The following is a 144,179-nucleotide window of genomic DNA, read 5'->3' as shown; positions in this document are numbered from 1 at the left end:
TTTGTAAGTGCAACTTTAAAAAATTTCTTGTGATTTTACTGTACTTCAACATATGTGGCTCTCTTTCTGCATTTATCAGAGGAATTTATGAAGATCCATGTAGCTGATATCTACTGGCCCCAATAATTGTTTTAACCCCTGGTGGGGGTGAGAAGCCTATATTTCACTTATGTTTGTGAGTGCAATACTTACCAGCACTATTTTCACTTTATTATAATTATATCACACTATGTAGTGTTTATTCCTATTATAGGTTCACATTGATTTTATCATCCTGGTTCCCATTACCAGGTTGTATTGTATATTATTACTTATTCTATATGTGTACTGGGTTCTTCCCAATTTTCTCTTTACCTTGGTTAATTGGGTGTCTGTGAGGTACACCTGGGAACACCTAGATTTCACGTACCTATTTTACTTTAGTGTGTATTGTTACAGAGATCTCCTCTGTTGGACATATACAGATACTTTGTTTTAATCCCTTTCGTTACTTTGTTTTCCCCACAAACTTCACTTGCCAGCCATTCGTATATACGAACGATCGACCACCCGGCCCTTGGCGTGTGTCGCCAATTAACCTTTGACCTCAGATCTACCGAATAAATACACGTAATACACGTAATACACAAATACCTCCATGCAGACGTGTGCCAATAATTAACTGCCGTGAGGATGCAGTCTGAGGTTAACCTCCACTTAGCGCGACATGGAGACAAATTCTCTGGAACTCTAATCGGCGACTGAACAGCACGAATCCCGCTTAAGGGACGGGCGTTCCCCCCAAAAAGCCAGAGACTGCTGAACAGACTTTTAAAGCAGAATTCTGGCACACCGTTCGTGAGATCTGAGCGTAATTCGTGTAACTTGTGTGCTCAGATCTGAGCTATCTGGCGAATGGTCGCATGAACATTTTTTGTATTAAAATACCAAAGTATAAAAATGGGGTATTTTCATGCGCTTGGAGATAATTAGGTTATTGTAACCAATTATCGCCAAGTTAGGCGGGAACATCAGGTCCAGAGCGGGCTGTCCGTTGGCCTGAAAATTGCATAAATTGCCGTGCATGAGTGCCAGTAAAGCAGTTCGTGTTACTCTCAAATCGCAGCCTCGACTCGTTTTGTAGGGGAAAGGGTATCCTGGCTGTGCTATAACTAGTGGGATGATTCTACACTTGCAGGATTTTGCAGGATTTTGCCGATTGAAGCAGCGTTCGTCTCTCAAAGCGGTCCAACCCCCAACAAGCCCAGGGCAACCGTAACATGTATATATTGTATATTTTCAAAATAGGGCTTGTCCGATTCAGGTTGCCAGATTGGTTTGCTGGGCCTATGTTGCCTTTTAAAACCATATGGTAGCCCAGGAATGTGAAATAACCCCATCAGGGCATACCATTTTCAAATGTAGTCAACCCAGGGTATTCAAAGGGGGTACGTACAGTCTATTGTAGTAGCCACTTAGTCACGAACGGTTGCGAAAGTTAGTGTATTTGAAAGAGAGAGAGAAAGAGAGAGAGAAAGATAGAGAGAGAGAGAGAGAAAGAAAGAGTGAATGAAAGAGAGAGAGAGAGAGAGAGAGAGAGAGAAAGAGAGAGAGAGAAAGAGAGAGAGAGAAAGAGAGAGAGAAAGAAAGAGAGAAAGAGAGAGACAGAGACAGAGAGACAGAGAGAGAGAGAGAGAGAGAGAGAGAGAGAGAGATCCATCCAAGAGGGATGAACTCACCTGAAAATGCATACATTATAGGGTGCTGCTGGGGCCAAAATATACCAAATACAGAATCCAGCGCACTCGCTTATTTCCTAAACAATGATTTCAAATCTTAGAGATTATAATTGTTTGATTTAAAAACACCTCACCTAGGCAAAAAATAATAGGGGTTTAGTTACATTATATGATCATATGTTGCATGAGCCTGCCACAATGTCTTTCTTGGCAGGTCCTACGCTAGCAGCCTAATGCTTGCTCTTATGAGATTAACCCACTTACTTGGGAAATACTTCCTTACTGGGACTTTCTGCAAGTCAAGGCTAAATAGGGTCCTGGAATGAGGCACCTGTGACAGGGAGGGGTGCAAAACCAAAACCTGGCTCCTCCGATAGCGCTTGAAGTGGTATAAACCCCACTCAAGGATACAGGTGTAAATATACATTTTTCCGTCCGTGTATATGTGGAGATAAACAAACAGAACCACAATAGTGTTCACCGTAAAAAGGAGTGTAAGCAAAAATAAATAAGTTAAACCTACTAACATGCTAAAGAGCAAGTTCCAGTTTGCTCAATCCAAAGTGCTTGGAAGGTATGATCCCCACAAGGGATATAGCTCCAAACAATCAGAGATCTTAGAAAATTAGAAAATTTTAATGAACAAGCAGATATTTTAAAGAAAAAATTGATTGAAAAAAATTATTCAGAGACAGACCTATTAGAAAATATCAATGAGATCAAACACAAAAATAAGGATGAACTTCTAATATACAAAACAAAAACTAACAATGAATCTATATATCTCCCTATTACTTTTAACTATAATAATAAGAGTAGTGAAATTAAAAAGATTATTAAAAAACATTGGCACATTTTAAAACATGACGACAAACTTAGTAAAATTATTCCCAAAAAGCCAAATATAGTTTTTAGAGGAGCTCCCAATTTTAAATCAATTTTAACCACAAATTTTACTAAAACAATTCCACTGAAAAATCCAGCATCCTTTTTTCCCACAAACTAAGGGTTCTACAAATGTAAAACATGTATTGTATGCAAGACTACTGGTTCCACATTACCATCTAAGCTGACGCAATTTACTTCAAAATAGGACTAGAATTATGTACAATATTAAGGAGCTCATAAGTTGAAATACTAAAAATTTAATTTATCTGCTCGAATGCCCATGTGGCTTCCAGTACGTTGGAATGACCACAAGGTGCTTAAAAATTAGATTGAGCGAACATTGCAGAAACATCAAAAATGGATACTTAAATCACTCAGTATCCAAACATTTTATTAACCACAATAAAGACCCTAAAATGTTAAAATGTATTGGAATAAAAAAAAAAAAGTCCTAGGAAGAACTGAAATGGAATGGGTCTACAAGTTACAGACCCTCACACCTCATTGTTTAAATGCAGATTTTGATATGTATAACATTTTATGAGTATGCATACTATTAATACTATATGTCACATTTTCTTGTTATGAAACTCATTTTGTTTTAATATTTCAATTATTATTTGAGCATTTTATAACATCTATTTAAAAATAGCACCCAATGATATATTCATATCATTATGTTTTTATTAATTGAGAATACTTTTCCCCTCTGTCTATAACAATTATGTATATCATAATTTACCTATTGGGGCAATAATTAGAGCCTTTAATTTTACAGTCATTCATCTATATCAACGGCATTAATTTTTATTTTTCCGTCAGGTATTTTGGCCTTTTATGCCTCCCTTACTCAGTTTCCTCCCCTATGGGATTGGCTCACTACTATCACCAAGAGTGATCCACTCGCCGCCCCCTCCTGCGTGCGCACGCCGACCGGCATGACTACATTTCCCATGGAGCTTAGCTCCAAAATATGCCGGTCACGTGCTGCCTCGCAGGGAGTGGTTAAACATTATTGGGCAGAGCAAGCCGCTAATCGCGTGCCGCCCTCCCTAAACTAGCTACATTTCCCATGGAGCCGAGGTCCAGACATGTGATTTTAAGATTTTATAAATATAAAAAATAAGCCTTGTTTTTCATATATAGCTATATTATATAGTTCATATTAGTCTACTCTTTAAAAATGTATATTTATTATTTTATTTTAATAAGTTTTAAAAATGTTTCTTAAATATGTGTTTGCAATTGGTTAATTCGTTTTTTGGCGCCAATTTTAATTATCACATACTCTTATAAATACTGTTTCTTGACAGGTACAATGTTATACTACCATTTTGATAAAGCCTTATAGGTGAAACGCGTTAATGGTTTTAAATTGTGGTTACCTTTTTTATAGGACCAATCCTTATTTTATTGTATTTTATATGCACTCTTTTATTTACTGTTCCTGGCATTTTTTATTTGTATCCTGAATCAAGAAATCCTACGTGGGGATCATTCCACCAGCGCTGTATCAATAGAGCAGTATGTTTTGCTCTATACTTGTAAGTATATTTTATTTTAACTTATTTTAAATATATTTTTTCCAATTGAGAGCACTATTGCTGTTTTTTTATATATTTTGTAGTACGACAAAACCAAGGTCTGATTGACGGACGCAACTTTCCAGTATATCCCGTAGCGGGGATTATACCGCTAAACGCCCTTCATCCTAGAGCTGGTCCAAGCTCCTCCAAATGTTAGTGTATTATCCTCTTTTCCTTTTATTTATTTTATCCTTGGATCCGCAATACTTCACCATTGGCAGTTTGTCGTGTTTCCAATTTTGTCTTCACATATACGGATTATTTTACAACCCGGACGGATCAACTCCTGAGGACTGTACACATATCCCATCCAGCTATATCAGTGAGACGTTTCATTTATTTATTTTTATGCAATAGTTTTGCCACTTAGAAAAACTCTTATTTTATAGAGACTTTTTTATAGACCTATTTTGTGGTTACCTATTCATTGTGACCATTTGGTCTGGTTTTTACTCTTATTAATTACTGTATTTTAGTTCCTAGCGCAGCCCTTACCCCCTTTTATCCCTTTCAATCAGATATCTGCCTTGGGGGATTCTGACTCACTATAAAACTATAAAGCAAATGACATGGCAGACAAACTTGAGCCCCTCAGATATATTCTACTATCTCAAGATTCCAAGATTTCTTTCACAAGACATTCCACCTCAACATAACTAACCACAGAAAACAAGTTCTTTAGGAGGATACCTATTTAAATCCCTACTCACCTGGACACAGGACTCAGAGAGCTCAATAGAGAGTGAATCTAGATAGGTAGAAAAGGAAACATTTTTCTCACCTGCTGCAGCTTTTAAGATTCACTGTCTACAACCCTGGGCTTCCCAGTATTTCATCTGGATGGAATGGATTGTTTCCTCCCGGGTTTCGGCACCATTAAATTGTCATGGATAAATAATCCAAAGATATGTTCAGGGGAAACCAAATTGTTAGTTCAAGCGCGCTAGGTGAAGCAATCAGACACACCAGACACTTATGAATTGAAAATTATTTCTCTTTTTAATCAGAGTTTACAGTTTATATAGCTTTATGACTTGCGTGACAAAAAAACAGGATGCTAAAAAACAGGATGCTAAAAGGCACTTCGTACCCTAAAAGGAATTTACAGAACTAAGCATATTTCAACGGAGAAAACGGAGAAAATATCATATATATATATATATATATATATATATATATATAAATGTAGTTAGTTAGGACAAAAGAAGTGGGGCTGAGGGTAAAGCTGCAATTGTCTCCTCACAGAATGTCAGGAGACTGTCACAAGTAAAGAAATTATGCTACTTGTCAGACACTGAAACTAGGGAAAAAGTTCAAAGCATATCATGATCTAAGTTAGCGAATTTAGTAAAAACAGACTGGTCATCTGTAGCTTGAGTCTTGGGTCAAGATGCATTCCATCACATGTGTATATATCTCAAAGTACACTTATAATAAAATCATATAAATGCATTATATATGTATAAAATATAAAGTGCTTGAATTATTGCATAATATATTCTACATATATAATACAGACACTCCTCACTTACCGACCGGGTTCCGTTCCTATGACCCGGTCGTAGAACAAAATCGCTCGGTAAGTGAGGAGTTAAGGGATTCCCTGCTCTAGTACGTTCAGGGGAGTTTCTCCGAACATAGACATATGCACCAGAGCAGGGAATCCCCATGACGGCTCGCACTTACTCATTGTCGTATGTGCGAGCAGTCGTAAAACAGGTAGGTCGCTAAATGAGGACCACCTGTATTTGTAGAATATATCTATTTTATTATTTTTTTTTGGAGGGCCGGGGTGGCCGGAGCTGCTGCAGGGGGACTGCTGGGGTTCCTGGCAGTTTCCTCCAACTGTGATCGCTGCGGATCACCTGTCCAGCTAAGTCCAGGGCTCCCATTTGCCACGGATGTACTTCATATCCAAACTTCTTTGTCTTTTTCCACATTTCCGACACGACGGCCATAGATTATCCATAGATGTTCAGGCCACAGCAGACCTTCACATGTGGAAGGAATTCTTAACCACCTGGAATGGTAAAAGCTTGTTCTATATGGTCAGACACGGCATCTACCATGGGTTTCGCAGCAATCTTTGGGAACGAATGGCTTTGGGGTAGTTAGCCTGAGGAAGTCCAAGTCTTGGAAGTTTTTTTTACGACCTCAGCTCTTTTTGAGATCTACCCAATTGTAGTGGCTGCTGTGGCATGGGGGCATTTTTGGTGAAGGTCATCAGTTCGTTGCTACTCAGACAACCAGGCCACATGTCACATCATCAACAATGTCCGCTCATCATCTCTAACAATCATGAGACTTCTCAGGAAACTTACTTGGTTGGCAGCATGTCACAATTTCTTCTTGGTTTGCTTTCATGTACCAGGCATTTGTAACCTAGCCGCTGCTAGTTTGTCTAGATTCAATTTTCAGGCTTTTCATCAAGCACTTCCGTCAACTGCTCAAGCAGCCACAGCCACTCCTCCGTTTCAGAGGCTAATCATGGATTAGCATTAATTATGCAACACAGCAGGGATCTGTCCACATTAGCACTATAATCCAACACTCACAAAACATACAACAGATCCTTCACACTGTTTAAAAGATTTATATTGGAATATGACTCATCCCAACCTTTTGTCATGACATCTATCCTAACCGTCGCTTCTTTTTGCCACCTTAAACTACCCTTATCTTACAACACAATTAAATTATATCTTACAGGCATTTAACATCACATGCTAACACTCTGGCCTAACACACATAGCTTCATGTCATCATATCAGATAAAGACCATACTAAGAGGTATTCAGAAATCCGTTCCTCCACACCCCCCTTAGAGATTACCTATAGACAACACACTTTTCCAATCACTATCTAACCTATTAGACTCCAAACCTTTCCATTCTACCACCAATTCAGTCTTCAAAGCAGCTATGTACATAGCCTTCTATGGTTTCCTCAGACTAAGAGAATTCACGACTATCACCACCACTCAGACAGACAGATGTCTTTTACGGGGACACCTACGCAAACATATGGACCACTACATACTGACACTACCCCAGTCCAAAACAAGCCAACACGCACCTCCAGTGGAAGTCACTTATTATCCTACCCACAACAGATGGTGTCCAGTGGCGGCTCTAGATTCCTACCTTCTACATACTACATCACGACCATCACAAAATTTATTCGCACTACAAGGCTCTGTACTCACTACCAGTACTTTCATGAAATACATCAGATCCATGTTAACCATGCTAGGCTTTAACCCTTCTTCCTACTCAGGTCACTCCTTTTGCATAGTGGCGACCTCCACAGCTACAAGCCCTAACATAACAGTGCATATCATAAAATCACTGTATTATTTTTTAAATGTACACTACTGTTACACCAGATATGAGTTGCACTGGTGTGACACTGTGCCCTGGCAGGCCCTGAAACGCACACGTGTAAAGGAAATTGACTGCTATTATTTCTATATTATTACAGTCAAATTTCTAGTTTTTTTTTTAATGTACACTACTGTTACACCAGTGATTGGCCCACGTCATGCCTACGCCCCCAACGCGTTCATGTGTGGGGGTGCTGGAATGACGTGGGCCAATGGGAGCCTGAATCAACTTCTACCCCTTTAAGAGCGAGCTCGTGACTCGAGCCGTGCTCCTAGTGCCAGGCGGGCCACGTGACCGATCACTGCGGTCAGTGCACGTGGCTAAGTCAGAAGAGGAGATCAAGCCGCATGCGGCTCGTGTGGAGGCAGGAGTGATCCAGCCACGCGCGGCTCAAGCTTAGGTCCCAGGATAAGGTAAATACAGCCACAACCACTTATCCCAATCACACACCTTTCCTAATGTCCTACCGCATATTTAATAAAACAGATAGACCCCCTACTTCATCCAGGTTACCGATCGATAGTTCGATATTCTGAGCCCTCTCTGATTTACTGTACACGACTATTCGATATTCCCACAAATTTTATATAGCATTTTATTTTTGTTTGAGACCACCTTAAAAATATTGGATATCGCTAAAAATCATGATCACTATATACTTTCTCTACAAACCTCTAAAACTAACCAAACTACTCATCCATCCGCTATACCACTTTATCCCACCTAGAACTAGTGCCCAGTTAAAATACTTGACTCTTACTTACCCACACTCAGTCATGCCACACACATTTCACCACTACTCTCACTGAATCCCTCTGACTACGGCTAAATTCATCTTCTACATCAGAACACTACTCCTAAGATTGGGTTGTTTCCATGTCTTGGGTCTTTCATTTAGAATAGGGGCAGCTTCGGTCTCCTTCAACACTGACACTCCAGTTCAAATTATTAAAAGATTGGGCAGATGGAAATCCTCAGTCTACAACCGATATATTCCTCATCCCGAGAAAGAAATAAGGAAAGCTTTTAAAAGTTTGGCTTTGTAAATTTGTTGCAATACGTGTGTTTTTCTTTAATACCTTTTCACCCTCTTTGCATGAACCCAATTTACATATATTACTAATATGTTTCTGAACATATATATTATATTATTCACTCACTCACTCTCAGCCTAAGACATCATGCTGCCTAGGTCCAACGATAAATGACTATGGGGGATAATGTATAATAAACACAGGTTACTGGCTATGGGGGGGGGGGGGATAATGTATAATAAACACAGGTTACTGGCTATGGGGGGGATAATGTATAATAAGCACAGGTTACTGGCTATGGGAGGATAATGTATAATAAACACAGGTTACTGGCTATGGGAGGATAATGTATAATAAACACAGGTTACTGGCTATGGATGGATAATGTATAATAAACACAGGTTACTGGCTATGGGGAGGATAATGTATAATAAACACAGGTTACTGGTTGTGGGGGGATAATGTATAATAAACACAGGTTACTGGCTATGGGGGGATAATGTATAATAAACACAGGTTACTGGCTATGGGAGGATAATGTATAATAAACACATGTTAATGGCTATGGAGGATAATGTATAATAAACACAAAAAAAAAGAAAAAAAAGAATGCAGCTTCAGAATTAATCTAAATTGTATGCTGTCTAGGAGGTGGGATGGTTTGGGAGGGAGGGTCTGCTGCTGATTGGCTGGAATGTGTCTGCTGACCGTGAGGTACAGGGTCAAAGTTTACTCAATGATGACGAATAGGGGGCGGACCGAACATCGCATATGTTCGCCATCCGTGGCGAACGCGAACAAGCTATGTTCGCCAGGAACTATTCCGGACATCACTAATATACACATATACACACACACACATATATATATATATATATATATATATATATATATATATACACACACACACACACACACAAACACATACATATACATATATACACACACACAAAAAATTCATTCTAAGTGTATTTTGAGCTATATATAAAATATATACATGTATTAGTATATATATATACACACACACACACACACACACACTATAAAATTTAACAATGAATGAAAAATAAACTGTAAAAATAATAAATATATATAATTTTATTCTATCTGTATTTTGAGATATATATATATATATATATATATATATCTCAAAATACAGATAGAATAAAATTAAAATATATATATATTTATATATATATAATTTTACTCTAAGTGTATTTTTTATATTAATACATGTATATATTTTAATAAAAAATACACATCATTATTATTATTATGATATTTATATAGCGCCATCAAATTCTGCAGCGCTTTACAATGGGTGGACGAACAGACATGTAGTTGTACTAGACAAGTTGGACACACAGGAACAGAGGGGTTGAGGGCCCTGCTCAATGAGCTTACATGCTAGAGGGAGTGGGGTAAAATGACACAAAAAGGTAAGGATAGTATTAGACTAGTGACAGTTGCAGTTATTTTATATATAAGAGAGAAATTTATATATATATATATATATATATATATATATATATATACACATATATACATACATACATACATACATACATACACACACACACATACATACATTCATTTTGGCCATGAGCGATCATATGGCCTCTGGGGGTCCTAAATTGCGGAGGGGGGACTGTCTGGGCTGAGCCCAGATGGTCCCCCCTATGAAGAAGAGAAGACCGGGGAATGGCAGCAATCAATAAGTAGCAGTTGGGGGGGATCAAATTTACCTTAAGGACCTTTTTTTGTCGGACATACCTCATACGTCCGTGATCCTTACCATGCCGGCGATCGCGGTCGGGGGGATTCTCAGGGAGCCTGTAATGACAGGTAGTCCCCCTGCTGGCTGAAATCAAATAAAAAAATGTTAAAAAAGGGTATAAAAAAATAATATACTTAGATCATATATATATATATATATATATATATATATATATATATATTATATATATATATATATGATCTAAGTATATATATACACATATACATACACACACATACACTGTCTAGGTGTATTTTAATATTAATATATATATAGTTATATATATATATATATATATATATATATATATATATATATTAATATCAAATTACACGTAGACTGATACTGATTAAATATATATATATATATATATAATTATTGTTATATATATATTTATATATAATATACAAAAATATGTAAATACGTAAAAAAATAAAATTAAAAAAATAATTAAAAATAAATTATTAAAAAATATATAGATGTGTTTTATTTTGTTCTAACTGTATTGTGATATTAATATATATTTATATCAAAATACACGTAGAACGAAATAATATATATATCTATATTCATAAATATATACGTATATATCACTATATATACCTATATATAAATACAAATATAAAAAAAAATATATATATATATATAATGCTGTCCTGATGAAAGCACACAAGAGGTGTATGCTGTCCTGATGAAAGCACACAAGAGGTGCTGAAACGTTGACTACGGAGTAAAGTAATATTTTTGCTTATTTGAAAATCCTGGGAGTGCTGGTCTTTTTTTGGCTTTATATATATATACGTATATATACACATATGTATATATATATATATATATATATATATATATATATATATATATATATATATATATATACATATATTAATTCTACACATATATTTATGTAATATTTTTACATAATTAGGTATCCTAATTAATTACAATTAGCGGGACCTGCCTGACAACCCAATGCCGAAAGTATAGGGAATTTAATTTGCTAGCACTATATTTAACCCTATAACTTTCCAAGACACCATAAAACCTGTACATGGGGGGTACTGTTGTACTCGGGAGACTTTGCTGAACACAAATATTAGTGTTTCAAAACAGTAAAATGTATTACAACGATGATATCACCAGTAAAAGTGACATTTTTTGCATTTGTCACGCACAAACAGCACTTACACGGATGATATTATTGCTGCAATACTTTTTACTGTTTTGAAATACAAATATTTGTGTTCAGCAAAGTCTCCCGAGTACAACAGTACCCCTCATGTACAGGTTTTATGGTGTTTTCAAAAATTACAGCGTCAAATATAAGGCTTGTGTTTCATTTTTTTGACATTATTTTTCGCCAGATTGCTTACGGTGCCTTTGTGACTCTATGGTAGCCCAAGAATGAAAATTACCCCTATGATGGCACACCATTTGCAATAGTAGACAACCCAAGGTATTGCAAATGGGGTATGTCCAGTCTTTTTTAGTAGCCACGTAGTCACAAACACTGGCCAAAATTGAAGTTTTTTGCATTTTTCACACACAAACAAATACTAACGCTAACTTTGGCCAGTGTTTGTGACCAAATGGCTACTAAAAAAGTCTGGACATACCCCATTTGCAATACCTTGGGTTGTCTACTATTGCAAATGGTATGCCATTATGGGTGTAAATTTATTTCCTGAGTACTGTTTTACACGTGAGACTTTGCTGAATATAAATATGTGTATTTTATTGCAGTAAAAGCAAACAGTATTATGACATTGACAGTTAAAATGTCATGTAGAACTAAGAAAATAACAAAATTTCTTATTTTCTCCCATTTTTTTCATATTCAATTATGTTTCATAGCTAAATATTTGATATTAAAGGAAAGCCCTGTTTCCCCTGAATAAAATGATATATAATAAGGGGGGTGCATTTAATATGAAAGAGGTGAATTACGGTTTGGAAGACATATGGCGCAAATGCCAGGTTTTGTTTACATTTTGTTTCGTTCACAACTTGTACATTTGGCTGCAGTCTTAAGGGGTTAAGGGGTTAAGAAACCATTGCAAAACAATGAAGTGTGAAAGTGTAAACATGATGGACATGAACCCTTTTGCCTATAATAGTAAATATATAGCTATATGTGCAGAAGTGCGGCATTTAATTATTTTGAGTGTGTTTGGAAGCAGTAGTAATCGCAGCATAATAACTTAGACTAAAAATAAGTGAAAGTTCAACCTTTCACACATCATTCCTACTGCTGTTAATCCAATGATCAATAACTTAACCCCTTAAGGACCAAACTTCTGGAATAAAAGGGAATCATGACATGTCACACATGTCATGTGTCCTTAAGGGGTTAAAGGGACACTATAGTCAACAAAACAACTTGTTGACTATAGTTTTATGAAGCAGTTTTTTGTATAAATCATGCCTCTGTAGTCTCACTGCTCAGTTATCTGCCATTTGGGAGTTAAATCCCTTTGTTTATGCATTCTAGGCACAGCTCCCTGCATGTGACTTCCTGGAAAGACTCATGTAATGTTTACACTCCTTTATTACAAATTCTATGTATTTAGAATTTATTAAATCCTGCTCTCTTGATAGCTTGTTAGACCTTGCAGGAGCCTCTTGTGTGTGATTAAAGTTCAATTTACAGAGCAAGAGATAAAAACTTCTGAACTAAGCTAGCATCTGACTGAAAATAAAAAACACTTTTTATACAGGATGTGTCAGTTACAGTCAGGGGAGTTGTGCTAGGGCTGCATAAACAGAAACAAAAGTGATTTAACTCCTAAATGGCAGAAAATTGAGTAGTGAGATTGCATGGGGCATTATCTACATACAAAAACTGCTTCATAAAGTGGTTTGTTTTTGTGACTGTAGTGTCCCTTTAAGTTATTTCTATATTTAACCCCTTAAGGACTGGACTTTTTTTGCGATGTTGTACATTTGCGACCAGGCATCTTTTTGACACTTTTGTGGTGTTTGTGTTTAGCTGTAATTTTCCGCTCTCTCATTTACTGTTCCCATACAAATTATATATTGTTTTTTCAGGACAAAAGGGTCTTTCTTTACATACCATTATTTATATAATCTCATGTAATTTAATTTTAAAAAAATGAAAAAATATGATGAAAAATTGAAAAAAATACAAGTTTTTTGAATTTTATGTGAAAAATCTTTTACTCATCTACAAAAGCGAATGAAAAAAACTGCTAAATAGATTCAAAATGTTGTCCTGAGTTCAAAAATACCCAGTGTTTACATGCTTTTTGTTATTTTTTTGCATGTTATAGGGCTATAAGTACAAGTAGGATATTGCGGTTTCAAAACATACATTTTTAAAATGTATCAATAGTGACATTGTAACACTATTATCTGTCATAAATTGCTAAATAACACCCCACATGTACATATTTTTTTAAAAGTAGACAACCCAGGGTATTCAATATGGGGTATGTCCAGACTTTTTTTAGTAGCCACTTAGTCGCAAGTAAAAAACTAAATTGAACGCTAATTTTGGCCAGTGTTTGTGACTAAGTGGTTACTAAAAAAGACTGGACATACCCCATTTGCAATACCTTGGGTTGTCTTCTTTTGCAAATGGTATGCCATCATGGGGGTAATTCTCATTCCTGGGCTACGCTCTCAAAGGCAACGTAACCAACCTGGCCATTTTCAATGTAAAAATATTTGACCCATATATTTGACCCTGTAACTTTCAAAAACGCTATAAAACCTGTACATGGGGGTCCTGTTCTACTCAGGAGACTTTGCTGAACACAAATATTAGTGTTTCAAAATGGAAAATGTATCACAACAATTATATCATCAGTAAAAGTGCTGTTTGTGTGTGAAAAATGCAAAAAAAGTCACTTTCACTGACAATATCATCGCTGTGATATGTTTTACTGTTTTGAATCACTAATATTTGTGTTCAGTGAAGTCTCCCGAGTAAAACAGTACCCCCCATGTACAGGTTTTAGGGTGTCGTAGAACGTTACAGGGTAAAATACAGTGATAGCAAATTAAATTCTCTGGACTTTCGGCCTGGGTTGGCAGGCAGGTCCCTTAAATTGCAATCAATAAAATAACTTAATTATGTAAAAATATTACATAAATACGCACGTAGAATTTAAATATATATGCATATTTATATATTTGTAGTCTACGTGTATATTTATATAATTATTTATGTAATTTTGTATATGGACATATGAATAGTTTGCATTCTTTTTATTTATTTATATATACATAGATATATATACAATTTCATTCTAAGTGTATTTTGATATAAATATATATATATTAATATCAAAATACAGTTAGAATAAAATTTTGTATAGATATATAATTTTTTTATTATTTTTAATTTTTTTAATTTAATTTAAATGATTTATTATTCGTATTTTATAATAATATATATATACAATATATATAGTTATTATATATATATATATATATATATATATATACGTGTGTAAATTAATTATAAGTGTATTTTTATATTAATATATGTACATATTAATATAAAAATACACTTAGCATGACATTTAGTGATGTACCGAACTGTCCGCCGGCGAACAGTTCCCGGCGAACTTAGCGTGTTCGCGTTTGCCGCGGCGGGCGGACACATGCGCAGTTCGATCCGCCCCCTATTCGTCATCATTGGGCAAACTTTGACCCTGTGCCTCTCGGTCAGCAGACACATTCCAGCCAATCAGCAGCACTCCTTCCCTTCCACACCCTCCAACCTCCCTCCCAGCATCCATTTTCGATTCATTCTGAAGCTGCATGCTTAGTGAGAGGAGGGAAAGTTTAGCTGCTGCTGATTAGATAGGGAAATTGATAGCTAGGCTAGGGTATTCAGTGTCCACTACAATCCTGAAGGACTCATCTGATCTCTGCTGTAAGGACAGCACCCCAAAAAGCCCTTTTTAGGGCTATAACATCAGGCTGCTTTTTTTTTTTTTTTTTCCTGTGTAATGTAATTGCAGGTGCCTGCCTGCCAGCTTCTGTGTGAGGTTCACATTGGATACTGTGCCTACTTGCCCAGTGCCACCACTCATATCTGTTTTAACAATAGGTTAAGCTTTACATTTAAAATAAATATTTTTTTTTCACTGTAATAGAAGAGCAGTTGCCTGCCTGCAAGTAGTGATGTACCGAACTGTCCGCTGGCGAACAGTTCCCGGCGAAATTAGCGTGTTCGCCGCGGCGGGCGGACACATGCGCAGTTCGATCCGCCCCCTATTCGTCATCATTGGGCAAACTTACACCCTGTGCCTCTCGGTCAGCAGACACATTCCAGCCAATCAGCAGCACTCCCTCCCTTCCACACCCTCCAACCTCCCTCCCAGCATCCATTTTCGATTCATTCGGAAGATGCATGCTTAGTGAGAGGAGGGAAAGTTTAGCTGCTGCTGATTAGATAGGGAAATTGATAGCTAGGCTAGGGTATTCAGTGTCCACTACAATCCTGAAGGACTCATCTGATCTCTGCTGTAAGGACAGCACCCCAAAAAGCCCTTTTTAGGGCTAGAACATCTGGCTGCTTTTTTTTTTTTTTTCCTGTGTAACGTAATTGCAGGTGCCTGCCTGCCAGCTTCTGTGTGAGGTTCACATTGGATACTGTGCCTATTTGCCCAGTGCCACCACTCATATCTGTTTTAACAATAGGTTAAGCTTTACATTTAAAATAAATATTTTTTTTTCACTGTAATAGAAGAGCAGTTGCCTGCCTGCCAGCTTCTGTGTCAGGTTGGATGCCTTGCCCATTTGCACAGTCAGTGCCACCACTCATATCTGTTTTAACAATTGGTTAAGCTTTAGATTTTAAATAAATATTTTTTTTCACTGTAATAGAAGAGCAGTTGCCTGCCTGCCAGCTTCTGTGCGAGGTTCACATTGGATACTGTGCCCACTAGCCCAGTGCCACCACTCATATCTGTTTTAACAATTGGTTAAGCTTTAGATTTAAAATAAATAAAACATTTTCACTGTAATAGAAGAGCAGTTGCCTGCCTGCCAGCTTCTGTGTCAGGTTGGATGCCTTGCCCATTTGCACAGTCAGTGCCACCACTCATATCTGTTTTAACAATAGCTTAAGCTTTAGATTTTAAAGAAATCATTTTTTTTCACTGTAATAGAAGATCAGTTAGTTGTCTGCAAGCGTCTGGGTGTCAGGCCTACTTCAGCGTGTGCTCTGCAGACCTGTGCCAGCGTGCTTTGACAGTTGCCAATCATATCTGGTGTCTCTTTAGCATGCTTTTACAAAGAAAAAAGGTTTCCAGTGTAAGCTAATAGCAGACAGTCAGTGTCCTTCAAGCGGCTCTGTCAGGCCTTCCTTCAGCGTGTGCCCTGCACAACCCTGCCAGCGTGCTTTGACAGTAGCCACTCATATCTTGTGTCTCTATAGCGTGCTTTTACAACCAAAATTTTGTTTCCACTGTAATAGAAGAGCAGTTGCCTGCCTGCCAGCTTCTGTGTGAGGTTCACATTGGATACTGTGCCCACTAGCCCAGTGCCACCACTCATATCTGTTTTAACAATTGGTTAAGCTTTAGATTTAAAATAAATATTTTTTTTTCACTGTAATAGAAGAGCAGTTGCCTGCCTTCCAGCTTCTGTGTGAGGTTCACATTGGATACTGTGCCCACTAGCCCAGTGCCACCACTCATATCTGTTTTAACAATTGGTTAAGCTTTAGATTTTAAAGAAATCATTTTTTTCACTGTAATAGAAGATCAGTTAGTTGTCTGCAAGCATCTGGGTGTCAGGCCTACTTCAGCGTGTGCTCTGCAGACCTGTGCCAGCGTGCTTTGACAGTTGCCAATCATATCTGGTGTCTCTATAGCGTGCTTTTACAACCAAAATTTTGTTTCCACTGTAATAGAAGAGCAGTTGCCTGCCTGCCAGCTTCTGTGTGAGGTTCACATTGGATACTGTGCCTACTTGCCCAGTGCCACCACTCATATCTGTTTTAACAATTGGTTAAGCTTTACATTTAAAATAAATATTTTTGTTTCACTGTAATAGAAGAGCAGTGAGTTGTCTGCAAGCGTCTGGGTGTCAGGACTACTTCAGCGTGTGCTCTGAAGACCTGTGCCAGCGTGCTTTGACAGTTGCCAATCATATCTGGTGTCTCTTTAGCGTGCTTTTACAAAGAAAAAAGGTTTCCAGTGTAAGCTAATAGCAGACAGTCAGTGTCCTTCAAGCGGCTCTGTCAGGCCTTCCTTCAGCGTGTGCCCTGCACAACCCTGCCAGCGTGCTTTGACAGTTGCCACTCATATCTTGTGTCTCTATAGCATGCTTTTACAACCAAAATTTTGTTTCCACTGTAATAGAAGAGCAGTTGCCTGCCTGCCAGCTTCTGTGTGAGGTTCACATTGGATACTGTGCCCACTAGCCCAGTGCCACCACTCATATCTGTTTTAACAATAGCTTAAGCTTTAGATTTTAAAGAAATCATTTTTTTTCACTGTAATAGAAGATCAGTTAGTTGTCTGCAAGCATCTGGGTGTCAGGCCTACTTCAGCGTGTGCTCTGCAGACCTGTGCCAGCGTGCTTTGACAGTTGCCAATCATATCTGGTGTCTCTATAGCGTGCTTTTACAACCAAAATGTTGTTTCCACTGTAATAGAAGAGCAGTTGCCTGTCTGCCAGCTTCTGTGTGAGGTTCACATTGGATACTGTGCCTACTTGCCCAGTGCCACCACTCATATCTGTTTTAACAATTGGTTAAGCTTTACATTTAAAATAAAAAAAAAAAATTCACTGTAATAGAAGAGCAGTTAGTTGTCTGCAAGCGTCTGGGTGTCAGGCCTACTTCAGCGTGTGCTCTGCAGACCTGTGCCAGCGTGCTTTGACAGTTGCCAATCATATCTGGTGTCTCTTTAGCGTGCTTTTACAAAGAAAAAAGGTTTCCAGTGTAAGCTAATAGCAGACAGTCAGTGTCCTTCAAGCGGCTCTGTCAGGCCTTCCTTCAGCGTGTGCCCTGCACAACCCTGCCAGCGTGCTTTGACAGTTGCCACTCATATCTTGTGTCTCTATAGCGTGCTTTTACAACCAAAATTTTGTTTCCACTGTAATAGAAGAGCAGTTGCCTGCCTGCCAGCTTCTGTGTGAGGTTCACATTGGATACTGTGCCCACTAGCCCAGTGCCACCACTCATATCTGTTTTAACAATTGGTTAAGCTTTAGATTCTAAAGAAATCATTTTTTTTTTCACTGTAATAGAAGAGCAGTTGCCTGCCTGCCAGCTTCTGTGTCAGGTTGGATGCCTTGCCCATTTGCACAGTCAGTGCCACCACTCATATCTGTTTTAACAATTGGTTAAGCTTTAGATTTTAAATAAATATTTTTTTTCACTGTAATAGAAGAGCAGTTGCCTGCCTGCCAGCTTCTGTGTGAGGTTCACATTGGATACTGTGCCCACTAGCCCAGTGCCACCACTCATATCTGTTTTAACAATTGGTTAAGCTTTAGATTTAAAATAAATAAAACATTTTCACTGTAATAGAAGAGCAGTTGCCTGCCTGCCAGCTTCTGTGTCAGGTTGGATGCCTTGCCCATTTGCACAGTCAGTGCCACCACTCATATCTGTTTTAACAATAGCTTAAGCTTTAGATTTTAAAGAAATCATTTTTTTTCACTGTAATAGAAGATCAGTTAGTTGTCTGCAAGCGTCTGGGTGTCAGGCCTACTTCAGCGTGTGCTCTGCAGACCTGTGCCAGCGTGCTTTGACAGTTGCCAATCATATCTGGTGTCTCTTTAGCATGCTTTTACAAAGAAAAAAGGTTTCCAGTGTAAGCTAATAGCAGACAGTCAGTGTCCTTCAAGCAGCTCTGTCAGGCCTTCCTTCAGCGTGTGCCCTGCACAACCCTGCCAGCGTGCTTTGACAGTAGCCACTCATATCTTGTGTCTCTATAGCGTGCTTTTACAACCAAAATTTTGTTTCCACTGTAATAGAAGAGCAGTTGCCTGCCTGCCAGCTTCTGTGTGAGGTTCACATTGGATACTGTGCCCACTAGCCCAGTGCCACCACTCATATCTGTTTTAACAATTGGTTAAGCTTTAGATTTAAAATAAATATTTTTTTTTCACTGTAATAGAAGAGCAGTTGCCTGCCTTCCAGCTTCTGTGTGAGGTTCACATTGGATACTGTGCCCACTAGCCCAGTGCCACCACTCATATCTGTTTTAACAATTGGTTAAGCTTTAGATTTTAAAGAAATCATTTTTTTCACTGTAATAGAAGATCAGTTAGTTGTCTGCAAGCATCTGGGTGTCAGGCCTACTTCAGCGTGTGCTCTGCAGACCTGTGCCAGCGTGCTTTGACAGTTGCCAATCATATCTGGTGTCTCTATAGCGTGCTTTTACAACCAAAATTTTGTTTCCACTGTAATAGAAGAGCAGTTGCCTGCCTGCCAGCTTCTGTGTGAGGTTCACATTGGATACTGTGCCTACTTGCCCAGTGCCACCACTCATATCTGTTTTAACAATTGGTTAAGCATTACATTTAAAATAAAAAAAAAATTTCACTGTAATAGAAGAGCAGTTAGTTGTCTGCAAGCGTCTGGGTGTCAGGCCTACTTCAGCGTGTGCTCTGCAGACCTGTGCCAGCGTGCTTTGACAGTTGCCAATCATATCTGGTGTCTCTTTAGCGTGCTTTTACAAAGAAAAAAGGTTTCCAGTGTAAGCTAATAGCAGACAGTCAGTGTCCTTCAAGCGGCTCTGTCAGGCCTTCCTTCAGCGTGTGCCCTGCACAACCCTGCCAGCGTGCTTTGACAGTTGCCACTCATATCTTGTGTCTCTATAGCGTGCTTTTACAACCAAAATTTTGTTTCCACTGTAATAGAAGAGCAGTTGCCTGCCTGCCAGCTTCTGTGTGAGGTTCACATTGGATACTGTGCCCACTAGCCCAGTGCCACCACTCATATCTGTTTTAACAATAGCTTAAGCTTTAGATTTTAAAGAAATCATTTTTTTTCACTGTAATAGAAGATCAGTTAGTTGTCTGCAAGCATCTGGGTGTCAGGCCTACTTCAGCGTGTGCTCTGCAGACCTGTGCCAGCGTGCTTTGACAGTTGCCAATCATATCTGGTGTCTCTATAGCGTGCTTTTACAACCAAAATTTTGTTTCCACTGTAATAGAAGAGCAGTTGCCTGTCTGCCAGCTTCTGTGTGAGGTTCACATTGGATACTGTGCCTACTTGCCCAGTGCCACCACTCATATCTGTTTTAACAATTGGTTAAGCTTTACATTTAAAATAAATAATTTGTTTTCACTGTAATAGAAGAGCAGTTGCCTGCCTGCCAGCTTCTGTGTCAGGTTGGATGCCTTGCCCATTTGCACAGTCAGTGCCACCACTCATATCTGTTTTAACAATAGCTTAAGCTTTAGATATTAAAGAAATATTTTTTTTTCACTGTAATAGAAGATCAGTTAGTTGTCTGCAAGCGTCTGGGTGTCAGGCCTACTTCAGCGTGTGCTCTGTAAACCTGTTCCAGCGTGCTTTGACAGTTGCCAATCATATTTGGTGTCTCTATAGCGTGCTTTTAAAACCAAAATTTGTTTTTCACTGTTATAGATTGAATAGCAGTTACTTGTCTTCAAGCGGGTGTCTCAGGCCTACAGTGTGTGCTCTGCAGAACTGTTCCAGTGCACATTGCCAATCATATCTGGTGTCTCTATAGCGTGCTTTTAAAACCAAAATTTGTTTTTCACTGTTATAGATTGAATAGCAGTTACTTGTCTTCAAACGGCTCTGTCAGTCCTTCCTTCAGCGTCTGCTCTGCAGAACTGTTCCAGTGCACATTACCAATCATATCTGGTCTCACAGTAGCTTGCACGCATAGTACCACTAATCCCCCAAAAAATGACAGGCAGAGGCAGGCCACCCCACAGGGGTCGTCGTGGTCGTGGTGCTGTGATTCCCTTTTGCCCTAGAATAATGCCCAGTTTTCAGAAGCCACGTACCCTGAACTTGAAAAGTTCTGAGGACTTAGTTGACTGGTTAACACAGGACACCCAATCTTGTACAGCCTCCGCTCGGAACCTTGACGCACCATCCTCCTCCAGCTTAGCTTCAGGCACCTCTCAAGATACCACTCACCCGCCTGCCGCCTCCACCAAAACTAGCACCACAGCCGCTTTACTTGGTATGTCAGAGGAGTTATTCACACACCCGTTTGAAGAAATGAGTGATGCGCAACCATTATTGCTAGAGGATGTAGATAACAGGGATATGTCTCAGGCAGGCAGCATTAAACACATGGAGGTACGGTGTGATGATGATGATGTTGTACCCGCTGCTGCTTCCTTTTCTGAGTTGTCAGATACAAGCGAAGCGGTTGATGATGACGATGCGTCCATGGATGTCACGTGGGTGCCCGCTCGGCAAGAAGAAGAACAGGGCGAAAGTTCAGATGGGGAGACAGAGAGGAGGAGGAGGAGACGAGTTGGAAGCAGGGGGGGGTCGTCGCAAGGAGCTAGTGGCACAGTCAGACAGCATGCATCGGCACCCGGGGTCAGCCCGACAGCACGCCAATCAACGCATGCTGTGTCCACCACCAGAATGCCGTCATTGCAGAGCTCAGCAGTGTGGCATTTTTTTTTGTGTGTCTGCCTCTGACAACAGCGATGCCATTTGCAACCTGTGCCAAAGGAAACTGAGTCGTGGGAGGTCCAACACCCACCTAGGTACAACTGCTTTGCGTAGGCACATGATCTCACATCACAAACGCCTATGGGATCAACACATGAGTACAAGCAGCACGCCTACTCTAAGCCGCCATCCTCCTCCTGGTCCAGCATCTTCAGCCACGTCAACCACTGCTGTCCTTCTTGCCCCCTCTCAACCATCCGCCACTCCGTCTCCCGCCTTGAGCAGTTCCCGCTCATCTGCCCACAGTCATGTGTGTCAAGGACATGTTTGAGCGTAAGAAGCCAATGTCACCAAGTCACCCCCTTGCCCAGCGTCTGACAGCTGGCTTGTCCGAACTATTAGCCCGCCAGCTTTTACCATACAATCTGGTTGAGTCTGAGGCGGTCAAAAAATTTGTAGCTATTGGGACACCGCAGTGGAAGGTACCCGGACGGAATTTCTTTTCACAAAAGGCAATCCCCAACTTGTACTCGATTGTGCAAAAGGAAGTCATGGCATGTCTGGCACACAGTGTTGGGGCAAGGGTCCATCTGACCACTGATACCTGGTCTGCAAAGCATGGTAAGGGCAGGTATATCACCTACACTGCGCATTGGGTAAACCTGCTGACGGCTGACAAGCAAGGAATGCGTGGCATTGCAGAGGAGTTGGTGACACCGCCACGAATTGCAGGCAGTCCTGCTGCCACCTCCTCTACTCCTCCTACTCCATCCTCTTCCATAACCTCCTCGGCTGAGTCCTCTTGTGCCGCTGCTTCTTGCTCCACATCAACGGCACCCCCCCAGCTCCCCAGGTACTATTCCACATCCCGGATACGGCAGTGTCACGCCGTCTTGGGTTTGACTTGCTTGAAAGCAGAGAGTCACACCGGACAAGCACTCCTGTCCGCCCTGAACGCACAGGTAGAAAAGTGGCTGACTCCGCAGCAACTGGATATCGGCAAAGTGGTGTGTGACAACGGAAAAAATTTGATAGCGGCATTGAAGTTGGGCAAGTTGACACATGTGCCGTGCATGGCACATGTGTGTAATCTGATCGTACAACGTTTTGTGCATAAGTACACAGGCTTACAGGACGTCCTGAAGCAGGCCAGGAAGGTGTGTGGCCATTTCAGGCGTTCCTACACGGCCATAGCTCACTTTGCCGATATCCAGCGGCGAAACAACATGCCAGTGAGGCGCTTGATTTGCGACAGCCCTACACGTTGGAATTCAACACTCCTAATGTTCGACCGCCTGCTCCAACAAGAAAAAGCTGTTAATGAATATTTGTATGACCGGGGTGCTAGGACAGCCTCTGGGGAGCTGGGAATTTTTTTGCCACGTTACTGGACGCTCATGCGCAATGCCTGTAGGCTCATGCGTCCTTTTGAGGAGGTGACAAACCTAGTCAGTCGCAACGAAGGCACCATCAGCGACATCATACCATTTGTTTTCTTCATGGAGCGTGCCCTGCGAAGAGTGCTGGATCAGGCTGTAGATGAGCGTGAAGAGTAAGAGGAAGAGTTGTGGTCACCATCACCACCAGAAACAGCCTTATCAGCATCGCTTGCTGGACCTGCGGCAACGCTGGAAGAGGATTGTGAGGAAGAGGAGTCAGAGGAGGATTGTAGCTTTGAGGAGGAGGAGGAGGAGGAGGAGCAAGACCAAACACAACAGGCATCCCAGGGTGCTCGTTGTCACCTATCTGGTACCCGTGGTGTTGTACGTGGCTGGGGGGAAGAACATACCTTCAATGACATCAGTGAGGAGGAGGAACGGGAAATGAGTAGCTCGGCATCCAACCTTGTGCAAATGGGGTCTTTCATGCTGTCTTGCCTGTTGAGGGACCCTCGTATCAAAAGGCTGAAGGAGAACGACCTGTACTGGGTGTCCACGCTACTAGACCCCCGGTATAAGCAGAAAGTGGCGGAAATGTTACCCAATTACAACAAGTCGGAAAGGATGCAGCATTTGCAAAATAAATTAAAAAGTATGCTTTACACAGCGTATAAGGGTGATGTCACAGCACAACGGGAATCTAACAGGGGGAGAGGTGGAAGTCATCCTCCTCCTCCTCCTCCCACGACCACGCCGGCAAGGACAGGACGCTTTAAAGACGTGTTGTTGATGGAGGACATGCGGACCTTTTTAAGTCCTATGCATCGCCACAGCCCTTCGGGATCCACCCTCAGAGAGCGACTCGACCGACAGGTAGCAGACTACCTCGCCTTAACTGCAGATATCGACACTCTGAGGAGCGATGAACCCCTTGACTACTGGGTGTGCAGGCTTGACCTGTGGCCTGAGCTATCCCAATTTGCGATAGAACTTCTGGCCTGCCCCGCTTCAAGTGACCCGATGTAGGGGGAACAGTCTCTATTCTGCTCTGTGTCAGTGTGTATCAGGGATCATTAGGATAGGTGTCAATCCATATCTGCCAAGTGACCCTATGTAGGGGGAACAGTCTCTATTCTGCTCTGTGTCAGTGTGTATCAGGGGTTTTGAGGACAGGTGTCAATCCATATCTGCCAAGTGACCCTATGTAGGGGGAACAGTCTCTATTCTGCTCTGTGTCAGTGTGTATCAGGGATCATTAGGATAGGTGTCAATCCATATCTGCCAAGTGACCCTATGTAGGGGGAACAGTCCCTATTCTGCTCTGTGTCAGTGTGTATCAGGGGTTTTGAGGACAGGTGTCAATCCATATCTGCCAAGTGACCCTATGTAGGGAGAACAGTCTCTATTCTGCTCTGTGTCAGTGTGTATCAGGGGTTTTGAGGACAGGTGTCAATCCATATCTGCCAAGTGACCCTATGTAGGGGGAACAGTCCCTATTCTGCTCTGTGTCAGTGTGTATCAGGGGTTTTGAGGACAGGTGTCAATCCATATCTGCCAAGTGACCCTATGTAGGGAGAACAGTCTCTATTCTGCTCTGTGTCAGTGTGTATCAGGGGTTTTGAGGACAGGTGTCAATCCATATCTGCCAAGTGACCCTATGTAGGGGGAACAGTCCCTATTCTGCTCTGTGTCAGTGTGTATCAGGGGTTTTGAGGACAGGTGTCAATCCATATCTGCCAAGTGACCCTATGTAGGGGGAACAGTTTCTATTCTGCTCTGTGTCAGTGTGTATCAGGGGTTTTGAGGACAGGTGTCAATCCATATCTGCCAAGTGACCCTACGTAGGGGGAACAGTCTCTATTCTGCTCTGTGTCAGTGTGTATCAGGGGTTTTGAGGACAGGTGTCAATCCATATCTGCCAAGTGACCCTATGTAGGGGGAACAGTCTCTATTCTGCTCTGTGTCAGTGTTTATCAGGGGTTTTGAGGACAGGTGTCAATCCCTATCTGCCAAGTGACCCTATGTAGGGGGAACAGTCCCTATTCTGCTCTGTTTCAGTGTGTATCAGGGGTTTTGAGGACAGGTGTCAATCCATATCTGCCAAGTGACCCTATGTAGGGGGAACAGTCCCTATTCTGCTCTGTGTCAGTGTGTATCATGGTCTCTGTGGACGGTGAACAGTCTCTATTCTGTTCTGTGTCAGTGTGTATCATGGTCTCTGTGGACAGGGAACAGTCTCTATTCTGCTCTGTGTCAGTGTGTATCAGGGGTTTTGAGGACAGGTGTCAATCCATATCTGCCAAGTGACCCTATGTAGGGGGAACAGTCCCTATTCTGCTCTGTGTCAGTGTGTATCAGGGGTTTTGAGGACAGGTGTCAATCCATATCTGCCAAGTGACCCTATGTAGGGGGAACAGTCCCTATTCTGCTCTGTGTCAGTGTGTATCAGGGGTTTTGAGGACAGGTGTCAATCCATATCTGCCAAGTGACCCTATGTAGGAGGAACAGTCTCTATTCTGCTCTGTGTCAGTGTGTATCAGGGGTTTTGAGGACAGGTGTCAATCCATATCTGCCAAGTGACCCTATGTAGGGGGAACAGTCCCTATTCTGCTCTGTGTCAGTGTGTATCAGGGGTTTTGAGGACAGGTGTCAATCCATATCTGCCAAGTGACCCTATGTAGGGGGGACAGTCCCTATTCTGCTCTGTGTCAGTGTGTATCAGGGGTTTTGAGGACAGGTGTCAATCCATATCTGCCAAGTGACCCTATGTAGGGGGAACAGTCTCTATTCTGCTCTGTGTCAGTGTGTATCAGGGATCATTAGGATAGGTGTCAATCCATATCTGCCAAGTGACCCTATGTAGGGGGAACAGTCCCTATTCTGCTCTGTGTCAGTGTGTATCAGGGATTTGACTATCTTTATTCAGATTCAAAAATTACAATTCCAGGAAAAATTTAACAAACATTTACAAGAACATGTTATGCACATCATAGAAACAACGTGAACCTCTTTAAAGCCACAAACTTAAGACAAAAAATACGTACACACAATGTGTAAGGGTTTGAAAGAATATTCTGAATCCTTACATGTTTACTTTATCGTTTGTTTGATTTTTGTGAACCATATATAAACTACAAGCAGCGTGAAAACTATAAAAACTCAAGTGGCCATGCTGATCAAATTAAATAGTATGCTTTACACAGCGTATAAGGGTGATGTCACAGCACAACAGGAATGTAACAGGGGAAGAGGTGAAAGTCATCCTCCCCCTCCCACGACCCCGCAATATCAGCCAAGTGACCCTGTGTAGGGGTAACAGTCTCTATTCTGCTCTGTGTCAGTGTGTATCATGGTCTCTGAGGACGGGGAACAGTCTCTATTCTGCTCTGTGTCAGTGTGTATCAGGGCAGGGCTTTGAGGACAGGTGTCAATGTTAGGTGATTTCTGCCCTTTATGGATTAAAAGCAGACTCTGCATCAACTGTGCAATTTTCCATGGGAGTTTTGCCATGGATCCCCCTCCGGCATGCCACAGTCCAGGTGTTAGTCCCCTTGAAACAACTTTTCCATCACTTTTGTGGCCAGAAAGAGTCCCTGTTGGTTTTAAAATTCGCCTGCCCATTGAAGAACATTTGCGTAAGTTCGCATTCGCCGTTCGCGAACCGAAAATTTCGGGTTTGCGACAACACTAATGACATTATATATATGATATATATGATATATAGACATATATTATATAGGTATAATATATGTCTATATATCATATATATACACATATATAATAATATATTTTTTTTTAATTAACTTTCACTTTAAATTTTTTTCTGATTTTACAGTTGCAGGGAGACTGCCTGTCAGCACAGACAGTCCCCCTGCAGGCAGAGACTAGGACACCTATTGTGACCATGTGGTCGCCCTGTTGGGCGATCACATGGCCACAGGGGTCCTAAACCGCCATGGGGAGACTGTCTGGGCTGCAGGCAGTCTCCCCACACCTGGAGCACCGCCGATCGCCGCCGGGGGAACGACGGCGATCGGGTAAGTACATTGGACGGTTAGGATGGTTCAGGACCGTCACCGGTCGGCAACGCAAAAATGCCGATGACGGTCCTGAACCGTCCTCCGTCCTTAAGGGGTTAAAAATGTTTTCCCCACAAAAGGATATTATTTGTTTACTTAAGGAACACTATAATGTTAGGAATACAAATATGCATTCTTAATGCTATAGTGTTCAACTGCCTTTAGTAGGTGTCACCTGCTGTGAGGATTTAAAAGGTGAGTTTATTTCAGAAATCTTGTATCCATGCCAGAGCACCACCTTCTTGGCTTAAATTGTTAATCTTGATGATCTCAGCCAATCCAATGCTTTCCCATATGCTTGACAAAATGCTGTGTGCTGTGCCAATCACATGGTCTCCATGAGAATATCTAATTGAAATAGCCAAGTTTTACTCAGCTGTTTTGGTGGAAGTACCTCCAGTGACTGTCTGAGTGCAGCCACTAGAGGCATTTAAACCCTGCAATGTAAAATGTTGTATCTGAAGAATGACAATGTTTTCAGCTGCAAAGTTAAAATGCCTCTAGTGTCTGCACAGCATGTCATTTTCAGCCTTGATCAATACATTATTAACAATATATTTCTTTACACGTTGTAAATGCACTTTAGGATAGATCATGTTTTTAAATGAATCTGCCAGACGCTTTGTTTAGCTAGAAAACTAATTTCTTCTTATAGGTGTGAACTGAGGTGACCATGAAATCCTAACTGCTGTGAAATTAAAAAGGCTGATTTTCTGTTGTCTATTGTAAAGGCGCACCTACCCTTCTTTTCACTGTGCTCAGGACAGTGTTGCCTACATTGTTAAGAACCACGGTTTATTCTATTTATTCTCCTTGCTTATTCCCTTTCATTCCTGATCAGGTCCCGCTAATGTGACATTGTTTTCAAACAGCATCTGTGAACATAGTACTGTAGCCCCATTTAGCCAAAGCACAGCTTAGCGGAAAAGGGCCTTCACAGGGGTTAGGAGGCAGGCTTAGGAGGAAGCAAGCAGGGATTGGTGTTTTGTGGGTATGGGGTTTGGCTATTTAAATAGGCAGCCATCTTGGAATGAGTCACTTTTAATTACCTACCTGGCTGAGTTTGTGTGCACTCCTGGTGTCCACAGATTTGGCCTGGTGTTTTTTTATTTTTTCTTTCTGCAGGGCAATGGACGAAGTGGAGAGACTCCTGGAGGGGATCCGGTCAGCAGCGCGGCAACAAGGTGCTGACTGGGATGGCGGTGGCGTACGTCCTGCTCGAGTCAAGAGGCCTCCTCGACAGCTGAGCCCGGGCGCGGGGTCCGGTGAAGACAGGCCCGGTGGCCACAAGGTGACTGGAGTAGGCCCTGGTCCTGGCAGCAGGCCCGGCGGCCGCTTGTTTGATGCCCCGACTCCCAGTATGCGGCTGGGAGGTAGACGAGGTCACTCTTGATGGGCGGCTGCCCTGGACGTAAGCAGCGTGACCCCCAGGTCAGATGGGGCTGCGCTAGGAGTGGGGGCCCCAGCAGTGGACCAGCTGGAATGGCTGGTCAGATGCGGTCGCGACCCAGGAGGGCGCCCCCCTAGCGTAGAGGTCGGGTGCGGCAAGCCGGCCCCAGGATGGCATGGAGCAAGCCCTTGTCAAAGCAGGCAAGTACAGAGGGCCCTGCCAGGGGCTCCTTTGGCGAGAGCTTTGGGGAGGGAGGCAGGGTTTGCAGAGTGTGCAGGTTTCACCTGGGGCCCCAGTGGGGATAAGGGGGGATACCCAGGAGTCTTGGGGGGTCAGGGTATGGGCACAGGGGTCAGGGGTCACGGGGTCCCATTAAGGGGGTTCTGCGGGGACTGGCTTGGGCGGGGATGTCAGGGCTATGGTTGTAGCGGCTGATGCAGGGAGCGAGCAGACGGAGTTGACAGGGGATCCCGGATGTGGCGCGGCAGAATGCGTACATGTCGTTCGTGGGTTCGCTAGGGGTTCACCTGAAGCAAGAGGTGAAGGAGAAGATAAGGAAAGGGGAGTTCTGTGATATATTTTCGTTTCTTACCTTGGGGGACTTTATTGACCCCAAAGAGGAGGATAAGAAGGACGAGAAAAATGAGGAGGAGGAAAAAGGGAAAAGGTATCGTAAGATACCGAAGTCCTTCAGTAACTGGTTGCGGGCGTTCTGCGTACTGGCCAGCGTACTGGGCGAGAATTTGCCAGGGTTATGCTTGTCGCTTTTTGGCTACCTGGATGGGGATTTGGGAAGCATACCGCACTTATGGCTGGCTGGCATGGTGCCAGTATGACGAGCAGTTCCGTCAACGGCTATCAGCCAATCCGGGTATGAGGTGGGATCAAATTGAACTGACTCTCTGGATGAAGCTAATGATGGCACAGAAGGTGCAGCCCTTTCAGCAAATGGCCGGTGCAAGGGGGAAGTCTGCTTCGTCGGCCGCCTTCCAAAAGGGCTTATGCTGACTTTTCAATGAAGGCCAGTGCAAGTGTGGAACTTCCTGTTGCTTCAAACACGAATGTTCGGGCTGTGGGGGCTCCCATGGGCTTAGCCGATGCTTCAAGAAGGGAAAGACGGTGGGAGCACCCTCTGCCCCGAGACCTAACCCCTGTGAAGCTAGATGCGATGGAGCCATGGCTAAGCCGCTACGGTAATAGGGCGGATGCCAAATTGCTCTGGGTGGGTTTCTTTCGTTCCTTCCGAGATATGGGCGGGACACGGGGGCTGTGCAATCTCAAGTCGGTGGCGGGGGTGGTGCGGGAAAAGCTGGATAAAGAAGTGCTGTTGGGCAGGATGGTGGGCCCATTCCTGGTGCCCCCTTTGACAGGCCTACAGGTCTCCCCTCTCGGGGTGGTCCCCAAAAAGGATTTGGGAAAGTTTAGGCTCAGTCACCACCTCTCCTACCCAAAAGGAGCGTCAGTGAATGATGACATTGACAAAGAATTGTGCTCGGTCTCTTACGCATCATTCGACCAGGCGGTTGAGTTGGTAAAAGGGGCCGGGCGTGGGGCTTTGATGGCTAAGGTTGATGTGGAGGCTGCGTTTCGTCTGCTTCCGGTTCACCTACTGGGGTGCTTCTTTGAAGAGGGGTACTTTGTTGACTCCCAATGGGCTGTTCCATTTCTTGCTCCTACTTCAAGAAGTTTAGTTCATTTCTGGAGTGGGTGGTGCGGGTTGAGGTGGGGAGCAAAGTGGTGATGCACTACCTGGACGATTTCCTCTGTGTAGGGCTAGCTTACTCCCCCACTTGCCTGAACCTGCTTCGGACCATTGAATGGATGGCGGGCCAATTTGGAGTACCGCTGGCGGTTGATAAGACGGGGGGCATGATGGAATGCCTTAGTTTCCTGGGCCTAGAGATAGATTCGGTGCTCCGGGAGTGTCGGTGGCCTCTAGCAAAGCTAGACCCTTCGGCAATTGCAATCGCTGATTGGGAAGCTCAATTTTGCCTGCAGGGTAATTCCAATCGGAAGGGTTTTCAGCCACAGCCTGTCTGCAGCTACAGCGGGTGTGCGATCCATGCACCATTTCATCCGGGTGTCGTTGTCCATGCATGCTGACTTGGGGGTATGGGATGCCTTCTGGCGGGATTTCAATGTGACAGTGTATTTCTGGCAGGCGGGCATGTCGGTTGCGGAGCTTGAGCTCTTTACCGATGCGTCGGGTAGCGTGGGTTTTGGGGCCTACTTTGGCAGGAGCTGGTGTGCGGAAAGGTGGCCGGATGCATTCGTAACCTGGCTTTCCTGGAATTGTTCCTATTGGTGGTGGCGCTGGCCCTTTGGGGCGATAGACTGCGGGACCAGAAGGTGGTCCTCTTCTCGGACAACATGTCCGTGGTACATGCAGTCAATAATCTGTCGGCTTCATCGAAGCCAATGGTGAGGCCATTGTGGCCCTTTGTTTTACTATGCATGTCCCTTAATGTAGTTTTTCCTGCAGGCCATGTGCCTGGGTACTTTAACATAGTGTCTAACGGTTTGTCTCATTTTCAGTGGTCCCGGTTTCGGTCGGTGGCATCAGGGGCTGGACCGAGTGCTGGTGGGATAATCGCTTCTCAATGCTTTTCTTTTTTTTATAAATTCTTTATTTTGGATTTTTCAATAAAAGTTGGGGTAGGGTACAGAAAGTACAATTGGGAGATGAGGTTAGGTTCACAGAATTCATGGTTTGTAACATCTTTTTCCTAAGCATTTATACAGAGGAAGTGATCAGACAATGAATAGCCTATCTTTGTTGTTACAGTCGTTTGCTGTCGCTCTATGATTCTGTTTCTGTTGGGGAGGTGGTTCTAAAGCGTTCCTTTAGAGGGGGGAAACTTTATTTAACAAAACATCGGTGTATGTTAACAGTAACAATAACAAGGTTGGTTGTCGTTCAAAAGTGGCTCGTTTTCGTGTTCTTTGGGTGATCGGTCGGTGTGTGTGTTTGTGGGGTTCTCTGCATGGGGGTACTAGGGTGTCTGAGGGGGTGGGTGTTGGAAGTGATGGGGTGGGATGGAGGGAGAGTATTGGTAGGAGTTCTGGTTCCGTTGTCTTGCGTGTGATCCTAATGTCTTGTAGATTCCCGTGGCATAATATGAGTATCATTAGCGATTGCTTCCTCGAGGTCGGGTGCATTTGATCCGAGCTCGTCTTTCGCCCTTCCTATACTCTGTGTGTGTGTGTACGTTTCGATGGAGGCCATCTCTTAGAATAGGGCGTATTGGTTTGGGCCTCTGTGGGTGTTATATGGTCGTTGGTGTGAGGTTGGTCGTCTGCCGTTTTCGTTAGTAGTCTGGGTTTGGTGGGTTCACTGCGGCCTCCAGGGGTCATTGGTTTTGGTGCCGCAAGGGGGCACGTGTTGTGAGGTCTGTAGGAGTTTGTGTAAGTGTGTTTGCCGGGTGTATCTGAAGTGAGCGGTTGGGGTGTTTTGTGTTAGGAATGTGGTGTGGGGGAAGGTTCGTAGTATGAAGCGTCCCGGTTGGTAGGGCGTGGGGCCATCTATGAGTTTCAGAGTCTATACTCCTTGAGTTTGTCCACCCGCCTGGTCCGTCCCGGGAGGGGGAGTGCCCTATATGGTGGGGAATTCGAAGATCCATGGCTCCCAAATTTTGTCGAAGTGTTTGGTGTTGTCGTGTACAAGGGCGGTGAGTTTGTCCATGGACATAGTTTCGTTGATTTTCCGCTTTATGAGTGACATGGTTGGGGGGTCTGGGCTCCCCCATTTCTCTGCGATTGCCCTCCTGGTTGCTAGGGCTAGCTTGGCTATTAATTTATTTTGTGCCCTTGGGGTGTCTCTGAGTGGTCTGGAAAGGAGCCATAACCATGGGTCCATTGGGATGGTGGTATGTAGTGCTTGTGCTGCTAATTGTGCTATTTGTTGCCATAGTGTGGCCACCTGGGGGCATTCCCACCACATGTGTAGGAAAGTGCCCCGATTCCCGCATCTCTTCCAGCAGAGGAGGCCATCTCTTAGAATAGGGCGTATTGGTTTGGGCCTCTGTGGGTGTTATATGGTTGTTGGTGTGAGGTTGGTCGTCTGCCGTTTTCGTTAGTAGTCTGGGTTTGGTGGGTTCACTGCGGCCTCCAGGGGTCATTGGTTTTGGTGCCGCAAGGGGGCACGTGTTGTGAGGTCTGTAGGAGTTTGTGTAAGTGTGTTTGCCGGGTGTATCTGAAGTGAGCGGTTGGGGTGTTTTGTGTTAGGAATGTGGTGTGGGGGAAGGTTCGTAGTATGAAGCGTCCCGGTTGGTAGGGCGTGGGGCCATCTATGAGTTTCAGAGTCTATACTCCTTGAGTTTGTCCACCCGCCTGGTCCGTCCCGGGAGGGGGAGTGCCCTATATGGTGGGGAATTCGAAGATCCATGGCTCCCAAATTTTGTCGAAGTGTTTGGTGTTGTCGTGTACAAGGGCGGTGAGTTTGTCCATGGACATAGTTTCGTTGATTTTCCGCTTTATGAGTGACATGGTTGGGGGGTCTGGGCTCCCCCATTTCTCTGCGATTGCCCTCCTGGTTGCTAGGGCTAGCTTGGCTATTAATTTATTTTGTGCCCTTGGGGTGTCTCTGAGTGGTCTGGAAAGGAGCTATAACCATGGGTCCATTGGGATGGTGGTATGTAGTGCTTGTGCTGCTAATTGTGCTATTTGTTGCCATAGTGTGGCCACCTGGGGGCATTCCCACCACATGTGTAGGAAAGTGCCCCGATTCCCGCATCTCTTCCAGCAGAGGTCGTCGTCAGTTTGTCTCATTTGTTTGAGGCGCAACGGGGTAAGGTACCATCTGAGAAGCGTTTTGTACGCTTGCTCTTTGTGGTTGACATAAATCGATACCGTTGCTGTAGCCTCCCAGATGTCTGCCCAGTTACTTTGATCCCCGATGGGGCTCAAGTCCCTCTCCCATGCTGCGATATAGGGCATGGAACCTTCCTGTGTTTTTTTACTGAGAAGGGAATATATTGCCGATATTTGCCCTCTGTTGAGTGGGTGGTTGTTACATGCTTTTTCGAGCGGGGTGATGGGTGTGGTTCCAGCTGTCTGTATGGCAGGTTGGCTAATAAAGCTGCGTATTTGTAAGTATCGGAAAAAGTCTCGGGTGGTGAAAGGGCTCTGTTGGGGGAGATCCATGAATGGAATGTTACTTTGATTGTTATAGAATTGATGTATGCGTGTCAGGTCATTGTCCTCGAAGTGAGTGAAGTCCCTCGGGGACATGCCTGGTGCGAATTTTGTATTCCTAAGGATGGGCATTAGCGGGGAGGGATGGGAAAGGAGTTCGTGCTTTTCTGTGATTTTATCCCATATTTTGATCGTGGTAAGAACTGCTGGGGAGGTCGAGGGGGCCGGTGGCCTGGCTTCGTTTGGGAGCCATATGTAGAGAGAGGGGAAGTCGAATCCGAACATATTGTGTTCCAGATCGACCCATCTTTTGAGGCCAGGGGCTGTGTGGAGCTGGATTGCCTGCGTTATGTGTGCTGCTTGGAAGTATTGGGTGAAAATGGGGAGTCCCAGCCCTCCCATTCTATTTGGTATGTACAGTGTGTGGCGGGCAATCCTTGCCCTCTTTCCGGCCCAGATGAATTTGTCTATATGTGTTTGCAGTTGTTTGAAGTCAGAGGCGATTATTGGGATTGGAAGGGTTTGGAAGAGGTATAAGAACCTCGGAAGGAGGTTCATTTTTATTGAGTTCATTCTGCCTATCCACGATATGGACATATCTTTCCATTTGTCTAGGTCTTTTGTGGCCGTGGTTATTAAGGGTGTATAGTTTAAGCGGTAGGTATGTGTGAGGTCTGCCGGGAGGGTGACGCACAGATATTTGATAGCCGTTGGTTGGTAGACGAACGAGTGTTTTGTCTGTAGTGTACCTAGGGTAGGTTGGTCTATCCGTATCGGTAGGGCTTCTGTTTTTTCCAAGTTAAGTTTATATCCGTAAATGTTTGCATAGTTCGTTATTTCTGTGAACAGCGGTGGGAGAGAGTTGAGTGGGTCCGTGATTGTGAGGAGGATATCATCCGCGTACGCCGCGATCTTGTAAACATCATCCCTTATACGGACTCCTTGTATGTTGTTGTGGCTTCGGAGGACCTGGAGTAGTGGTTCCAGCGATAGGGCGAACAGTATTGGTGAGAGTGGGCATCCCTGTCGTGTGCCATTCTTAATTTGGAAGGAAGGGGGCGTAGTTGAGTGCAGGAGGAGGGTGGCTGTGGGAGAGGAGTATAGAGTTCTTAAGGCGTTGGTGAAGGGTATTGGAAAGCCGAATTTCTGTAGTGTTGCAAATAGGAAGGGCCATAGTAGTCTGTTGAATGCTTTTTCCGCGTCAAGGGAGAGGATCAGGGTTGGGATGCGTCTGCAGTCTGCGTACCAGATGAGGTCAAAGGTTCGTCTAGTGTTATCACTGGCCTGTCTATTCGGGATGAATCCCACTTGGTCTGGGTGAATGAGTCGGGGCAGGAGGGGATTGAGTCTTTCCGCCATTATTTTGGTGAATAGTTTAATGTCGACATTTAGTAGGGAGATCGGTCTATAATGTTCGGGGTCCAAGTGGGATTTGCCCGGTTTTGGTAGGAGGCATATGTTTGCCCGCAGCATGTCTGGGGGGAGGGGGTCCCCCTGTAGTAGCGAGTTAAAAAGATTACTGAGGTATGGGAGTAGAGCTGTTGCGAAGGTTTTATAATATAAACCCGAAAAGCCATCTGGGCCCGGGCATTTATTCGGTTTCAGTGTTTTGAGCGCAGCAGCTATTTCTTCTGGGGTGATTTCTTCTGACAGTCGGCTAGCTCCGTCTGGCGTCAGTGAGGGCAAGCTGACAGAGTCAAGGTACACGTTGATTTTGATCGTCAGCGGTGTGGGATCGTGTCTGTGTTGGGGGCTATGGTCGTACAGCTCTGAAAAATATTCATGGAATACAGTTGCTATCTGATCTGGTGATTCCTGGGGTTTCCCGTCCTTCGAGTGGATTGTAGTGATCTTTTTGTGAGCGGCTCTGCGGTTGAGTTTACAAGCTAGTAATGTGTCAGCTTTGTTAGATTTTTCATAGAAAAGCTGGCGGGTCCATTGGAGGGCCTTGGTTGTGTCGGCTGACATGAAATCTTTTATAGCTGTCTGATGTTGTTGTATTTTGGCATTAAGGTCCGGCGTGGGTTGTTTTTTGAAGGCTACCTCTAACAGGCGGAGTTCTTTTAAATTGTGTTCTAGGTTTGCCAAGCGCTGTTTTTTGTGGTAGGCAGCTTGGCTTATCAGGGTGCCCCTAATTACCGTTTTATGTGCCGCCCAGAGCATACCCGGCGAGGTGACGGAGTTGTTGTTTAGGGAGAAATAGTCTGTGATGGCCTGGGAGGTGGATTCTCGGATGGCAGGGTTATGTATTAGTGTGGGGTTCAGACGCCAGGACCATTGGCGAGTTGTGTCTGGTGGGTCTAGGATGAGTGATATTTCAGCGTGGTCCGACCATGTGATCGATCCTATGGCTGTGGATTTAATCATGGGCAGCACGGCTGGGGAAATCAGGAATAAGTCTATGCACGAGTGAGACTGGTGTGGGTGAGAGTAGAATGTGTAGTCCCGGGAAGCCGGGTGTTGGGTTCTCCATAAGTCTACGAGGCGAGTTCGCAAAAGAAAGGATTGGAGAAGTTTATCGGCTTTCGCATTGTGTGGCCGCTGGATTTCCTTTGTGATCCCGCTTTGTGTCTGTCCATTGCTGGGGATGAAGTGGCATTGCAGTCCCCTCCCACCACTAGGTGGTGTGAGGAGAATAGTGCCAGGTGTGCTTGTAGTGTCTGCCAGAAGGCGGCTGAAGGTGCGTTAGGGGCATAGATCGAGGAGAAGGCGTATTTCTGAGCGCCTATCTTCCCTGCTACTGTTACGTATCTCCCTTGGGGATCTGCGTCTATTTTGTCCACTGTGAGGGGGCATGCCTTATGTAATAGGATCGCCACTCCGCTTTGTTTGCCTGCTGGTGAGGTGGCTAAGAAGTACCTGTTGAAGTTTCGGTTTTGTAACGGGAACGTCCTATTTTGTTGGAAGTGGGTTTCTTGTAATAAAATGATTTGGGCCTGGGTTCTACTTGCCCAGCGCATGGTTTGGTGGCGTTTGAGAGGGTTATTGAGGCCCTTACAGTTAATTGAGATACACTTCAAGGTGGGCGCCATGGATCTTCCCCCCCTGTATTGCTTTTCAGGTAGTAGCACCCCTAGGTGGCGTTTAGTGGGGCCAGGCGGGTGAGAGGGGGAAGTGGTGGGGACGAGGGTGGTGGGGAGACGGGCTTGTTGTGTGAGGGTGTGGTGTGGCGGCTGACGTGAGAGTTAGTATGGGCTGTGGGTGGCAAGCAGACTTGGTCTTACCAATAAATAGCCAAGGTTGTCGGGGGCGGAGGTTTGCCCCGCCTTTGCGCTGGGACAATGAACGGTCAAGGGTTAGGTGTGGAATATGAGGTTGAAAGTGGTGGGGTCAAGAAGGTCGGTGTGTCCCGTGCCTCCCCCCGAGCCTGTAATGCATCTAAAGGCGTGTGGATGGGTTGTTGTGATAGTTGTGTGAATGCATGAGTGGTGGGGTTATTGTCTCACAGTGTTCCTTGGGGGTTTGGATCTACCTGTAGGTTTGTTTGTGGGCCCGAGTCGGCCTTCTGGTCATGTATTTGGGTCAGTCACTGTCCGCTATGGTCCATTGTGGGTTGTATTGTCCGTTGTTTGGTCTGGAGGTAGTTCCTGGTAGTTTGGGTGGGCCAGGTTTGTATAATTGTGGCACTGGTGGCCTCCTATAGTGGGTGTGGCCTATATGGCGGCTCATTGGGGTCCTGTGGGGTGCCAGTCCTGTGTAGTCGGGATCCATGAGGAGGGGGGGCTTTTCCTCGTCGAGGACGATGCTCTTTATCTGTGTTTTTTGCTTGGGAGAGGGCCGATGGATGCTGGTCAGTGAGGGTGGGGCGTTGTGTCAACATGGGGGGCGGCTCGGGTACGGTCAACTCCCCTATGTTATCCGTCAATCACAGTTGTGTTGTGTGAAGCCCTAGTTGTCTTTTCCCGCCAGTTTGGGGTGCGAGAGCAAATTTCGCGCCCATGCGCCATCAGTTGCATATAGTATTAAGCAAAACATTGCAGCATAACATGTAGCATGGAACATAATATTTAGCATGGAACATAACATTTAGCATAGTCCGTCTCTAGAAGTCTTAGTAGGTAGTTAGTGTGGCTGAGAGCTGGCTCTGTTGTCCCTCCTCCCTCCCTCCCTTGGTGTCTAATCCTTATGTTGCCTGTGAAATTGTGTTGTGTCGTGCTCTAGTTGTTTTCCCTCCCCCCCCTGTCAGTTTGGGGGGTGGAAGTAGGTTTCGCGCCTATGCGCGGTCAGTAGCATAATATATGAAATAAGGTATAACAGCCTAATATTGAGCATGAGACATAACATTTGGTGTAGTCCTTCTCCGGGAACCTTAGTGGGTAGATGGTGTGGCTGGTAGCTGTTACTATTGTACATCCTCCCTCCCTCCCTTGGTGTCTACCCATTTTGTCGCCTAGGGAATCGTGTTACCACGCACTAGTTATTTCCCCCCCCCCTGTTTGTTTGGGGGGTGAGAATAAACTTTGCACCATCAGTAGCACGTAACATTAAACCTGGCGTAACAGTAAAACATTGAGCATGGTATATAACGTCTAACGTGGTCCCCCTCTGGGAGTCCCAGTGGGTAGGTGGTGTGGCTGATAGCGGACACTCCCGTACTTCACCCTCCCTCCCTCCCTTGGTGTCAATCGGTACCTTTGAAGTGTGCACCAGTGCGTCCATATTTTTATGTTTATGTTTTCCCTCCCTTTTATTTAATAAGTTATTTATCCGTCCATTCATCTATTTAGGGGGGACTCCGGGAGGTACAGTGATGCACAGTACAGTGATGCACGTGGGTGAGGCCCTCTTGGGTCTATCTACACCATATCTCCCTGGGCCGCCTTGCAACTGTTTTTGTTAAGCTTTGCGTTGAGTGGATTCTGGCCACCCCAGTGAGAGGTGTTAGGGGCATGGTAGGGCTGGGGAGCGGGTCTCCATTCCTCTCTGTATGCTATCTTGCCATGCCTTCCCCGTGACCGGGCCCGTTCGGCTTGTCAAAGTGTTGGTGTCTGAGCCCCTGAGGGACACCACTCAATGCTTTTCTATGGTTCACTTTCCGGTTTTTAGTGAAAGGCGCGTCCTCGGCGGTGGTAGACAGGACCATGGTGGCGATGACTTTCTAGGGGGTGTGGTAATGCAGCACGGGGAGTTGGAGGTCGGGTTGCCCGGATATTACCACTCGGATGGAGTTCACCTCTCCGCTGTGGGGTGGGACCTCCTGAACCTGAGTTGGCAAGAAGGGATGCAGAAAACTCTGTTTCTTTGTGTCATGGGTGGCGGTACGGAAACTGGGACCCCTGAGTGCCTTATGAGAAGTTGGAGTCTTCAGTGTGGAAGTGGACTATCAGGGCCTGGTGCAGGGCAACCACACGCCCTCTGGTGTTTAGCACCAGCGTTTGTGCAGCCACAAACCAGAACCCTGATGCAGCTTATGCAGATCCCAGGAACTAGGAGCTTGGAATTAAGCAGACCTCCCAGGAGCTGAATAGGGAGGTTCTGCAGCAGGAGTGTATCCAGTACAGAAACAAGGCAAGACTAGAACAGACACCAAACATGAAAACAAGACAGAACTAGCAGAACCCAGAACCAGAGAAGGATAGGAAACTAAACCCAGAACATGTACACAATACATAAGGGAACATTAACTAAACAGGGGCAGGACAGGACAGGACTGTACATGGACTGGGATTACAAAATAAAACAAGACAAGATATAATAGGCAAAACAAGAGGAGACATAACTAAGCACTATATATGAAAAGTATGGGGATTTAGTTACATTACATGATCATACATTGCATAAGCCTGCCAACAACGCCAATGTACCGTATATACTCGAGTATAAGCCGAGTTTTTCAGCACATTTTTTGTGCTGAAAAACCCCAACTCGGCTTATACTCGAGTCAATGTCTGTATTATGGCAATAATGGCCATAATACAGACTGGGGGCTGTGGGGGCTGTGGGGGCTGTGTGCGTTTACTTACCTCTCCTGCAGCTCCTGTCAGCTCCCTTCTCCTCCGCGCCCGTCCGTTCAGCACCTCTGTCAGCTCCCAGTGTAAATCTCACGAGAGCCGCGGGGTCATAGTGCAGCTCTCGCGAGACTTACAGTGTCAGCTGACAGAGGAGCTGCGCGGAGGAGAAGGGAGCTGACAGGAGCTGCAGGAGAGGTAAGTGCTTCCTGCCAGCCCCCCTCCCCCCCACTGAACTGCCAATGCCACTGGACCACCAGGGAGTGAGAGCCCCCCTCCCTGCCATGTATCAAGCAGAGAGGGGGATGAAAAAAAAATAACAATAATAAAATAAAATATTAAAAATAATAATATTACAAAATAAATAAAATAAAAATAATAATAAAAAAATGTCATATAACAAAAAATTACAATTATTATAATTAAAAAATAATAATAAAAATGCCCAACCCCCACCAAGGCTCTGCATCACACACACACACACTGCACTCATACACACACACACAAACTGCATTCACACACACACACTGCACTCATATAAACACAATGCACTCATACACACACACACTGCATTCACACACACACACACTGCACTCATATACACACTGCACTCATATACACACTGCACTCATCCACACACACACATTGAATTCATACACACACTGCATTCACACACCCACACTGCATTCACACACACTGCACTCATATACACACTGCACTCATACACACACACTGCATTCATACACACACACTGCACTCATACACACATTGCACTCATACACATACACACTGCACTCATACACATACACACTGCATTAACACACACACACTGCACTCATACATACGCACTGCACTCATACACACACTGCACTCATACACACACTGCACTCATACACACACACACACTGCACTCATACACACACACTGCACTTATACACACACTGCACTCATACACACACAGTGCACTCATACACACACACTGCATTCATATACACAAACACTGCATTCATACACACACACTGCATTCATTATATACACACACTGTAAATATAAATTCAATTAATATAATTTTTTTAGGATCTAATTTTATTTAGAAATTTACCAGTAGCTGCTGCATTACCCACCCTAGTCTTATACTTGAGTCAATAAGTTTGGGTCGGCTTATACTCGAGTATATACGGTACCCCATATCTGGCAGGTCCTACACTGCCTAATGTTCGCTAAAAGAACCATACTAAACCACAATAGCACTTACCTGCAAGAAAGGGCAGAGACTTGAAACACTGCTGCAGGTCCAGGCTGAAACAAAAGGAATGATGGAAAACCAACGGGTGTGGCAACATAAAACAAACATTTAAATTAAACCAAGAGACTGGGAATTTCAGGGACAGAATAATGGAATGAACCCAGAAAACGCATCATAAGGAAATCCAGACATGGAATAGAAAACCAGAAAAAACAAGAAAAACTAAGCAAGGATAGTAAAAAGAAGCCAAGGCCAGACATCTCCACAGAACAGAGCAGGATGTGACACTTTGGAGTGGTGGAGCTCGGACGGCTTAAGGGTTCAAGGTCTGAGCCTGTGGCAGGATAGGGAGCTGAAGGAGAGGAAATAGGCTCCCCTTTAGAAAGATTATGGAAATGGAAAATTGTGGTTATTGGAAAGTTGGTAGATTTCGAGTTTTGTCGGTGACTCAGAACCTGGTGGGGTAGGGGTATCGGGGTATACCCCTACCATGGATAATTTATGTTTGTCACTTTAAGTTATGTTCATGTTGGAATAATGTTGGAAGAATGTGTTATATATTTATATATATATATATATATATGTATACATATGTGTGGCGGAACCAACCTCGCCACTATGCACTGGAGAAGCCTGGTTGCTCGCCTGCTCCCTTTAGACTATGGCCCTGCAGTTAAAACCTGTTATTTTCCCTGCTGAAAGGTCTATTCGTGCCTTTCTGCCTGGGTGTTCGGTAGATTCAATCTGCCGAACAAAGTACCGAACGATGGACCACCTGGGAACTGAAGTGTGCCGTCAATTAACCACCCAGAAGCTGCGGTTTACCGCAGCTTAATTGATGAACGCTGGGTGGCCTTTGTTCGTTTGCCGAACACGTGGCAGCGGCCATTTTTAACTCCCGAACGGCCAGCGGTGTTCTGCGCCCAAACTATGGAACTGAAAACGGACACTTAATTGCGCGAACACCGCTGAGCCGCCAGCCTCCTTACCTCTGCATTCGGTAGTGGAACCGACGGACTGTTCATTCGGTAGTTTAACCGTATGAACAGCATCACACCAGATAGCCATGCCATGGAGCCTATTCGTGTAACGAAAAACTATGGGAAAGACTTTGGCTCCATGGCGATTGAACTGTATGTATGTGATCTGAGCGCCATTCGGTATTAATGTGCGCTCAGATCTAAGCTATCTGGGGATATGTAGAATGTGTGGGTTTTATGTGATAAAAGCAACCGTGTGTAATTTTATGTCTTTTTACCAACATGTGGGTAATGGAGTTTTGCCTCTGTCCTTGAAGATAATTTGATTACTTCCCAATTATCTCCAGGCCAGAGAGGAGGGATTGTGATGCATTGTGGGATTGCTGAAATGTGTAAGTCTGTGATTGGTTCTTTTACCATTTGTATCCCAGTCTTCCATCTGGTACCCTAGGGGAGTGTCCACCAGGTGGGAGACCTGCATAAAAGCAGGGCAGTTAGCCCCAGTAAACCAGATTCTGCTTGACCCTCAAAACGAAGTGTCGTCTCGTTATTGGGGGATTTGGATTGTATGCTGATTGCCAGGAGTGTAAACTGATTGTATGCTTTTCCTGTTCGGCTGTTTCCAGAGTTTGTGTGTTTCCTGTTCGGGAGTTGGGGGATTCATGTAGTTTGCAGTTCGGGAGATTGGTGCTTACAGTAGCTGCCTGTACATCTGGAAAAGGGGAATATCGCCTAAATGGTTTTTTAACCTCTTGTGCAAAACGGTCCGTTACAGTATGTATATGTGGTATTTACATTTGGGTCATTGTCTTTTATATTAACAGAAGGATATGGATGTGAGGGCGGAGTATGGGCCAATGACCCGTGTTTTCTATGTTAAGTTATTATTATTATATTATGATTATTTAATAAAAGCTGTGGACAATTTGACCCATATACCCTAGTATCAGTGTTTTAAAGGTATGTGGGGTGGTTGTCCAAGGTTCCGACTGCCCATATAGTGACTATACACCAGTCATGTATACTGCAGTCACTCTGCCTGCCTTCTAAGAAGATTTTATATGGGAGCAAGTACTTCTCTGTTGATTTCTATATTGGAAAGGGACACAAAGGATAATGTAGCCCCCTTGGAACAAGCACAGTTTAATAGAAAGGGGCCCTGACAGGGATAGGAGGCGGGCATAGGTGGAGCAGTACCAGGATTGATAGATTGGGATTAAGGGGTGGGGACATATTTATAGGGGCAGTCATCTTAGGATAGACAGTTTTAATGTACTCACTGTGGAAAAAGTGACCTCGCCACCTGTGCTTGGAGGGGCCTGCTTGCCAGCCTCTTGCCCTGTGACTATGGCCCCTGGGATGTATTGCCTTTCAAAAGCTCTGTTTGGGTATATTGGACCTTAAACTACTCTTTCTGCCACTTTAAGTTACATTGGAGCAGTTCTGCAACTTTGAAGTGGCACTTCGGATTAAGCCAAAGTGCCGAAGTAGTCGAAGTGGCCGCCATTCGACAAATGAACACGTGGCCATTTTAATTCAGTCTAACGCATTCAGCGGTGTTTGGTCGTCGAGTTCATGGAACTAAAATCGGACATGCGATGGCACGAACACCACTGAACTTGACCTTCTCCAGAGTTCGACAATTTGAATGACACTTTAACTTTGACGGTTTGCACGAACGGTTGCCGTTCATCAATTTGAAATATATTTAACGTGGGAAATAGACCGGCCGTACAGCCTAATTCTCTTGAACTGTTTTGGGCATGAAAATGTGCGTGCGGTCGGTCAAATGTGACTTCCAGGAATTTCCTGAACACCTGCTCTGATCTGGGTGATTTTTGGATATGTTGTTCACCCAGATCAGGGCTATCCAGGAATGTTTTTGGGGATATGTTGTGTTTTGGGGTGGTTTCTATACTTTGGGGAAAATGTGTGCTTTTCTGCCTGTGGATAATTAAGTTACTGTGTTAGCTGCTTTAATTATATCCTAGGCAGAAGGGATGGCTTGTGTTTTGTATGTGGGAGTGTCGGACATTGTTGCATTGTTCAGTTTGGTTTGTGTGCCTGTGTTCCATCCGGCCCAGGGGGTGTGCATCTGGCCTGAGGAATTGTATAAATTGTGAGTGCTTGCTTACATTAAACAGACCTGCTTGACCCCTTCTTGAAGCCTTGGCTCATGTTTGGGGGATGGGATAACTACACTCTTGGGGATTGCCCTAATCACAATACTCCCCTGAGTATAAGCTCATGTAAGAGCTTGTTCCTGCCACACTCTCTGAAGTAGGAGAGGTCTACACACTGGAAGCTGGATCCTGGTCTTGGGTCCAGGGTGGGTGGAGGATGGCGAGACTCTGGTGCAGCTACAATGCTGGAAGTGGGGTCTGCAGTGCATATGGTGTCTGGTGGAGTGCTTGGAGTCCTCGGCAAGCACTAGCAGCATCAATGTTAAAGATAAATCTGCACACCGGTCAAGCTATAAGACTTGCTTTTCTCACAGTGATGTTACTACCGCAAAGGATTCTGGGTGGGCATATGCAAATTAGTTTTACAAAGAATCACATTTTTGCCTCTATCAGTTTTAAACATCCTTTGAGTGTGTGTTTGCTGTACACAACAGATTTGAAACACAACTTAGGAAAAGATGCAAAGCCAGTGAACCACTCATGGACAGCTGTTTTGATGTTAATGCAAATCATCAGCATGGGATTCGTTACTGGTTTGCGGTAGTAACATCACATCAGGTTTGTGATTTCTGTGGGAAAAGCAAGTCTTATGGCTTGACTGATGTGCAGATTTTTATTTAACATTGTATTAACTATCCACAGACTTCAGGTGGAAGGGGTTTTCAATCACAATTTTTTCCCCACCATAACTGTGAAGGAATATCCCCATCACTTTCGGCTCCTTTCGTTTATTTTGTTCGTGTCTACATTCATTTTGTTTATTTTGTTCGGTTCCTGAACCGAGATCACCCCGGAAACCAATTAGAACATGGAACGTTATGTATCTGTACGAAAACCGCAAAGGAAATCATTAATAGAATGCTCCACTAGGTGGCCACCATTTTGTACATGCGAATGCACGTGGCTGAAACAATGGATGGCGGCCCTCTTGTCTCTCAAACGCTGGCAGCGGGGATTGGTCGTCACGTGCCTGGAACTTATTTCGGCCAGTCACTCTCACTCTCACCGGTCACCATGGACCTAAGGCTCATTCCAGTTCACCTATACGAATGGCGTTCAGGAGTTACAGACTAGCGAACATGGGGAGCACTCTACATGAACCAGTTTTCCTCTATATTATGTGGTTTTCGTACAAAACCCCACGAACGGAGACCGGCTCTTGCCACCATTTTCATGAAACTATTTTAGGCCTTATCTTAAGTCTAGGATAGCCTTGTGCCTATCCCACGCATGACACACAAACACATGCACGCATTCTGACAGACATACACTGACAGGCACGCACTTTCTGACTGAGACACACACCGACTGAGACACAGACACTCTGAGAAACATACACACACACACTGACAGACACTCACATTTTCTCACACACTCATAAATTGCTATTTTTCTTTTAATTTAAATCCACCCAGCGTCCCTACCTTTCGGAGAGTTGAATGGATCTTTCACTGGCATCCAGTGGGGCTTTTTTTTAATCTTCCTGCAGTTTCTCTCTGCTCCCCTGCGCACTCTCTCTAGGGATGCTGGGGGCCGGAGTGATGTCATGTCACTAAACTGCGTGAGGGAGCAGAGAGGAACTGCAGGAAGATTACTGCTCCCCACGGCAGCCAGCTTCAAAGCTCCCCAAGGTGGCCAGTTCCAATGTTTCCTGTGAGGTTTAGCAAAGGGCTGACAAATCCTAGGAGCCAAGGTGAAATTTCTAGTCGCCATGGCGCCTGGGATTTGTCAAGCCCTGTGTATATGTGTATGTATATATATATATATATATATATATATATATATATATATATATATGTACACACACACACACACCTATATACACGTTTTAGAACTGTCCCCCTACTTTTTTCTCTGGCCGCCTATGTGCTCCCCCTAAATATGAATCCTGGAGACGCCGCTGTGTGCAAACTCTGATAAAACCACCACTCTTTAGGCAGATAATTCCACATCCATATTGTTTTTACTGTAAAAAAACAAAACCTTTTATTTATTTATGTGTATTCAAATCTAAAATGCCACAAATTTTATGACTGTTTTCCTGCTTCCCTTTTTGCAGAGCTGTAAAATACATTGGTACTTTATAAATAAACACAATATAACATTTTTGGTGTGCACCTTGCCTTTCAGTCAGCTTTCTTCATTTTTTCCTATCTAGCTGGAATTGCAGTTAAATGCCCAGATTTTCCTCAAGCTTTGCAAAGGGACAAATAATTAATTTGATTAAAATACAGATTGATTTAATCTGGTTAATTGAACTCCATGGACATGAACCATCATGAATAGTGTTTACCATTCAAGTCGATGTAGCGTTAGCACACAGAATTACTGTTTGCTGACTATAAATGAGTAGTTTAAGAGGTGCAGTGCTGACAATGTTAAACTAATGGATTTTTGTATTGCCAGCTAGGATTTATTCAATTTCTATTACATTTCATTTACACCAGTTTAATAACAGTTAACACTAATGATGATAATAATAATAATAATAATAATAATAATAATAATAATAATAATAATAAAAAAATGTATATATATATATAATTTTTTTTTTCTTTTCAGTAAACTCAAATCCTGTGTATAATATTTTACATCCAGAAGTGGCATCACTAGAAATACTAGTGTTTTTAGGGTCAAATGTTGAAGGCACTTAAAGTCACCCACACATTAGTTAGTGCAATGTGTAGTTTACAAAAATAGATGCTGACTGATTTTTTTTCCCTGTTAATCATTAGGTTGCTTGATTTTTCCATGAAAAAAACAATATTAATAATAGTCAGTTTTGCTCCATATGTTCACCATGTCACACATGTCATGTGTCCTTAAGGGATAACCGGGCAGAGCAAAAGGGCTGGAGGCAACCAAAAGAGTAAGTATGCACTGATTCATAGACAGTTTGACATTTTAGAATGGAGTGACTCCTTTATGGCCCATAGAGTATCCTTTAAAGAAAAAGAAAAAATGCACTTCAGCCTTTAGTGTTCCTTAAACTGATAGACTACCTATAAATAGGATATCTATAGTAGGAGCCACTTATCTTCCATCATAAACATCCTAAATACACTTGCTACTCCTAAGATGGCAGTTGATACATTCAGACGTCTCAGTGAGTTATTCAAGCTATACTTCTTTAAATAATTTATTCATTTGTGACTGACCTGTGACCCCTCACTTTTCTTATTGATATGTTTGTTTTTATTTGAATATCCATCTCTTCATCTCTGTACCTAGATACATTTCCCCCTCCCTTACCTTTATTGCAAGCTCTCTGACCCTCACATCTATTTATTCAACAGCCTGATTCCCCAACTATGCAAGCCCATTCCTTCAGAGAGTAAGCCTGATGCCCACCCACCCCATGCTCATCATTACATTTATAGATTGTCTGTCACATCTACATTTTAGTTAGGTCAAAAAAACCTGCCTCTTATTAGTACACTCCTGCACTTTCTTAACCCTTAAAACACATTTTTCCTACCTTCACCTGCTCTTGATATTCCAATTATCTCCAATTTTTATTTTTCACAGATAAGCAATGATCTGTTTTCTCCTCTTTATTCCTTCAGTCTCCCTCAGTATAAAATCTCTCCTTACACTCACTTCACTCATCCCCCCATCCACATTTACATATACCCTTCTCTGCTACACTCCCCCCTTCTCTCATCTCATGCCTTACACTCATTTTTCTACTCTCTCACTCCAACCCACAATCGATCTCATCCTAGACCCCATGCATACAAAACCCATTCACACCTCCTGTAGCCCCATGTAGCCAAAAGCGCAGCTTAAGCGGAACAGGGCCTTGACAGGGGTTAGGAGGCGGGCCCAGGATGAACAGACAGGACAGGTGGGTTATGGGATATGTGGGCTTGGCTATTTAAGGGGGAAGCCATTTTGTGATGTTCACTTTTAATTTCCTACCCGGTTTAGTTTGTGCATCCCGGTGCTCTCTAAACTTGCTGGGTAGGGCTTTTCTCTTTTGTCTCCTCTGCAGGGCCATGGATGTCGTGGAGAAGCTTCTGGAGGGGATCCGGACAGCGGCGCGGCAACTGGGAGTGGAATGGGTGCAGGCCCAGCTGGGCCCGGTCCTTGCTGCGACGGCCAGACGAGATGCTGGAGATTCGCGCCCGGCGCGGGCCAGGAGGCCCCCGAGGCGTTTGAGCCCAGGTGGAGAACCGGAGGTCGGTGGCACGGGAGTGCAGGAAGCAGCCGGTGGAAGTCGCAGCAGGCCCAGGAGCTGCCTGGTCGAGGCTCTGCCTCCCAGTGTGCGGCCGGGGCTTCGGCGCAGTGAGTCTAGACGGGCGGCTGCCCTGGACATCGCTGACGCACCCCCTAACATGGATGGGGCCGTGCACTGCAATAACTACTCCACTCACTGGGAGCGGGGGGTGGTACACAGGGTAGCGTAGGGCAGGTGTGGGCACAAGGGGGGGGGAGGCGGGGTCCGGTCTAGGGACCCCGGCGGCGGTTGCGGGCGGGGAAGCCGTGTCGGCTTCCAGCGTGGGCGAGGCGGGAAGTGAACGGGCGGAGTTGACAGGTGGGGTGTCGGAAGCGGCGAGGCAGCATGCGTATGTGTCCTTCGCGGGCCCGCTGGGGGTGCACCTCAAGCAGGAGGTGAAAGATAAAATCTGGAAAGGGGAATTTTGCGAGATCTTCTCTCTTCTTCCCTTGGAGGACTTTCTTGACCTCAAGGAGGAGGACAAGAAGGACGAGAAGAAGGAGGAGGAAAAACGGCGGAGGTATCGCAAGATACCGAAGTCTTTTGGTAACTGGTTAAGGGCATTCTGTATCCTGGCCAGCGTAATCGGGGAGAAGTCGCCGGGCTCCTGCTCGTCCCTGTTTTGCTACTTGGACGGCATATGGGAGGCATACCGCACCTATGGCGGACTGGCATGGTGGCGGTATGATGAGCAGTTCCGGCAGCGGCTGGCGGCGAATCCCGGCATGAGGTGGGACCAAATGGACCTGCCTCTATGGATGAAGCTCATGATGGCGCAGAAGGCGCAGCCCTTTCAGCATGCGGCTGGCGCTAAGGGTCAGTCCTCCTCGTCGGCCGCCTCGCAGAAGGGCTTATGCTGGCTCTTTAATGAGGGTCAGTGCAAGTGGGGCGCTGTGAGGAACTGACTCTGCTGGGTTTCAAACCCTGGTTTACATGCTGCTAAACCTCATCCTTACCACTACACCACCCTGCCTTTTGCAAATGTACCTGAGATCTGGTAACCTTGACTCTATAAGCATTGGTATCAGTGACAAGTCTCTTCAGCTGTGTCTGGTCATGTGTCTGGTTCTTGGCCTATAAAAGCCACTTCCTGTCTCTGTACCTTTGCCAGATTATTGTGGTTCCTGTACTCTCTAATCAAGCTTGTTCCTGTTTCTCCTACCTGTTGCTGATTTTGGACCGTTTTGACTTTGCTGCTTCTCCTTCCCACTGACCTCGGCTTGCCTCACTACGATTATCATCTCTCTGTTCCAGTCTCCCATCTCTGCTTAAGACCAGAAGGCCACTCAAGGCTCAGGGGCTCAACCACCTGGGTAACGAGTGGCTATCTCTGGCAGAAAACATTGCTGATCTGGCTACTGGACTCCAAAACTTTGTAACATCAATATCATTACAGGCGCAGCCTGCCGCTTCAAGCACGAGTGCTCGGGCTGCGGTGGGGCTCATGGGCTCCAACGATGTTTTAAGAAAGGAAAGTCTGGGGGGGCGGGAGCCTCTGCCGCGGCTGGCGGCGGGGGGTCTCCTGCTACCCCGGGGGCTAACCCCTGTGAAACTAGACGCGATGGAGCCCTGGCTAAGCCACTACGGTAACAGGGCAGATGTGGAGCTGCTTCGGGCGGGGTTTGGGCAAGGGTTTGTCATTCCTTTTAGGGAGAGGGGCGGCACGGCGTGCCCTCGTAATCTCAAGTCGGTGGCGGAGTTTCCGGAGGTGGTTCGGGAGAAGCTAGACAAGGAGGTGGGGTTGGGTAGGATGGCGGGGCCTTTCTCGGCCCCGCCGCTGGAGGGCCTTAGGGTTTCTCTCCTCGGGGTGGTCCCAAAGAAAGAAACAGGGAAGTTTCGGCTCATTCACCATCTTTCCTATCCTAAAGGGGAGTCGGTGAACGACGACATTGATAGGGACCTATGCTCGGTCTCTTATGCATCATTTGACCAGGCGGTCGAGCTGGTGAGGAGGGCCGGGCGTGGTGCGTTGATGGCCAAGGTGGATATCGAGGCCGCTTTTAGATTGCTCCCGGTACACCCGGCGTGTCACCACCTGTTAGGGTGCTTATTCGAAGGGGGCTACTTTGTGGATTTGTGCCTCCCCATGGGGTGTTCCATTTCGTGCTCTTACTTTGAGAAGTTTAGTTCATTTCTCGAATGGGTGGTGCGGGTGGAAGCGGGAGATAGAGCGGTGGTGCACTATCTGGATGATTTCCTGTGTGTGGGGCCGGCCGGCTCTCCCGCGTGCCGGCACTTGTTGGGGACTATTCAATGGGTGGCGGGCTGCTTTGGGGTGCCACTGGCGGCGGATAAAACGGAGGGCCCGACCGAGTGCCTTAGTTTCTTGGGTCTGGAGATCGATCCAGTGCGGGGGGAATGTCGGCTACCACTGGCGAAACTGGAAGGGTTGCGCGGCGTGGTGGCCGAGGTGCGTCGGGCACGGAAAGTGACCCTGCACCGCCTACAGTCGCTGGTTGGCATGCTTAATTTCGCCTGTAGGGTGATACCCATGGGTAGGGTGTTTAGCCGCAGCTTGTCGGCGGCTACCGCGGGGATTCGTTCCCCTCACCATTTCGTACGGGTATCTTCGTCCATGCGGGCAGACTTGGGGGTGTGGGATACCTTCCTACGGGACTTTAACGGGACGGTGTTCTTTCGGCAAGGGGGCGTGTCGACAACCGAGCTGGAGCTGTATACCGACGCGTCGGGTAGCGTGGGTTTTGGGGCCTACTTCAGCGGGAGCTGGTGTGCGGAGAAGTGGCCCCTCATACATAACCTGGCTTTTCTAGAGCTGTTCCCGCTGGTGGTGGCATTGGCTCTGTGGGGGGACCGGTTGAGGGACCGGAAGCTAGTTTTCTTCTCGGACAACATGTCCGTGGTGCACGCGGTTAATAATCTGTCTGCGGCATCTAAGCCGGTGGTAACACTGCTGCGTTGCTTTGTTTTGTTGTGCATGTCCCTGAATGTGGTCTTTCGCGCGCGCCATGTGCCAGGGTACTTGAACGAGGTAGCTGACGCTCTGTCTCGTTTTCAGTGGTCCCGGTTTCGGATGATGGCTCCGGAGGCTCAGGACGTGGGTCAACCGTGCCCGGTCGAGATGTGGCAGCTAGGAGCGTCCTGCTTGGCGGACTCGTGAAGGCTTCGCTGGCGCCGGCCACATGGGCCGCCTACAGTAAGGTCTGGAGTTCATGGGAACGTTCCTGGGGTGGGCTGGGCCAAGGGGTGCGAGGGGAGCCGCCTCTGGAGGACCTTCTTGTGGTTCACCTTTCAATTACTGGCGGGGGGCGCCTACCCGGCGGTGATTGACAGGAACATGGCAGCAATGGCGTTTTGGTTCAAGCTCCATGGGGGCGCGGACCTTACCAAGGCGTTCATTGTTAGGCAAGCGCTCAAGGGGTATCGGAGGGCTTGGAGGATCCCCGATGCTAGGCGCCCAGTGTCGGTGCATGTGCTGGAGGGGCTTGTTCAGGTGCTGCCCGACATTTGTTTCAATGAATTCGAGGTGTCGCTATTCCGTGTGGCATTTCTTTTGGCTTTCTTTGGGGCGTTCCGCGTCGGGGAGTTGGTGAACGACACCCGGGAGGCCACGGGGGGCCTACAGGTGTCGGGGGTACGTATGCTGGGTGGGAAGCTGGTGGTACACTTGGCTAGGTCCAAGACGGATGTGGAAGGTAAGGGCCGGGACGTTACGCTGGGGGCTTTGCCGGGCTCGGCACTGTGCCCAGTAGCTGCGGTGTCGGAGTATTTGGATCGGAGACCCGCGGTTGGCGGGTCCCTGTTGGTTCACGTGGATGGCTCGTCGCTTTCTCGCTTCCAATTTCAGAAAGTTTTCAGTCTGGGTCTGGGTCGGATGGGACTGGATGCCAGCACATACGGTACCCATTCCTTTCGTATTGGGGCGGCCACGGAGGCCACGCGTCTGGGTTTGGGGGATGAGGTAGTCAAGCGGATTGGGAGGTGGGAATCTGTTAGGTTCCGCTCATATGTACGTTTGGGTCTATTGGATCACTAAGGGGCCTTGGGGCGGCCTTGGGGGTACGGGTGTTTTTTTATCCTGTGTTTTTCTTTCTTCCCCAGGCCGGGTCGCTTGGATCGTGGGTCATTCCTTCATTTTCTGGGCTGGAAGGAGGGCTGCAGCTCGAGCTCAAGGCCAGCAGCTGGGCTTTCCGGAAGGCCAGCTTGTGGTGCGCTGGTGGGGGTATCGGGGCTTCTGCTGGGGGGACGTCTGCGGGGCAATATTCAGAATGGTCGCAGGCGGGGGGTGGCCGGACATGCTAGTCTTACATGCAGGCGGTAATGACCTGGGCCTCACCCCGCAACGGAGGTTGGTAAAATGGATGAAGCAGGATCTTAATAGGTTGGTTGATCTGCTTCCCGGGGTGATGCTGGTATGGTCAGAGATTGTTCCGAGGCGGCGGTGGCGGTACGCACGGGACCCGGTAGCCATTGACAGATGCAGGGGTAAGGTGAACAACCTGATGGCGAGTTTTCTGATGGCGAGTTTTGTCAGGAATCTGGGGGGGGGGGGGGGGGGGTGGTAAGGCACCAGGAGCTGGAGGAGGGGTTGGCTGGGTATTACCGCTCGGACGGTGTACACCTTTCGGCGGTGGGTTACGACCTGCTGAACTGGGTCTGCAGGAGGGGATGCAGAGGGCGTTCCTTCTCCGGGGTGGCGGAGCTCAGACAGCTTAAGGGGTCAAGGTCTGAGCTTGTGGCGGGATAGGGAGCTGAGAGAGAGGCTCCCTATGAGGAACGTGAGGAACATGGAGAATTTGGAATTATGGTCAATGGTGGTTTCGAGTCCTGGAGGTGGCTCAGAACCTGGTGGGGCAGGGGTATCCGGGTATACCCCTGCCATGGTTACTTATGGTTGGCACTTGTTCGGTTCAAGTTGGCGAGGTTGGAAAATGTCGTTATATATTTGTATTTGTTATGTTGGGGGTCATTGCCCTTTATTAAAAAGAAGGATACGGATGAGAGGGGCGGAAGGTGGGGGCAATGACCCATGTTTATATGTTAATTTATTATTAAAGCAATATTATCGTTATATATTATATAATTATTTAATAAAGCTGTGGACAAATTTTCCCATATACCAGAGTGTCAGTGTGTTATTGGGTTAGGTATGTGGGGTTTTTTTTGTCCAAGGTTCCGACAGCCCATATGGCGACTATACACCGGTCATGTCACTTTCTCTCCTCCTATTTCTATCAGCTGGTGATGTCTCTCCCAATCCAGGGCCCTTCACCTTCTCTACACACACTAAGACAACCAGAAATCCCACAAACCTCTCATCACAATACCCTGCCCTTTACCCTCACTTACCAAAATTCAGTGTGCACTCTGGAATGCCCGCTCCATCTGCAGTAATTTAAAATCAACAACCATACACGACTTTTTCATCTCAAACTCACTCACACTGCTTGCACTTACAGAGACCTGGCTGTCTACATTGGCTTCCTGTAAAATATAGAGCTCAATTTAAAATTCTGGTTCTTGCTGTCAAATCTCTACATAATGCTGCTCCCACCTATCTATCCTCCCTTATACACAAGTATGTCCCGTCTAGGCCCTTACGATCTTCTGAAGACTTACGTCTATCTTCTGTCCGTACTCCCACCTCTGATGCTCGCCTTCAAGACTTCTCGAGGGCTGCACCGTTCCTGTGGAACTCGCTTCCCTCCTCCGTTAGATGCTCACCCAGTCTCCACTCCTTCAAAAAATCATTAAAAACCCACTTCTTCATAAAAGTGTATCAATTAAACTGTTAATAGCTCCCAACTGATTCCTCTTCTACAACTGTCACTAGTCTAATACTATCCTTACCTTTTTGTGTCATTTTACCCCACTCCCTCTAGCATGTAAGCTCATTGAGCAGGGCCCCCAACCCCTCTGTTCCTGTGTCCAACTTGTCTGGTTACAACTACATGTCTGTTCGTCCACCCATTGTAAAGCGCTGCGGAATTTGACGGCGCTCTATAAATATCATAATAATAATAATTCTAAATACTGTGGTGCTCTTAATAGTGATATTGGGGTTTTGTTTAAACATTTTTGCATTCTTTTTTTAAAATGTTTAAGTACAAAACTTTACTCTTTATATAACTTTATGGTAACTTTTTTATGTTTTTTATGTAATGTGTCAAAAAAAATCCATCTTAATAACCAGACCTTGAAGGAGAATGTCTAGTGCAACTAACTAATATAATTTCAATACTGCTGTATACACCTATTATTAAGAGTTTAAACATTGTGACCACCGTATGCCTATCAAACTGAAAAACTTGAATAACTATTTAGCAACATTCTCAGCCCCTGTTCCCCATTTTAAGCCCCCGGTCTCCCATCCTCAGCCTCTGTCCCCCTTCGTCAGCCCCTGTCCCTTTGCTCAGCCCCTGTCCCCTTGCTCAGCTCCTGTCCCCCTTCTCCTGTCCACTTCCTCAGCCCCTGCACCCCTTCCTCAACCCCTGCCCCCCTTCCTCAGCCACTGTCCCCCATGCTCAGTCCATGTCCCTCTTCCTCACTCCCTGTACCACTTCCCCTGTCCCTTTATTCAGCCCTGCCCCCTTCCTCAGCCCTGTCTTTCTTCCCCTTTCTCAGCCCTTTTTCCCTTCCTCAGACCCTATCCCCTTCCTCAGCTCTGCCCCCTTCATCAGCCCCTGCCCCCCTTCTTTAGCATCTGTACCACTTCCTCTATACCCTTCCTCAGCCCCTGTCCCCCTTCCACTGTCCCCTTCCTCAGCCCCTGTCCCCCATACTCGGTGCCTGCCTCCATACTCAGGCCCTGTCCCCTTTACTCATTCCCTGTCCCCCTTACTCAGCCCCTTTCCACCTACTTATCCCCTGTCCCTCTTCCCTGTCCTCTTTCTCAGCCCTGCCCCCTTCCTTAGCCCATGTTCCCTTCCTCACTCCTGTCCCCCATACTCAGTCCCTGTCCCCTTGCTCAGCCCTGTCTCCCTTACTCTGTCCCTTTCCTTAGACCTGTCCCCTTTCTCAGCCTCATCCCCTTCCTCAGCCCCTGTTCCACTTCCTCAGTCCCTTGTCTCCCTTCCTCAGCCCCTATCCCTTTGCTCAGCCCTGTTCCCTTTGCTCAGCACCTGCCCCCTTTCTCCAGTCCCCCTTCCTCAACCCCTGTTTCCCTTCCTCATCTCCTGTCCCCCTTCCTCATCCCCTGCCCCCTTCTTTAGCCCACTTCCCTTGCCCCTTTCCCCAGCCCTGCCCCCTTACTCAGCCCATGTCCCCCTTTCTCAGCCCATCACCCCCTTTCTCAGCCCATCTCCCCCTTCTTCAGCCCCTATCCCCTTCCTCAGCCCATGTCCTCCTTCCTTACCGCTGCCCCCTTCCTCAGCCCTGTCCCTTTGTTCAGCCCTGTCCATTTGTACAGCCCTGTCCCCCTACTCAGCCCCTGTCCCTTTGTCCCAGCCCCTGTCCCCAATCTCCCCCTTCCTCAGCCCATTTCTCCCTTCCACAGCCCTGTTTCTGCTCCTGTCCCCTTGCTCAGCCCTGTTCCCCTTTCCCGTCCCTTTCCTGAGCCCTGTCCCCTTTCTCAGCCCATATCCCTTTCCTCATACCCTGTTCCCCTTCCTCAGCCCCTGTTCCCCTTCCTCAGCATCTGTCCCACTTCCTCAGTCCCTTGTCTCCCTTCCTCAGCCCCTGTCCCTTTGTTCAGCCCCTGTCCATTTGCTTAGCCCTGTCCCCCTTCCTCAACCCCTGTCCCCCTTCCTCAGCCCCTGTTTCCCTTCCTCACCCTCTGTCACACTTACCCAGCCCTGTCACCCTACTCAGCCCTACTTAACCCCTGTCCCTCTTCCCCTGTACCCTTCCTCAACTCTGTCCCCTTCCTCAGCCCTTGTCCCCCTTCTTTAGCCCCATGTACCACTTCCCCTGTCCCTTTCCTCAGCCCTGCCCCCTTCCTCATCCCCTGTTCCCCTTCCTCATCCCCTGTTCCCCTTCCTCAGCCCCTGTTCCCCTTCATCAGACTCTGTCCCCCTTCCTCAGCCTCAGCCCCTCTTCCTCAGCCTCTGTCCCTCTTTCTCAGCCCCTGTCCCTTTGCTTAGCCCCTGATCCCTTCATCAACCCCTGTCCCCCTTCCCCTGTCCTTTTCCTTAGCCCTGCCCCCTTCCTCAACCCCTGTCCCCCTTCCTCAGCCCTGTCCCTTTCTTCAGCCCTGTCCCCCTACTCAGCCCCTGTCCCCCTACTCAGCCCCTGTCCCCCTACTCAGCCCCTGTCCCCCTACTCAGCCCCTGCTCCCTTCCTCAGCCCATGTCTCCATTTCTCAGCCCATTTCCCCTTCCTCAGCCCCCTTCCTCAGCCCATGTCCCCTTTCCTCAGCCCTGTCCCCTTGCTCTGCCCCTGTCCCCTTGCTCAGCCATGTTCCCCTTCCCCTGTCCATTTCCTCAGCCCTGCCCCCTTTCTCAGCCAATATCCCTTTTCTCAGCCCCTGTTCCACTTCCTCAGCCCCTGTTCCCCTTCCTCAGCCTCTGTCTCCCTTCCTCAGCCTCAGTTCACCTTCCTCAGCCTCTGTCCCCCTTTCTCAGACCCTGTCCCTTTGCTCAGCCATTGTCCCCTACTCACCCCTGTCCCCCTTGCCCTGTCCCCTTCTTCAGCCCCTACCCTTCCTCAGCCCCTTTCCTCAGCCCTGTCCCCTTTCTCAGTCCCTATCCCCCTTCCTCAGCCCCTGTTCTCTTGCTCAGCCCCTGTCCCTCTTGTTCGTCCCTTGTCCCTTTGCTCAGTCCCTGTCCCCCTTCCTCAGCCCCTGTCCCCCATACTCAGTCCCCATCCCCCTTACTCAGCTCCTGTCCGCCGTACTCAGCCTTTGTCCCTTTGCTCAGCCCTGTCCCTTTGCATAGCCTCTGTCCCCTTGCTCAGCCCCTGATCCCTTGCTCAGCCCTGTCCCACTTCCTTGTCCATGTCCCCTTCCTCAGCCCCTGTCCCCCTTCCTCAGCCCCTATTCCCCTTACTCAGCCTGTGTCCCTCTTACTCAGCCCCTTTCCCTTTCTCAGCCCCTGTCTCCTTACTCAGCCCCAGTCTCCTTACTCAGCCCAAGTCCCCTCACTCAGCCCCTGTCCCCTCACTCACCCCTGTCACTTTCCTCAGCCCTGCACCCCCTCAGCTCCTGCTCCACTTACCACAGCCAATGACATCCCCACTACAGCTCCTCTCCCCCAATTGCAACCCATATCACCCACACCACAGCCCCTTTCCTATCAACCTACTTCAGCCTCTATCCCTACACTACATTTCCTAACCCACCAATTACAGCTCACACCCTCCACTACAACCCTTGTCCCCCACTACATCCCCTAGCCCCCTACTACATGCCCTAACTTTTTAATTACAGCCACTACAACCCACTACCAGGGGCGTACCTAGAGCATTTGGCACCCGGGGCGGACTCTGAGTGTGGCACCCCCCCACCCCTCCATAACACCCCCCCATGATAAAAATGTAAGAAAACACCCACATTTTTTTCAATGTTTTCAATAATATTTATTGCACAAATTTGTAAACTGCTTGTAACATTTGTAAAATGCGCCAGTTCTGTAGAAGGGGGAAGACCAGTGCTTTTGTAGAAAGGGGCTGGTGAGAACCTTCTAGAAAACTCCTGCCCTGCCCCTTTCTACAAAGCCCCTTGTCTCGCCCTTCACATAAAAACCCTGCACCCCGATCACATAAATTTCATACACTCCCTACACATAAAAACCCTGCACCCCGATCCCATAAATTTCATTCACTCTCTACACATAAAAATCCTGCACACCCCCTTAATAAAAAACCCTGCACACCCCCTTAATAAAAAACAAAAACGTGCACAACCCCTCTTAATAACAAAAAACCTGCACACCCCCCTTATAAAAACCCTGCACACACCCTTAACAAAAAACAAAAATCTGCAGTGCACATCCTCCCTTAATAAATAGAATACTGCAACCCCCTTAATCAAAAAAACCCTGCACCCCCATTATTTAAACCTCCCCCTTTAATTCTTTAATCCACAGCCCCCTTTAATTAATCCACACCCCCTTCAATTAATACACCCCCCTTAATTAATACACACCCCCCTTAATTAATACACACACCCCTTAATACACCGCCCTTAATTAATACACAGCCCTTAATTAATACACACCCCTTAATTAATCCACACCCCCTTAATTAATACACCCCCTCAATTAATCCACACACCCCTTAATTAATCCTCACTCCCCCTTAATTAATACACCCCCCTTAATTAATACACCCCCTTAATTTATACACCCCTTTAATTAATCCTCACTCCCCTTAATTAATACTCCCCCTTAATTAATACACCCCCTTAATTAATCCTCACTCCCCTTAATTAATACACCCCCCTTAATTAATCCACACCCCCTTAATTAATACACCCCCTTAATTAATCCTCACTCCCCCTTAATTAATACACCCCCTTAATTAGTCCACACACCCCTTAATTAATATACCCCCCTTAATTAATCCACACCTCCCTTAATAAATACACCACCCTTAATTAATCCACACTCCCCCTTAATTAATACACCCCCCATAATTAATCCACACCCCCTTAATTAATACTCCCCCTAATTAATCCTCACTCCCCCTTAATTAATACACCCCCCCTTAATTAATACACCCCCCTTAATTAATACACACACCCTTAATTAATGCACCCCCTTAATTAATCCACACACCCCTTAATTAATCCACCCACGTTAATTAATCCTCACCCCCTTAATTAATACACCCCCCTTAATTAATACACCCCCCTTATTTAATCCACACCCCCCTTAATTAATACACCCCCTTAATTAATCATCACTCCCCCTTAATTAATACACCCCCATAATTAATCCACACCCCCTTAATTAATACTCCCCCTAATTAATCCTCACTCCCCCTTAATTAATACACCCCCCTTAATTAATACACACACCCTTAATTAATACACACACCCTTAATTAATACACCCCCTTAATTAATCCACACACCCCTTAATTAATCCACCCCCGTTAATTAATCCTCACCCCCTTAATTAATACACCCCCTTAATTAATACACCCCCCTTATTTAATCCACACCCCCTTAATTAATACACCCCCTTAATTAATCCACCCCATTAATTAATCCACAACCCCCTTAATTAATACACCCCCCTTATTTAATCCACACCCCCCTTAATTAATACACCCCCTTAATTAATCCTCACTCCCCCTTAATTAATACACCACCCTTAATTAATACACCACCCTTAATTAATCCTCACTCCCCCTTAATTAATACACCCCCCATAATTAATCCACACCCCCCATTATTAATACTCCCCCTAATTAATCCTCACTTCCCCTTAATTAATACACCCCCCTTAATTAATACACCCCCTTAATTAATACACACACCCTTAATTAATGCACCCCCTTAATTAATACACACACCCTTAATTAATGCACCCCCTTAATTAATCCACACACCCCTTAATTAATCCACCCCGTTAATTAATCCTCACCCCCTTAATTAATACACCCCCCTTAATTAATACACCCCCTTATTTAATCCACACCCCCCTTAATTAATACACCCCCTTAATTAATCCTCACTCCCCCTTAATTAATACACCCCCCTTAATTAATACACCCCCCTTAATTAATCCACTACCCCCTTAATTAATACACCCACCTTAATTAATCCTCACTCCCCCTTAATTAATACACCCCCCTTAATTAATCTTCACTCCCCTTAATTAATACACCCCCCTAAATTAATACACCCCCTTAATTAATCCTCACTTCCACCTTAATTAATACAAGCCCCGTAATTAATCCACACACCCCTTAATTAATACACCCCCTTAATTAATCCTCACACACTCTTAATTAGTCCTCACTCCCCCTTAATTAATACAACCCCCTTAATTAATCCTCACCCTCCTTAATTAATACACCCCCTTAATTAATCCTCACCCCCCTTAATTAATACACCCCCCTTAATTAATACACCCCCCTTAATTAATACACCCCCCTTATTTAATCCTCACCCCCCTTAATTAATCCTCACCCTCCTTAATTAATACACCCCCTTAATTAATCCTCACCCCCCTTAATTAATACATCCCCCTTAATTAATACACCCCCCTTATTTAATCCTCACCCCCCTTAATACACCCCCCTTAATTAATACAGCCCCCTTAATTAAACCACAACCCCCTTAATTAATACACCCCCTTAATTAATCCTCACCCCCTTAATACACCCCCTTAATTAATCCACTCCCCCTTAATACACCCCCTTAATTAATCCTCACTCCCCCCTTAATTAATACAGCCCCCTTAATTAATCCACACACCCCTTAATACACCCCCTTAATTAATCCTCACTCCCCCTTAATTAATACACCCCCTGAATTAATCCTCACCCCCCTTAATACACCCCCTTAATTAATCCACACACCCCTTTATACACCCCCTTAATTAATCCTCACTCCCCCCTTAATTAATATAGCCCCCTTAATTAATCCACACCCCCTTAATACACCCCCTTAATACACCCCCTTAATTAATCCACACCTTCCCCTTAATATACCCCCTTAATTAATCCACACCCCTTAATTAAACCTCCCTCCCCTTTAATTCTTTAATCAATCCATTATCCACCCCCCCTTTAATTAATTTAGCCCCATCACATAATGACTACTCACATTTTGATGATGCCTTGACCGACTGGGTACCTCACCGCCCGGATATTGGATCCTTCCACTGAATATCCATGAAGGCGTGCTGACGGCGCTGCGCACGACGTCATCACGTTGTGCGACGCCGCGGCCCGCAACACTCCTCCCCCTTCTCCTTGAAGTAAGTCCCGCCGGGCCGCAAAGGTGCTGCGGCTGTGCGTGGCTGCCGCAGCGTAATGTTGGGGGGTGACACATGACACTGGACGTCATGGCACCCCCCTAGTCAGTGGCACCCGGGGCGAGCCGCCACTCCCTTAGTACGCCACTGCCCACTACCAGTGCTATTCCCGAGATTAGGCTCTGGATCCGCCCCTGCTCTGTATGTCTATAACTGTATGACTATAAGCCTGTGTATGTATATCTGTGTATGTCTGTGTCTGTATGACAGTATCTGAATGTCTCTGTCTGTGTCTTTATGTCTGTGTTTGTATGACATTGTACCTGTATGTGTAGATTGCATGGCTGCGTGCCTGTATTTGTTTGATTGTGTGCCTGCATATCTCTGTGACTGAGTGCCTGTATGGTTGTGTGTTGCTATATATCTGTCTATATCGCATGGAAAAAGACACAAAATGTGCTTAGAGAGAGCCACTGAAAGAAGCTGAGGGGGTGAGAAAGAGACACGCAAAAAAAATGGAGGGGGTGACACACAAAGGGGCTAGGGAAAGAAAGAGATACACAAGGGTAAGAGGATGTAAGATATACTAAACGGGGGATAAAATACACTAAAGAGGGTAAGAAAATCAAAAGGGGGATTACAAGACACACAGGTAAAGATGCATTTTTTTTTAAAGATGGTGGCAAAATGCATCTTTGCCTGTGTAGCCGAAAATCCTTGCACCGGCCCTGGGTAGAAGGGTAGGTCTTGCAAAGGCTTTAGTAAAGAAAACTGCAACACTCCTATACAAAATAGGTCAACCCCTCCCCTATGCCTGGGAGATAATTGAGTCAGCACTGCATTAAACTCAACTATCTCCAGGTACAGAAAACATAAATTTTTACAAAACCCCCAAAATGCCTTTAAAACAAAAAATCTTGACAATAGTTACATCCCCTAATACCCCCGATCTGGGTGGCCAACATATCCAAAATTCACCCAGGTCTGTTCAGGGGTTCAGGAATATCCTGGAAGACATAATTTGACCGACCGCACGCATGGTCCCATGCCCAAAACAGTTCCAGAGAATCAGGGCTTGCGGTCGGTCTAGTTTAAAAATGAACAAACTTCCGAACATAGTCAATAGTCTTACCCTGGATAGTGATGTCCCGAACGGTTCGCTGGCGAATAGTTCCTGGCGAACATAGCTTGTTCGCGTTCGCCACGGATGGCGAATATATGCGATGTTCGGTCCGCCCCCTATTCGTCATCATTAAGGGAACTTTGACCCTGTACCTCACAGTCAGCAGACACATTCCAGCCAATCAGCAGCAGACCCTCCCACCTCCTGGACAGCATCCATTTTAGATTCATTTTGAAGCTGCATTCTTAGTGAGAGGAGTGTGCTGCTGCTGATTTAATAGGGACATTGATAGCTAGGCTAGTGTATTCAGTGTCCACTACAGTCCTGAAGGACTCATCTGATCTCTGCTGTAAGGACAGCACCCCAAAAAGCCCTTTTTAGGGCTAGAACATCAGTCTGCTTTTTTTTTTTCCTGTGTAATCTAATTCCAGTTGCCTGCCTGCCAGCGTGTGTGTCAGGCTCACAGCGTATACTGTGCCCACTTTCCCAGTGCCACCACTCATATCTGGTGTCACAATAGCTTGCATTTAACAAAAAAAAACTCTTTTGACTGTAATATAATAGCAGTCAGTTTCCTTCACACGTGTGCGTTTCAGGGTCTGCCAGGGCACAGTGTCACACCAGTGCAACTCATATCTAGTGTAACAGTAGTGTACATTAAAAAAAAATACAATGTTGACTGTAATAAATTGAATAGCAGTTATTTGTCTGCCAGCGTGTGTCAGGCTCACAGCGTATTCTGTGCCCACTTGCCCAGTGCCACCACTCATATCTGGTGTCACAATAGCTTGCTTTTATCAAAAAAAAAAACTTTTTGGACTGTAATATAATAGCAGTCAGTTTCCTTCACACGCGTGCGTTTAAGGGCCTGCCAGGGCACAGTGTCACACCAGTGCAACTCATATCTGGTGTAACAGTAGTGTACATTTAAAAAAAAAAAATACAATTTTGACTGTAATAGATTGAATAGCAGTTAGTTGTCTGCCAGCATGTGTGTCAGGCTCACAGCGTATACTGTGCCCACTTGCCCAGTGCCACCACTCATATCTGGTGTCACAATAGCTTACATTTAACAAAAAAATTACTTTTTTGACTGTAATATAATAGCAGTCAGTTTCCTTCCCACGTGTGCGTTTCAGGGCCTGCCAGGGCACAGTGTCACACCAGTGCAACTCATATCTGGTGTAACAGTAGTGTACATTTAAAAAAAAATAAAAAATTTGACTGTAATAGATTGAATAGAAGTTAGTTGTCTGCAAGCGCGTGTGTCAGGCCTACAGCGTCTACTCTGCCAACTTCTGCCAGTGCACAGTGCCACTCATATCTGTTGTCACAGTAGCTTGCACGCATAGTACCACTAATCAAAAAAAAATGACAGGCAGAGGCAGGCCACCCCGCAGGGCCCGTCGTGGTCGTGGTGCTGTGATTCCCTTTGGCCCTAGAATAATGCCCAGTGTTCAAAGGCCACGTACCCTGAACTCGAAAAGTTCTGAGGACATAGTTGACTGGCTAACACAGGACACCCAATCTTCTACAGCTTCCGCTCGGAACCTTGACGCTTCATCCTCCTCCAGCTTAGCTTCGGGCACCTCTCATGTTACCACTCACCCGCCTGCCACCACCACCAACACTTGCACCAAAGCCACTTCACTTGGTATGTCAGAGGAGTTATTTACACATCAGTTGGTAGAAATGAGTGATGCACAAGCATTATTGCCAGAGGAAGTAGATAACAGGGATATGTCTCAGTCAGGCAGCATTACACACATGGACGTATGGTGTGATGTTGATGATGTTGTACCCGCTGCTGCTTCGTTTGCTGAGTTGTCAGATACAAGTGAAGCGGTTGATGATGACAATGCGTCGGTGCCCGCTAGAAGAGAATAAGAACAGGGGGAAAGTTCAGATGGGGAGACAGAGAGGAGGAGGAGGAGACGAGTTGGAAGCATTCAGAGGTCGTCGCAAGGAGCTAGTGGCACAGTCAGACAGGCAGTGTGGCATTTTTTTGTGTGTCTGCCTCTGAAAACAGCGATGCCATTTGTAACCTGTGCCAAAAGAAACTGAGTCGTGGGAAGTCCAACACCCACCTAGGTACAACTGCTTTGCGAAGGCACATGATCCCACATCACAAACGCCTATGGTATCAACACATGAGTACAAGCAGCACGCAAACTCAAAGCCGCCATCCTCCTCCTGGTCCAGCATCTTCAGCCACGTCAACCACTTCCTTGCCCCCTCTCAACCATCCACCACTCCGTCTCTCGCCTTGAGCAGTTCCTGCTCATCTGCCCACAGTCAGGTGTCTGTCAAGAACATGTTTGAGCGTAAGAAGCCAATGTTACAAAGTCACCCCCTTGCCCGGCGTCTGACAGCTGGCTTGACTGAACTCTTAGCCCGCCAGCTTTTACCATACAAGCTGGTGGAGTCTGAGGCGTTTAAAAAATTTGTAGCTATTGGGACACCGCAGTGGAAGGTACCCGGACGAAATTTCTTTGCACAAAAGGCAATCCCCAACCTGTACTCGATTGTGCAAAAGGAAGTAATGGCATGTCTGGCACACAGTGTTGGGGCAAGGGTCCATCTGACCACTGATACCTGGTCTGCAAAGCATGGTCAGGGCAGGTATATCACCTACACTGCGCATTGGGTAAACCTGCTGACGGCTGCCAGGCATGGAATGCGTGGCTCTGCAGAGGAGTTGGTGACACCGCCACGACTTGCAGGCAGGCCTGCTGCCACCTCCTCTACTCCTCCTACTCCATCCTCTTCCATAACCTCCTCGGCTGAGTCCTCTTTTGCTGTTGCGTCTTGCTCCACATCAACGGCACCCCCCCAGCTCCCCAGGTACTATTCCACATCCCGGATACGGCAGTGTCACGCCGTCTTGGGGTTGACTTGCCTGAAAGCAGAGAGTCACACTGGACCAGCACTCCTGTCGGCCCTGAACGCACAGGTGGATCGGAGGCTGACTCCGCACCAACTGGAGATCGGCCAAGTGGTTTGTGACAACGGAAGAAATTTGCTGGCGGCATTGAATTTGGGCAAGTTGACACATGTGCCGTGCATGGCACATGTGTGTAATCTGATCGTACAACGCTTTGTGCTTAAGTACCCAGGCTTACAGGACGTCCTGAAGCAGGCCAGGAAGGTGTGTGGACATTTCAGGCATTCCTACACGGCCATGGCGCACTTTTCAGATATTCAGTGGCGAAACAACATGCCAGTGAGGCGCTTGATTTGCGACAGCCCGACATGTTGGAATTCAACACTCCTAATGTTCGACCTCCTGCGCCAACAAGAAAAAGCCGTTAACGAGTATTTGTATGACCGGGGTGCTAGGACAGCCTCTGCGGAGCTTGGAATTTTTTTGCCACGTTACTGGACGCTCATGCGCAATGCCTGTAGGCTCATGCGTCCTTTTGAGGAGGTGACAAACCTAGTCAGTCGCACCGAAGGCACCATCAGCGACATCATACCATTTGTTTTCTTCCTGTAGCATGCCCTGCGAAGAGTGCTGGATCAGGCCGTAGATGAGCGTGAAGAGGAAGAGTTGTGGTCACCATCACCACCAGAAACAGCCTTATCAGCATTGCTTGCTGGACCTGCGGCAACGCTGGAAGAGGATTGTGAGTAAGAGGAGTCAGAGGAGGAATGTGGCTTTGAGGAGGAGGAGGAAGACCAAGCACAACAGGCATCCCAGGGTGCTCGTTGTCACCTATCTGTTACCCGTGGTGTTGTACGTGGCTGGGGGGAAGAACATACTTTCAGTGCGATCACTGAGGACGAGGAACGGGACATGAGTAGCTCGGCATCCAACCTTGTGCAAATGGGGTCTTTCATGCTGTCCTGTCCTGTCGTGTCCTGTCAGAAAGGACCTACATTGCAGCAGGAGGTATTGTCACTGAGAAGAGAAGTTGCCTAGGTCAAATAAGTCTAGATTATCTCACCTTTATTAAGATGAATGAGGGATGGATCCCGAAGGGACTGACAGTGGACAATACATTTGACTAAAAAAGGCCTGATGATGGGTCTACTTAACACACCACTCCTATCTGGTGGCACATTAGATTACACGCGCTGTGCCCCAAATTTGAAGTAGGAGGACCAACTGATAGGAATAGTACTACTTAACACACCTTGATAACGCAGAGAGAGGCAATGCAGAGAGAGGAATCTGAAGAAGAGGAGTCAGAGGAGGAAGGTGGCTTTGAGGTGGTGGAAAACCAAACACAGCAGGCGTCCCAAGGCCTTGTTGTCACTTTTCGGGGAACCTTGGTGTTGTACGTGGCTGGGTGGAGGAAGAGACCTTCAATGACATCAGTGAGGACAAGGAACAGGACATGGCTAGCTTGGTATCCAACCTTGTGCAAATGGGGAGTTTGCGGTTGTGCAAATGGACTGTTTGCGGTTGTTTGCGGTGCGTTAAACGGGGAGTTTGGTCTGTCACTGTGAAGCAGGCATAACCCTTACACTACCTCATCGATACAACATTATACCTGATGTTTTAAAGCACGTTATTCCAAACAATTTAGGAATGTTAGGTGATTTATGCCTTTTATGGATTAAAACCAGACTCTGCATCAACTATGTAATTTTCCATGGGAGTTTTGCCATAGATCCCCCTCCGGCATGCCACAGTCCAGGTGTTAGTCCCCTTGAAACAACTTTTCCATCACTATTGTGGCCATAAAGAGTCCCTGTGGGTTTTAAAGCTCGCCTGCCTATTGAAGTCTATGGCGGTTCGCCCGTTCGCGAACATTTGCGGAAATTCGCGTTCGCCGCTCGTGAACGGAAAATTTTATGTTCGCGACATCACTAACCCTGGAGCTTGTTCCCCTTGTTCGTGGGAATGTTTCCACCGAACAGTGTCTTCCTAAGTGCTATAAAACCAAACCAAGTGATCATGGAAGTCCAGCGGTGTTCGGGAGTTTCAGTTTCGGAAAATAGTTCAATGAACTCGACAACCAAACACCACTGCCTGTTTTCATGCGAACAAGATGGCTGCCACCTCGTGGTCGTCCATAGGAATTGCGGCCACACAGACGAGCACTTAAAAAAAATGCGGTGGAAATTGCTACAAATTAGCAAATTGTCTCCAGGTCGTGCGGCTGTTCGGTTCCTGAACCAAATATAAAATCCCACGAACCAAGTCTGTTCACATAGTTTTTTTAAAGGGCCCGTAGTCTTTTGGTAAAAGGCTGGCAAGTAGGCCCCTCCAAGCACCCGTGACAAGGTTCAGTTTGTCACATATCTCTAAAGAAAAGAATGTATAATTAAATGCAGGTTTTCATTGTGACTATTTCTACTAAATAGTGATTTTTATGAGGGGAGGGGATAGTGTCTTTTTAATATTCATGGAAGTTATGGCCAATATGACCCAGTAGATACTAGTGAACTATGAATGCAACAATGTTTAAATATTAATGGATATGTAATGCTTTTATATATAGCTGAAGATATTGTTAGCATGCTCAAGTGCTTAATGTATTGTGGCAAAAGTAACCTCACCACTGGTTTTTGGAGGGGGCTTTTTGCCAGTCTCCTGCCCTGTGACTATGGCCCTGGGATGTATTGCCCTTTAAGGAACTGAGTTGGGGCTTATGGACTGATATTATACTGTTACTGACCCTTTAAGAACTGTATTTGGGCATAATGGATTTTTATAATGCTGTTCCTGGCCCTTTAATTACTTTGGAGCAGTGTTGCAACTTTAAATTGGCACTTCGGATACAGCCGAAGTGCCGAAGTAGTCAAAGTGGCCGCCATTCAACAAACGAACACGTGGCGGCGGTGGCTCGTTCTTTGTTCATTCGAACGTAGTCAGCAGTATGTGTAGCCAAATCCATTGAACTGAAATCGGCTACACATTTCAACGAACACCGCTTTTTAACCACAGAGACTAAGTCCCGTTTGAAGATTCGAACGCACATTCGAATGGGACTTAGTCATTTTTTCAGTGTGAAATTGACCGACCGCACAGCCCAAATCTATGGAACTGTTTTGGGCAGGAAAATGTGCCTGCGCTCGGTCACAAAGGACTTCCGACTAACTTTTGAACTAATGGAAGGATTTGCATGATTTTTGAGTATGTTCATATTTCAAGTATGCTGATTAATAATATGTGGTTTTTATGAAGACTGAATGTATAGTTTTAAAGTTATAAAAATGCATAAAAAAATATATAAGTTTTAGCTTGGAGATAATTGAGTAGATACTGTAAGAAACTCAATTATCTCCCAAGCAGAGGGTGGGTAGGTGATGGCGAGACCGCAACCATGCTGCGGCGGTTCGTGGGGTCTGCAGTGATTGTGGTGTCTGTGGAGCGCTTGGAGCCCTCTGTAAGTGCTAGGAGCATCCTTCAGCGGAGGTACCTAGTCGGGGTGCCAGGCGATCCGTTACATGTATGAAGAGTGTGTGCCCTCTTATCATTGCAAGAAAGTGCTGATTTATAAAGATATAAATGTATTCTGTTACACCTGTTAGACAGCTATGAGTTGTTTCTCACACCTACTTGCCTAGAGTACTTACCTGCCTGCTTGCCTTGAAACGACTTCTCAATAAGTTATAATACAGCTATGAAACAGTTATGAAACTTAAAAAAAACACTGAACAGTACATATTACCACCTCAAACTTACTTTTCCATCTACATTTTATATGATATAAATATAGTGATTTCAAGGGTCACTAATAGCACCATAACCACTACCTCTGTAGTGGTTGTGATGTGAGGAGTAGCATGGTACCATTTCCTAGTAATGGGGCAAATGATTTAGCAACATTGTCCCATTTTACAAAATTGAACTGTGCAAAAGGCACTTATATTACTATATAATATATTTAAGCAGCTACTACACTCTTGAAAGTACCCTTAACGCCATACCAAATGTAACCAAACAGAGTGAACTAAGTGGAATCAATCCATTATTATAACCCAGTGGATTATTATATACACTTACCCTTATAAATAAGGGAGAAGAATGGAAGAAACTGTAGAGATAACACTAGGACAAGGAAAATATAAAACAAAATAGTGTAATATGTTTACAATTTTGAGTGGTATGTGTAGATATGAAACACACTCACATGGAAAAGAGCCCTCTGAGGATAGGCTCAAATCACATCAGCATGGGTATATTTCGGAAATACTAGACCTCTTCTGTCTTTACCCAAAATATTCTCTGAAAAAGAGATAAATAGGAAGCAAACTCTCCTAGTGAAGTGCCTTCTATAAATGTGCAAATATACAGATAAAGTGCAAATGTCTGCTCACCTTATTGAGAGCCAGTTATACTAGGCTCTCAGTATGAACGTAGATGTGTCTTTCAGGGGACAAAACCCTCCTTGAGGTAGAAGTAGGAAAATTAAAGAAACCAGTGGACTTAGATAAGGCTTATACTCTTTATTCCATAAACAAACAAAAATAAAGATTAACAAACTTTAAATGAATGTAAAAAATCCAAAATATCAAAAAGTAATGTTTAGTACTGCTCCCATATGTTAAAGATGTGTTTTGCCTGTTACAAAGGCTTTTTCAATAGAAATGGTTTGCCCTCTTACCTGTGTCCCCACATGGTTTGAAGGTCATCTATGGCTGATGACATGCATCTGGATTATGCAGAGTTGCAGTAGCTGTTTGCTTTTAGCCAATAAATGGCAGTGTGTGCATAGAAATAAGCACAGGATTGACACAGAACTCTTGTTCCGGGCTGCTTAATGACGCCTCAAAGATTCTACCAGAGGTGGAGTTACACCTCTGGCAACAAAGGGGTTAAATCCAGCTCCAAATCACTGCAGTAATCATGGTGGTTGGAGTAAACCTTTGAAAAAAAAAAAGTGAATCCTCTAGTCCCTGACAAATTGTCACTATACTTACGGTTACTGCTTTTTGAGTCCCATTTATTGCTAGGTCTCCCCCTCCCTCAACCCCATTCTTTTTTCTTGAAAGCACAAAAAGGAGAAACATAATATTTACAAATTTCATTAAAGGTACTTTTTATTTCAACCACATTAAAACATATCTATGTCCTCTATTAATACAACTGTTTAATTTTAGCTGAATGTTTTATTTTCCTGGAGAAAGCCATTTATAGATAGTATGTGCCTAAACATAAAGTTTGTAACAAATGTGCATTTATACATTTCATCCTCCTGCTCTACTATCTGTTCCCCTACTGAATCCCCAATCTGGAAAATAATTGTCTTTCAGACATAAGAAAGAGACATAGCTTTGCAGTGGGAATACCTTAACTTGATTCAGCAGAAAAAGATCTGCGATGCGAGTAGTTTTTCCATAATTATTGATACACCCCTCTTTAATTACTAATCCATAGAGAAATCAGATATTATACAAACACAGTAAAAACTTTCACCTCTTGCATGGAGTCATCATAACTACAAGGTCTCTTTGTATTCATCTCAGCAAAACAAGATCATTAGCTAATTAACAGAGATTTTAAATAATTGTCCCATGAGTCCTTTCTTCTAATATATAAAAAAAGAATTCCCAAAACCTCTGAGTGAGCTTTCTCGTCCAAGAAATAATAGCAAACATGGAAATTAATCAAATTACTATACGCAAATTACCGTATATACTCGAGTACAAGTCGACCCGAATATAAGTCGAGGCCCCTAATTTTACCCCCCAAAAATGGGAAAACGTATTGACTCGAGTATAAGACTAGGGTGGGAAATGCAGCAGCTACTGGTAAATTTCTAAATAAAATTAGATCCCCAAAAAATGATATTAATTGAATATTTATTTACAGTGTGTATGTAATGAATGCAGTGTGTGTAATGAGTGCAGTGTGTGTGTGTGTAATGAGTGCAGTGTGTGTATGAGTGCAGTGTGTGTATGAGTGCAGTGTGTGTATGAGTGCAGTGTGTAATGAGTGCAGTGTGTGTGTGAGTGCAGTGTGTGTGAGTGCAGTGTGTGTATGAATGCAGTGTGTGTGTTTGTGAGTGCAGTGTGTGTGTGTATGAATATGTGATGCAGAGCCTTGGTGGGGGGTGGGCATTTTTATTATTATTTTTTATATTATTATTATTATATTTTTTTATATTATTATTTTAATATTTTTTTATATTATTATTTTTTTTTTACATATTATTTAAATTTTATTTATTTATTTTCAGCCCCCCTCCCTGCTTGATTCATGGCAGGGAGGGGGGCTCTCACTCCCTGGTGGTCCGGTGGCATTGGCAGTTCAGTGGAAGGGGCTGGCAGAGAGCTGTTACTTACCTTTCCTGCAGCTCCCTTCTCTCACCTCCAGTCCGGTCAGCTCCCTCTGCAAGTCTCGCGGTGAGTGCTGCACGGAGCTCTGACCCCGCGGCTCTCGCGAGACTTGCAGTGGGAGCTGACCGGAACCGGCGCGGAGGAGGAGGGAGCTGACAGGAGCTGCAGGAAAGGTAAGTAACAGCTCTCTGCCAGCCCCCAACAGCCCCTTGTCTGTATTATGGCAATGTAAATTGCCATAATACAGACACTCACTCGAGTATAAGACGAGTGGGGGGTTTTCAGCACAAAAAATGTCTTATACTCGAGTATATACGGTACTATAAGCAAACTGTGAATTGGAGGCGTTTTTTCTCACAAGTAGAGCATATCATTTAGGTTCCCTCTTGATATGTCTTTTGTTTTCTGTACAATTGGGAAATTAGGTGCATTGCCTTTTTGAAGCGCAACAGTTCTTTAAGGTGTCTATACAATTGTCTCTTAACAAGAAATCTAAATGAGGAGATGCTTTTAGTTGTTACAATTATTATTTTAATGAAAGAATATTTTTTTAATTTTGTCTTGAAAGTTCATTTGATCATTAGGGTGTATGACATCTATGTACGTAGCGGGGAATGTGGTGCAACTAAGAGTAAAGAGACTACCCCACTTATCCCCCCAATAACGACAGACAACGAATATTGGATGAAACAGGCCACAGCATTTATTAAACTTACAACTGTAGGACTAATCCGAACTTTATTCTTTTTCCTTTAATTCAAATATTAACAGACACATAAATATATATATATATACATACCATAATTGACATATAATAACCGTCCTTGCCAATGAACTTAACCAGGTGCCTATGCACCAAAAACGTTACCCACTGGTGTCTCGCCTCCCCCTCGTCCAAAGCAAAATTTCCATCATCTTAAATGCTCTACCACCAGCCGGCTTTTAGCTCGGTGGGCACGTCCTATTCGGTAACTTAAAAGTTTAGGTTGAGACCCACCTTGTCCATCTCCTGACATTCCATCTGCTCCCCAACCCTGTTGGCAAGGACACGCTCCCCGCTAGCTGTGACAGAACAAAACATAAAATTAGGGTGGGAGGGAGGGAAGTTGTTTGCTGGCCAGAATCCCAAAAGGCCCTGAGGTAAGATGATCCCTGCCCCCCCTACAAACACATAACCACTCCCCTAAACACATACAGCCCATTACTAGCACCATCCACACACTCATACATGTGCCCTTGTCCGTTTAGCTATGCTGACTCCCCAGGACCTGAGACCTTACCTTCTAGCTGCACCCAGTGTAATGGTTCTACGAGATTCTGTCAAAGGATAAAGCCTTTGCCCACATTAAAGATGGCGCTTACGTGCGTGCAACGTCACGTCATAAACGTACACACACATTTTGGGGTCAGAGGCCACATACAGCCAATTACAGCTTCAAGAGGGTTATTTAAACCCAAATTGAGTTTTGATCAGTGCCCTGTCGTGGTTTCCCTTTGATGGTTATCCGAGAGTGTGTTCCTGGTTTTTTTTGCGCTTTGACTTTGGCCCCATTTGACTTCCCTGATTTCTGGTATCCTTGACTTTTGGCTTTTCCTAATCGTTGTGTCTCATTCTGTGTCCCTGCCCTCGGCAAGTATTTAGACTATTCTCATATACGTTAAGCCATTCTCAGGTTCGGTTAGACATTATCTTTAGTGATAGGTGTGATGCTATTTCTGCGTGCTGACTCAACAATAATCCTGACACCCAGGATCTGAGACTAAGATTGTTGAAAATGGCTGCTCCATATGATATCCAAGCGTAGAGATTGGTGATGCCTCTGCAATTGGATCCTTGTTTATCTGAGGCTAGTATAAGTGAAGAAGCAATGGATGGAAATATCATATGCAAGGGTGCAAGATCCACAATGATGTAGGGAGAAATCATTGCTCACATTTGTTTCTTTAGAACTTCAATAATTATTTAATTGATTTCCCTACTGCATAGCTAAAATTCTACTAACTGCATGGTAACACCTTTCTAGCATAACCCTACAGTGTATGAAAGTGATAGAAGCCCAGGAAAACATAGATCTGAACAATGTTTTAATTGATTTCCCTTCTGCATAACCTAAATTCCACTAACTGCATGGCAACAGCTTTCTTGCATAACCCTACAGTGTATGAAAGTGATAGAAGACCAGGAAAACATAGCCAAAATGGTCATCTTAGCTTATTGCGAAGTCTCATCCAGATCAATTGGAGGTTTCGGTATTATGAAAATTGTATATTTCCACTACATCTGAGACACCTGAAGGTATAGAATTGTAATCCATTAGTTTACCATTATTTGTGTGTGAACTTTTTGGCTAAAAACCCTGTTCGTGCCTTTTCCCTTCTATGGTGCAGTATATGTTGCTTACCAAATGGATTAGGCTAAAGGTGTGCGTTTACAAACTGTCCAACAGCCAGACCACCCGCAAGTGAGGAACTCGCAGACTTGGCGGAAATCAAGCAGAACATGATCCGCCAGATGGGGTTACTTGGTCAATCCATTCAGAACCTCCAGCATGGTCAAGTCCAGCTGCATTTCCAGATTCGGAAACTCCATGCCACACCCTCTTCTGGTCCTATGTCCGTGGCCTCGCTGATGACCCTCATGTCCCTGAACCTGCTGTACCAATGCCAGAATGTTTCTCTGGTGATCGTTCACTGTATCAGGGGTTTATGATGAACTGCATGCTAATATTTACTGTGAAACCACGTACTTATCACAACGGCGTTGTTAAGGTCAGAACTGTTATTGCACTGTTGGCTGGAGAACCACTCACATGGGCACATAATCTATTGCGCACCCAAGATTCTGTTCTGCAAAATGGTCCTTCTTTTCTGCAGCATTGGATGCCCTCTATGACGATCCCAACCATCTTGTCAATGCCCAAGCTGCCATCAGGGCCCTCAGACAAGGGAAAAGAATGGTTGAAGCTTACGCCACAGCATTTAAAAACATCGCAGTAGAAACTTGTTGGAATGAAATCACTCTGCAAAACCAGTTCAGAATTGGCCTCAATGAAGCCTTGAAGGATGAGTTTCCCAGAGTGGGTATCCCTAAAACCCTGAAGAATACAGTTGGCTTTACAATTGGATCGGCGATTCCATGAACACAGACTGGAAAGAGCCACAACCATGTCTTCCTATGGTAAACTACCTTCTTCCTCATCCACTGTGGAGGTACCTGCTATGACCACAGACAAACCTTTGCAATTGGTCCTAGTAAAGGGTCATCTTCACCCCGATGTACTAACCAGAAGATGAATCAATGGGCTGTGTCTTTACTGCGACAAACCCAACCACACGGTCAGGAACTGTCTGAAAAAGGGTACCAATCGCAACGGTAAGCCACAGTTCTGTCTTCTTGCCATGTTCTTGTAATATGGCACCCAGCTTATCTATTCCTATTTTATTACAGTGGAACAAGAAGAAGGTGACGGTGAATGCCATGATCGATTTTAGGGCCAGTGGTTGTTTTTGGATATCTCTTTTGCTTCCTCTCAATATATACCCTGTCGCAATAAAGAATATCCCATGTGCATAAATGTTGTGGATGGTAGTCCTGTAAAATTAGGGTTTTTTACCAAAGACCTCTCCCTAGGTTGAAGAAATCTGTACCATTACAAAGAATGCCTACAGTTTGACCTAGTGGCTTCTCCTTTGCTTCCTGTCATATTGGGGTTGCTATGGTTGAGAATACACAATCCAGTCATCTGTTGTACTAAAGGCACGGTGTCATTTACTTCACCCTACTGTGAACAGAACTGTATGCCCTGTGATACATATCAACACTGTCTTAGATAACAATGAAAAGAGCCTGTTGTCTGTCTTCCTTCTGCCTACCTGGACTACAGTGATATGTTTGATAAAAAAAGGGGTTGACTCACTACCTCTGCATCAGACATATGATTGTCCCATCGACCTATTACCCGGAGCTCCTATTCCTTTTGGACGTATTTACCCGTTGTCGGTACCTGTATTGGTAATACTATTGAAATATATCAGAAAGAATCTGGAGAAAGGCTTTATTTCCCCTTATATTTCCCCTGCTGGTGCTGGCAGATTTTTTGTGGGGAAAATGGATGGTGGCCTATGCCCTTGCGTGGATTACAAAGACTTAAACAATATCACAGTAAAAAATAGATCCCCTTTACCTCTCATATCTGAACTCATGGAACGTCTTGAAACGGCTTCGGTTTACACCAAATTGGACTTACGTGGGGCCCATAACCTACTCAGAGTAAGAAGTGGAGATCAATGGAAAACCACCTTTAGAACCAGATATGGTCATCTTCGAATACCTGGTTATGTCTTATGGACTGTGTAATGCCTCTGCCACCTTCCAGCACTTTGTCAATGATATCTTCCAAGACCTATTGGATCTGGATGATATCCTGGTGTATCTGGATGACCTGACCTAGAATCCCATCGTAAACATGTATGTGCAGTTCTTGGTCGTCTACTCTACGGCAATATCACCTTTTTGACAAACTCGAAAAATGCATATTTGAATCATCCAGAATAGAATTCCTTGGTTATGTTTTCTATCCTGGGCACCTTAAAATGGATAAAATCACTGACACCATAACAAATTGGCCAACCCCGTGAAATAAAAAGGAAGTACAACGATTCTTGGGGTTTGCAAATTTCTACAGGAAATGTATCCACAACTTCTCATGTCTGGTCCACCCCTTGCCCTTTCTCACAAAACTTCATACCACCTTTACCTGGTCCACAGAGGCCAAAAAAGCCTTTGATGACCTCAAGCATCAGTTTTCCACTGCACCGTTCCTCTCTTTGCCTGATCCTACAAAGCCGTATTACTCGGAAGAGGATTCTTTAGATCTAGCCACCGGTGCCATATTGTCACAGCGAGGAAAGAAAAATGATCACTTACACCCATTTACCTTTTACTCAAAGAGACTGCCGAAATGAATTATGATATTGGAGACAAATAACTACTTGCGATCAAACGTGCTTTAGAAGAATGGAGACATCTATTGGAGGGCACCCCTAATACAATCACTAGATACACGGGTCATCGTAACTTGGATTATCTCAGAGCAGTACGTCGACTCCATCCCCGACAAGCAAGGCGGGCCTTGTTCTTTTCACACTTTCAGTTCTACATCACATTTCGTCCAGGCTCCAGGAACACAAAGGCTGATGCCTTATCTCGTATTCCTTGTCCATCAAGTGTTCCAGTAGAGAATCCTGAAACCGTCTTACGAGAAGGACACATTTTAGCCACTCTACTTGAAAAATAAAAAGACTGTCTCAGAACTCTGCCATTCCTGACCCCCCATCACATGTACATACTCTCTATGTTCCCATAGCAGCAAGAACTGAAGTGTTGTAACTATGCCATGATTCTCCAATGTCAGGTCATAAGGGTCAGAGACAAATCTTATTTAACGATCTTTTTGGTGGCCATCCATGTGAAAAGATATTAACAAATACGTGAAGATATGCTCTATTTGTTCCAGATCTAAAGTTCCTCCTACCCATCTGGTTGGCTTGTTACAACCATCCCTTCTCGTCCCTGGTCACAGGTCTCCATTGATTTTATAGTTGAGTTATTAGCCTCCAACAGATATACCACAATAATGGTGGTAGTTGACAGACTTACTAAAATTGCCCATTTCATCACAGCCAAAGGTAACCCTACCATCAAAGAAACCACTCTTCTATTCCACAGACACGTATTCAGGCCACGTGGTGTTCCAGAAGCCATCCTCTCTGACAGGGGTCCCCAATTTTCCCCAAGTTCTGGGGTTCTTTTTGTAAACTCTTGCAAATCCAAGTGCTGTTATCTACCGCTTTTCACCCACAGACAAACGGTCAAACAGAACGAACCAACCAGACACTGGAACAATACATCAGGCGCTACAACACTCATCTACAAAATGACTGTTTTGACCTACTAGCAACGGAATTCACCTATAATAACTACTTACACAGCTCCCTTCACAAGTCACCTTTCTATGGAAATTATGGTTTCCATCCACTCATGCTTCCTGACCAGTACTTATTGTGTCCTCTGCCCGATGTTGAAGAGCACCTCCACAATCTTCAGACGAGTCCATCCTAGCTCCTATAACAGTTCAACTACGGCTGCCTTCCTCTCTACGCATCCATCTTGTGTTTCACGTATCCTTACTAAAGCTTTTCCTGCCTGACACCTTTGCCACCCGAAATCCTCCTCCTCCTAGTCCTATCCAAGTCAATGACGAGGAAGAATATGAAGTGGCTAAAGTTCTCGATTCTTGCATACATCGTGGCAAATTGCAGTATCTTATTCACTGGAGAGGGTATGGTCCGTAAGAGTGTTTTTGTGAACCGTCTTTAAATGTCCAGGCACCCAGCTTAGTTCAGAGCTATCATCTATGCCATTCTGGACGACCTGCCCCCTTACACTTCCGGACGATGTGTTATAGGAGGGGGGTATTGTCAAGACTTACCTTTATTCCCTCACTGCTGCAGTGGTGATCCCGAGCCGCGGTTGCCCGAGCGCGCTCATGCGCAAACACGAGGGGCGGATCGCAACCTCCAAACGTAGGTCGCGTCACGTCTTCCAGGCAACGGTAGACGCCTGGGTGACATGCGCAATTGTTCCATGCCACTGGACTGATACATAACACGGCTGGAACATATATAATCAATCTCACTCCTCCATGGCAACCCAGTGACAGACAGCTCCATACACCAATAGGGTGGTATGGGGCTTAATCAGATAAGTATGTCTCAAGATCTAGCACCCTATTTAAACATAGAATAGCTGAGCCTTCATTGCTCAGTTCTGTGCTACTCTCCCTGTTACCTTGCTGTGTTGAACCTGCTCTCCTTTATTTATCTGACATCTGGCTTGTCTATCATTTGTGAACCTCTGCTGCCTGGAATTTGACCTTGGATTAACGGACCTTGCATCTGCCTTATCGGACTTTGTTTTCCTTGGACTTTGTTTATTATTTTCTGCTTATTACAAGTTCTGCATTATGGGTTGCATTACCCCATACGTGACATCCTTCCGACTGTACCACCAGCCTTAAACAGACTAACCAACTACCCAGAGAGGTCCTGGAACAAGCAGGATGTTCTCACAGGCAAGATGTGCCTGACAGAGAGCGACCCAAGAATGTTCTGTAACTCTAGATTGGATTATAGGATAGCCGCAGTCTGATAAAACTTCACCACATAACTCTCTGCCCCCATACCATCAATTGGAGGGGTGATTGATTAGGTGTGTCAGGCATTCAAACACACTTTGGACTTGAGGGAGCTCCGTGTACCAGCTTCACAAACAGTCATCAGATGTGACCAGGACCTTTCATCCAGCACTCTGGAACTCTGCACTAGATCGGAGGATGTTTGCGACCCAGTCAAACGTCTTAGGACTACTCAGGCTAGACACCTCCATCAAACAGGGTGCTAATTGGAGGAGTGATTGATTAGGTGTGTCAGGCATTCAAACTTCTTGGGACTACTCAGGCTAAACACCTTCAATCTGGGTGCACTATTGACTGAGTACCCTCCTAGGGGAGAGCATTCTGGGTGTGGCAAATGTTTGAGGGTATTGGTAGATGAAAGTATTGTTTTAGGAGATCTTATTGTTAGGTGCCCAGGTGTATGACTGTTACTAAAGTTATGTCCGAGACACTGTTAGGAATCTCTGTATAAAAAGGGGACTGTCGCTCAATGTTCATGTAGTACCCTGACATCAAACCTCGGCTGAAGATTAGGGGGGAGCTATAATCACTCTGGGGTTTTCATGAAGTGCAAAGTGAATCCCTGGCAGTGATGCTACTACTGTCAAGGAGAGGACTGCCACAATATTTATATATGCAAGGATGTTTAAAATACCAGATTCGAGAACATAATGTCAAATAATAATAGTCCCTTACCTACTAGAGATACATTTTTATATGTTGGGACTAGGGATTTATACCAGGTGGCTCACAATTCCAAATCTTGGAACATCTGCATTTATATCGGACAAATAAACTATATTTAAGTCAGCAAATACACATTATATATATATATATATATATATATATATATATATATATATATATAAAAAGTAATAAATGTAGGCTTGCACTCACGGTCTTGTAGGTGGATAAAATTTCCTGTTTATTTCAATTCATTAAAATATGGTTGCTGCCATTATCGTCAACGTTTCAGCCACTCCTGTGGCTTTCATCAGGACCAATTCAGCATAAAAACATTTCATTTACAAGTTGCTTCTTATATACAGCTAACTAAACTTAAAAACAATGCTTACCACCTGTGTTCTCGAGTACCCGGCGTCTATCACGATCCTGTGCGCATGTGCGAGCACGTCAAACCGGAAATGACGTGCCCGCGTCATCAACTCGTTGCCATGGTAACCCGAAACATAAACAGACACCACGGCAACGATATACTGCAGCACAGAGCCAGGGTATCCACAGAGTGGGGAAATTTACAACATAAAATCACACAATCAATACATATTTTATCTCTGCCTGGTGCAACATACTTTTACCTAACACAATTATTCCCAAACATTATGAATCATATAGTCTAATGGGACGGGCTTGTCAAACATGATGATCTACTGTTTTAAAGTATCATCATGGCTCTCACTATTCATATGGCTATTTATTATGCACTCTATTTTACTTATTTACATATATTTTAACACTTAAATCCATAAAGCAATAATTTCATTATGCTAAACAAGTGTTGCCTAGATATAACTAGGTGAAATTCACTGTACTAAAACTTCATGCAGTGTAAAAAGTGCTCACATCTTCTCCCAACTCAATCCCTACCACTACTCCTCCATATTATTTAAAGTGATACTAATGCATTTATATATACATTAAAGTGAAACAAATTGCATTTATATACATAAAAGTGCTCACCGTATTTGATAAAGTGAAACTCTGTGCTATTAAAGGCAGACATATGTGATCTGCCGATCTTATTTAAAGTGATACTTGTTGCAATTATGTACATGAAAGTGTTACTTATTGCATTTATATACATTAAAGTGCTCTTTATACTTAATAAAGTGAAACCTCACTACCACCATATCGTGGATCTTATTTAAAGTGGTACTTAATGCATTTATGTACATGAAAGTGTTACTTATTGCATTTATATACATTAAAGTGCTCTTTATACTTAATAAAGTGAAACCTCACTACCACCATATCGTGGTTGCCCACCAATATCTACCAATCCGCATCTTATATTAAAGTGATACTAATTGCTTTTATGTATATTAAAGTGGTATTCATTGCAATCATATACACCAACGTGTACTCTGTAATTAATAAAGTGAGACTACGTGTTTGTATGTGCCTAACCATGTGCCTGTACTCTATTGCCCTCAGAGAAAAAACATATATATATTAAAACATCGCTTTACTCAAGAAGATATTAAGCTTCTACAGCCTTAATTCAAATAAAGGGGGCATATGATAACTGCTCGTTTAAGCCCCTTGGTGCAACCGTGTCCAGTTCATGAATCCAGAAGGCTTCCTTGCGTATCAACATATTACCCCTGTTGCCACCTCTTGTTGGTATGGGGACGTGGTCGATTGCCACGAATTTTAAGGTAATTAGGGCGTGTCCATTGTCCAAAAAATGTTTGGCCACCGGCTTATCTGAGGTTCCATCCCTATATGCCGTTCTGATGTTGGACCTATGTCCCCTGATCCGCTCACAGAGTTGGGTTTCCGTCTTCCCAATATAGCACAGTCCACAGGGACATGATAGTTTATATATAATAAACGTAGACCTACAGGTAATAGTATATCTGATCTTGTATGTCTTATTACTGTGGGGATGCGTAAATGTGCGTGCCGGTGCCATGTGGCCACATGTTACGCATCCCAAACAGCGCACACTCCCCCGTATCTGCACTTTCTGGGGTGTCATGTAACTTTGTACCGGGTCTGTACGTATCAGCATGTCTTTCAGATTCCTATTCCTACGAAAACAAATTCTTGGCGGTTGTCTAAATTCCCTGGGTAAGGATTCCTCAAGTGCCAGCATATTCCAATTCCTTTTAACGATATTGGATAATTTCTGCGCCTTATTGTGGAATGTGATGGGGAAGACCAGTCTCGGTTCTTCTATGGGGTCCTGTGGCTTGGTCGCTCTCTCTTGTGCTTTTTCCAATGCCCAATCTAGGACTCTCCCATCATATCCACGTTCCAAGAATTTACCTCTCATTTGTACCAGTTGTCTTTGTCTGGCTTCGTCTGTCGAATTATTTCTTATAACCCTAAGAAATTGTGCTTGCGGAATGGAATTTTTCAGGTTTCTGGGGTGTGCGCTGGTGTAATGTAGGATTGTATTGCGATCCGTAGGTTTCGAATATAAACTAAATTCGACTTGTTGATTTACTATAGAGAGTTCTACGTCCAAAAAATGGACTTTCTCCTTGCTGATGTCCGCCGTCATCCTAACAGGTGTGGGTAGCATGTTAATTGATTCCACCATCTGTTGAGCTTGCTGGACTGTCCCCCTCCACAGGATCAGCACATCATCGATAAAACGGAAATATTTGATGATATGGTGTTGATATGGTTTCAGTATATGTTCCTCTTCAAATTTATACATGTATGTATTAGCATACATGGGCGCCATAGGCGCGCCCATCGAGGTTCCCGAAACTTGCATAAACCACTGTTGCTCAAATCTGAAGTAGTTATTCTTCAGTACCATTTCCAGTATCCCCAACGTGTACTCAACCGGTGGACCTTTGTAAAGTGATGAAGTGCTTAGGACCTGTCTCATAGCCTCTATACCATCATCATGAGGGATGATGGTATAGAGGCTACTCACATCCATAGTGATTAGGACCGGATCAAGTGTATCAATCTGCAGATGTCGCAGAGATTCCAAAAGTGACGGGGTATCCTTTACACACGTGTGTAGATTCACTACTGTCTCCTTGAATTGTGCATCCAGCCACTTGCCTAGAGGTTCAAGCACTCCCCCAACTGCCGATACTATCGGTCTTCCCGGTGGTGCGGTTAGATCCTTATGAATTTTGGGTATCGTATACATGACTGGAGTCCTTGGTGATTTTTGTATGAGATAGGCATATAGCCTTAAGTCTATATAATTAGCTCTTAATCCCATATCCAATATCTCTTCTATTTTGACTTGTATCCTAGTGGTGGGATCCCCCTCCAGTTCTTTATATGTATTCCTGTCTCTCAGTTGTTTTTTAATTTCATTGGCATATTTGTCGTAGTCCATTACGACTATACCGCCGCCTTTGTCGGCTGGACGTATAACTATGGATGCGTCCCGTGCAAGGTTTCTTGTGAGTGTGTGTTGCTTCTTACTGAAATTACTATATGGCAGTTGAGGTTGTTGCAGAAGTTTCGCAGATTCCGCCTGTACTGTTGATAGAAAAGTTTTAATATTAGCTTGGTGGCACTGTGGATCAAAATTAGATTTTGGTCTAAATTTCATTGTCACATCTTCTGGGTTGGATTGTTGTAGACATAAATTGTTAAAGTGGTTTTTTAGCCGCATCGTTCTTCCAAACTTAAAAAGCTCCACATTCCAGGAAAACAGATTAGGAGTTGTCCCAGGAACAAAGGTTAAACCTAATTGGAGGATTTCGATTTCTTCCTTCACAAGTGTTCTCTGGGATAAATTGAACACCGGTACTATCGTCTCAGTGGAGGTCTTCCACGGACAATGAATTTTCCCCTTGTTGCCTCTCCTTGTTCTGCGCCGTTTGCGCCTCTGCCCCTGCTTCTCGTTGTTGTTCCTGATGGTGTGGTCTCTAAAAAATTCCCACTTTCAACGTGTGTCTCTGTGTCTGAAGCAGACTCTCCAGAGGTGACATCCATGGTGTATACTTTTGGTCGTACAATTTTCTTACGGAATCTCCTCGGTTTCTGTTGGTGCGACCCACTCAGCCATTTATAAACCCGATGCTCCGTGTAATCTTGTTGTACATAATCAAACTTTTGTCTCTTGAATCTGATCAGGTCATTTTTGTACTTGAGCATTTCCTCCCTTAGTTTGTCCAACATTTTAATACCATCTGGGGTGGCTAGTAGGATCGCATGTTCAGTCTCAATCTCCACAATTTTTCGTGAAACTATTTCCATTTCTGCCCTCACATCTTGAATTATAATTAGCATCAGGTCTAATGACGCTTTATTGAGCACACCAATCCAGTCTCGACAAACCTTAGCCTTTAATCTCCCTATAGTAGGTACATTCATAATACGGAAGCCCCTGGGGATTCTTTTTACTTTATAATAGTCAGACAGAAATAGTCCATGCAAATCCAAATCAATACGTTTACGTTGCAATCTCAATAGTTGAAAGTATACATCTTTAGTTGTTATATTGCAAGGAAATTCATTACTGGATTGCACCCAAAGTATGGCCTCAGCTTCTTCTTGGGTAAAATGCAGGGTTTCTGCTGTCTCAGCATAACCCCCTGCTTGTAGCATAAAATCATCTGTATGATCCATGTTGAACAAAAAAGTTCCTTATTGGTTTTAAATCAACCTGTTAGCTCTGCTCCAAATTTAGCAGTTTAGGTGATATATCATTAGTTGGTGCTTGGGTTTAGGAATTGGCTATTAATAGACTTCCTTGGTATATTATATGCAGTATTTCCCAGCACACACACTCAACGTTTTATAAGGTGCCGGGTGCTCACAAAGCCATAGCCAAAAAATATAAAAAGTAATAAATGTAGGCTTGCACTCACGGTCTTGTAGGTGGATAAAATTTCCTGTTTATTTCAATTACTATTATTATACTGAAACCATATCAACACCATATCATCAAATATTTCCGTTTTATCGATGATGTGCTGATCCTGTGGAGGGGGACAGTCCAGCAAGCTCAACAGATGGTGGAATCAATTAACATGCTACCCACACCTGTTAGGATGACGGCGGACATCAGCAAGGAGAAAGTCCATTTTTTGGACGTAGAACTCTCTATAGTAAATCAACAAGTCGAATTTAGTTTATATTCGAAACCTACGGATCGCAATACAATCCTACATTACACCAGCGCACACCCCAGAAACCTGAAAAATTCCATTCCGCAAGCACAATTTCTTAGGGTTATAAGAAATAATTCGACAGACGAAGCCAGACAAAGACAACTGGTACAAATGAGAGGTAAATTCTTGGAACGTGGATATGATGGGAGAGTCCTAGATTGGGCATTGGAAAAAGCACAAGAGAGAGCGACCAAGCCACAGGACCCCATAGAAGAACCGAGACTGGTCTTCCCCATCACATTCCACAATAAGGCGCAGAAATTATCCAATATCGTTAAAAGGAATTGGAATATGCTGGCACTTGAGGAATCCTTACCCAGGGAATTTAGACAACCGCCAAGAATTTGTTTTCGTAGGAATAGGAATCTGAAAGACATGCTGATACGTACAGACCCGGTACAAAGTTACATGACACCCCAGAAAGTGCAGATACGGGGGAGTGTGCGCTGTTTGGGATGCGTAACATGTGGCCACATGGCACCGGCACGCACATTTATGCATCCCCACAGTAATAAGACATACAAGATCAGATATACTATTACCTGTAGGTCTACGTTTATTATATATAAACTATCATGTCCCTGTGGACTGTGCTATATTGGGAAGACGGAAACCCAACTCTGTGAGCGGATCAGGGGACATAGGTCCAACATCAGAACGGCATATAGGGATGGAACCTCAGATAAGCCGGTGGCCAAACATTTTTTGGACAATGGACACGCCCTAATTACCTTAAAATTCGTGGCAATCGACCACGTCCCCATACCAACAAGAGGTGGCAACAGGGGTAATATGTTGATACGCAAGGAAGCCTTCTGGATTCATGAACTGGACACGGTTGCACCAAGGGGCTTAAACGAGCAGTTATCATATGCCCCCTTTATTTGAATTAAGGCTGTAGAAGCTTAATATCTTCTTGAGTAAAGCGATGTTTTAATATATATATGTTTTTTCTCTGAGGGCAATAGAGTACAGGCACATGGTTAGGCACATACAAACACGTAGTCTCACTTTATTAATTACAGAGTACACGTTGGTGTATATGATTGCAATGAATACCACTTTAATATACATAAAAGCAATTAGTATCACTTTAATATAAGATGCGGATTGGTAGATATTGGTGGGCAACCACGATATGGTGGTAGTGAGGTTTCACTTTATTAAGTATAAAGAGCACTTTAATGTATATAAATGCAATAAGTAACACTTTCATGTACATAAATGCATTAAGTACCACTTTAAATAAGATCCACGATATGGTGGTAGTGAGGTTTCACTTTATTAAGTATAAAGAGCACTTTAATGTATATAAATGCAATAAGTAACACTTTCATGTACATAATTGCAACAAGTATCACTTTAAATAAGATCGGCAGATCACATATGTCTGCCTTTAATAGCACAGAGTTTCACTTTATCAAATACGGTGAGCACTTTTATGTATATAAATGCAATTAGTATCACTTTAATGTATATAAATGCAATTTGTTTCACTTTAATGTATATATAAATGCATTAGTATCACTTTAAATAATATGGAGGAGTAGTGGTAGGGATTGAGTTGGGAGAAGATGTGAGCACTTTTTACACTGCATGAAGTTTTAGTACAGTGAATTTCACCTAGTTATATCTAGGCAACACTTGTTTAGCATAATGAAATTATTGCTTTATGGATTTAAGTGTTAAAATATATGTAAATAAGTAAAATAGAGTGCGTAATAAATAGCCATATGAATAGTGAGAGCCATGATGATACTTTAAAACAGTAGATCATCATGTTTGACAAGCCCGTCCCATTAGACTATATGATTCATAATGTTTGGGAATAATTGTGTTAGGTAAAAGTATGTTGCACCAGGCAGAGATAAAATATGTATTGATTGTGTGATTTTATGTTGTAAATTTCCCCACTCTGTGGATACCCTGGCTCTGTGCTGCAGTATATCGTTGCCGTGGTGTCTGTTTATGTTTCGGGTTACCATGGCAACGAGTTGATGACGCGGGCACGTCATTTCCGGTTTGACGTGCTCGCACATGCGCACAGGATCGTGATAGACGCCGGGTACTCGAGAACACAGGTGGTAAGCATTGTTTTTAAGTTTAGTTAGCTGTATATAAGAAGCAACTTGTAAATGAAATGTTTTTATGCTGAATTGGTCCTGATGAAAGCCACAGGAGTGGCTGAAACGTTGACGATAATGGCAGCAACCATATTTTAATGAATTGAAATAAACAGGAAATTTTATCCACCTACAAGACCGTGAGTGCAAGCCTACATTTATTACTTTTTATATTTTTTGGCTATGGCTTTGTGAGCACCCGGCACCTTATAAAACGTTGAGTGTGTGTGCTGGGAAATACTGCATATTATATATATATATACAGCAAAATATGAAGCAGGCTGTATACAATACAAATGTACTCACAGTTACGTTCTGGTCAGGTCTTGTATACAAGTATAGACATTAGTCACCTGGAAGATGATCTCTTTTACTGGAAATAGTATCTACTCTGTCCTGAAGACTGTAATATACAGACAGACTTCCATGAAATGGAACCCTTAGTCCTGTTATTGTCCTATGTTCTCAGGACTGTGATTTACAGGCAGACTGCACATGAACTATAACGCTTAGAAATGGTATTGGTCTTCTGTGTCTCAAGGGCTGTAGTATACTGGCAGACTTCCCATTAAGTATAACCAATATCCCCGGCATCACTTCCTCTGTCTTCAGGGCTGTAGTATACAGGGCAGACTTCCCATGGAGTATAGACAATAGCACCAGTATAATTTCCTCTGTCCTCAGGGCTGTAGTATACAGGCAGACTTCCCATAAAGTATAGCCATTAGCTGCACTCTTGTATCCAGCTCCAATACTGGAAATACACAATTTACCTAGATGCTCACCAACAACCTCCTAAATGTGATCCATTTGTTATAGGAAAGTATCAATGGAAGTATTAAGGACTGCAGAAATACCAGAACCCCCATACGTGTACTAGTTAATAATCTAAACTACTGATGTACTTACCTGAGGAGGAAACACAAACTAAATAGGGGCGGATGATCTGTTGCATTAGATTAGCAAATGGGGATTTTACAAACTGACATCCTAATCTGTTAAAATGAGAGACTCCCTTGTGCACCTCATAAACAGGGCCGGACTAGCCCACCGGGAAACCGGGAAATTTCCCGGTGGGCCGTGGCACCTGGGGGGCTGGAGAGAGAGAGGGAGCCCTGCTCCCTATATTTTAATAATATCGCGGCCGCTAGCCGCATGTCGGTGGCCGGGAGGCCGGTCCGGCGGCACACTCTGAGGTGATTACTCACCTTGCGGCCGGCGGCCCCATCTCCTGTGCTGACAGCTATGCTGCTGTCGGTATCAGTGAGTGTGCCAGGTGGCCGCCTAACCGGTCCAGCAGCACACTCACTGATACTGACAGCAGCATAGCTGTCAGCACAGGAGGACTGAGGGATGGGGCGCAGCTAACTACCATGCTCCTTCGCGGTTCCCATAATTCCCAGCATGGACACATCACAGAGTAGGGATTACTCTATGATGTGTAGATGCTGGGAATTATGTGAACCACAAGGGAGCATGGTGGTTAGCTCCGTCCCCTCCCTCAGTCCTCCACAGCAGGCACACAGAAAAATAGGGCAAGGGGAAGGGGGGGGACAAAAAGAGAGGAAGGGGGGGACAAAAAGGGTTGAAAGGGGGACAAATAGAGGGGAAGGGGGGACAAATAGAGGGGAAGGGGACAAATAGAGGGGTAATAGAAACACAGGGGAAGGGGGGACACAGAGACTGAGGGGTAATAGAGAGACATAGGGCAAGGGGGGACACATAGACAGATGGGGTAATAGAGAGACAGGGGATGGGGGGGACAAAGAGAGGGGTAATAGAGAGACACCAGGGAAGGGGGGGACCAATAGACAGAGGGGCAATAGAAAGACAAGGGATGGGGGGGCAAATAGAGGGGTAATAGAGAGACACCAGGGAAGTGGGGGACAAAGAGACAGAGGGGTAATAGAGAGACAGGGGATGATGGGGGGGGGGAAAGAGAGGGGTAATAGAGAGACACCAGGGAAGGGGGGGACCAAAAGATAGAGGGGTAATAGAGAGACAAGGGATGGGGGGGCAAAGAGAGGGGTAATAGAGAGACACCAGGGAAGGGGGGGGGGCAAAGAGACAGAGGGGTAATAGAGAGACAGGGGATGGGGGGGACAAAGAGAGGGGTAATAGAGAGACACCAGGGAAGGGGGGGACAAAGAGACAGAGGGGTAATAGAGCGACAGGGTATGGGGGGACAAAGAGAGGGTTAATACAGAGACAGCAGGGAAGGGGGGCAAAGAGACACAGGGGTAATAGAGAGACACAGGGGTTGGGGGGACAAAGAGATGGGTGATAGAGAGACACAGGAGAAGGGGGGACAAAGACACAGAGGGGTAATAGAGAGACACAGGGGATGGGGGTACAAAGAGACAGAGGGGTAAGAGAGAGACACAGGGAGGAGATGGGGAAGAGAGACACAGGGAGGAGAAGGGGAAGAGAGACAGGGAGTAAAGGGGAGAAAGACACACAGAAGGTTTGTTGGGGGGACAAAGAGACATACAGTAGGGAAGGGGAACAAAGTGACACAAGATTTGTGGGAGGCAACGCTGGGCTGGGGAAAAAGAGACAGAGAGTGGCTGGGAGAAGAGAAAGAGGCACACAGAGTCTGGAGTTAGAAAGAGACACACAGATGAGATTTGGAAGGGGAGAAAGTGACAAAGTGGCTGGGGCTAAGAACAACACAAAAGGGGCTGGGGGAAAGAGAAATACAGAGGCTGGAGAAGGGTAAAAAGAAACACACAGGTACTGGGATGAAGTAAAAGATGCACAAGGGTCCCTGTAAGAGAAAAAAAGGAGACAATTGGAGACAAGATACACTAAACGAGGTAATAGACGTAAATTGATGTGATCCTGACAGTAATACACACACATATATATATATATATATATATATATATATATATATATATATTGATGTGTGTATTAGTAACATATAATTATGCCTACAATATTTACACATATAGTAATATACATTTATATATGCATAATACACACATAAATGTCATTAATATATATATATATATATATGTAATGAGCACGTATTGGCCTTGTCTTGTTGCTAGTTGCATACTCATGCACAATAACATATTCAAAGTGAAGAGCGCACCCATAGAACTTCAAAATAAACAAGATCACTTCATTTTTTTTTAGTTGTGCAACTGCAGACATTCAGCATTTCAGTACCATTACTAACATGTTCTTAAAGGGAAACTCCAGTGCCAGGAAAACGATCCGTTTTCCTGGCACTGGAGGGTCCCTCTCCCTCCCACCCCCCAATCCCCAGTTGCTGAAGGGGTGAAAACCCCTTCAGTGACTTACCAGAGGCAGCGACATGTCCCACGTCGCTGCTTCCTCCTCCCCCGCCGCTCCTCCTTCTGCTTACGTCGGCCGGTGGGCGAGACTGATCTCGCCCGCCGGCCGAGGAGACCTAATGCGCATGCGCGGCATTGCCACACCCCATAAGAAAGCATTGAAAATGAATTTCAATGCTTCCCTATGGGGAATAGAGCGACGCTGGAGGTCCTCACACAGCGTGAGGACGTCCAGAAAACCTGTGCTATAGAGGAGGAAGTTCCCTCTAGTGGCTGTCTAATAGACAGCCACTAGGGGAGGACTTAACCCTGCAAGGTAATTATTGCAGTTTAAAAAAAACTGCAATAATTACACTTGCAGGGTTAAGGGTAGTGGGAGTTGGCACCCAGACCAGTCCAATGAGCAGAAGTGGTCTGGGTGCCTGGAGTGTCCCTTTAATAGGCCAAAGTAGTTGTACTGAAACATTGATTACATGCAAATGTACGTCTACTTAAAATAAAGGCGCTCTTTTGTTTATTTTGAAGCCCTATATGCGTTCTTTTGTTGGAGTAAGAGTTTTCAATTTAAAGTTATTTTTTCACCCTCTATATCAGCACACTATGCTGGCACGATGCATCATTGGCCTGGTATAGAATTTTTTTCCAGGGCTGCTTTTAGTTCCCAGTCCGGCCTTGCTCATAAACCACATCATCTTCTCAGAGAGAAAACTAGGTCAGACCCCCAGTCACTGAAAGGGGTACACCCAGGAAATCACTTTTGCATAGGTGCTGTTTAGTTTACTGGGTCCTCAGGAATTAGAAACTGATCATTGTCTGGGCCTGTAAAAATATTGGCCTGGTAAGCATAAAATAAAATCTAGGCCAGCTAAAGCAGACTCTTTTTAAACTGCTGTGATGGACAGGGAAGGAAGGGGAAAAAAATCTAAAAACTACCTGACAGACAGTGTGCGGTAAAATTTATACTACGTTCACAGTTCTATTTCCTGTCCTTTCAGCTGTGAGGAGAGAAACTAACCCATAAGTCAGTCCTGCCATGGCTTAATCAGGAAAGCAGTTTTTGAAGACCTCCATTGTTATTTAGAGATGGTATAGGCCCCAGGGAGAGTGCGCAGCTTAGCGGAAAGGGGCACATGTATGAGTGTGGGATGGATAATGCATGATTGGCTATATGCTACATGTGGGAGTGTGAGATGTGAGGAAGTGGGTGGTGACAGATCAGACTGACCTCAGTGCTACTTAGGAGTCGGGCCAGCAACAAGTTTCCCGCCCACCCTCCCTTTGCTGCTTTGGGCCCGGGGGGTTGTCACAGCGAGGCAGGGGTGTGTACTTGCCAAATAAGGGATGGTTTGGTAGATTAGAGGAAAAAGGGGGATAATGGCCGGGTCTCCTCCTTCCCCTGTCTCTTATGGTGAACCTGGAGGAGGTACCAGGTTGGACGTGTCCCCACTGGGTTGTAAGTCAACAGTGGGGAGCATTATGGTTGGGCCCCACCGAGTTGGTGGGGAGCCCTGAAAAGGAAGATGTTTTTATTATGCCAAGGGGGGAAGGTGAGAGCCTTGGGGAAGTTAGATTGGCAAGGACGGTTTCTTTGGTTACTGTATGACTATATGCAAATTGTTTATGTTAATTTATAATATTTATTATTTCATTATATGTTAAAGGAGTTATACAGTATTTGGTTGTGTTAATAAATGCCATGGCCTGTTTTCTCCAAGAAGTTGTCTGTCGTTATTTGAAGGGGTAAGTTATGGTTTTATGGGGGATGAAGGGAATGCTATCCAATGCCCACTACGCACATACAAGTGTAGTAAAATCTTGATATGATATCTTGCACAAATTCCTATACAAATGTTCTGATTTACTCCATTATATTTATACTAAAACTCAATAAACTACAAGTACCCCAAACATACCTGTGCCGGTGGAGCATATTTCAGCTGACGTCTACACTGTCAATCCCACCTTGGCTTTGCAAATGAGATGAGGAAACAGCTAAATATTATTGTGAGGGTAAGCTTGTGAATCTGTTGTTAGAAATATTATTCCTGAGCAGTTGTGCATCTACATTATACAGAAATTAGTGAAGAGGATATTTGGAAAGCTAGGTACATACATATACCAATGAGAAAACATTTGCAATCTAAGTAGAAAATTATATATATTCTAAGAAATCCTTCCTTTTAATGGATTTCTGCTGAGAAAGAAAAGAGAGAAAGTAAATGTGTTTTTACAATTTTAGTTTAGAAAGTACAGTTTTGGATTCATATAGCAATGATAATTTTTTTTAACAAAATTTACAAGAGAAGAAGATTTCATCTCAACAAGAAAGGTACTTCATAGCTAGATGGAAATTTGATAGAAGATTTAGAGATTTTGATGAGAAATATCAGAGTGTAAGGGTCAAAACAGAGTTCAGTGAATAGAAAGATGACTGATTCCAAAAACAGATAACTTTTCAAATTAAGTAAGAACAATCTCCTCATTGCACAGTATCTAATTTAACATAGGCATGTAGGTTAAAAAGTACATTAAGTTAAAAAGTAGATTAAGTTAAAAAGTAGATTAAGTTCAAGTAATTTACACATTCATTTCACTGCTGGTAATCTGAAAGAAGGCAAATGCCCTACAGTGAATCTTTTTATGAATCTGTCTCAAGACATGTGGAAGGCCTTTTTTTATTTAAAAATTGTAGTTGCTGCACATGTGCCATGTGTCCTCAGTCCTTCTCTGCCGAAAGAAGATTATTCTAACTCTGGTATATGTTTCATAGATTTGGGTACCTTTTCTTTTTAACAGGGGGGACCCATGAAGCTAAAAATGAACACTTAAAAGCAGCAAATATGTTTTGTTTTTGTTTTTAATTTTGACGTGCTCAGTTATAGAAAATAATAGGAAATCCTCAGTTTACACTATGTTTTCACTTAAAAGAACTTGTGTATGCATTGCTGCTTTATAAACATTCCAATAAAAGAACAATCAATTTAAACACACTTGCAACTATTAACAGACCACAGATCACATCAATATCAATGTCTGTTGCATCAGCTCATACTTTTTAAACGTTTCAATAAGAGTCAATGATTTTTTTTTTTCACTTTCCTTATATATTTCATGGTTCATCATGAGCAATCTAAGATACATTCACATTACAAATGGAAAGAATGGCTAGCCTTATTGTCAACTTGTTCGAGTCTGGTAGTCACAACTCACTAGACCTTTTTCACTTTAGAGCCATTACAGTGATCAACTTAATTTAGGAAGAACTAAATGCAGGTATATATGACCTATAATTTGGATATATAGGAAAACCTCAGCGCTTCTGCCACCGTTCAGGTTTCAGTGGTTCAAAAACTTTGTCCAGGAACTGCACAGTCACCGCATGCTGAAAACAGTTCCATGACATTCGCGGCTAAGTATCGGTGAGGTGACTGGGAACCCACAACGTCCTCATGCTAAAATTAGTTCCATAGTGATCGTGGCTAAGTACCATTGAGGACCATTCGTCGGTTTGGTTCATGCATTTGGTTCCATTCGTGAGAAGGGAAAGTGCAGTACCAGGGGCACTGAATGGTAACTGGGCAGGGTAACGCCCAAACAGTGTCTCAGACCTGGACCATAGTCTGTGGGCAGGAGGCCGGCTTCCACAATCCTCCAGGAATCTGTGGCAAACATTCGTGGGAAGGAGTGTTTGTCACAATATGTATCATTTTTAAAGAAAACATGAGTGAGCAGGCAAAACACATTTATTTTGTTTTTTTTTATGGGATTCAAATTCAAATGTAGGTAATTCCAGAATGGCACAATCATAAAACAAAGCATGGCAACAAAGAAAAAGATGAAATGACCCCTGTTCAAAAGTCTGCATATCCTTAGTCCTTAATACTGTGTATTGCCTCCTTTAGCATCAATGCAGTCTTTTGTAATAGTTGTCTATGAGGCCCCTAATTATTGCAGATTGGCTCCATGATATTAAGGTCAGGAGACTGTGATGGCCACTCCAGGACCTTCATCTTTTTCTGCTGTAACCACTGGAGGGTCAACTTGGCTTTGTGCTTAGGGTCATTGTCATGCTGGAAAGTCCAAGAGCATCCCATGTGCAGCCTTCGTGCAGAAGAATGTAAATTGTCTGCAAGCATTTTCTGATAACATAAAGCAGTCATCTTGCCATCAATATTCTTAAGATTCCCATGACTTTAGAGCTCACACAACTCCAAAACATCACTGAGCCACCACCATGCTTTACAGTGCAGATGTTATTCTTTTCACTATAGGTCTTGTTGACATCTACCCAAACATAGCGCCTATGGTTGTGACCATAAAACTCAATTTTGGTCTCCTCACTCCAATATTGTATTGTAACTGGGCTTTTTTTGTGGCATTGGCGCAGTAAAAGCTTCTTTCTGGCAACTCGACCAAGCAGCTTATTTTTGTTCAAGTATCGTCGTATTGTGCTCCTTGAAACAACCTTTTTCCAGAGCAGTATTTCTCTTGAGGTTACCTGTGGGTTTTTCTTTGAATCCTGAACAATTGTTCTGGCAGTTGTGGCTGAAATCTTTCTTGGTCTACCTGACCTTGCTTGGTATTAAGAGATCCGCACATTTTCCACTTCTTAATAAGTGATTGTCAAATACTGACTGGCATTTTCAAGGCTTTGAATATATTTTTATATCCTTTCCATCTTTCTAAAGTTCCATTACCTTGTTATGCAGGTCTTTTTACAGTTATTTTCTGCTACTCATGGCTCAGTATCTAGCCTGCTCAGTGCATCCACGTGAGAGCTAACAAACTCATTGACTATTTACACACATACACTAATTGCAATTTAAAAAGCCACAGGTGTGGGAAACTAACCTTTAATTGACATATTAACCTGTGTGTGTCACCTTGCGTGTCTGTAACAATGCCAAACATTCAAGAGTATGTAAAATTTTGATCAGGGCCATTTGGGTGATTTCTGTTATCATTTTGATTTAAAAAGGAGCTAAACAACTATGTGATAATAAATGGGTTAATATGATCACTATCTTTTAATAAAATAAATTTTTGTGCATGATCAGTTATATTTTCAAAATCAATGCCAAAATTGCACAATTTCTGCCAGGGTATGCAAACTTTTGAGCAGTGGTGTATCCTGGTTTTGTGCTGCCCTAGGCAGGACAAAACTCAGGTGCCCCCCCCCCCCCCCCCCCCCCCGCGCGCCACCCCCACCCAACCTTTACCCCGCCCCACATTCTAAATACACACACACACACACACACACATTCACTGACAGATACGCATACACTAGCTAACAGAAACACACACTCGCTAACAGAAACACACACACACTAACAGACACACTCACACTCACAGACACACTCACAGACACACTCACAGACACACTCACAGACACACTCACAGACACACTCACAGACACACTCACAGACACACTCACAGACACACTCACAGGCAGACACACACACTCACAGGCAGACACACACACTCACTAACAGACACTCACACTCACTAACAGACACTCACACTCACTCACTCACATTAACACTTTTTTTTTTTTTACTTTAACCCCCCCCCAGCCTCCTTACCTTTGGGAATGCTGGGGGGGGGGGAGGTCATCTCCCTGGTGGTCCAGTGGCTGCTGGGCGGTCGGGCGGCGCTGGTGGGCAGGCGGCGAGGGAGCACTTCCTCTGAGCTGTTTGCTCAGCTCCCTCGCGCGCCGCACAGTGAGGCTGGGAGGCGGAGCCGGAATATGACGTCATATTCCGGGTCCCAGCCTCACTCTGCGGCGCGCGAGGGAGCTGAGCAAACAGCTCAGAGGAAGTGCTCCCTCGCCGCCTGCCCACCAGCGCCGCCCGACCGCCCAGCAGCAGCCCAGCAGGTCTGTTAGCCGCAAGGCTAACAAGACATTTGCCTTGGGCATTTGGGGGCGGCTTTTTTTGCCGCCCCCTGGAAAATGCCGCCCAAGGCAAATGCCTTGTTTGCCTTGCGGCTAATACGCCCCTGCTTTTGAGCACAAATGTATATACAGTATTAGGTTTTGTCACATTCCAGGATTTGTAATATTATATCACTTGTTCTGTCTATAATATATATATATATATATATATATATATGACTCTGGATTGAAAAATAAAATTAAGTTAGAAATCATCACTGATATAGTTACCTTAATCCTGGAACTGCGTTTTTCTATCTTTGGCTCCTTTCAGTGATTGTTTTAAGCTCTGCTTTTTCTGTCACTCAAAGGGACCCTATAGTCACCAGAACAGCTACATCTCATTGTAGTTGTTCTGGTGACTATAGTCAGTCCCTGCAGTAATTTTCATGCAAACACTGTCTTTTCATAGAATAGGCAGTGTTTACATTAAAACCTAGCGACAACTTCAGTGGACACTTTTCAGATGGCCACTGGGGGTGTTTCATGGGGCAGTGTTGCATAGTGTGCAGCACTCCCATTCAGAGTCTCCACACTCTGCATGGAGATGCTGAACTTTCCCCATAGAGATGCATTCATTCAATACATCTCTATGAAGAGATGCTGACTGTCCTAGTCAGCATTAGCCCCCCACCCCGCCTCCTTGGTGATCTCAGCCAATTTAATGCTTTCCCTATGGAAACGCATCGGTGGCTGTGATGATCAATTCGGATTATGTCAGCCATAGAGGCAAACCAGGGACGGGGCCAGTGCCAGCGCACGCATGCGGTGCTGGAAAAAAGGTAAGTATTAACCCTTTTTAACAACCTAACTTGTGGTTTTAATACTATAGGGTCAGGAATTCATGTTTATATTCCTGATATTATAGTGTTCCTTTATCAATGCAATAAGTGTCTTGATTTTGCCAGAACTGAATTGGATTTTGATGTCAACACTGTATTTTTAACAAACAGTTAAAATAAAATAGAATATTGGAATATTGAAAAACAATCGTCAGCGTTTTATTCAATGGTATTATTTCCAAAGAGTGATGGTTTAACTGTAATATTTTTTCTGAACAATTAACTTTTAAAGGACAATCTAAAATAATAACTAAATATTGAAATTCTGAGCACTTATGAATATATCCTTCAATATCACAAAATGTTCTTAACAACATGAATGACAAAATAAATTAGTAAAATGTTTGCTTTATAAAGAAATGCAGCAAGTTTTTGTTTTATTGTCACGTTATTTTGCTTGCTACTCAATTAATTTGTGAACATGACTCACTATAAGCTTTGATTACATCTGTTGCTCTTTGTTTAAATCTCAGTTTTTTAATTATATCGCAATTCTCATCCCTATCCCCTTCTTAATAGGGTAATAGAAAAAGACAATCAATGTATCCAGGAATCAGTAAGGAAGAGATAAAAGGGAATAAAATTGGCTGAGTATCCTCCAACAATGTGCAGCCATTAGTCTTGCAGTTACACTAGCCACATCTAGTCAAGACAGACATTTAATAGTACAATAAGATAAAATATTTTTGCTCCTGCTTACTGAAATACCTTATGCCTTTCAGACCATGGTTCATTTATATGTATGAATCACAAGGTGTATTTTAATATAAGATGGTATCTAACAGAGGAGCCATATTTTGCTGCATAAACTTAAATCTAAAAGGCTGACAAGGACTTCAGGTCAGATTGATATATGAATAGTTAGTGCTCTGGATCTATACAAAAAACTGCAAACATACTGCTGGCATGTCAGGTTCACTTAAAAATAAAATAAACACTGTAACATATCTAAAAGACCTAACTAATGTAAACTTACAATTTAATGAAATTCTCTCATAACAAAAACCCAATAAGTGAACAGAATGCACTAAAACACGTGGCCCTACAGGGATCCAGATCTGTTCCAGATCCCCAGACCAGCATCTGAAAATGTATGATGAGGGTGTGCAGTTATATGATGTTATACCCCCCCACCTCTCACTCACATTGAACTTTAGAAATATGTTGTGTAAAAATAAGTTTGTGGATGGGACTGTGCATGAGTCAGTGTGTGTCTCTAGGTTGCATCAGAGTGTGTATGTAAGTGAGTGGGGAGATACAATGGAGGACATGAGGAAATGAATTGGAGGGCACAGGGAATTTTACCTTGCAATATGGAAAATTCTCTGGAAGGGATGTGAGGACATTAGAAGGGAAGATTTTGATAGTGGGGAGATGGGACAATTATCAGTCCTTGGACCCAGGCAGCGTGTCTCTTTGGCTAACCCTATAACAAATGAATGTCAGTATTGTGTAGAGAATATTTGTATATAACAGTTTACTTTTTTCTTCCTGAACACCAACACATAGTCTTAACAGATGTCCATTTACCTCATATAGCAAAAAACACATGCTGTCCTGAGGAATCTTCAACTTTTTGCATCACATTATGCACTTAACCTTGTGCAAATTTTATCTATGAGGAAATAAACACTACGTTTTATTCTTAAACCCGTGAGTGCAGACCACAATACTATATAAATATATATTTTATATATATATATATATATATATATATATATATATATATATATATATATATATATATATTCAGCAAACAGAAGTGGACACGCATTTATTAGTGTTGCATTAATGTTTTGGATCTATTCTCAATCCTTTCTCAAGACAAAATACACCAGTAAAATAAATGTATATAATATAAACAATAAAATAAGGAAGATGAGCCTCACCACCGCATTCATTATAGACTGTAATAGGGCAAGTTGGGAACACGTAAGACCACTGAGAAGCGGATTACAGTAGTCAAGGCGAGAGAGGACAGTGGCATGGACAAGCACCTTTGCCGTATCAGGCATTAAATAGGGTCAGATGCACGCAATATTTTTGAGATGGAAGCCGCAGGATGTGGTGATTGATTGGGTAAAGGAGAGGCCGGAATCAAAGAGAACTCCTAGGCAACGAGCCTTAGAGGTAGAGCGGATGGTAGCACCATTGACTTGGAGGGACACACACAAGAGAGTAACAACACTTGAGGGAGTGAAGACCAGAATTTCTGTTTTGGACAGGTTCAGTTTAAGGAAATGATCAGCCATCCAGTTGGAAATAGCAGAGAGACAGTAAGAGACACGAGTCAAGAGGAGTGGTGAGAAATCAGGGGAGGACAGATCAATTTGCATGTCATCCACGTAGAAATGATACTAGATGCCAAAGGAGCTGATGAGTTTACCAAGGGAGGCAGTGTAGATTGAGAACAATAGGAGGCTAAGGACAGACCCTTGGGGAACATCAACAGAGAGGGATTGGGGAGAAGAGGCAGATAAATTAACACTGAATGAGCCCTGGGAGAGGTAGGAAGAGCACCAGGAGAGAGTGATATCTCGTAGACCGTGATTAAGGAGGATGAGAAGAAGCTGTTGATGACATTAGATTACCTGTTAGCATCATAAAGAATGGTATTTGAAGTAGTAAGTGACCAATGTTGTACACACATAACAGATGGGACAAGTGTTATTCATCATGACCTATGACAGCTCAAGCTGATCAAAGACAGAAAACAAGGTTTAGGTTTACTTTTGACTTGACTTGGAGCCTAGGTTCCTTATTAGGTAAAATGGAAATATTATATTTTGGTATCTTTATAGTAATCATCGTTATTTTCATTTACATGTTTACTAATTTTGCTAGGTGTTTAATGTAATTAATGTTTATTTTCTGTCTAGTTGAAATTCCAACTGTGCTGTTGGTTTCTCTCAATTAAACTCACACCTCCTAGATGCATTGACCTTTATTGCTCATATCCTGATGAGGCTATTCCCACTTACTGATTTATGTTTATATAATGGAATTACCATAGTACTTGAAGGGGACTGCAGGTCTGCTTCCTTATCACCGACTATGGACCCTGGCCTGGAATGGGCTTCTGTTTTGGGGAGGTAGGGTCACTGCGATCATTTGAACTGCTTTCCCCCAGGTTTAAGTTTGTGAGGTTGGGGTATCCTTTTTTTTAAAAGGGGCTTTTTTTCAGGCTCTCTATTGCACTGTGTTGGTGGAAGCTGGTAAATACATTGATTTGTATAAGTACAATATGCACTCTGTTGGTGGAAGCTGGAAAATGCATTGATTTGTATAATTACAATATGCAAATTAGTAAAAATGACAATGTCCATCTATATCTCTGTTTCCACATAGTTTGGAAAGTTGTAATCCCCCTAGATAAATGTTAGAGCTATGATTTGTTATATGCTTTCATTTGTTAAATTCTGTTTGCATGAGCTTGTTCATGATGTTAGTTAATAGTTGTCAATATTTGATTGGTAATCAATGATACTGTCCATAGACTCCATAGACTCTCCTAATTGGGTGTTATTATAAAACTTTTGTTCTATAATAAAGATCGGACATTTTCTGAAGAGACATTTTCTCTCAAGAGTGTCCCCCCCAAGTACTGGACAGGACTGTACTTGAATTCCATGGCAGAGGTCTGGTGATCACCTAGGAGTATTGTTCCAACATTATAACTGCTGGATATTCTTCCACTGGCAAAACGTGGTAGTGAATTGCTGTCCACACGGTTCATTGGAAACTACTTTTTAATTTTCTTTTTAAATAACCAAAAGCCACTGAGAACTAGTGTTGTCGCGAACCAGAAATTTTCAGTTCGCGAACGGCGAACGCGAACTTCCGCAAATGTGACTTCAATGGGCAGGCGAATTTTAAAACCAACAGGGACTCTTTCTGGCCACAATAGTGATGGAAAAGCTGTTTCAAGGGGACTAACACCTGGACTGTGGCATGCCAGAGGGGGATCCATGGCAAAACTCCCATGGAAAATTGCACAGTTGATGCAGAGTCTGCTTTTAATCCATAAAGGGCAGAAATCACCTAACATTGACACCTGTCCTCAAAGCCCAGCCCTGATACACACTGACACAGAGCAGAATAGAGACTGTTCCCCCTACATAGGGTCACTTGGCAGATATGGATTGACACCTGTCCTCAAAACCCCTGATACACACTGACACAGAGCAGAATAGGGACTGTTCCCCCTACATAGGGTCACTTGTCAGATATGGATTGACACCTGTCCTCAAAACCCCTGATACACACTGACACAGAGCAGAATAGAGACTGTTCCCTGTCCACAGAGACCATGATACACACTGACACAGAGCAGAATAGGGACTGTTACCCCTACATAGGGTCACTTGGCAGATATGGATTGACACCTGTCCACAAAACCCCTGATACACACTGACACAGAGCAGAATAGGGACTGTTCCCCCTACATAGGGTCACTTGGCAGATATGGATTGACACCTATCCTAATGATCCCTGATACACACTGACACAGAGCAGAATAGAGACTGTTCCCCCTACATAGGGTCACTTGGCAGATATGGATTGACACCTGTCCTCAAAACCCCTGATACACACTGACACAGAGCAGAATAGAGACTGTTCCCCCTACATAGGGTCACTTGGCAGATATGGAATGACACCTATCCTAATGATCCCTGATACACACTGACACAGAGCAGAATAGAGACTGTTCCCCCTACATAGGGTCACTTGGCAGATATGGATTGACACCTGTCCTCAAAACCCCTGATACACACTGACACAGAGCATAATAGGGACTGTTCCCCCTACATAGGGTCACTTGGCAGATATGGATTGACACCTATCCTAATGATCCCTGATACACACTGACACAGAGCAGAATAGAGACTGTTCCCTGTCCACAGAGACCATGATACACACTGACACAGAGCAGAATAGAGACTGTTCACCGTCCACAGAGACCATGATACACACTGACACAGAGCAGAATAGGGACTGTTCCCCCTACATAGGGTCACTTGGCAGATATGGATTGACACCTGTCCTCAAAACCCCTGATACACACTGACACAGAGCAGAATAGGGACTGTTCCCCCTACATAGGGACACTTGGCAGATATGGATTGACACCTATCCTAATGATCCCTGATACACACTGACACAGAGCAGAATAGGGACTGTTCCCCCTACATAGGGTCACTTGGCAGATATGGATTTACACCTGTCCTCAAAACCCCTGATACACACTGACACAGAGCAGAATAGAGACTGTTCCCCCTACATAGGGTCACTTGGCAGATATGGATTGACACCTATCCTAATGATCCCTGATACACACTGACACAGAGCAGAATAGGGACTGTTCCTCCTACATAGGGTCACTTGGCAGATATGGATTGACACCTGTCCTCAAAACCCCTGATACACACTGACACAGAGCAGAATAGGGACTGTTCCCCCTACATAGGGTCACTTGGCAGATATGGATTGACACCTATCCTAATGATCCCTGATACACACTGACACAGAGCAGAATAGAGACTGTTCCCTGTCCACAGAGACCAAGATACACACTGACACAGAGCAAAATAGAGACTGTTCACCGTCCACAGAGACCATGATACACACTGACACAGAGCAGAATAGGGACTGTTCCCCCTACATAGGGTCACTTGGCAGATATGGATTGACACCTGTCCTCAAAACCCCTGATACACACTGACAAAGAGCAGAATAGAGACTGTTCACCGTCCACAGAGACCATGATACACACTGACACAGAGCAGAATAGAGACTGTTCCCTGTCCACAGACACCATGATACACACTGACACAGAGTGTCCGCGTGAAATAGGGCCGTGAGTAATGACGTCACGGGTAGCCTGCCCATAGTATCGCATAGGGTGGAAGAGCTGATAGGACATCTGAAACGTATTGGGATGGAGATGCTTAATTGTTCTCCAAAATGCTTGACACCACCCCATAGTGAATCTCTGCAAACTTTAATACCATCAGAGGAGGAAGAATGTGGCAGCCCACTGGGATTATTCGAAAAATTTCAAATTGATGATTTTCCAGACCCTGGGGTTGACATTAGTCCAGATTTACATCTTGTGACCCATGAGGATGTTCCAGGCACTACTTAAATAAAAATAAAGACAGATAATAAAGTGAATGATCCTTCTCCTTGGGACTTGCACCCTGTCGTTGAAGGTGGAGTAGGCAATGGCAAGAGCATGCTGTGGGTAGTCAGTGCAAACACTTTCTTCCCGGTGAATAATGAGGAGACTAACTATGATGACGTTATTTGCGTTGAAAGTAATGATGCCAGAGATCTTTTGAAACCATATGGAAGGAACGAATTGGTTAAAAGAAAGGCAAGAGACCACCTGCATATAGACAAGAATACGCATAAGAGAAAGAAGAGAACAGGTGAAAGAGAAGCTGCAGACTGCCTATCTGCAAATAGTTGAGTTATGTCCTGAAGATGTCCGTGTTACCACAGTGCAGACTCTGTTTGATACACTACTGAGGAGAGTCAGAGAAACCCCAGATCTTCACGTATTGGATGAGTCGGTGCGTGGAGTTGCAGAGAACGTAGAACAAGAAATATTTAAACTTTTCCTGTGTACTGACAGCAGATATACATAGGGTCACTTGGCAGATATGGATTGACACCTGTCCTCAAAACCCCTGATACACACAGAGACTGTTCCCTGTCCACAGAGACCATGATACACACTGACACAGAGCAGAATAGAGACTGTTCACCGTCCACAGAGACCATGATACACACTGACACAGAGCAGAATAGAGACTGTTACCCCTACATAGGGTCACTCTGCAGATATGGATTGACAAATCCCTGACAAACAGCTACCACATGCAAGGAAGGCAGCAGGGGCGCAAATGACCCACTCCTGACGCGGGAAGGTAGTGACGACAAATAACAATACAGGACTCTTTAGAGGCCCTGTAATTGTAATCAGTCCACTTGAAATCCTTTAACTTTGATCAATTGGAGGGAAGTATGGTGCAGAGCCACTGACCCATGCGCAGGGCCAGCCTTAGGCCTTTGGGCGCCCTGTGCAAGAAATCTTCACCCTGTCACACCCATGTGCAAGAAATCTTCACCCTGTCACACACACACACACAGGCAGACAGCCATACACACACACACACAACTGCGACTGACTAGGTTTGTCACCTCCTCAAAAGGATATACAAAAAGAAAGGGGGAGGGGGAGGGGAGAGAAAAGACCTGTTCCTGAATTAGAGTGTGCACCAAAATCTCAAAGAGAATAGTTAAAAGAAATACTTTATTAATAGATATACATCAAAATAGCTATCCCGGCTATAGTTGTCTGACTGGGTACAAAACAAATAGTCGCAGTCAACTAGCCGAGAACCAACAACATAATATACAGTAAAGAAATACAAGTTCAAAAGTAAGGGGGGAAAAAAGAAAAGAATACACTGGTTGGAATATCGAGTGTATGGTGTGCTGGGCTGGGTGACGGACCCTCTCTGTAGGAATTAATGAGAAAGGGGGCGGTAAGGGATTTTCCGTAGACAGGTACTGAGGTAAATAAACTTTCTCAGTATTCTAATCCACCAGTCACCCGTGGGTTAAAACCCAAAACCCAGCTCAATGAGCAGTAAGTTAATTTCCCTATAGTCTTGTTGTGGCCACCAGGGGGCGAGACTCCTAGTAGTTATAGCGATACGGCCCTTAATATCAACATGTCTCTGCTAATCAAAATATAATACTGAGAATGTCGAATGTAGCAAGAGAGTCAATCTGATACTATATGACATATGCCCATACATGCAAACACAACCCTGGTCGTGGTTCCCAGACAACTTTGTTGTTGTGATCTGCAGTCGGATTTAAGGAAACCATATGTCTGGTTGCGTATTTTGGTGAAGTAGTAGGGCGGGTGGCCAGTTCCCTCTGTCTACCTTAGCCAATGTCTCCTATAAAAACCTGAGGTGCCTCCAATGGCCAATGCCATCTACTTTAAATGCAGGGGAAGGTTAACTTCAGTCCTGCATAGTAGTGGGTAGCCATAGGAGGCCCAGTATACCTAGGTCGGCTGGAGAGCTTGCGTGCCCCGGTTAGGTCGTTGCCGTCCAATCTTAGTGCTAACATATAAGTTATACAGCAATCTAACGAGTGTCATAAAAGGGCACTCAGAGTATCGTGTCCCAGTTTGACGGGTGTATATAGAGAGCAACAAAGTTGGAAAGGTGCCTTCGAGGGCACCCGGGGATAGGAAAGGTAGTAACGTAGATAAAGGAGGAGTACAGAGTTTGTTATAGGTATTTTAGCTTAAATCCACAAAATCCTGCTCATAGATGATAAATAAAAGGCTATTAGTTTATCAGCAGATGGACATGAAAGTCTATTTTGGTGCTAGATTGTTCATTGACACAGAACTAGTGGTTCACTGGTACGTGTAATGGTGAACTGTAATGACTAGTCTGTGTACACAGCAGAACAACTTTTAGAAGGCACGTCAAAGAGACAATCAATTTTGTCTACATCAATTTGCAGGACATGCGGGAAAAATATATCTGTCCCACGTCCCGCTGTTATACCCTGGTCGGTAAAGTCTGGAGTGCCCCAAATGGCAAGTACCGTCTACTCTAAGTGCAGGGAAAGATTAAATAACGTCCTGCATATTAGTGAGTAGCGGTAGGGAGCACCGTATGCCTAGGTCGGCTGGAGAGCTTGCGTGCCCCGGTTAGGTTATTGCCGTCCACTCTTAGTGCTGAACAATAGGTTTACACAGCAATCTGACGAGTAGCATAGAGGAGCACTCAGAGTATCGCGCCCCGACGCGCGTTTCGCCTGACTCACAGGCTCATCAGGGGGAACTGATTCGTCAGTTTGTCAGGACTAAATAGCCCGCCCTTAACGTTCATTGGTTCCCTGTAGTTTGAAACCAAAAAGGGGTTGTACGGTGGCCGGTATGGTTCAGAAAGGTGTCTAGAGTTAGATGGGAGAAATTCTCCGGTTGCATTATCATGCCAGGAGCCCATGGTTCCATATAATGGAAAAATACACATGTCTTGTGGGTGACATTAGTTTATGCTGAGACCTTGGAGGAGGAGAAGCCTTTGAGGGGGAGAGACCAAAAGATGGTTTACTCCCATGGCTCCTATCCTACTAGTGGGTCACCGCAGGAAAAGTCTGGTGTTGTATGGTCCATGAAAGGAGGGTTAATTCGTGTCTATAGACCAAAATCCCGAAAAAATCAATTGGGATAGATATGTTGATGAGACAATGGAGTACTATAGTTAGAGGTTAGGCGAGGTCCATTAGGACCTATGGTAAAGCCCTAAGGGTCTGCCAGTTGAAGTCCAAGGTAGACTGGATATTTATGTTATACTGTACTGAAGCCAATCCTCAGGGCAATACAGGACAGTAGGTGTGTGAATGGATTCATGGTTTCATGAATCAATTACCTGTGTAGAAATGGTGCGTAGTTAAACTCCTCATTCAGACCTAGAGGGGCTAAGGTCTTGAATGAGAAGATCCACTGAGATTCTTTCCTGAGCAGACTTTTATTGAAATCTCCCTTTCTAGGGTTCGGTAGTAGTTTCTCAATTGCCTGGAAACTTAGGTTCTCCGGATTACCCGCGTGGAAATTGATAATGTGTCTAGCTACAGGAGTCGGGGTGGTGGTGTTCTTAACGGAGGAGATATGTTGCAGGATCCTACGGCGAAACTGTTGAAAGGTCTTGCCAATATACTGGGTCCCACAGCTACACGTGATCAGGTAGATTATTCGTACAGAGCTGCAATTGATCAGGGCATTTGTCTCAACTCTGATGTGGGTTTGGGTAGATGTGGTGAATTTAGAGGGTGTGATATATTGGCAAGCCTTGCAGTGCCCACATCTATAGGTTCCTTTTGTGCTTGATAGCCAGTTGGTTGGTGGTTGTGGTGATGCCAAGTGGCTATGAACCAGTAGGTCTTGTAGGTTGCAGGGTCTGCGTGCAGTAAGAGGTGGGTATTCTGGGAGGACCCGTTGGAGTTCTGGATTCGATAGGAGTATTGGCCAGTTTTTCTTGAGGGCTTGGGACATGGGACCCCAACCCTGGTCAAATGTTGCAATGCAGCGTGGAGTCTTCGATTCTTGTTTAGGTCGTGTAAGTTTAAGGCTGGAATTTCTATCGATACCACAGACTCGGTGAAAGGCATGTTTTAAGATCCGGTTGGGGTATCCTAGTTCCCTAAAGCGTAATTTTAAGGCTTTGCACTCGTTGTAGAAAGTCTGGTCCACCGAGCAGTTCCATCTAGCTCTCAAGTACTGGCTATAAGGGATGGAAGCCTTTAGTCTGAAGGGGTGGTGACTTTCCCAATGCAGGAGACTATTGGTAGATGTGGTTTCTCTGAATAATTCCGTTTGGATGGTCCCATCCTGTTCTAGCAGTATTTTCAGGTCCAGGAACACCAATTCGTGTTCGTGTATGACATGTGTCAGCTTGAGGTTGATGTCATTTTCATTAAGGGTTGTGACAAATTCTTCAAACATGGGGACGGAACCTGTCCACAGGAGCAACATATCGTCAATATATCTGTGCCAGCTGAGAATATATTCATGGAAGCGGCTAAATGTAGGTGTGGTGACGACATGTTGCTCCCACCACCCAAGGAAGAGGTTGGCATAGGTGGGTGCACAGGCCGTCCCCATGGCTGTACCAGAGACCTGTAGATAATAATTGCCATTAAACATGAAATAGTTGTGTGTTAAGATGAACTCCAGGCTGGCCAATATAAAGTTTTTCTGTGGGTCCTTATATGATGTTTTGTTCAAAAAGAACTTGCATGCACGTATCCCTATTTCATGGGGGATATTGGTATATAGTGCCACGACATCCACGCTCGCCAGTTGGGTGTAAGGTGGAACTGTGAGATTCTGTAATGCCAGAAGAGTAGATTTAGTGTCCTGGAGGTAGGATGGTAAGGACAATACCAAGGGGTGCAAAATTCTATCGATGAACTTGCTCAAAGATTCGGTCAGACAGTTGTTCCCTGATACGATAAGTCTGCCGGGAGGGGGTCTTGTGCCCTTGTGAATTTTGGGCAAGCAATAAAATGTTGCAATAGTGGGATTCCTGTGGGGTTGTAGGAATCTAAATTCATCTTTGCTGATAATCTGTTGGTCTAGGGCATCATTTAGTAGAGCCGCCAAGTCCCCTGTGAAGTTCGAGGTGGGGTCCGAGGGGAGAATCCTGTAATAGGTGTTATCGTCAAGGTGTGCCATGCACATATTAACATATTCAGATCTATTCATCAAGACAATATTGCCCCCTTTGTCGGCCGGTTTGATTACGACCTCAGTTAGTTGTTTTAGTTCTCTTAGAGCTTGTCGTTCACTGAAAGTTAAGTTCATGGAGTCAGGAGATGTATTCGCCATGTTTTCAACTTCTTTTAGTGAAAATTGTACAAACAGGTCGACGTGGGGGGTGTCCGTGAAGTTCGGAGTGAATAGGCTCTGAGGTTTGAAATCTGTCATGGGTTTGTTAGGGTTATTCTCATCTGCAAGGCTGTCTAAGGTCTTTACTATTTCGTAGTCCTGTAGAGAGAGACCTAGATCGTTAGCCATAGTCTGATCTTTTTTGGCATGCATTATGTTGAGGGCAAGCTTCCTACCAAACAGATTAAGGTCTTTCGACCAATCAAATTTATTACAGGACGGGGTTGGGACAAAGGATAAGCCTCTGTTTAGCAAGGTGATGTGATGGGTTGTTAGATGGAAGTCCGATAAGTTAATTATCTTGTTGGAGGCTGGGGCCTCTGAGTCCGACTCTGGTTCTTGTAGGCCCATTGGTCTCTGTCCCTCAATCGTCCCCTCTGTTGTCGGGGTTGATCCTGTTCTAAAAAAGGATTCGTCAGGTTAGTAGTATTGGTCTGGGAATTGTTAGTGTCTGACGGAATTGGTATGTCCAAAAATGAGACTGCCTTGTCCACCTGTTTCAGGATACTCCTATTTTGACCAGGTTGGAAGCCCAAATCTTTTTGGTGTCCAATATTGATATTGGATGGGGGTCTGCGTCTGGTTTGTGGGGGTTGATCCTGGTCTGACTAGTCCGTTTCCCCGGAGGAGGAGCCCCTACTACTGTTCTTACGTCTCGAATATTTACTGGTTTGTCTGAAGATCTTCCCGTATTGAAAATCTTTAAAGTCTCTTTGAAACTTAGTGTGCTTTTTTACCTTCAGATAGTGTTTGAAATTAATTATATTTTGTTGTAGTTTAGTTTCCATTTGAACAAATAGGGCGTCTGATTTGTGTTTTTTAATAGTGGTAATATCATTTTTTAATTTAGTGTTTACTAGTTCAAAGTTGGTTGTTTCCAGTGTTACCAGAAAATCCATTAACTTGAAGGAGCAGTCCAGTAAAATGGAATTCCATTGACTCAACTGCTCCTCCGTTTGGATTTTATCTGGTACTAGAATATCCGGGCGAAGTCCTCTAGGGACAAGTTTTTGTTCTAGGTACTGCCTGAGGCTAGTAAGTTCCCAGAAGCTTCTGATCTGGTCTTGGTAGGATTTTTGGATTTCAAAGAAGGCAGTGTTAATATTGCTGTCAGTAACGTTATGTAACGTTAGAGGATTAATGGAGAAAACATTGATTATTTCCTCTTGACCTGTACTGGAGTCAATCAGTCTATCAAGTAAGTCTGTCATCTGATATGTGGACCGTATAATTTATATGTCCAGAGGTAGTACTCTATGCTACTCGTCAGATTGCTGTGTAAACCTATTGTTCAGCACTAAGAGTGGACGGCAATAACCTAACCGGGGCACGCAAGCTCTCCAGCCGACCTAGGCATACGGTGCTCCCTACCGCTACTCACTAATATGCAGGACGTTATTTAATCTTTCCCTGCACTTAGAGTAGACGGTACTTGCCATTTGGGGCACTCCAGACTTTACCGACCAGGGTATAACAGCGGGACGTGGGACAGATATATTTTTCCCGCATGTCCCGCAAATTGATGTAGACAAAATTGATTGTCTCTTTGACGTGCCTTCTAAAAGTTGTTCTGCTGTGTACACAGACTAGTCATTACAGTTCACCATTACACGTACCAGTGAACCACTAGTTCTGTGTCAATGAACAATCTAGCACCAAAATAGACTTTCATGTCCATCTGCTGATAAACTAATAGCCTTTTATTTATCATCTATGAGCAGGATTTTGTGGATTTAAGCTAAAATACCTATAACAAACTCTGTACTCCTCCTTTATCTACGTTACTACCTTTCCTATCCCCGGGTGCCCTCGAAGGCACCTTTCCAACTTTGTTGCTCTCTATATACACCCGTCAAACTGGGACACGATACTCTGAGTGCCCTTTTATGACACTCGTTAGATTGCTGTATAACTTATATGTTAGCACTAAGATTGGACGGCAACGACCTAACCGGGGCACGCAAGCTCTCCAGCCGACCTAGGTATACTGGGCCTCCTATGGCTACCCACTACTATGCAGGACTGAAGTTAACCTTCCCCTGCATTTAAAGTAGATGGCATTGGCCATTGGAGGCACCTCAGGTTTTTATAGGAGACATTGGCTAAGGTAGACAGAGGGAACTGGCCACCCGCCCTACTACTTCACCAAAATACGCAACCAGACATATGGTTTCCTTAAATCCGACTGCAGATCACAACAACAAAGTTGTCTGGGAACCACAACCAGGGTTGTGTTTGCATGTATGGGCATATGTCATATAGTATCAGATTGACTCTCTTGCTACATTCGACATTCTCAGTATTATATTTTGATTAGCAGAGACATGTTGATATTAAGGGCCGTATCGCTATAACTACTAGGAGTCTCGCCCCCTGGTGGCCACAACAAGACTATAGGGAAATTAACTTACTGCTCATTGAGCTGGGTTTTGGGTTTTAACCCACGGGTGACTGGTGGATTAGAATACTGAGAAAGTTTATTTACCTCAGTACCTGTCTACGGAAAATCCCTTACCGCCCCCTTTCTCATTAATTCCTACAGAGAGGGTCCGTCACCCAGCCCAGCACACCATACACTCGATATTCCAACCAGTGTATTCTTTTCTTTTTTTCCCCCTTACTTTTGAACTTGTATTTCTTTACTGTATATTATGTTGTTGGTTCTCGGCTAGTTGACTGCGACTATTTGTTTTGTACCCAGTCAGACAACTATAGCCGGGATAGCTATTTTGATGTATATCTATTAATAAAGTATTTCTTTTAACTATTCTCTTTGAGATTTTGGTGCACACTCTAATTCAGGAACAGGTCTTTTCTCTCCCCTCCCCCTCCCCCTTTCTTTTTGTATATTCAACAAATTGGGTTACCCCCATCTCTGTTCCCGGACCTCTTCTTTTTGTAAGACCTCCAACTTGGCCAATTCTTCATTATTACCTCCTCAAAAGGACGTATGAGCCTACAGGCATTGCGCATGAGCGTCCAGTAACGTGGCAAAAAAAATCCCAGCTCCCCAGAGGCTGTCCTAGAACCCCGGTCATACAAATATTCATTAACAGCTTTTTCTTGTTGGAGCAGGCGGTCGAACATTAGGAGTGTTGAATTCCAACGTGTAGGGCTGTCGCGAATCAAGCGCCTCACTGGCATGTTGTTTCGCCGCTGGATATCGGCAAAGTTAGCCATGGCCGTGTAGGAACGCCTGAAATGGCCACACACCTTCCTGGCCTGCTTCAGGATGTCCTGTAAGCCTGTGTACTTATGCACAAAGCGTTGTACGATCAGATTACACACATGTGCCATGCACGGCACATGTGTCAACTTGCCCAACTTCAATGCCGCTATCAAATTTTTTCCATTGTCACACACCACTTTGCCGATATCCAGTTGCTGCGGAGTCAGCCACTTTTCCACCTGTGCGTTCAGGGCGGACAGGAGTGCTTGTCCGGTGTGACTCTCTGCTTTCAAGCAAGTCAAACCCAAGACGGCGTGACACTGCCGTATCCGGGATGTGGAATAGTACCTGGGGAGCTGGGGGGGTGCCGTTGATGTGGAGCAAGAAGCAGCGGCACAAGAGGACTCAGCCGAGGAGGTTATGGAAGAGGATGGAGTAGTAGGAGTAGAGGAGGTGGCAGCAGGACTGCCTGCAATTCGTGGCGGTGTCACCAACTCCTCTGCAATGCCACGCATTCCTTGCTTGTCAGCCGTCAGCAGGTTTACCCAATGCGCAGTGTAGGTGATATACCTGCCCTGACCATGCTTTGCAGACCAGGTATCAGTGGTCAGATGGGCCCTTGCCCCAACACTGTGTGCCAGACATGCCATGACTTCCTTTTGCACAATCGAGTACAAGTTGGGGATTGCCTTTTGTGAAAAGAAATTCCGGCCGGGTACCTTCCACTGCGGTGTCCCAATAGCTACAAATTTTTTGAACGCCTCAGACTCAACCAGATTGTATGGTAAAAGCTGGCGGGCTAATAGTTCGGACAAGCCAGCTGTCAGACGCTGGGCAAGGGGGTGACTTGGTGACATTGGCTTCTTACGCTCAAACATGTCCTTGACAGAAACACATGACTGTGGGCAGATGAGCGGGAACTGCTCAAGGCGGGAGACGGAGTGGCGGATGGTTGAGAGGGGGCAAGAAGGACAGCAGTGGTTGACGTGGCTGAAGATGCTGGAATAGGAGGAGGATGGCGGCTTAGAGTAGGCGTGCTGCTTGTACTCATGTGTTGATCCCATAGGCGTTTGTGATGTGAGATCATGTGCCTACGCAAAGCAGTTGTACCTAGGTGGGTGTTGGACCTCCCACGACTCAGTTTCCTTTGGCACAGGTTGCAAATGGCATCGCTGTTGTCCGAGGCAGACACACACAAAAAAATGCCACACTGCTGAGCTCTGCAATGACGGCATTCTGGTGGTGGACACAGCATGCGTTGATTGGCGTGCTGTCGGGCTGACCCCGGGTGCCGATGCATGCTGTCTGACTGTGCCACTAGCTCCTTGCGACGACCCCCCCTGCTTCCAACTCGTCTCCTCCTCCTCCTCTCTGTCTCCCCATCTGAACTTTCGCCCTGTTCTTCTTCTTGCCGAGCGGGCACCCACATGACATCCATGGACGCATCGTCATCATCAACCGCTTCGCTTGTATCTGACAACTCAGAAAAGGAAGCAGCAGCAGGTACAACATCATCATCATCACACCGTACCTCCATGTGTTTAATGCTGCCTGCCTGAGACATATCCCTGTTATCTACATCCTCTAGCAATAATGGTTGCGCATCACTCATTTCTTCAAACGGGTGTGTGAATAACTCCTCTGACATACCAAGTAAAGCGGCTGTGGTGCTAGTTTTGGTTGTGGCGGCAGGCGGGTGAGTGCTATCTTGAGAGGTGCCTGAAGCTAAGCTGGAGGAGGATGGTGCGTCAAGGTTCCGAGCGGAGGCTGTACAAGATTGGGTGTCCTGTGTTAGCCAGTCAACTAAGTCCTCAGAACTTTTCAAGTTCAGGGTACGTGGCTTCTGAAAACTGGGCATTATTCTAGGGCAAAAGGGAATCACAGCACCACGACCACGACGGCCCCTGCGGGGTGGCCTGCCTCTGCCTGTCATTTTTGGGGGGATTAGTGGTACTATGCGTGCAAGCTACTGTGAGACCAGATATGATTGGCAATGTGAACTGTAACAGTTCTGCAGAGCACACACTGTAGGCCTGAGACACCCGCTTGAAGACAAGTAACTGCTATTCAATCTATAACAGTGAAAAACTAATTTTGGTTTTAAAAGCACGCTATAGAGACACCAAATATGATTGGCAACTGTCAAAGCACGCTGGAACAGGTCTACAGAGCACACGCTGAAGTAGGCCTGTCACCCAGACGCTTGCAGACAACTAACTGATCTTCTATTACAGTGAAAAAAAAATATTTATTTGAAATCTAAAGCTTAACCAATTGTTAAAACAGATATGAGTGGTGGCACTGGGCAAATAGGCACAGTATCCAATGTGAACCTCACACAGAAGCTGGCAGGCAGGCAACTGCTCTTCTATTACAGTGAAAAAAAAATATTTATTTTAAATGTAAAGCTTAACCTATTGTTAAAACAGATATGAGTGGTGGCACTGGGCAAATAGGCACAGTATCCAATGTGAACCTCACACAGAAGCTGGCAGGCAGGCAACTGCTCTTCTATTACAGTGAAAAAATAATATTTATTTTAAATGTAAAGCTTAACCTATTGTTAAAACAGATATGAGTGGTGGCACTGGGCAAATAGGCACAGTATCCAATGTGAACCTCACACAGAAGCTGGCAGGCAGGCAACTGCTCTTCTATTACAGTGGAAACAAAATTTTGGTTGTAAAAGCACGCTATAGAGACACAAGATATGAGTGGCAACTGTCAAAGCACGCTGGCACAGGTCTGCAGAGCACACGCTGAAGTAGGCCTGAAACACAGACGCTTGCAGACAACTAACTGCTCTTCTATTACCGTGAAAAAAAAATATTTATTTTAAATGTAAAGCTTAACCTATTGTTAAAACAGATATGAGTGGTGGCACTGGGCAAATAGGCACAGTATCCAATGTGAACCTCACACAGAAGTTGGCAGGCAGGCAACTGCTCTTCTATTACAGTGGAAACAAAATTTTGGTTGTAAAAGCACGCTATAGAGACACAAGATATGAGTGGCAACTGTCAAAGCACGCTGGCACAGGTCTGCAGAGCACACGCTGAAGTAGGCCTGAAACACAGACGCTTGCAGACAACTAACTGCTCTTCTGTTACAGTGAAAAAAAAATATTTATTTTAAATCTAAAGCTTAACCAATTGTTAAAACAGATATGAGTGGTGGCACTGGGCAAATAGGCACAGTATCCAATGTGAACCTCACACAGAAGTTGTCAGGCAGGCAACTGCTCTTCTATTACAGTGGAAACAAAATTTTGGTTGTAAAAGCACGCTATAGAGACACAAGATATGAGTGGCAACTGTCAAAGCACGCTGGCACAGGTCTGCAGAGCACACGCTGAAGTAGGCCTGAAACAAAGACGCTTGCAGACAACTAACTGCTCTTCTGTTACAGTGAAAAAAAAATATTTATTTTAAATCTAAAGCTTAACCAATTGTTAAAACAGATATGAGTGGTGGCACTGGGCAAATAGGCACAGTATCCAATGTGAACCTCACACAGAAGTTGTCAGGCAGGCAATTGCTCTTCTATTACAGTGGAAACAAAATTTTGGTTGTAAAAGCACGCTATAGAGACACAAGATATGAGTGGCAACTGTCAAAGCACGCTGGCACAGGTCTGCAGAGCACACGCTGAAGTAGGCCTGAAACACAGACGCTTGCAGACAACTAACTGCTCTTCTATTACAGTGAAAAAAAATATTTATTTTAAATCTAAAGCTTAACCAATTGTTAAAACAGATATGAGTGGTGGCACTGGGCTAGTGGGCACAGTATCCAATGTGAACCTCACACAGAAGCTGGCAGGCAGGCAACTGCTCTTCTATTACAGTGGAAACTAAATTTTGGTTGTAAAAGCACGCTATAGAGACCCAAGATATGAGTGGCAACTGTCAAAGCACGCTGGCAGGATTGTGCAGGGCACATGCTGAAGGAAGGCCTGACAGAGCCGCTTGAAGGACACTGACTGTCTGCTATTAGCTTACACTGGAAACCTTTTTTCTTTGTAAAAGCACGCTAAAGAGACACCAGATATGAGTGGCAACTGTCAAAGCACGCTGGCACAGGTCTGCAGAGCACACGCTGAAGTAGGCCTGACACCCAGACGCTTGCAGACAACTAACTGATCTTCTATTACAGTGAAAAAAAATGATTTCTTTAAAATCTAAAGCTTAAGCTATTGTTAAAACAGATATGAGTGGTGGCACTGACTGTGCAAATGGGCAAGGCATCCAACCTGACACAGAAGCTGGCAGGCAGGCAACTGCTCTTCTATTACAGTAAAAAAAAATATTTATTTTAAATCTAAAGCTTAACCAATTGTTAAAACAGATATGAGTGGTGGCACTGGGCTAGTGGGCACAGTATCCAATGTGAACCTCACACAGAAGCTGGCAGGCAGGCAACTGCTCTTCTATTACAGTGAAAAAAATGATTTATTTAAAATCTAAAGCTTAACCAATTGTTAATACAGATATGAGTAGTGGCACTGACTGTGCAAATGGGCAAGGCATCCAACCTCACACAGAAGCTGGCAGGCAGGCAACTGCTCTTCTATTACAGTGAAAAAAATTATTTATTTAAAATCTAAAGCTTAACCAATTGTTAAAACAGATATGAGTGGTGGCACTGACTGTGCAAATGGGCAAGGCATCCAACCTCACACAGAAGCTGGCAGGCAGGCAACTGCTCTTCTATTACAGTGAAAAAAAATTATTTCTTTTAAATCTAAAGCTTAACCAATTGTTAAAACAGATATGAGTGGTGGCACTGACTGTGCAAATGGGCAAGGCATCCAACCTCACACAGAAGCTGGCAGGCAGGCAACTGCTCTTCTATTACAGTGAAAAAAAATATTTATTTTAAATCTAAAGCTTAACCAATTGTTAAAACAGATATGAGTGGTGGCACTGACTGTTCAAATGGGCAAGGCATCCAACCTCACACAGAAGCTGGCAGGCAGGCAACTGCTCTTCTATTACAGTGAAAAAAATGATTTATTTAAAATCTAAAGCTTAACCAATTGTTAAAACAGATATGAGTGGTGGCACTGACTGTGCAAATGGGCAAGGCATCCAACCTCACACAGAAGCTGGCAGGCAGGCAACTGCTCTTCTATTACAGTGAAAAAAAAATATTTCTTTTAAATCTAAAGCTTAACCAATTGTTAAAACAGATATGAGTGGTGGCACTGACTGTGCAAATGGGCAAGGCATCCAACCTCACACAGAAGCTGGCAGGCAGGCAACTGCTCTTCTATTACAGTGAAAAAAAAATATTTATTTTAAATCTAAAGCTTAACCAATTGTTAAAACAGATATGAGTGGTGGCACTGACTGTGCAAATGGGCAAGGCATCCAACCTCACACAGAAGCTGGCAGGCAGGCAACTGCTCTTCTATTACAGTGAAAAAAAAATATTTCTTTTAAATCTAAAGCTTAACCAATTGTTAAAACAGATATGAGTGGTGGCACTGACTGTGCAAATGGGCAAGGCATCCAACCTCACACAGAAGCTGGCAGGCAGGCAGGCAACTGCTCTTCTATTACAGTGAAAAAAATATATTTATTTTAAATGTAAAGCTTAACCTATTGTTAAAACAGATATGAGTGGTGGCACTGGGCAAATAGGCACAGTATCCAATGTGAACCTCACACAGAAGCTAGCAGGCAGGCACCTGCAATTACATTACACAGGAAAAAAAAAAAAAAGCAGCCTGATGTTATAGCCCTAAAAAGGGCTTTTTGGGGTGCTGTCCTTACAGCAGAGATCAGATGAGTCCTTCAGGATTGTAGTGGACACTGAATACCCTAGCCTGGCTATCAGTTTCCCTATCTAATCAGCAGCAGCTAAACTTTCCCTCCTCTCACTAAGCATGCATCTTCCGAATGAATCGAAAATGGATGCTGGGAGGGAGGTTGGAGGGTGTGGAAGGGAGGGAGTGCTGCTGATTGGCTGGAATGTGTCTGCTGACCGAGAGGCACAGGATCAAAGTTTGCCCAATGATGATGAATAGGGGGCGGATCGAACTGCGCATGTGTCCGCCCGCCGCGGCGAACGCGAACACGCCAAGTTCGCCGGGAACTGTTCGCCGGCGGTCAGTTCGGTACATCACTACTGAGAACTAAAGCCACTGAGAACTCATATGAGATGAATATATGAAGAGTCTCTACTATTCTAAATCTTTAGCAATTCACCCTGACATTGCTCAGTTAAAATCAATTAGAATATTTATTTTGTTTTAATTTGTTTTAATTTTTTTTTGTGAATACATTCACTTATTCTTTAGTTTTATCAACAAATGAGCCTTTTAATTTGTAAAAGTTTTTCTCATACATACTGGATATGTTTCAGAAATACAACGTTTTTGCCATTTATTTTTCTTGATTTGGCAAACACGCTAAATATTAGTCATGGGCACAGCAAAAAAAAGTTTTTCGTAATTCATCCTAATTTTTATATAAAATGTATTAGATCAGTTCAGTTAATCAGAATTTCTCTTAATAAATTAATTTAGAAAACACACATTGGATGATTTAATTATTTATGGCATCTAAGGGGTTTAAAAAAAGAAAAAAGTGGTCACTGCAGATTTTTTCCCCATTAGGATGCCCATAGATCTTCCCATGAAACTAAGCACCACAATTCCCAAAGCCCAGGGAATTATGTGAGAAAGCAGTGGGCAACTCATCTGCCAGAATCTTCCATCATTATCATATTATCTGCCAGCAATAGGCGAAGTACATGGGAGTCCTTGTCCTTGTTACCTATCATTTTAAATTAATAAGAAAGATAATGGGGATAAAACTTCCATAGCAGCTAACTGCTCATTACAAGGAAAAAGCCTCCAGCTTTCTCTTTTAAATAATAATAATAATAATAATAATAATAATAATAATAATAAAATAAAATAAAAATACAAATAAACAAATTGCATGGACAGTTTGTAATCTTGAAGCAATTAATGTTTGTTTAATTAATTTTAAGGTGAATCATTCATTTGCCTTATGAAAGAAGGAATGACCCATTTGAGTCCTAAAAAAACAAATGCCTGTGTTTGGTAAATATTGCTGGTCCAAACAAGCTTCAATGACATGAGTAACAGCAAATAATTGCACAATATGGGTATTGCTCCGATGTGAACAAATTTTTAAATCTTCCCATCATTTATATGTGGTGTTCATTTTGAAGAAAACTGCAAAACTGTAATCAAATAATAAAGTATTTGAATAAATTGTAAATATTACTGAGAGAAAATTATATTTTAGGGAAGCTGGAGGATTAAGTATTAGAGATTATAAATATATTCAGTCACTTTGAATTACAACAATAATTGAGAAATCCGTTCAAGTCAAAATATGTATTTAACATTAATGTTAAAAAAAAAAATGTCAGAAAGTGAACTCGGTGACTACTTTCAAAATACATTCTTCATCAATCTATATATTGTATGTATTTCTGTCTTTCTATCAAAAAGAGAAATTACATCAACAGTGAAAAATAAAGCAAAAGCACACATGATGGGGACAGAGGATGTTTGTATTGATAAGTTGAAGGTCTATATTGCCTTATGTGTTATCAGAAGACATATTACAAGACACCTTTCTTTGTAAAGGCGTCTTTCTTTCTCAAGTGCCATCAACATTTAAAGTGAAAAAGCAGACAACCAAAATTATTTTCCATGCCTTTGACTTGCATTATTCCTGGTGGTTGAAGGTTATAATTAGTGATGTACCGAACTGTTCGCCGGCGAATAATTCCTGGCGAACATATCGTGTTCGCGTTCGCCACGGCGGGCGAACACATGCGCGGTTCGATCTGCCCCCTATTCGTCATCATTGAGCAAATTTTGACCCTGTGCCTCACGGTCAGCAGACACATTCCAGCAAATTAGCAGCAGACCCTCCCTTCCATACACTCCCACCTCCTGTACAGCATCCATTTTAGATTCATTCTGAAGCTGCATTCTTAGATAGAGGAGGGAAAGTGTAGCTGCTGCTCATTTGATAGGGAAATTGATAGCAAGGCTAGGGTATTCAGTGTCCACTACAGTCCTGAAGGACTCATCTGATCTCTGCTGTAAGAACAGCACCCCAAAAAGCCCTTTTTAGGGCTAGAACATCAGTCTGCTTTTTTTTTTTCTGTGTAATGTAATTGTAGTTTCCTGCCTGCCTGCCAGCCTCTGTGTCAGGCTCACAGTGGATACTGTGCCCACTTGCCCAGTGCCACCACTCATATCTGGTGTCACAATAGCTTAAGCTTGACATTTAAAAACAAACAAAAAAATGTCACTGTAATAGATTGAATAGCAGTTAGTTGTCTGCCAGCGTCTGTGTCAGGCTCACAGTGGATACTGTGCCCACTTGCCCAGTGCCACCACTCATATCTGGTGTCACAATAGCTTAAGCTTGCATTTAAAAACAAAAAAAAAATTCACTGTAATAGATTGAATAGCAGTTAGTTGTCTGCAAGCGTCTGGGTGTCAGGCCTTCAGCGTGTACTCTTCCAACCTCTGCAAGTGCACTTTGCCACTCATATCTGGTGTGACTATAGCGTGCCTTTAAAAAGTAAAAACGTTTTTCACTGTAAGCTAATAGCAGTCAGTGTCCTTAAAGCGGGTGTCAGACCTTCAGCGTGTACTCAGCCAACCTCTGCCAGTCCACTTTGCCACTCATATCTGGTGTCACAATAGCGTGCATTTAAAAACAAAAAACTTTTTTCACTGTTATAGATTGAATAGCAGTTAGTTGTCTTCAAGCGGGTGTTAGGCCTTCAGCGTGTACTCTTCCAACCTCTTCAAGTGCTCTTTGCCACTCATATCTGGTGTGACTATAGTGTGCCTTTAAAAAGAAAAAAAGTGTTTCACTGTAAGCTAATAGCAGTCAGTGTCCTTCAAGCTGGTGTGTCAGGCCTTCAGCGTGTACTCTGCCAACCTCTGCAAGTGCACTTTGCCACTCATATCAGGTGTGACAATAGCGTGCCTTTAAAAATAAAAAAGTTTTTCACTGTAAACTAATAGCAGTCAGTGTCCTTCAAGCTGGTGTGTCAGGACTTCAGCGTGTACTCTGCCAACCTCTGCCAGTCCACTTTGCCACTCATATCAGGTGTGACAATAGCGTGTATATAAAAAGAAAAAACGTTTTTCACTGTAAGCTAATTGCAGTCAGTGTCCTTAAAGCGGGTGTCAGGCCTTCAGCGTGTACTCTGCAAGTGCACTTTGCCACTCATATTAGGTGTGACAATAGCGTGCCTTTAAAAAGAAAAAATATTTTTCACTGTAAGCTAATAGCAGTCACTGTCCTTCAAGCTGGTGTGTCAGGCCTTCAGCGTGTACTCTGCCAACCTCTGCCAGTCCACTTTGCCACTCTTATCAGGTGTGACAATAGCGTGCCTTTAAAAATAAAAAAGTTTTTCACTGTAAACTAATAGCAGTCAGTGTCCTTCAAGCTGGTGTGTCAGGCCTTCAGCGTGTACTCTGCCAACCTCTGCAAGTGCACTTTGCCACTCATATCTGGTGTGACTATAGCGTGCCTTTAAAAAGAAAAACGTTTTTCACTGTAAGCTAATAGCAGTCAGTGTCCTTAAATCGGGTGTCAGACCTTCAGCGTGTACTCTGCCAACCTCTGCCAGTCCACATTGCCACTCATATCTGGTGTCACAATAGCGTGCATTTAAAACCAAAAAACTTTTTTCACTGTTATAGATTGAATAGCAGTTACTTGTCTTCAAGCGGGTGTGTCAGGCCTTCAGCGTGTACTCTGCCAACCTCTGCCAGTGCACATTGCCACTCATATCTGGTGTGACTATAGCGTGCATTTAAAACCAAAAAACTTTTTTCACTGTTATAGATTGAATAGCAGTTAGTTGTCTTCAAGCGGGTGTGTCAGGCCTACAGCGTGTACTCTTCCAACCTCTGCCATATTTGGTCTCACAGTAGCTTGCACGCATAGTACCACTAATCCCCCCAAAAATGACAGGCAGAGGCAGACCACCCCGCAGGGGCCATCGTGGTCGTGCTGCTGTGATTCCCTTTGGCCCTAGAATAATGCCCAGTTTTCAGAGGTCACATACCCTGAACTTGAAAAGTTCTGAGGACATAGTTGACTGGCTAACACAGGACACCCAATCTTCTACAGCTTCCGCTCGGAACCTTGAAGCACCATCCTCCTCCAGCTTAGCTTCGGGCACCTCTCAAGATACCACTCACCCGCCTGCCACCACCACCAACACTAGCACCACAGCCGCTTCACTTGGTATGTCAGAGGAGTTATTCACACATACGTTTGAAGAAATGAGTGTTGCGCAACCATTATTGCCAGAGGATGTAGATAACAGGGATATGTCTCAGGCAGGCAGCATTACACACAAGGACGTACGGTGTGATGATGATGATGCTTCCTTTGCTGAGTTGTCAGATACAAGTGAAGCAGTTGATGATGACGATGCGTCCATGGATGTCACGTGGGTGCCCCCTCGGCAAGAAGAAGAACAGGACGAAAGTTCAGATGGGGAGACAGAGAGGAGGAGGAGGAGACGAGTTGGAAGCAGGGGGAGGTCGTCGCAAGGAGCTAGTGGCACAGTCAGACAACATGCATTGGCATCCGGGGTCAGCCCGACAGCACGCCAATCAAAGCATGCTGTGTCCACCACCAGAATGCCGTCATTGCAAAGCTCAGCAGTGTGGCATTTTTTGTGTGTGTCTGCCTCTTACAACAGCGATGCCATTTGCAACCTGTGCCAAAAGAAACTGAGTCGTGGGAAGTCCAACACCCACTTAGGTACAACTGCTTTGCGTAGGCACATGATCGCACATCACAAACGCCTATGGGATCAACACATGAGTACAAGCAGCACGCAAACTCAAAGCCGCCATCCTCCGCCTGGTCCAGCATCTTTAGCCACGTCAACCACTGCTGTACTCCTTGCCCCCTCTCAAACATCCGCCACTCCGTCTCTCTCCTTGAGCAGTTCCCGCTCATCTGCCCACAGTCAGGTGTCTGTCAAGGACATGTTTGAGCGTAAGAAGCCAATGTCAGAAAGTCACCCTTTTGCCCGGCGTCTGACAGCTGGCTTGTCCGAACTATTAGCCCGCCAGCTTTTACCATACAAGCTTGTGGAGTCTGAGGCGTTCAAAACATTTGTAGCTATTGGGACACCGCATTGGAAGGTACCAGGACGAAATTTATTTTCACAAAAGGCAATCCCCAACCTGTACTCGATTGTGCAAAAGGAAGTAATGGCATGTCTGGCACACAGTGTTGGGGCAAGGGTCCATCTGACCACTGATACCTTGTCTGCAAAGCATGGTCAGGGCAGGTATATCACCTACACTGCGCATTGGGTAAACCTGCTGACGGCTGCCAAGCATGAAATGCGTGGCTCTGCAGAAGAGTTGGTGACACCGCCACGACTTGCAGGCAGGCCTGCTGCCACCTCCTCTACTCCTCCTACTCCATCCTCTTCCATAACTTCCTCGGCTGAGTCCTCTTCTGCTGCTGCATCTTGCTCCACATCAACGGCACCCCCCCAGCTCCCCAGGTACTATTCCACAACCCAGATACTGCAGTGTCATGCCGTCTTGGGTTTGACTTGCTTGAAAGCAGAGAGTCACACCGGACAAGCACTCCTGTCTGCCCTGAACGCACAGGTGGAAAAGTGGCTGACTCCGCAGCAACTGGATATCGGCAAAGTGGTTTGTGACAACTTAACAAATTTGTTGGCGGCATTGAAGTTGGGTAAGTTGACACATGTGCCGTGCATGGCACATGTGTGTAATCTGATCGTACAATGCTTTGTGCATAAGTACACAGGCTTACAGGACGTCCTGAAGCAGGCCAGGAAGGTGTGTGGCCATTTCAGGCATTCCTACACGGCCATGGCAGATATCCAGTGGCGAAACAACATGCCAGTGAGGCGCTTGATTTGCGACAGCCCGACACGTTGGAATTCAAAACTCCTAATGTTCGACCGCCTGCTCCAACAAGAAAAAGCCATTAATGAATATTTGTATGACCGGGGTGCTAGGACAGCCTCTGGGGAGCTGGGAATTTTTTTGCCACATTACTGGACGCTCATGCGTAATGCCTGTAGGCTAATGCGTCCTTTTGAGGAGGTGACAAACCTAGTCAGTCGCACCGAAGGCACCATCAGCGACATCATACCATTTGTTTTCTTCCTGGAGCATGCCCTGCGAAGCGTGCTGGATCAGGCCATAGATGAGCGTGAAGAGGAAGAGGAAGAGTTGTGGTCACCATCACCACCAGAAACAGCCTTATTAGCATCGCTTGCTGGACCTGCGGCAACGCTGGAAGACAATTTTGAGGAAGAGGAGTCAGAGGAGGAATGTGGCTTTGAGGAGGAGGAGGAAGACCAACCACAACAGGCATCCCAGGGTGCTCGTTGTCACCTATCTGGTACCCGTGGTGTTGTACGTGGCTGGGGGGAAGAACATACCTTCATTGAGATCACTGAGGAGGAGGAACGGGAAATGAATGGATCGGCATCCAACCTTGTGCAAATGGGGTCTTTCATGCTGTCGTGCCTGTTGAGGGACCCTCGTATAAAAAGGCTGAAGGAGAACGACCTGTACTGGGTGTCCACGCTGTTATGGACAGAAGAATTAAACCAAAATGGCTATTTACTAATGTCTATTTATTCTGTGTTCACTATGTTAAAACTGGCTGCTAGAGTAAATATTCCCTTCCCCCCCAATGTGTTCAGTCACTATTTTCTCTGCAAGTTTCTTGTTACACATTCCTGTGTTAACAGCTTCCTTTACTAACTCCTCCCCCACTTCCTTTGTGCCAGTTAACAGCTAAATATGTCACGTGTAACAAAATGGAGAATCACAGTTAAAGTAACAAAGAAACTACTCACTTCCCCTCCCATCATGTATCCAGGACGGAGCTGGAATAGATGGGGGAGAATTCTGTAATGATGACATCACATCCTGTAGGGTGGGTTTAGACAAGACCCTTTAGAATGTTAACCAATTGTTGAATGTATACTGTATGTTTAAACTGTGACGTATTTTTGCTTTAAGAAGGAGCCGCCCACTTCGGGGAATAAAGCATTCCTTAGTATTTCACTGATCAGAAACTTTGTCTCCGGTGTGAATTACTTCTAGGGAAAGCGTGCACGCATTCAATCAATTTGGAAGGTGTAGAAAGACAACTAATCAAAGTTTTCTTTGGTCTAAAACAATTTGGCGCTTTCCGAACAGGGACTAATAGGTTGTGTTTCTACGGAAGCCGCAGTGAAGAACGGAGGGGGATATCCAGAGACTGGAAAAGAAACAAAGAGTCTGATCACCTCTGCATATGGTAAATTAATAAATTACCTATATTTTCCTGTCTTTGGACTTCACTCCGTGTCTGCGGCCAGCTTCCAGTGGATACCTTCAGACAGGTATTTAATTTTATTTAATTTACCTAATTGTCCCCTTTTATATAATTAGAAGAACCTGTCACTTGTCTATCTACAGCCTAAAGCCTAAATGTGAGTTTTATGTGTGAAAGTGTCTGTTTGAGACTCTGTTTTACTTCTTTTGTTTATTTTGAGTTCAGGGTGTTAAACCTGGCATTTGTGGCCGGATTATATTAATTTTGAATCCTGGCGTTGTTTTTATTTTGAGTTCAGGGTGATAAAACCTGGTGTTTGTGGCCGGATTATATTAATTTTAAATCCTGGCGTTGTTTTTATTTTGAGTTTAGGGTGATAAAACCTGGCGTTTGTGGCCGGATTATATTAATTTTAAATCCTGGCGTTGTTTTTATTTTGAGTTTTTATTTTAAGACAATATGTAATGGGAATGTACTGGAAGGGAGTAGGTTCATACAATAAACAGGGGACCTTTTACTTACGGGACATGTATGACTCACCTGAATGGGTAGGTGCCACGCACATGACTATTAATCCTCTTAAGCCACATATCAAAACTCTAAAAGAGATGATAGCTTTAGCTAACCCCACGTATGAGGACACTATGGCTGTAGAGACGGGTTTCTCTGACACTAACTTATGGCTTGAGTGGATGAAATATAACGCTAACAAACACAACAGATCTAACTGCTATGTCTGTGGAGGAGCGAGGCCTCACTTAGGTACTGTCCCTTTGAACATACCTCCGGAGATAGAGATGTGTTTCCTAAGTCTCTATACTATACTTAAAACCGACCGGACGGAATGTGAATCATGGATAAAGGAATACCCAATTGTCCTTAAAGATGTTAAAGCCAGATAAAGGTATCACTATATATCCAGGGAACTACACTTGTTATGGTATATATGATGGGGTAGGCCAATTCTTTGGTAATTTCACTGGTAAGTACTGTGCCACATATAGCCCAATTCCAGCCGCCTTTATCCAGCAACACATAAGATCCCTTGGAGACATATATTGGATTTGTGGGGATATGCAGATTAGAACCAGATTGGAAGGCGTATGGTGGGGAGAATGTGCTCTAGCTAAGGTAATTAAGCCTATACACATAATCTCTGAAGGACACCAAGATACCCCAGGTACGTTACACCAATACTCTAGAATAAATAGAGATACTCCTGTAAAAGGCAGTTTTGATCCCCATATTTATATAGATGCCATAGGAGTGCCAAGGGGGGTGCCGAATGAATTTAAAGCAAGAGATGAAGTGTCCGCAGGGTTTGAATCTATTTTTCCAATCATCACGGCCAATAAAAATTTAAATTGGATTAATTACATCTATTATAACCAACAACATTTTGTAAATTATACAAGAGATGCCCTCCAGGGTTTGGCGGAACAATTACAAGCTACTTCCCAGATGACCTTCCAGAATAGAATGGCCTTAGACATGATTCTGGCAGAGAAGGGGGGAGTATGTAAAATACTCCCAGACACCATGACATGCTGTACCTACATCCCAGGTAATACAGGCCCTAATGGTAAGGTAACGTTGGCAATAGAAAAGTTAAAACGTTTATCCAATGAACTGAAAAGGAATTCTGGGGCCACAGATCCATGGGAAAGATGGTTTGGATGGATGTCTGGATGGCAAGGTGTTCTGGCCCAAATAGGTGTTGCCATTTTAATAACGATAATCATCCACGCTCTTCTTGTTTGTTGTGTGTTACCTTGTCTTAAGAAATGCCTACAAAAGACAGTTGATCAGACAATCGACCAGACCACCCCGACCTTCCTTCACCAAGAGATTGATGACATAGACCGTGATACACCACATACACCCTTACATTCCCACCGCACTAAATCAATAGCTACTTCCTCTTACGGACATTCAGGGATAGCGTCAGTCTCTACAGGCAGAAGTCTGTCGCGGGAGAAGTAGTGGACAAGCTGCTATGGGTCACCCGCACAGTGAAGCGTTTGAGGCCTGTTCAGACAGATGTGCAAGATAGCCTTTTTGTTATTTTTCTATAGGGACAGTATTAGAGTTAGAGATAGTAGTTATTAGTAAAATAGTCATTTTAAGGGGGGACTGTTATGGACAGAAGAATTAAACCAAAATGGCTATTTACTAATGTCTATTTATTCTGTGTTCACTATGTTAAAACTGGCTGCTAGAGTAAATATTCCCTCCCCCCCCCCCCAATGTGTTCAGTCACTTTTTTCTCTGCAAGTTTCTTGTTACACATTCCTGTGTTAACAGCTTCCTTTACTAACTCCTCCCCCACTTCCTTTGTGCCAGTTAACAGCTAAATATGCCACGTGTAACAAAATGGAGAATCACTGTTAAAGTAACAAAGAAACTACACACTTCCCCTCCCATCATGTATCCAGGACGGAGCTGGAATATATGGGGGATAATTCTGTAATGATGACATCACATCCTGTAGGGTGGGTTTAGACAAGACCCTTTAGACTGTTAACCAATTGTTGAATGTATACTGTATGTTTAAACTGTGACATATTTTTGCTTTAAGAAGGAGCCCCCCACTTCGGGGAATAAAGCATTCCTTAGTATTTCACTGATCAGAAACTTTGTCTCCGGTGTGAATTACTTCTAGGGAAAGCGTGCACGCATTCAATCAATTTGGAAGGTGTAGATAGACAACTAATCAAAGTTTTCTTTGGTCTAAAACAACGCTACTAGACCCCCGGTATAAGCAGAAAGTGGCGGAAATGTTACCAAATGACAACAAGTCGGAAAGGATGCAGCATTTGCAAAATAAATTAAAAAGTATGCTTTACACAGCGTATAAGGGTGATGTCACAGCATAACGGGAATCTAACAGGGGAAGAGGTGAAAGTCATCCTCCTCCTCCCACGACCACGTCGGCAAGGACAGGACGCTTTAAAGACGTGTTGTTGATGGAGGACATGCAGAGATTTTTAAGTCCTACGCATCTCCACAGCCCTTCGGGATCCACCCTCAGAGAACGACTCGACCGACAGGTAGCAGACTACCTCGCCTTAACTGCAGATATCGACACTCTGAGGAGCGATGAACCCCTTGACTACTGGGTGTGCAGGCTTGACCTGTGGCCTGAGCTATCCCAATTTGCGATATAACTTCTGGCCTGCCCCGCTTCAAGTGTCCTGTCAGAAAGGGCCTTCAGTGCAGCAGGAGGTATTGTCACTGAGAAGAGAAGTCGCCTAGGTCAAAAAAGTCTAGGTTACCTCACCTTTATTAAGATGAATGAGGGATGGATCCCGAAGGGACTGACAGTGGGCGATACATTCGACTAAAAAAGGCCTGATGAGATGAGCTGCCTTGGGCTAAAAATGGTCCACATGCTGCTGTATTTTAGCTCTGAATGCCGGTTGACTTGCGTGACTTATCAGCCACCAACTAGGTTTCAAGCCGCAATGTTTTAGGGCACTTTCTGCCTGGGAAACAAACATCAATTTTTCTGGCCGCTGCTACAGCAGCGGCTGCAACAATACCTAATTTTTCAGGCATGTGTACATGCCTAATTTTTCGGGCCTCTGGTGCTGCACTGTGGCTTCAAAAACCAAACCAAAAAAAAGGCACATAACAGGGATTAAACTGATAGGAATAGTACTACTTAACACACCACTCCTATCTGGTGGCACATTAGATTGCACGCGCAGTGCCCCAAATTTGAAGTAGGAGGACCGACCAAGCATCTTTTTCCATCTCCCGGTTCCTAAAATTGATGCCATATACACGTCTCCTGATAGGGCGCCAGCTCGTTATTCTCTTGGGCGCCAGCTCTTTATTCTCTTTTTCACTTCACTAGGGACACTTTACTGCACTATGGGCACTTTAGACCCACTCTTTGTCTTGCACAGTGTTATTCCTAGCCAGCATCTGTGATGGGAAATCAGGCTGTCATCAAAACGTTTAGATTGAGCTTTTGCTTAGAACACCCTTGAAGGTGTTTAAGGAGATTAGGGCTAGTTTAGAGGATTCTTCTTAGACCTCTCTGAGTCTTTATAGCCCTTCTACCTATCCAGCATTTCTGGAAACTAGCTAAGAGAAAGGGTGGCTGTGTGTCTGTGATACATTTAACTTTATATCAGCTTATTGACACTTTATCACTCCGGTCTCCATACTCTCTGCCTATACCCATCTATTTAGAGGGAATTTCCTTGCCCCTGCCAATATTATATAATAGGTAATAGTATTACCATTATTACACAATTAGGTCTCTGAGGACAGGTGTCAATCCATATCTGCCAAGTGACCCTATGTAGGGGAACAGTCCCTATTCTGCTCTGTGTCAGTGTGTATCAGGGGCTCTGAGGACAGGTGTCAATCCATATCTGCCAAGTGACCCTATGTAGGGGGAACAGTCTCTATTCTGCTCTGTGTCAGTGTGTATCATGGTCTCTGAGGACAGGTGTCAATCCATATCTGCCTAGTGACCCTATATAGGGGGAACAGTCTCTATTTTGCTCTGTGTCAGTGTGTATCATGGTGTCTGAGGACAGGTGTCAATCCATACCTGCCAAGTGACCCTATGTAGGGGGAACAGTCTCTATTCTGCTCTGTGTCAGTGTGTATCATGATCTCTGAGGACAGGTGTCAATCCATATCTGCCAAGTGACCCTATGTAGGGGGAACAGTCCCTATTCTGCTCTGTGTCAGTGTGTATCAGGTATCCTTAGGAAAGGTGTCAATCCATATCTGCCAAGTGACCCTTTGTAGGGGGAACAGTCTCTGTTCTGCTCTGTGTCAGTGTGTATCAGGGTCTCTGAGGACAGGTGTCAATCCATATCTGCCAAGTGACCCTATGTAGGGGGAACAGTCTCTATTCTGCTCTGTGTCAGTGTGTATCAGGGATCATTTGGATATGTGTCAATCCATATCTGCCAAGTGACCCTATGTAGGTGGAACAGTCTCTATTCTGCTCTGTGTCAGTGTGTATCATGATCTCTGAGGACATGTGTCAATCCATATCTGCCAAGTGACCCTATGTAGGGGGAACAGTCCCTATTCTGCTCTGTGTCAGTGTGTATCATGATCTCTGAGGATAGGTGTCAATCCATATCTGCCAAGTGACCCTATGTAGGGGGAACAGTCTCTATTCTGCTCTGTGTCAGTGTGTATCATGGTCTCTGAGGACAGGTGTCAATCCATATCTGCCAAGTGACCCTATGTAGGGGGAACAGTCTCTATTCTGCTCTGTGTCAGTGTGTATCAGGGGCTCTGAGGACAGGTGTCAATCCATATCTGCCAATTGACCCTATGTAGGGGGAACAGTCTCTATTCTGCTCTGTGTCAGTGTGTATCATGGTCTCTGAGGACAGGTGTCAATCCATACCTGCCAAGTGACCCTATGTAGGGGGAATAGTCTCTATTCTGCTCTGTGTCAGTGTGTATCATGGTCTCCGAGGACAGGTGTCAATCCATATCTGTCAAGTGACCCTATGTAGGGGGAACAGTCTCTATTTTGCTCTGTGTCAGTGTGTATCATGGTCTCTGAGGACAGGTGTCAATCCATATCTGCCAAGTGACCCTATGTAGGGGGAACAGTCCCTATTCTGCTCTGTGTCAGTGTGTATCAGGGATCCTTAGGACAGATGTCAATCCATATCTGCCAAGTGACCCTATGTAGGGGGAACAGTCTCTGTTCTGCTCTGTGTCAGTGTGTATAAGGGTCTCTGAGGACAGGTGTCAATCCATATCTGCCAAGTGACCCTATGTAGGGGGAACAGTCTCTATTCTGCTCTGTGTCAGTGTGTATCAGGGATCCCTTGGATAGGTGCCAATCCATATCTGCCAAGTGACCCTATGTAGGAGGAACAGTCCCTATTCTTTTATAATTTGATCTGTTTTTTTTTTTTTGTAATTCAAAGATTATTTGTTTTTTCCAAAATCAGGTAGAATTAACATTATGGAATTGGGGTACAGAAATAAGAAAAGGGGTGGGGTGGGAGGGGAAAGGACAAATTACAGGCGAACACAGTTGTACGTATGCTACAAGGTACTCTGTCCATTGGTTTACACGTTTTTCTGCTGACTCAAGGTCTACAACGTTCAGAACTCATAAGATTACAACTCTGTACAGATTAACACATAAGTCCCTTTTAACTGGCTGCGTTGGGTTTACATTTATGGCTATGTGGTTTTCATGTTTTCCCTTGTTTTTCTCTAGGGTTATACACTTCTATTACCTCGTCTCTTTTCATTTTGTGTACCTTCCTAACTGGTGTATTTACCCTCACACCTGGGTGTTACTGTCGATACCACTCACGGTATCCTTTTTCTGGTGGCGTATCCTCTATCTTACATTCCTCCTAGCGTCTTTTTGTTCCTAAACTCTGGGTTTGACACATGTAATCCACGTTTCATGTGCCTTGTGAATTCCCTCCGAATTGCTGCACCGCCATAAGTTCGTACTCCCAGTTTTGGTCTATCTGTTTAACTAAACCCTCCACCGAGGGAGGTGTTGTTTTTTTCCACATTCTAGATATCAGTAAGTTTGCTGATACAATGGTGTGGTATATTATCGTTTTAATGTGTTTCGGTGCGCCACTCGGTATCATGAATAGAACACAAGTTTGTGGGTTGTCCAGTCTTGGTGTTGGTAAAACCTTACTTATTAGTTGGGCTACCCCCTTCCAGAATTTGTCAAGTATTGTGCACGACCACCACATGTGCAACATCGTTCCCACCGCACTCCCACATCTCCAACATGTGTTACTTGAGTTTGGCCATATGTTGTGGAGTTTATCTGGCACTAGGTACCAGCGGTACATGATTTTGCGTTGTAGCTCCAAGTGTGAGTTACATGCTGTCAGCCCCTTATGTGCTGTATATGCGGCCTCCCATGCGTCGTCCGGGATTATCACTCCCAACTCTAAGTGCCATGCTTTTTTTATCCTGTGTAATGAATGTGATTGTGCCCTGATTAGCTCCTGGTAGCCCCAGGATAGTGTTTTCTTGAGGTTTGTAGTGCCCACACAATGTTGCTCAAACTTAGTCATTGTCCCTGTGTCCTCTATATTTTTTCTTTCCCCCAATTTGTCTGCCACGTATGACTTTAGTTGTAGGTACGAGAACGTGGTATTGCTAGGTAATGTGTACTCCATCCGTATTTCCGGGAGTGTTTTCAAGCGCCCCCTATCTATAACCTGGTATAGATGGCGTATCCCCCCCGTACCCACGTCTCCCATGGGAAGGTTGGTATTTCTAACCCTATTGTCTGTAATGGTGTGGCTAGGGGGAGTGATTGTCTTGACACCATCTCATTTCTCATTTTATTCCACACTTGTAGTAGGGTCTGAGTGCTAGGCAGTAGTTTGTCGTGTGTACGTCTAGGGCATTTCCCTTGCCATAGGACTGCTCTCAGGTCTGTTTTTGGGGCCCAATGAGATTCAATAGCTACCCACTGTGGTGCTGTCGTGTGGTGGTTTATTTGTGCTATATTGTGGAGATACGCTGCCCTGTAGTATGCTGTCAGGTTCGGGAGGCCCAGCCCTCCCTTCTGTACTTTCTGTTGTAGGGTTCCCATTGCCACTCTAGCTTTTTTACCTTCCCATATGAAGGTGTTAATGGCATGTTGCATATTTTTAAGAAATTGTTTCGGGATGGGTATTTGTAGTGTGCGGAAAAGGTATTGGATTTTGGGGATAAGAGACATTTTCACCGCTGCTATTCGGCCAGTCCACGATAGGAACTTCCCCTTCCATGCCTGCATGGAGTCCATGAATTCCCTGTGTAGGCGTGCGTAATTATGGTGAAATAGTTGGGATCGTGTTTTTGTAAGTTTAAGGCCCAAGAATGTCAGGTAGTCGTGTCTCCAGTCCAGAGGGAACGCTGTGGTTAGTCTCGTCATCAAGTCTCCCGCAATGTGCATCCCCAACGCTTGCGTCTTAGTTACATTTAGCTTGTAGTAGGAGACCGCTCCATATGCGTGCACGTGCGCCATCAGGTTTGGTAGGGATATCATGGGTTGTGTTAATGTGATCAGAATGTCATCGGCGAAGAGGTTAAGCTTATACTCTCTACCGCCTATGGTGATGCCATGAATAGCTGGTTCTGCTCGGATGGATGCCGCCAGCGGCTCCAGTGCCAGAATATACAGTAGTGGGGATAAGGGGCATCCCTGCCTAGAACCGTTTGTTATCGTGATCTGTTCGGATACGAACCCCGCGTTAAGTACTTTCGCCGTTGGGCGGGAGTATAATGCTCTCACTGCATTTGTGAATTGCCAGGGGAATTTGTATTTCTGGAGTACTGTTTCTAGAAAAGGCCAGTTGAGGCGATCAAAGGCCTTTTCCGCGTCCAAAGACAGTCGCCTGAATCTTAGCATATAGTTTCGTGTCGGTGTTGAGCAGCGATATTGGCCTGAAATTTGGACTGCATGTGGGAGGTTTCCCTGGTTTGGGAAGCGTTATTATGTGGGCCCCCAGCATATCTGCCGGGGCTTCTGCTGTGTGGGTTATGGAGTTAAATAGATTTGCTAGGTGTGGTGCGAGTATAGCCGCAAATTGTTTGTAGTATATGTTGGTGAACCCGTCCGGTCCTGGCGCCTTCCCGTTCGGGAGGTGCGCAATGGCTTGTAGGACTTCTTCCTTCGTGATGGGGGCTTGTAGGCTCCCTATCTGCGTCTCGTCTAAGCAAGGCAAATTTACACCCTCTAGGTATTGTTCTATAGCTAATCGTGACGGTTGGGGGGTGGCCGGGTCTTTACCTAAGTTATACAACGTCTCGTAGTACTCAGCGAAGACATCGCTGATGTCCTTGGGCGTGACTTTTTTTTCTCCTTTTGAATTTATAATGAATGGGATTTTTGATTGTGCGTTCCTATGAGATAGTCTTCTTGCTAGTAATTTGCTTGCTCTATTCCCTTGGGCGTATTGCGTTGCGTTCAGCTTCCGCATAGCAAATCCCACCTTCACTAAGTCGTGCTTTTTAATTTCTTCCATTACTGCTCTAATTTGTTCTTTAAGTTGTGGGGTTGGTGTCAGTTGGTTCTGTCTATTTAGATTGTACAGAGTTGTTAGGCAATCTTTCATCTTAGTTTGGGTTGCCCGTTTTTGAGCGCTGGCTTTCCCTATAATTATTCCCCTGATTACCGGCTTATGGGCCTGCCATAGTGTTTCCGGAGAGATGTCAGGAGTTTGGTTAGCGGTGAAATAGTGGTTCATGTCATCTTTAAGTTTAGTATTAAATAGGGGATCTGAGAGCAGAGACTCGTTAAGTCTCCACGGGCTACGGTGTTTGTAGTCGTACGCATTCCGTAGTTCTAGTGTGGTCGGTGCATGGTCCGACCACGTTATGTTACCGATGGTGCATGTTAGGAGTTGGTTTAGGGATGTCCCGTTTAAGTAGAACCCGTCTATCCGCGAGTATGAGTTGTGCACCTGAGAGAAGAAGGTATAATCCCTCTCTCCCGGGTGCAGCACTCTCCAAGCGTCGTAGAAGTTATATTCCCCCAGTAGTCGCGTCAGGGGTTTGCATTCCCTCTTTAGGGTAGCTGATCTGGGAGTGTTTGGTTGTACCGTAGTGTCCCACTGGGGGTCTAGTATGTGGTTTAGGTCCCCGCACATGAGTGTGACGCCCCTCTGGACTGGTTGAAGCAGTGTGATTATTTTGTGCAAGAAATTCCTCTGGTTTGTGTTTGGTGCGTAGATGTTGACTATCGTGTGTTCCACATTATTGATTTCGCATACTAATATTATATATCTTCCCTCTATGTCTACGGATTCGTATATCAGGTTGAAGGACACATCCTTGCTAATGAGAATAGAGACCCCTTTGGTTTTGGATGCCGAGGTGCTATGGAATTGCGTGGTGTATTGCGCCTGCGCTAAAGTAGTCACCTTTTTGAAGTGGGTTTCCTGCAGACACACTACATCAGGATGCTCCCTGCGCAAGTCTCTTGTGAGGCAATATCGCTTTACCGGGGTGTTTAGACCCTTTACATTATGACAATATATTTTCATACTTTATGGCATTATATTTGGGTTTTGCATTTGGGGGGACGAACATGTCTATCTCACAATCTGTGAATCTCGATTTTCTGCTTGTGTGCCCTGTTTTTTTTCGACTCACGTCGCTTGGTTTCTCCTGGCGATGTGCCAGCCTGTCCTGATACCCAAATACCCCATCTATGAGGTTTCCCTCGCTAGACCGTACCTGCTTCGGGTGATAGGGTGGGGGAGGGGGATGTAAGGGTAAACAAAAAACATTTGCGCCTTCAAGGTATATAACTTGAAGAGCCAACAACATAACAAATATGACAACTATGATATCAGCAATACAATTGAACATTCCCCACTGAAGGGTAAGGCACCTATTGCTCGGTGCCAGTGGGTGCGTGGTAAACTCTGTTATTATGTATATCATAACTAAGTGAGCACGCTAAGCCCTTGTCTCGTTGTGGATGATTTTGTGTGCGTCTATATGCCGGAGTGTATCGGCTGTGGTGAATGATGATGCGAACCCGTGTGAAGTGAGCAGTTTATTGTGGTCGCCCCCTTTTTTTTTTTTTTTTTTTTTTTTTTTTTTTATAAATATGTTAGTAGTTCCCTTATGGTGCGTTTGTCTCCCTGCATGTGGGTCTCGGATTGCAAGGCATGATCATATGCCATTTGTATAGTTAGTGTGCGTGTTGTTGTCTGCTTGTGTGTCTGCGTGCAGGTGCAGTGTATGTGTCTGGTATACTTGCAGCTCGAGCTCGCTCCACTCCGTTGGGGTCTCTGCCTTTCACAACTCAAACATTAAGTCCTCAGCACAGTTCATTTTTTGGTTCTTTTCCATTCCGGGGACAGTCTGTATTGGGCCGTCGCCGTCTTTCCCTCCTGTGTATTTTGGATGCCCCAGTTGCGTAGTAGTTTGCGGCCTTCCTCTGGGGTGTTGACTACCGTGATCGTGCCATTCCTCCTGACCAACAGACGTATTGGGTATCCCCAGCGGTACTGGATGCTGTTATTGCGCAGGGTTTCCGTGGTGTCTTTAAATTCTTTTCTCTTTTGTAGTGTGGCTGCCGACAGATCAGTGAAAATTTTTATTTGCCGGAATTTCTGAGGCAATTCTCTGCCCGCCCTTGTTGCCTGAAGGATCGCCTCCTTCACGTGAAAATAGTGTAGGTGGGTGAGTATGTCCCTAGGTGTGTCCTGTGGCAGGAACGATGGTTTTTGGACCCTGTGGTACCTGTCCAGGATCAGAACCTCCGCCGGGAGATCTGGGACCAGCGCCTGGAAATATTCAATTAGGAAGGCATGTATATCAGGTTGTTTCACCTCCTCCGGGATGCCCCGGAGTCTCAAGTTCTGTCTCCTTGAACGGTCTTCCAGATCCATGACTTTGCGTTGAGTTTGGCCCAGTTGTTGCTGCAGGTTTTGCATTTGATCCGCCATTTCGTTGTGAGCGGATGCTTGCTCCTCCACGCGCTGTTCCAATCGCGCGGTCCTGTCTCCCAGCTCCTGCATGTCCTTCTGGATCTCCCTCAGAGTGCCATGGATGGACGCCAGGATTTTGCTGGACATATCCTCCAGGCAGTTCTGAAGGAAGTCTTGTGTAACTGGCAGGTTATGTGAGCCAGGGGAGATCTGCAGCGGCAGTGTATCATTCCCGCCGTCGCCATCTTGGTCCTGGTCTGTCAGGCCTGCAGCTTTTGGCGTCGACGATCGGGTAGTAAAAAACCCCGATCTGTCAGGTTTGTCCGCCTGTTTCTTCTGCTTGGATTGAGACATATTGTTGCTGGTCGTAGATACCGGTTTTGTCCCGTTGGATATGCTTTTTCGTAGCTTTCTGGGCTAGCGTTGAGCGGAGCTCAGAACAGTGCGACCATCCGCGTTGCTCGCTAAGCCACGCCCCGGAACAGTCCCTATTCTGCTCTGTGTCACTGTGTATCAGGGATCCTTAGGATAGGTGTCAATCCATATCTGCCAAGTGACCCTATGTAGGGGGAACAGTCTTTATTCTTCTCTGTGTCAGTGTGTATCATGGTCTCTGAGGACAGGTGACAATCCATATCTGCCAAGTGACCCTATGTAGGGGGAACAGTCTCTATTCTGCTCTGTGTCAGTGTGTATCAGGGGCTCTGTGGACAGGTGTCAATCCATATCTGCCAAGTGACCCTATGTAGGGGGAACAGTCTCAATTCTGCTCTGTGTCAGTGTGTATCAGGGGCTCTGAGGACCGGTGTAAATCCATATCTGCCAAGTGACCCAATGTAAGGGGAACAGTCTCTATTCTGCTCTGTGTCAGTGTGTATCATGATCTCTGAGGACAGGTGTCAATCCATATCTGCCAAGTGACCCTATGTAGGGGGAACAGTCTCTATTCTGCTCTGTGTCAGTGTGTATCATGGTCTCTGAGGACAGGTGTCAATCCATATCTGCCTAGTGACCCTATGTAGGAGGAACAGTCTCTATTCTGCTCTGTGTCAGTGTGTATCAGGGGCTCTGAGGACAGGTGTCAATCCATATCTGCCAAGTGACCCTATGTAGGGGGAACAGTCTCTATTCTGCTCTGTGCCAGTGTGTATCATGATCTCTGAGGACAGGTGTCAATCCATATCTGCCAAGTGACCCTATGTAGGGGGAACAGTCCCAATTCTGCTCTGTGTCAGTGTGTACCAGGGATCCTTAGGAAAGGTGTCAATCCATATCTGCCAAGTGACCCTATGTAGGGGGAACAGTCTCTGTTCTGCTCTGTGTCAGTGTGTATCAGGGATCCTTAGGAGAGGTGTCAATCCATATCTGCCAAGTGACCCTATGTAGGGGGAACAGTCCCTATTCTGCTCTTTGTCAGTGTTTATCAGGGATCCTTAGGATAGGTGTCAATCCATATCTGCCAAGTGACCCTATGTAGGGGGAAAAGTCCCTATTCTGCTCTGTGTCAGTGTGCATCATGGTCTCTGAGGACAGGTGTCAATCCATATCTGCCAAGTGACCCTATGTAGGGGGAACAGTCTCTATTCTGCTCTGTGTCAGTGTGTATCATGATCTCTGAGGACAGGTGTCAATCCATATCTGCCAAGTGACCCTATGTAGGGGGAACAGTCCCTATTCTGCTCTGTGTCAGTGTGTATCAGGGATCCTTAGGAAAGGTGTCAATCCATATCTGCCAAGTGACCCTATGTAGGGGGAACAGTCTCTGTTCTGCTCTGTGTCAGTGTGTATCATGGTTTCTGAGGACAGGTGTCAATCCATACCTGCCAAGTGACCCTATGTAGGGGGAACAGTCTCTATTCTGCTCTGTGCCAGTGTGTATCATGATCTCTGAGGACAGGTGTCAATCCATATCTGCCAAGTGACCCTATGTAGGGGGAACAGTCCCAATTCTGCTCTGTGTCAGTGTGTATCAGGGATCCTTAGGAAATGTGTCAATCCATATCTGCCAAGTGACCCTATGTAGGGGGAACAGTCTCTGTTCTGCTCTGTGTCAGTGTGTATCAGGGTCTCTGAGGACAGGTGTCAATCCATATCTGCCAAGTGACCCTATGTAGGGGGAACAGTCTCTATTCTGCTCTGTGTCAGTGTGTATCAGGGATCCTTTGGATATGTGTCAATCCATATCTGCCAAGTGACCCTATGTAGGGGGAACCGTCTCTATTCTGCTCTGTGTCAGTGTGTATCATGATCTCTGAGGACATGTGTCAATCCATATCTGCCAAGTGACCCTATGTAGGGGGAACAGTCCCTATTCTGCTCTGTGTCAGTGTGTATCATGATCTCTGAGGATAGGTGTCAATCCATATCTGCCAAGTGACCCTATGTAGGGGGAACAGTCTCTATTCTGCTCTGTGTCAGTGTGTATCATGGTCTCTGAGGACAGGTGTCAATCCATATCTGCCAAGTGACCCAATGTAGGGGGAACAGTCTCTATTCTGCTCTGTGTCAGTGTGTATCAGGGGCTCTGAGGACAGGTGTCAATCCATATCTGCCAATTGACCCTATGTAGGGTGAACAGTCTCTATTCTGCTCTGTGTCAGTGTGTATCATGGTCTCCGAGGACAGGTGTCAATCCATATCTGCCAAGTGACCCTATGTAGGGGGAACAGTCTCTATTTTCCTCTGTGTCAGTGTGTATCATGGTCTCTGAGGACAGGTGTCAATCCATATCTGCCAAGTGACCCTATGTATGGGGAACAGTCTCTATTCTGCTCTGTGTCAGTGTGTATAAGGGATCCCTTGGATAGGTGCCAATCCATATCTGCCAATTGACCCTATGTAGGAGGAACAGTCCCTATTCTGCTCTGTGTCACTGTGTATCAGGGATCCTTAGGATAGGTGTCAATCCATATCTGCCAAGTGACCCAATGTAGGGGGAACAGTCTTTATTCTTCTCTGTGTCAGTGTGTATCATGGTCTCTGAGGACAGGTGACAATCCATATCTGCCAAGTGACCCTATGTAGGGGGAACATTCTCTATTCTGCTCTGTGTCAGTGTGTATCAGGGGCTCTGTGGACAGGTGTCAATCCATATCTGCCAAGTGACCCTATGTAGTGGGAACAGTCTCAATTCTACTCTGTGTCAGTGTGTATCAGGGGCTCTGAGGACCGGTGTCAATCCATAACTGCCAAGTGACCCTATGTAAGGGGAACAGTCTCTATTCTGCTCTGTGTCAGTGTGTATCATGATCTCTGAGGACAGGTGTCAATCCATATCTGCCAAGTGACCCTATGTAGGGGGAACAGTCTCTATTCTGCTCTGTGTCAGTGTGTATCATGGTCTCTGAGGACAGGTGTCAATCCATATCTGCCTAGTGACCCTATGTAGGAGGAACAGTCTCTATTCTGCTCTGTGTCAGTGTGTATCAGGGGCTCTGAGGACAGGTGTCAATCCATATCTGCCAAGTGACCCTATGTAGGGGGAACAGTCTCTATTCTGCTCTGTGTCAGTGTGTATCAGGGATCGTTAGGATAGGTGTCAATCCATATCTGCCAAGTGACCCTATGTAGGAGGAACAGTCCCTATTCTGCTCTGTGTCAGTGTGTATCAGGGATCCTTAGGATAGGTGTCAATCCATATCTGCCAAGTGACCCTATGTAGGGGGAACAGTCCCTATTCTGCTCTTTGTCAGTGTTTATCAGGGATCCTTAGGATAGGTGTCAATACATATCTGCCAAGTGACCCTATGTAGGGGGAACAGTCCCTATTCTGCTCTTTGTCAGTGTTTATCAGGGATCCTTAGGATAGGTGTCAATCCATATCTGCCAAGTGACCCTATGTAGGGGGAACAGTCCCTATTCTGCTCTGTGTCAGTGTGTATCACGGTCTCTGAGGACAGGTGTCAATCCATATGTCAAGGTGTCAATATGTCACATGGCAGGTGTCAATCCATATCCATTGTGATTTAGGAATGTTAGGTGATTTCTGCCCTTTATGGATTAAATCCAGACTCTGCATCAACTGTGTAATTTTCCATGGGAGTTTTGCCATGGATCCCCCTCCGGCATGCCACAGTCCAGGTGTTAGTCCCCTTGAAACAACTTTTCCATCACTTTTGTGGCCAGAAAGAGTCCCTTTGGGTTTTAAAATTCGCCTGCCCATTGAAGTCAATGGCGGTTCGCCCGGTTCGCCAGTTCGCGAACGTTTGCAGAAGTTCCCGTTCGCGAATCGAAAATTTTGTGTTCGCGACATCACTAGTTATAATCAATTCCAAACAATTTGCCATTTGTCAAAAGAATATGCATGTTGACAAAATGGTTTCATAGCCAGTGTTGCTTCTAGTAATAAACATGTTATAATTATATGTGACCATCTAGTTGATGAACCGAAATACCAAGATGGATGGCACAGAGGTGGTCATGCTCTGCTCCTCAGCCTGGTCTATCAAGTGATCTTTAAGGTCACAGTGTGCAGTGTGAACAGAGAGGATAGACGGATAGATTATGGCATAATATTGTGTCCATTGATCAAATATAATAAGGATACACACCACAATTTCTATTAGCAACAAAATATAAACAAAATAAAACAGAAACAAAAAAAGTGACAAGTCTTATGCAATGACATATACCAACAAATCAATATGTGAAATATATTACAAGCTTACCAGAGAGCAACACAGAACGTGCCAAGCATCCTACCCCCAACATAGAGAGAGAGAGAGAGAGAGAGAGAGAGAGGCCAGATATGTTGGTGCTATATCAATGTTAATATTACACAGTTCAAACCAGAGGTTCCTGTAGAAATGTACACTGTGGTTTGGGCTGTATAGTGTATATGACGTAGCTGTTATACATTTCTAAAAAACTTTGACCTCAACCAGTGGTAGGCAAACTTTGACACTCCAGATATTTTGGACTACATCTCCATAATGCTTTTAAAGCTACAATGCCGGCAAAGCATCTGGATTATTGTAGTTCACAATATATAGTGTGCCAAATGTTGTCTACCCCTGACCTAGTCCCTAACCCAATTTAAACAATGGACTCATTGATATAATATGCTCAGATAGGGATTGCTAATCTAAAACACATATAGTGGTAGATCATATTAGCATGGCAGCTAAAAATTGGATCTCATATCAATAAAGTTTTTACGATATGAGATTCTGGATAAATCAACAGAGATATGTGCATATAACTGTTAAAACAGTTTTCCATATAGCCTTCCATATAGAAAAACACAAACTTTATGTTAGTGCTAGAGTATGTTTTATGGATTGAAAAAAGGTCATTAGTTATGCAGCCTAATGTGCAACTTGTTAGACTAAGTCCAGGTCTGCTTCACCCAAACAACTGCCTTCTACCTTATGTCTGTAAGCTACAAGAAAATACTTAAAGGGAAACTCCAGTGCCAGAAAAACGATCCGTTTTTCTGGCACTGGAGGGTCCCTCTCCCTCCCACCCACCAATCCCCGGTTACTGAAGGGGTGAAAACCCCTTCAGTCACTTACCTGGGACAGCGGCGATGTCCCTCGCCGCTGTCTCCGCCTCCGCGACGCTCCTCCCAGTGATTGCGTCGGCCGGTGGGCGAGACTGATCTCGCCCACCGGCCGAGGAGACGTAATGCGCATGCGCGGAAATGCCGCGCATGCGCATTACGTCTCCCCATAGGAAAGCATTGAAAAATCATTTCAATGCTTTCCTATGGGGTTTTGAGCGACGCTGGAGGTCCTCACACAGCGTGAGGACGTCCAGCGACGCTCTAGCACAGGTTTCCTGTGCTAGAACCCAGGAAGTGACCTCTAGTGGCTGTCTAGTAGACAGCCACTAGAGGTGGAGTTAACCCTGCAATGTAATTATTGCAGTTTATGAAAAACTGCAATAATTACACTTGCAGGGTTAAGGGTAGTGGGAGTTGGCACCCAGACCACTCCAATGAGCAGAAGTGGTCTGGGTGCCTAGAGTGTCCCTTTAATTATGCTATGCAGGCTTTGTCAGTTTTCTAATCTGCTGTTCTCTTTGTGGACTTGACTAGGCTTTGGCACTAAAGTTGTGTGGGTGGATGTACTCAACGACATCCTAATGACAGTGGCATCACTGGGTGGGCAGAGGGGGCCATGGCCCCCCTACATCGTGAAGTGCCACCCCTTGTGTCCCCCAATTGAGATTGAAGTCAGGAGCACTATCACTGGTGGAACTGTGTTCCACACTTTTCCCACAAACTGCCAGAGGGGGCACTGTGCTGGGAGGACTTCCTCTTGCGTCATAGAGAGCAGCGCAGAGGAGAGATAGGGAGAGGAAATTCAGCTCCGCACAGAGGCATCCATTCAGCTGGTAAGTGGGTGTCAGTGTGTGTGGTTCAGTCTGTGTGTGTGGGTGTGTGTGTGTGTGGGGGTCAGTCTGTGTATATGTATGGGTCAGTCTGTGTGTGTGTGTGTAAGGGTCGGTCAGCCTGTGCGTGGGGCTGGGGGTTTAGTCTGTGTGTGGGGGGTTCAGTTTGTGTGTATGGGTCAGTCTGTGTGTGTATGGGTCAGTCTGTGTGTGGGGGTGGGGGTTCAGTCTGTGTAGGGGTCAATTTGTGTGGGGGGCAGTCTGTGTGTGCATGGCTGTGGGGGGGCAGTGTGTGTTGGGACCAATCTGTCTGTGGGGGTCAGTCTGTGTGGGGTGGGTCAGTCTGTGTGTGTCTGGGTCAGTCTGGTTGTGTATGGGTGTGGGGGGTCAGTCTGTTTTTGTGGGAATCAGTCTGTGTGGGGGTGGGGGGTTCAGTCTGTTTTTGTGGGAATCAGTCTGTGTGTGGGGGTGGGGGGTTCAGTCTCTGTGTGTGGGGGTTAGTTTGTGTGTATGGGTCATTTTGTGTGGGCCCCTTGTGCCCCCCAATTGAAATTGAAGTCAGGAGCACTATCTCCCTTCACAAGCTGCAGCAGCACTATCACTGGTGGAACTGTGTTCCACACTTTTCCCACAAGCTGCCAGGGGCACTGTGCTGGGAGGACTTCCTCTTTGGTCATAGAGAGCAGCGCAGAGGAGAGACAGGGAGAGGAAACTCAGCTCCACACAGAGGCATCCAGGCAGCTGGTAAGTGGGTGTCAGTGTGTGTGGTTCTGTCTCTGTGTGTGTGTGTGTGGGGGGGGGGGTGTCTGTGTATATGTATGGGTCAGTCTGTGTGTGTGTGTATGGGTCAGTCTGTATGTGGGGGTGGGGGTTCAGTCTGTGTGTGTAGGGGTCAATTTGTGTGGGGTGGATCAGTCTGTGTGTGTATGGGCCAGTCTGTGTGTGTATGGGTGTGGAAGGTGTGGGGGGCAGTTTGCATGTGTGGGGATCAGTCTGTGTATGGGGGTGGGGGTTCAGTCTGTATGGGGGTGGGTCAGTTTGTGTGTCTGGGTCAGTCTGTGTGGGGTTGCTCAGTCTGTGTGTGCATGACTGTGGGGGCAGTGTGTGTTGGGATCAATCTGTCTGTGGGGGTCAGTATGTGTGGGGTGGGTCAGTCTGTGTGTGTCTGGGTCAGTCTAGTTGTGTATGAGTGTGGGTGTCAGTCTGTTTTTGTGAGAATCAGTCTGTGTGTGGGGGTGGGGGTTCAGTCTGTGTGTGTGGGGGTCAGTGTATGTGTGTATGGGTCATTTTGTGTGGGGTGGGTCAATCTGTGTGTGTATGGGTCAGTCTGTGTATGGGGGGTCAGTATTTGTGTGTATGGGTCAGTCTGTTGGTGTAGGGGTCAGTGTATGTGTGTGTGTGTGTGTGTGTGTGTGCATGGGTCAGTCT

This window comes from Pelobates fuscus, chromosome 3 (genome assembly GCF_036172605.1).
Source record: "Pelobates fuscus isolate aPelFus1 chromosome 3, aPelFus1.pri, whole genome shotgun sequence".
NCBI classification, from domain to species: Eukaryota; Metazoa; Chordata; class Amphibia; order Anura; family Pelobatidae; genus Pelobates; species Pelobates fuscus.
The sequence above is the reverse complement of the archived record's forward strand: the minus strand, read 5'-3'. Positions refer to the sequence as shown.